We start from the raw sequence: 144,179 nt of genomic DNA on the forward strand, positions 1-144,179 counted from the left end.
GTGGCAATGTTCTACAACACCTACCAACATCTGTTATTTGTACGACGACGTTGCTCGGCAACGGTGCAACGTCCTGAAGCCAAAGACAACTTGACCTGTACTAAGCAATGTAAGTACATTGTTCATAACAATACTGTATCCAGTGGCGGTCCCAAAACTGGGGAGGCAAAGTGACAAAATTAGGGGGGCAAACTAGAGGACTTTCCCTTGGCAGATAAGGTTTAGCATAGTGAGGGAGCAAAAGTTGGAAACAGTGCGGGGGGAGGCAAGTGCCCCCTAATCGACGGCACTGTGTATATCCCATTTTTCACATACTGTACTTCTTAGTTAGTTTTTCTTTCTCGATATTCTCTACACTCTGTCCCCTAAAGAGGAGATTGCTCCAGCAATCTTGTCTTTAGGCCCATCTCAACTTTATCCATCCATCTTTGCCTTGGCCTTCGTACAGGTCTCTTACCATCAGGTTTCCCGACAAGAATCCTGTAAACTCTTCTTTTTTCTGCCATCAAAAACATAACCTCTGCGGAAGTAGGACTCGAGAGGGTACGACCAATAATCGCGTGATAGTGGAAGTGAGTGCATGAAGGGGAAAACGCGGCTGCTTCTACCAGCCGTTTGGAGCAGTGCGTACTGCTTTGCTCCGCCCGCTCGTTGTCTCCCCTTCTCTACCGTTATGCGCGACCTTGTTCCCCAGATTCCGGAATCAAGGTGTAGACCATTCCGTATAGTCTGGATTTCTAGCAAATAGAGGTAGTACTGGTCCCGTGCATCTCAAAGGTGAATCTACTGTACAGAAAGATATAACGGTTGGAATTTGCACCCGAGATATGTTTGTTTGTATTGTTCAGACAATGCGAGATGAGATTTGGAAGAGTCCTAGTGTCGTCTCGTGTGCAAAGATGTCCTTGTTCTGTTTTCAGTCTCGGTCTCAGCTTCGTCTGCTTTCCTTTCCTATTCGTTTACTTTACACCACTTTTCTACCTCTAGAGGGTTAACCGCGACGATGACGGTGAACCGATGCAGTGGATGCTGGGAAAAACACAACGATACATTCATGGTTGACCGGGGTTCGAACCTGAAAACTCTGACATTGTAGCGTGTTGCGCTAAACACTCATCACAGAGGTCGGCACGGTCTCCTCTCGAGTATCGAAATGCATACTACAAGCAAAACTGTTTCCAACTGACTACTAGCCCCTCAAAAGGCTGAATTTTCGCGAACACTCGAGCCCTGACCAAGCCTGCTATTATTGAAGCCGATCGTTTCCTTGTCTCGAGATGGCAACACTTCCTTTTGGCAAGTAGTTGTGTTTTCAGAAAGTCAGGAGGAGGTCGGTGACGAGGAGTTTAGGGAGGCTTTAAGTGCTCTGTAATCAATGACGTTGCTAATTTAGCCTAATTGGTAGATTTCTGGGAAAGCTCTTTGCATGTCTCCTTTACAGCTAGAACAAACTTCGAGTTGATATTTCATCTCAAGGTAGTGACTAAAAGTATTAGGGAACTCAAGCCTTCTCAATAGAATACTACGGTAGAAAGACTGGTATTCAACCAGCTAAAATTTTAGGAAATAACGTGTTATGAACTCTGTACTCACTCTACAATACGATCACCTTTTAGTCCTATCTCATATCATAGTGCTATTTGTACTCATATGATCAAGTGGATCTTATCTTAGCTTATCTTATCTTATCTTTGATAAGAGAACTGATAGGGGAACAGTTTGAAATATGAAACCAGAACACACAATAGTTCGATTTTTCTTATTTAGCGTCGCGTTTCTTCCACTTTTGCCTAATCGCGACGATGAGTGATGATATGATGAAACTAATGAAGGGAGAATCACAAAGAACACCCACGACCAGGCCAGGATGCACTGTTATATATGTATGTAAGTAAATATGTATGCATGTGTGTGTGTGTCTGTAGTACAGCATTTTAACATATAAGAAAGGAAGGACTGATTAATTTCATTAGGTTATTTTCCGTCGCTTTTCTGCCACTTTAAGCTAATCTCGACGATGGGGATGAATGGTAATATCAAGAGATTGATGAAGATACAGTCCCAAACATACGTGCCGGCCCCTGTGGGGGAGTTTTTCGGATGGGCGACTTTGGTGTTCCTTTTGACTTCGTTTGTTCCGCCTTTCTATCTTCACTGGTACTGGCTGTAGAGAGGTGTGAAGTTCATTTTCACACGTTTTCGGCGTTGTCTAGCTCCTCACGGAGGCATCTCTCGGCAAAGTGGAAGGGGAACTTTCGTCTCTATTTCATGGGAGGTATCTGTGGTTTTCGTTTGTACTATACCTTTAGAATCACCCTTTATAATGAGCGTTAATACTTTATACATGGCAGAGAAAATTTAGTCATGACTAGAGCTCGGAAGTTGAGGAAAAATCATTTTTTCTCCTAGTGTCCGAAGACGAGGCCCAACATAATATATGTTCATTTTGGGTCATTGTAGGCAAGAAAAGGGTGGGTTTTATTTGTCCTTTTTTGCCTTTTTCGGCGTTTTTTGGCTTATTGGTCCTTTTTTACCCTTTTTTTATGACTTAACGGCTCTTTTTTTTTGCAACTTCACATTCTTTCGACTACGTTTTTACTGCACATTCTCAATTCTAATCATCATCAGTTCATCACCTCGTAATCATCCCTTCTGTAGTAAATAAATAAAAAAAAGAAAGAAAGAAATATTTTTGAACCATCCCTGAAACGAGAGAAAAACATTTTTGGACTGAAAGAAGATGCATTTCATTCATATAGTTTTTCACACTGTGTGTTCCATACCACCAGAATATTTTTTATTCATTAAATATGTAATTAAAACTGAAGTTATTAATTAATTTGGATCACATTTATACGTCCTTTTTCCGTTTTTAGGTCATTTTTTTATATATTTTTAGGTCTTTTTATAGGTCTTTTTTTTGGCAATTTATAGATCTTCAACTTCCGAGCCCTAGTCATGAGTATAGTCAACTTTTAGAGAGTATCGTATTATCTTTAATAAAGCAGGGATATTTACATTGTGGCCATATAAATTCAACACCGCTTCTCCATCCCGTGCACCCTTTGTCGTATATACTAGCGCTAAAAGTGACCTCTCTCTTCCCTGAAATACCATGCTACACATTTCAATATCACCGCAAAACTAATTATCTGAATGGATTATTTGGAAAAGGTATGTAGGCTTATCAGTTACCACCCATAAGAAGAATCAAACGAATAGCGAGGAAAAATGTGTAATTGATCCGATACGATTGCTGCTGGTTCATTTGTTTCCATGCACCGCAGATCTCCACCAATTAGCAGATACAACCGCAGCTTCGACGGAATTTTCAGCTTCGAAAAGTGAAAGATATACGTAGCACTGCATTTCACAGCTAAGCGTGTTTGGCTACTTCTGAAAATACAACGTTCCAGCTCCGCTCGATATCAAAATATTAGAATTAGAAATTCTTTATTCCAGGGCCAAGTTCAGCCTGTGGTTGCTCTACCGCAAAACTTGTACAATCAAACAAACAAAGAAAATGATTATAATGGAACGACGTTATATGAAAATTTGGCTACAGCGAGCAAAGCGTTACTGGAAAAAGTTGTTTATTTATTTTATTTATTTACCCACAGTTTCAGATACAGTCTTATTTGGCCATTTTACACTGAAACAACATAAAGTAGAAATAAAAAATAACAAAAGATAAAAACAATAACAAGATGGGATAGATTTACATGTTCTTCGTCAGTAATATACAAAAATTACGTTCTGGAAGGAAAATATCTACATTCAGGGGAAGTTTGTTGTAGATTTCTGGGAGCCTGTAAAACAAGGAGCGTTGTAGAAGGGATAGCCTAGTGGTTGAGTTGTGGAAGAGTTGCAGGTTGCGCGTTAGTTTTTGGGGTACCCTAAGTGTGAATTCACTGATCAGGAGATCTGTTCTGATTTTGCTATTTATTATCTTGTATAAAAATTTCATGTCAGCTAGATCACGACGAAAGGATGGAGTGTGAATATTCAGAGCAGACATGGTGTCTGATTTGGATACATGTCGAAAGGAAGGTATTCTATGGCGAACAATTGCAAGAAAGAAACTGAGAACAGAATCTATTCTGGTGAGATTGGTTTTTGAGGCCATTGCCCAAATTGGGGAACAGTATTCAAGGATGGGCGAGATGAAAGATTTAAAGAATAAAGCAAGAGATGATGGGTTGTTCAACTTCATGCCTCTGTGCACTGTAACACATTGTCAGCGTGTGTGTATGTGTGTGGAATATACTGTATGTTCATTCTCTACTTCTGAAAACTTCTAGATGTGTGAACAAAATTTCTTCTATTGATGAACTCCCGAAGAAAGATTAAAACAAATGTTCTGACTATTTCGTTCATTATTCTAATATATTTATTCACTGGAAGTATTGATGGCAAAAGTCGAACAGGCGTAGCAAGATCTGGCGAGTAGGATGGGTGTTCTGTGCACTGAAACCCATATCCTTCAAAGCAGCCATTGCCTTCCCAGCATTGTGTGAAGGAGCATTGTCCTGCAGAAACAGAATACCTTTCACATTCCTCTCCGCCACGGCTTCTTTGATAATTTAAAACACATTTAAAAAAAATGGTGTTATAATCCTATAAATTAGCACATTACGCTACGAATTCCGCGAATTGCAAAATGTACATATAATTTTCGTAAACGAATACTTCTCATTCAGGGAAAACATAAAAAAACATCATGTAAGTGGTATCTTACCGAAAACAAGGCGAGGGAAGACTGCCCCTTAAAATACATTGGTAATATTTTATGATGCATCCTGACAATGTCTATTTTGGGCGCATTACTCTTCTTACAAAGAAAAATATCTGCTCTACATCTCCCCCCCCAAAAAAACGCATCTCTTTTCACGCTTCATTAGTTCCTTAGCAACTTCATTCATAGCAAACATCTATTCGGCTTTCCAAATACTCGACAGTCTTTTACAAACAGCAATAATCCAATTATTCCTATCTGAAACAGGATCAAAATTACACAAAGCATTGTTTATTCTGGTAGAAATTCCAATTAAAATTTAGAGACAGCGCAAATGAGCAGCCGCTGTGGTGGTTCAACAATAAATACTCATATAGTAGCGAATACACGTTTGCTTCTTGTTAAATGTTATACCCCTAAGCTTCAAGTACTCGTATATCTCTCCTCGTGACGTTTGATGGGAACGGAGGCAGTTACTAGGAATTGGGATAAGATGCCCTAATAAAGGTGATGATACTATCAAAAGACTAACAAGGGGGTATAATTCCTGATCAGTGGCGATTCAGAACGATACGATTCAGCAATCAGGGATCAACGGAAGCTCTTTGATTCTCCCCTCAAACCTTTCCCACCAACAGCGTCCGTTTTGGGAACTGGTAGCTCTTGTAAGTCCACGTGAAGTAAATGAGATGTTGCCAACTCAGTCTCCTTAGAGATTTCTTAACGAACTGTTGCCGTTGCGTTATCTTTGCTAGGTTGTGTTGTGCTACAGAAAAACCTCGTTAATCAGGACCGGTTTAACTGAAATAACGTAAAAGAACAGTAGAAAGTGAATTAAAACTCCGCTTATAGCAACAAAATACGTTTATTATGGTGTATTTAAAGGGCATAGGCCTAAATACACTATACAGTACAGTACAAAGTCTGCGGAAAACAAAATTTCATCAGTGGTTGACTGCCTTTTCTTTGGGAAGTTCTCTTGTTGACTTCTAGCCACATTTAAAACCTTGCATTCTGCTTTTTTTTCCTTTTGCCTGTCCGGATTAAGCGAAGTCCGGCTTATCGGGATCCGGATTAACGAGGTTTTACTGTATTTTTCTTATACAATGTGGAAACCTTTGGAGTATAACATCGCAGTGAATGAATGTCTAAACACTGCAGGTAAAAGTGGCAACAGCACTTTTCAGATAAACGGGTGCTGGCTCAGATAAGATTTTTGATTGATTTGATATATTTTACTTCTCTTCTTGTGCCACTTTTTGTTTAATTTGCGAAGATGGGGATGAGTGATGACATGATGAAATGACACTAACAAACATCCATGCCCAGGCCGGGATTCGAACCCGGGACCCCTGGAGTCGTAGCGCGATGTGCTAACCACTTCGGTACGGAGGTCGGCGGAACCAGATATGCTTGAACTGTGTCAAAGATACCGAATTGGAGTTCGAATCAGAACTTCAACTTTACTAGTCTTCCAATTGTACCAGCGTCACTAGACCATTCCAGCTAGCAACTACGTCACTTCCGTCCTCTGTGTGTGTAAGTGTTGGAGCCTTGCGCAGGTATTGACCGTGCCCGGCTTATCCGTCAATTCCAGCCTCCATTACCTACCACCCTGTCATTTAGAATTACCGCCCGGTTCCAGGGGATGAGTTATGTCGACAGAGGGGAAAAATGAGTGCGGTCGGATTACAGGAATCCGATTTCGTCCCACTCAAAGGGTACACTTTGCACAGTTTAGAACCCACAACCTTTCACTTGCGATTGATTTCCACGGGTGTGAACCCGCAAATTCGTGGATTCAGGATCTGTAAATTCCTATGGCTTTTTTCTGATAGCTAGAGCCCGGAAGTTCAGGCATTTATTTTCGTTAAAATAGGCAGGCAAAAAGGCATTTATAATGTGGAAAATAGGCACAAAAATGAAAAAAAGGCAAAATAAACCGAAAAAGGCACATTTGGAAAGTGCTTATTTTTATCTATAATTGCTGGCAAAATGTTAAAATCTACATTGGGAAGAGCATTTCAATTTTCTCCGTCTTGATTGCACATAACTACAAGGTGTTTTTTTTTTTAAGTTCTCAACATTCATTGATAGTCGTCTGTCAAAGAGAATGTTTTTCATAATAGAAAATGATTTTTCAACTTCGACAGAAGTTATTGGAGCATACATAAGTAGTACTATTGGGGCGTTTCAACGCAATACTTTGTAGGTATCCTCTTTTTTTATCAATTGAATATCACTTTTTGACATATTTTGACAATTTTTTGTCGATGTTTTAGCGTTTAGCAATGTTTTTAGTACAATTTTCACTATACTCATTTTTCCCCCACTCGTACTTGGTAGGTATATTATGATCTTACGTGATACAACTTAACCTATCCTTTTTTTTACGATTATTTAATTTTTTTACGATCCTAAGTGATATAACTTAACCTATCATTTTTTTTATTTATGCACTGTTTGAACGTCATCATTTGAGGATCATATTTTGTAGGTATTTTTTTTTTATCAATCGAATATAAGTTTTTGACATCTTTTGACAATTTTTTGTCGATGTTATAGCGTTTAGCGATGTTTTAGTACAAATTTTCACTGCACTCATTTTTTTCCCTACTCGTACTTGGTAGGTATATCACGATCTTACGTGATACAACTTAACCTATCCTTTTTTTTACGATTATTTAATTTTCTTACGATCCTAAGTGATATAACTTAACCTATCATTTTTTTTTATTTACGCACCGAACTAACCTACAAGGGACTCTGTTTGTTTTAATATTTCAGTATTATAAGGTTTTCACAAATTTTATATAACCTAAAATGTGTTGGATGTTGATTTTTAGTATGTGGCAATTTTTTATGAATTTTAAAACTGCTCTGTGACCCTCTCGTTCTTCACGTCGTAGGCGAAGGACTTCTCCGCAATCAGGATGACACTGCATAGGGTATCCTCGGGCAAGGCGTCGTGGAACTCGCAAACACCCACTCTACAAAAATTCTACTATATGATCTTTCACTGGCTAAGCTAACCTACAAATAGGAATTGGCAGCACTGACTTATAAACCCACTGGGTCTTCTTGGCATGTTTTTTCATGATGTGTTGCCAGGCTATTGCGCATCTTGGCGTATACAATGTATATATTTTGAGAGGGGGGTTATAGCTTTTTATGCTGTACGAATACTAAAAACTTGACAGTGACAACCAACAGAGTAAATAAACCTACATGCAGAAACTAACAACACTAGTTTCTGACAGTGAATTTGAAATAAAATATTAAACAAAATACATGAGTAAGCACTGTGATTACAAATAATACCAGTGTTATTACACATTCATTCTTATTTTTCGAAGTTGAATGGAAGCACGTGTTTTTTACGCTCTCGTAATACTGACCTTGCCCCAGTGATTTTAAATTGCTTCCATCCGGTTTTTTTTTTTCTGTGTTATTTCCGCGCGCACGCAACATTCGCTTTCAATAGTTTAATGAAACACAGAAGGAGTGTTAGTTTAGCAGGTTTTGAGTTTACAATTTATTAAATTAAACAATAATTTATGTAAGAATATACTTGTACTTACCGAACACAAAATAATAAAAGCACATGTGAATCTTTGCGTGTGTTCAATGTTATATGACGACTGAGTAAAAAAATAATGTTGACTCCCCGAAAGATAAAAGTTCCCGGTTCGATATCAGATGCATGCAAATTTTATGTTTTGCTCTCCAAAATCTTGATTTTTATGTTTGTGCTATTTGTCATACAGCAGAGGAGAAGAGGGGAGAGGGCAGGGGAGGGGGTACTATTAGCGCCATCTATTAGCAAACAATAGAAATAAAAAGTAGCGTCAAACTTTTTCAACACCCAAAAATTTTAAACGTCCTCGCGTAGTAATACGATCTAGCTGAAGATGTTTGAAGGAGTACTCTTAGTCGACGAAGCTAATTGCTAGGGCCCATATATTGCTAAAATGTTCTTTGATTTGCATATTTCTCATACCGCCATATGTTGTTCTAGTTGACTTCTTCCAAAAAAATGCTAATTAGCGAGAGTTAATTAAGCAAGGCAAGTAAAAGAAGCAAATAGGACAATATGTGGTGGCGTGGAAATATGTAAAAATTCGATAAAATTCGAATTAAAATTGGGGGACATTTTGCAGTTTTTTCCTATAATGTACAAAACATTTACCGTACATAATTTTTTCTATTTACAACAGTATAAAATAAGAGGAATGTGTGACAATATCCATATTAATTAGGAAGGTATGTTGTATGCTAGGTTAGCTAATTGCGTCTTCTACAGCTTCACTGTATAGAGGAAAGATGGAAAAAGAGAGCTCTACAAAAACTAACGCTCTTAACAATATTGTACGCCCCGTGAAAATTATATATAAATAAGGCATAATCGTATTATCTGCTTTCATGTCAGATTTTACCGACCTGTGAGCTGTAGTGTTTAGGCGACAAGCGGCTCGCTCAAATATAATACCGTTGACAATATTGTACGCCCCGTGAAAATTATATATAAATAAGGCATAATCGTATTATCTGCTTTCATGTCAGATTTTCCCGACCTGTGAGCTGTAGTGTTTAGGCGACAAGCGGCTCGCTCAAATATAATACCGTTGACAATATTGTACGCCCCGTGAAAATTATATATAAATAAGGCATAATCGTATTATCTGCTTTCATGTCAGATTTTCCCGACCTGTGAGCTGTAGTGTTTAGGCGACAAGCGACTCGCTCAAATATAATACCGTTGACAATATTGTACGCCCCGTGAAAATTATATATAAATAAGGCATAATCGTATTATCTGCTTTCATGTCAGATTTTGCCGACCTGTGAGCTGTAGTGTTTAGGCGACAAGCGGCTCGCTCAAATATAATACCGTTGACAATATTGTACGCCCCGTGAAAATTATATATAAATAAGGCATAAGCGTATTATCTGCTTTCATGCCAGATTTTCCCGACCTGTGAGCTGTAGTGTTTAGGCGACAAGCGACGCGCTCTAATATAATACCGTTGACAATATTGAACGCCCCGTGAAAATTATATATAAATAAGGCATAAGCGTATTATCTGCTTTCATGCCAGATTTTGCCGACCTGTGAGCTGTAGTGTTTAGGCGACAAGCGGCTCGCTCAAATATAATACCGTTGACAATATTGTACGCCCCGTGAAAATTATATATAAATAAGGCATAATCGTATTATCTGCTTTCATGTCAGATTTTACCGACCTGTGAGCTGTAGTGTTTAGGCGACAAGCGGCTCGCTCAAATATAATACCGTTGACAATATATTGTACGTATATTGTATTGTATAGGAGACTAGAAGCATATAATTTGGCGAAAGAAAAAAAAAACCCAAAGTAAGGTCATAGAAAATAGTTAAAAAAAAAGTGAGCAATTATATTTTGCATTGCACAGCATTTGGTATTAAATAACATACCCCCAAAAAATCTCTGCATTATGCGTTCCGAAAAAAATTGCCCTACGTGCCAAATTACTGTGTCAAGTAAACATTTTCAAAGGCACTGTCGTACTTGTGTGCCGGGAAAGCGAATATGTGCGACCAAACTGTGCTCTAAGTGTGGAAACAATTTTTCTATTGACTACTTCAAGCGACACCAGCTTACTTGCAAGAGCACTGGAACATCACTACCGCAACCTTCCAAGCGAAAGGTAGAAGCAACCTCCCTCGATGCATCGCCACCTACCAAATGCGTCAAGCTGACGAAGAAAGCAGACCGAATTGCGTTTGAGCATTTATTAGAAGACTTTAACATAACATCAGACAGCTTCTGCGATGTGCGTAGTTTTCTGGAGAGCGAGCGAGCTAAGATAATATCCATCCTCAACGATGCATTGGCTACATACTCCACTAAATTCTATGCCGTGCTATGCTGCAAGTATAAGAAACCGTCTGATGAAATACCGGTCTTTTTTCACAATGGCTCGGGATATGATTTCCATCACTTGGTTACACATCTAGGGTACGACAATGCGAGAATCAATGTCCTGGCGCAGAACGAGGAGCGTTATATTAGCATCAGCAAGTGGGTGCCGATCCCCAACTCAAGCAACAGCATCGAGCTTCGGTTCCTCGACTCTCTGAGGTTCCTCCAGGCAAGCATCGATGCTCTTGCTGGGAAGCTCAGAGACGACCAACTAGCCATTACTACATCAAGTTTCCCGAACTTAGATGTCGCACTCATCAGACGTAAAGGGGTCTACCCCTACGAATACGTCACAGACCCTTCCAAGTTCGAAGAAGAGTTGCTGCCTCCCCAGGATAAGTTCTACAGCCAGTTGAGAGGTTCAGGTATTACCGACGAGGAGTACAAGCATTTTTGTCTATGTGGGTCGAGTTGGGTTGCCGAACTTTCGGTGATTACCACGATGCATACCTGAAGCTTGATGTGACGCTTCTAGCATGTGCGACGTTTGTTGTGGTGGGATCATTGGGGGAAATGTGATTCTCCCAATATGTCATCTGACTTACTAGCATATGCGATACGAAGAACAGGTGTGTATGTGACTTACTAGGATTAGGCTCATGGTAATGAGGTCCTAGTAGCTGAAACGTTGTCGGGGTATTTTGCAATTTTTTTTCAAATATGAACACGTTAAACTGGACTGTCTCGGATTTTGAGTTTTGTATTCGCCCCCGAGAAAATTCTATATAAAATAACATACCTGAAAATTATATTCACAGTAGATTCATTTTTTGAGTTTTGTAATTACCCCAAGAAATTCTATATAAAATAACATACCTGAAAATTGTATTTACAGTAGATTGAATTCTTGAGTTTTTGTATTCGCACACAAGAAATTCTATATAAATAACATACCTGAAATTCTATTTACAGTAGATTGAATTTTTGAGTTTTGTAATCACTCCAAGAAATTCTATATAAAATAACATACCTGAAAATTGTGTCGCTATATACTAGACTTTTTGATTTCTGTGATTTTGCAGAAAGTAATGGCATCCACCACCAGTTTCAATCGTAAAAATGATAAAACTGAATGTGTTACTTGTGGGAAGCTAATCTTAAGGAACAATTTATCGGTACACAGGGCAAGATGTAGCAAAACAGGTTCGAGAATTAATCGTTCGTTACCTTCTAAGCCCTGTGCTCGATGCGGAAAAATAATCAGCATTGCAAATTTAAGTAAACATCTCAAAATTTGCAAACCATCGATCGAACAAGGAACATCGAAAAGGAAAATCAATAATTCAGAAACGGAAGCTTCCACTTCCAAGCAAATTAAATTATCTAATGAACGCAAACCAATTAGATCTGCATTTAACGACCAACTCCAGGATTTTTCAATTAAGTCAGAATCAGGTCGTGACATTCTTAGTTTCTTGGATGAAACGAAAACATCTGTACTAAATATTTTAAAAGATAAACTTGAAAACAACTCTATAAAAGTATACGTTGTTCTGTTTTCTGAATACGAGAAAGTTGATGGCACAACGAGTATTTTTTATCATCGTACAAAAAACCAGACTCTTTATTTGGCGGACGTCGAAAATTTGGACAACTTCTATTATAAAGTTTCCAACGAGCTGGTTAAGAAACATGACGATTTCGAGGCTAAAGGGTCGGGATGGTCTCTATGTGGAAGTCCTCACACGTTAACTGTTTACGTGAACCAATTCTCGCCTCTTTGCGCTTCCAGCTACGTTCCTCTTCCACCGAAGATTCAACACAAGAGGGCTGTGTTAAATATACAGAACAGCGATAAAAAGTGTTTCCTTTGGTGTATATTGGCTGCACTGCATCCTGTTCATTGGTCAAATCATCCAGAACAAGTTTCTAATTACAAACAATACGAGACCGACTTTCAAAGTGTAATGTCTGACATTGAATACCCGGTGACATTGTCGGATATAACAAAATTCGAAAATCGTGCTGGAAAACGCATCGCTATTAATGTGTATTCCTTCACGTCAGATAAATATCTTGTACATCCCGTCAGGATAAGCGATATCAACGATGATGATGCTCGTGTGATTAATCTCCTTCTCATTTCAAACGAGGATGTTCATCACTACACGCTAATTCGTTCACTATCACGTTTGGTCAGAAGTCAATCAACCAAGCATGAACATTGCATCGAAGTTTGTCCGAGATGCCTAACCACGTTCGACGATCGTGACCGACGTGATCATCAAAATCTTCATAGTCGTCAAATTGCTATCGAGAAACTTGCCGAACATAAAATTTACTGCGGTGACAACAGACCAACTTGCATGTTGATGCCGAAATCAAAAGAGGTCGAAGAATTTAGGATGCATAAGGCATTGTTCGAACATCCTGCAATCATCATTGCTGATTTTGAGTCTTTTCTCAAACCGTTGTCGTACTGCGAACCAGACCCCGAACTTTCATCCACAACACCGTATCAGTTGCACGAAGCCTCGAGTTTCGGATATGTTGTCGTGCGACAGGATAGGATAGATGAACCGTATGTTTACCGAGGACCAGACGTAATCAAACATTTTTTTGAAAAGATGGTTGAAGAGGTTGAGACCATTGGCAGCCTCTTACGCGAATCGAAACCAATGCTTCCATTATCCAGCGATGAACTTCAATCTCACAATAACATTGAAACGTGTCCGGTGTGCGATCAACGTTTCACCGACGAGAACCGGAAAGTATTTCACCACAATCACTTCACCGGAAACTACATCGGTGGAATCTGTAACACGTGTAATCTAAAAATCCAAAAACCTACGTTTGTCCCCATATACCTTCATAATGGCAGCGGTTACGACTTCCATATCTTAATTCGGAATCTTGGATATGATAGACAAAAGATAAATATTCTAGCAGAGAATGAAGAAAGGTACATCAGTGTCAGCAAGCGAGTATTGATTCCGGGAACAAACGAAACTGTGGAGATGAGATTTTTAGATTCTTACAGATTTTTATCTGCGAGCTTGGACGCTCTTGCAAGCAAACTTTCGGCTGAACAATTTAGAATAACGAGAGCTAATTTTCCCACCGTAGACATAGAAATGATTAGACGTAAAGGGATTTATCCTTACGAATATGTTAGCGATAATTCTAAATTTAACGACGACACTCTTCCACCTCAAAAAGAATTTTACAGTCGACTCAGAGAGAAAGGAATCACGGATGATGAATACGAACACGCGCAACGGATGTGGGACAAATTAGGATGTAGGACACTCGGCGATTATCACGATGCCTACTTGAAACTGGACGTGACAATACTCGCGGATGTTTTTCAAGCATTCAGGAAAACGTCGGCGAATATTTACAAATTAGATCCTGCATATTTTTACGGTCTCTCGGGCTTAGCGTGGTCTGCCATGTTATTACAGACAAAAATAAAACTCGAATTGATACCGGACGTGGACATGTTATATTTTATCGAGAGGGGGATACGAGGTGGAATGGTGCAATGCGTACAGAGACATGCAAAAGCAAATAACGTTCACATGACAGAAGAATACGATCCTAACGAACAATCGAAATACATATTTTATGTGGATGCAAATAATTTATACGGACATGCTATGATACAAAAACTTCCTTACGGCGGGTTCGAATGGGTGGATACCACTTCCATTAACATTAATAATTTCAACGACTGTGAATTTGGCTTGTTTATAGAGGCGGACCTCGGATTCCCCGACCATCTACACGATTACTTCAAAGATCTACCTCCTGCACCCGAACTAAAATGTTCGCCTGATTCAAATCAACGTAAGCTTCTGTTAACATTGGATAGGAAAGAGAGATACGTTCTCCATTACAAAAATCTTCAATTCTTAATTGAGAAGGGAGTTCAAGTAATAAATGTGAGAAGAATAATGAAATTCAAACATTCCGAGTGGTTAAAACCTTACATTGAAAAAAATACGTATCATAGAACACGCGCCACGTCAGATTTAGATAAAGATTTTTTTAAACTCATGAATAATGCTGTTTACGGAAAAACAATGGAGAATGTCAGGAAGCACGTGGACGTGAGATTAGTTCCCGATTCAAATAAATGTAGAAAATTGATAGCATCGCCGACATTCAAATCACGAAATATATATGATGAAAACCTGGCCCTGTTTGTGATGGATAAAAAAATAATCAAGTTCAACAAACCAATCTACGTGGGGGCGACGGTTTTGGATTTATCTAAACTGCATATGTTTGAATTTCATTATAATGTCATGAAACCCTTCTATAACGAAAATATAACACTTTTGTACACGGACACGGACAGTTTTATTTATTCCGTACAGACATCTGACCTCTACAACAATTTGAAACAACCGAAAATGATTGATCATTTCGACACATCTTCCTTCCCTCAACCAAACAGATTTGATCTCCCTTCTCGCAATAAAAAAGTGCTTGGTAAAATGAAGGATGAATGCAACGGAGAAATCATTCTGGAGTTCGCCGGCTTACGTTCCAAAATGTATGTGGTGAAAACAGAAACCAGCATCACCAAAAAAGCCAAAGGTGTTGGTAAAAATACCGTGAAAAACAAGCTTGTGTTCGAGGATTACATCAATTGCCTCTATTCACAGTCGAGGATTCTACGTTTGGAGACAAGGATACAAAGCGTAGACCACGTGCTTACCACAAACAAAGTTAAGAAAATTGCGCTGGATCCGCATGACGATAAAAGATGTATTTTGTCTTGCGGAATCCACACGTTGCCTTGGGGGCACTGTCGTTTAGAAATTAGTAAAAATTGTAGGCAATGCAATTGAAAAAAAAAATAAACTTTAACTGTCTCACATACACAATAAATAACTAGCAAAGGACAATGAATCTTTTTGGTTTCCGAAAGCAAACAATGGAGACTGTACACCGCACGACGACAGATCATGAATTTCTACCTTCCGTGTTATCTAAACTCAATGGTCTGTTGATCATTCACCTCAACAGCATTTGGACGAAATTGGATGACGATGTGGGCAAGATGTTTTACGTCTTCAATAACAATTTACATTTCTACGAAATTCCGATCGACGGGAAACTTCAAATCACCGTGAATCCGGAAAACGCAGGCGAAATCAAAATTTCTACCGGCAAGAACATTTTTCGAATCAAGCACGACAAGATGCTTTCTAACATTACGTACGATGTGTCCGCAGGAGATTATCTTTACATGGAACTCCTCGGAGATTACGACAAACTTATTCCTCTCTTCGTAGAATTACGAATCGTCTATCCTATTATAAATAACCGTTAACCAAAAATGCCTAACGACATTTTCGGCAACACCAAGCGTGTGGACCACGCAGAAGAGATTCTCATGTTGGATGTTCGAGTTAAGAAGTTGAGGAGCGATTTGATCGCTTTGCAGGAAACCTTAAACAAAAGTTTAGAGTCGGAAATCGCTACGCTCCAAACGCAATGTCTCGACCCCATTCTGAAAATCGATTCCGAACTGAAAACGCTCATAAAAAATTATGTCGACGTACCTTCTTACGACAACGTTCAAAATATACAGTTGAGCGTGGATTCGCTTCAAAATGATTTGGCCAAATTACAGCAATTTCAATCGAAAAATGAAGATTTGGAAAAATTGAAACTCGAAATCGAAGAACGAACTTCCGCAATAGAAAAGAATTTCTCTGAACTTCAAACCGTCGTGAACGACATCGACGCAGAACGCTTGCACGTCGTCGTTTCCAAATTACAAGAAGAATTCACCAGCACGTTGGAAGAAATTAAATCCAAGTTACAGACTTTGGAATATACCATGACGAACCTACCATCGTCGGACGAACTGCAGGTCATCGGTAAAAGCGTCGCGAACATAAAAATTCAATTGGAGGCCTATCGAGATTTCGAACACATTCAAACCACCATCGCTACGCTTCAGGCGTCCTTGGAATTGATCAAAGAAGAAATTAAAAATATTCACGCTGAAGCGAGAGCGTTGACGAGCATTCAAGACACGTTGAGCGCGGTTCAGCAGAAGATCGAATATTTAGAAAATTTGAACGTCGAAACGAATCTCGCTCATTTTCATCACGTACTCGACAACATACAGGGTGACTTGGAATCGTTACGGACGAGCGTGCCTTCGAGCGAAGATTTGGAAAAATTGAAAACGGCGGTGACGGCACTATCCGATTCGAGCGACATCAAAAGTTCATTGAGCGATCTCGAGAGTAAAGTGGCCAATCTCCCCACCTCCAAAGAATTGCACGCTTTGAAAAGAAACATATCTCGAATGCTGAAACGACTAGAAACGGAAACGGCGAACGTGGAACAGATTCGAGACGAAATTAGTTCGCTGGTGTCGACGCTGCCCACTTCGCAGAGCGTCGCCGACCTTCACACGCAGTTTACAGAGATGCGAAGGATCGTGAACGATCTTACCGAGAAGAGCTCGAAATTGAATCAAGTCGAGAACCTTCAGAACATTGTCGTCAACATCAGAGATCAAGTTGGAGTGCTGGAATCCACGCAGGAATCGACGCTGGCTTCTTTCGGTGCCAAGTTGCAAGAACTCAACGAAAACTACAAGCAGTTGAACGTGGAAGTGAAAATCAAACCGTCGTTTTCTGCCGTAACGGATACCATAGTCGAGCATTTGCTGCCCATCGAAAATAAACTCGGACAAGTTCACAGTAATCTGCTCGGCGTCGACACTAAATTCGCTAAACTGCATTCTCTGCAAGCCATCGAAATCAACAGCGTACCCAATCAACAAAGAATCTCCACGTTCGTCGAAGGTAACAAACTGTACATGTTGCATCCTTATCATCCGTACTACAAGTTTCACCTCGATGGCACGATTCAGATAAACGAATTTTCGTACTGGTCTCACGGTAGAAAAGCTAGCGTTCCCACCATGACTTTGATATCAAATCGTGGTGTCCAGAAAGCAGGAAACATTCCTCTGGCACGTTGGAACGAAACGCGCAACATATATGAAATACACGAAGACGAAGATCTCACCGTTTTCGACGTGAGTGCCGGCGATAAGCTGATCATTCAAAACACGAGCGAAGTGCCACCCTCTTTGAATCCCATCACGCTTGTGCTTCTCTTGAAACGTAATCTCTAAAAAAAAATGTCTAGGCAAGCCATCGTCGAAGAATTGCATAAACCTGCGCGCCGTAACTACGAACGTTTGGCTGTGGTAACCAAGGGCATCAACGACCTCTGGCAAAGCGACCTCGTGGAGATGAGTAGCGGCAATTTGAAAAACGTACATAAATTGAACAAGGGCAACAAGTACCTCCTCACCGTCATAGACACATTTTCGAAATTCGCATGGGCTCTACCTTTGAAGGCGAAAACGGGAACGTGCGTCACGGAAGCATTCAAATTAATTTTTCGCGAAAGCGGCGGCAGACGACCACGGTTTCTGCAAACGGACAACGGTAAAGAATTTTACAACGCCGTATTCCAAAAGTTTATTCAAAAACACAAGATTCGACATTATTCGAGCTTCAGTCACATCAAAGCCAGCATCGTGGAAAGATTCAATCGAACCTTGAAAACACACATGTGGAAACGATTCACGCTTCGGGGAAATTACAAATGGGTCGACATCCTGCCGGAACTCGTCGACACCTATAATGATACGGTACACAGAACGATAGGCATGAAGCCAGCCGACGTTACCAAGTCCAACGAGCAGCGTTTAATTTCTACAGTTTACTGTCCAAAGTACACACCCACGACAAAAAAAGCTAAATACAAAATTGGAGACCAGGTGAGGATCAGCAAATTCAAACGCACCTTCGAGAAGGGATTCACAAAAAATTGGAGCACGGAACTCTTTACGGTGGTTCGAGTTCTACCCGGAAACCGACACACGTATATAATAAAAGATAGTAGCGGCGAGATTTTGAAAGGAAGATTTTACGAAGAGGAACTCTCTAAAACGAAACACCCCGACACGTACCTCATCGAGAAAGTATTGCGTAGGAAAGGTGACAAACTTTTGGTCAAATGGCTGGGACTTCCAGAAAAGAGTTGGATCGACGCGAACGAAGTGATCTTGTGAGTACGTGGAACGTGGTGAAGCGTCTACCGGATCCGGAAAGTCAAACGAAGAAAAAAAACGGCGAATTGCTTCCCGACAGCATCCGCTGTCTGATCGTAGGTCCTTCGGGGTGTGGAAAAACGACACTGCTCGTGGACAATTTTCTCCTTGCACCGAATTGGTTAGATTGGAAGAACAGGCACCTGTACGTATTCTCGAAAAGTTTAGAGCAATCCAAATACCAGCAACTGATGAAACTGTACGATGGTCTGGACATTGCAACGTTCGCCTCGGAAATAAAACCACTCGACGATTGTCGTGAAAATTCAGTCGTTGTGTTCGACGACGCCATCCTGGAAAATCAAAATGAAATTCGCAACTTTTTCACGCAAGGTCGTCACAAAGGAATGGATTGCTTCTACCTAGCTCAAACGTTTTCCAAAATTCCAAAACAGTTAGTACGCGACAACGCTAATTTCATATGTTTGTTTCGTCAAGATCACACCAACCTCAAGCACGCGTACGATGACTACGTAGGCGGAGACATGAACTACAATCAATTTTCGGAAGGCTGCTCTACTTGCTGGAACGGTGACGATTTCGGATTCGCTACGATCGACATGACGAGGAAACCCAACGACGGAAAATACAGAAACAAAATCAACGACTTTCTAAACGTTGCAACGTTGTGAGAAACGACGTATATAAATAACGTCATGACGAAACGAAAAATCGAAGATGAAAATCTCAAGCTTCGCGATTACCTCGCGAAACGCTTCAAAGGTTGGAAATCCGAGAATCGCGGATTCTACGAAGAGAAGAAACGTCAGGATCAACCCGTGATCGATGCCATCAGCAGTCTAGGTAAAGAAATTAAAAGTGTCACGGAACAAAATAAAAATTTGATTAATGAACTCGTACCGCTCGCAGCTAAAAGTTACGCCGTACCCACACCCATTTCGAGCATTCCTTCGACACCGTTCGAACTGAAGGATGCACCGGCACGACGTCGAGCCATAGGTAGCACGTCTTCGGATAAAATCGAGTTGGAACCTTTGGCACGAGACTACCTGAGCACGGGGAAATTCGACAAGGATGAAGTGTTCGGATTGTATCCCAGCATGGAAACCAGCGAAGGCGGCGGTGTGGTGTGGAAGATTGGGAAATCGAAGGTGACCTTCGAAGGCAACGACATTAAAGTCAATTTAGGCGACAAGGATAGTTGGAACAGGTATCCGGGTACGGTGGGACTGTGGGAACTCGTCGCCAAAAAGCAGCCGAAAGATTACACCGACGAAGATTACCAAAGTTACAAGGAAATTCTGATCATGACGGATGCCTTGTACCAGAACAACGACGCCTCGCAGAATAGGGTGAAATCGAGCAGCGGCGAGAAGTACAGGAATCTCATCAAACCGATTTGGAACCAGGTCAAAACAGGCAGCGGCGTCAAACGCTACAACACGTTACCCAAAGAATTCGTTTGGGTGGACGACGTGAGGAAACTCGTGGACCGATTGTTGGTGATAGCCGGCGAAGAGAATGCAGGCAACCGTAATTTCTACAACGAGAAGGTTGGCATCGTGGACATGATCAGCACGAAACTTTCCAACTTCATCGTGAACGACGACAAGGGCATAGGTTACCTGATCAAAATCATCAACACGCTGCCTCCGAAATTTTGGAACGTGGCCGAAGGAAAAGGACTCGTGAACGACATCATCAACAAGTTACCTTTCGAGATGCATCTACCTGGCTACCAGTACTGCGGGCCGGGTACCAAACTCGAGAAAAGATTGGAGAGAGGAGACAAGGGTGTGAATCCGTTGGACGCCGCATGCAAAGATCACGACATCGCTTACAACACTACGCAGACGGATCTGGATGCACGTCACGAAGCAGACAGAAAGTTAGAGCACGCAGCTTTCGAAAGGTTCGTGAGCAGAGACGCATCGCTGGGTGAACGGGTCGCCGCACTGGGTACCACCATCGCCATGAACACGAAACAAAAATTGGGGTGGGGTATATAAATAACATACCGTAAAAAAAAAAAACTTGATATATAAATAACACACATTGTAAAAAAATAATCTTCGGTATATATAAATAACACACATCGTGAAAAAAAAACAATTAAATTTCTCTCTAACACTCTGACAACTGAAAAAATGAGCGATCTCCAAGCATTAAAACAAATGCTAAATTTGTCAGTCGAGTATGTAAAAATTCAGGAATTGGAAGTCGACAAACCTTACACGATAACTTCCGGTTCAATCGTTTCTACCCAGTATGGTCCCAAGGTACGCCTGTTGCTCAACGCACAATACAGTCTATTTTTACCAGATCGATACGCTAACATGTTATCCGACGAGAAGCTATCTATTTTAATCGAGAACAAAACTCGAATCGTATACAAGGGGACAAAGGAACTTCTTGGCAAGAAAACGAAGCACGTAATAGAATTTGTGTAACGACTGCGAGGCCTTGAAAATATATAAATAACATACCGTAAAAAAACTACACAAAAAAAATCTCAGAATATATATATAAATAACATACCGTGAAAATAACACATAGAGCATCAACATGAAGCCCAAGGGTGTCGTGTACCAGATACCATACTCCAATCTTAAAAATCTAGGTGCTCTTGATGGGTTACTCACCAAGAAACAACGCGAGAAGAAACGTTCTTGCTTGTCGAAAGGACATGGAATGAAATTGCTGCTCAGCACACCTCAATTGAAAAGATTGCAGCGTTCGCGGAAACAGCAAAAGATCGGAGGTTTCATATTCAGCATCCCGGCCATCCTGGCAGCATTGGGGGCCGTTGGAAGTTTGGCCGGCGGAAGTGCTGCCATCGCGAAAACCGTCATCGACTCGAAGAAGAACAAGGCGGAATTGGAAGAACAGAAACGTCACAACCTGGCCATGGAGAAGAAAAAGGGGAAGGGCATGATGAGAAAGTTTAAAAAAAAGAAACAGAAGCACTCACCAACCGAGACATTGAATCTCTGATCGAACCGTTACAAATCAAACACTTCAGAGGAGTTTTCATGTCCGACTCGTTACCTTCAACCGTCAAAAGAAGAGAATGCGGGGTAGTCAACTTGGACGGTCAAGAAAATCCAGGCACGCATTGGATATGTTACCACAAAAATGATGATAAAGCATTCGTTTTCGATTCTTTCGGAGGTGTTCCACCTACAAATTTAGTCTATTATCTGAAAACGAACAAAACCTCTATATACTACAACGACGAACGCATTCAAGATTTCGGAGACGTGAACTGCGGTCATCTCTGCCTCTCCGTGCTCGCGTTTCTCTCTAAAATAAATAACCCTACGATCGAGGATTTCCAGAAAGCATTGTGGAACCTCAAACAGCATCACTAGGATGGGGGTGTTCCATCTCACGAGCGAATCTTCAATCTTGAAACTCACGCTGCACGACGACATCGTCTATCCTAAATCCGTGGCTCTGCGTGCATTCTACAGCATGTACCTCATACCTAACGTCACCCAGCACAACAACAAAATTAGCGTCGGAAGCGAACACATCGTCGTCACGCCAGGCCAATACAATCTTTCCACTTTGCAAGCTCAATTACCCAAAGGCACATACCTTTCTCAAAATTCGGTCACTCACAGAGTGGAAATCCTATCCGCGACGGAGACCGTGGACCTGGGCACCATGGGAGAACTTTTAGGTTTCGAGAACAACACCAAACTCGAAGCTGGCATCAAGCACGTAGCAACCAACATTCCTAAATTCTTGGCCATAGAGACTCTGAACGTACACTGCAACGTAGCGGAAGGCATGATCACGAAATCCTCGGACGGATTGTTAGGAAGTCACAAGCAGACGGGAATCATCGCCACTTTCAAACCAAGTTCCGAGTTCATGGAACCGATCATCTACACGCCCTCTTCGCCGATCTATTTTCCAGTATGTCGCAACCGCATAGACGACATAGAGTTGGTGGTGACGAACGAGAAAGGAGACGTGGTGGATTTCGCAGGTGCCACTACGACGGCCATCGTGGAGATCAACGTATAATAAATAACCATACATGTAAAATGGAGCAAATCGAAAGTTACGAATTGCAATCTTTTCCTCCCAACCGTCGCACGTTCGCCAATCTCAACGAAGCGAACAGGGAGATCGAATACGACGTGGACGTAGGCGACGGGTTTGTTCATCCTCACAGAGCGGACCTCTACCTTCAATTCGACGTGGTGAAGAAAGAAAGCGGAGACGCGTTTCCCGCAGCAGCAAACTTGATACTCGTGGACAACTTCGTGCCTTACCTGTTCTCGCAGGTGGAGGTGAGGAAACACAACACCGTCATCGACAGAATAGATTATCCAGGCATCACGTCGACGGCAGTGGGAACGTTGAAATTATCCAAAACGGACGCAGCGTACTACCAGGCCGGGGGATTCGAAGCCGGGACCAAAATATCGACGAAAAGTCACACGGTGCTCTTTCCCATGCGTCTGCTGCCTGGTTTCTTCTCGGACTACAAGGAGATCATGTGGAAGGGAGGACTGAGGGTCACGTTTCGAAGAGCGGCCAACGACAACGACGCACTGATGCGATACGCTACTTTGGGTCCGGACGGCACCACGCCGATAGCCAACACTTTACCCGAAGCGGCGAAATGCGTCATCCGGAGCATGGAATTGAGAATGCCGGTGGTGGAATACGAAACAAACTACGCCCTCAAGTACAAAGCGGAGATCTTGAAAAGTCCGCAGGTGTCGATTCACTTTCACGGTTACCAGTGCGTGCAGAAGATGGCGTCGGGAAGTCACATGGAATTCGACGTGACGACGCAGTTCAACAACATACAGTTCGACATGCCAGATTTCGTCGTGGTGCTTTTTCAGACCGGGCGCGATAACAATCAGGAGAAAGATTCCAGCAAGTTCGACGACTGCAAGATCAAGAACGTTTATCTGAAGAATGGACGCAACGAAGTGTTCCCGCGCGAGAATTACAACCTCGACGTGACCAAAGACGATTACCTCAAACTTTACGAAGCTTACACGGCTTACAAACGCGTGACCGAGGGAAGCGTGGACATGTACTACACGCCCAGCGAATTCAAAGCCCGGAGACCCATGACCGTCATCAACACATCTAAGAGGAAGAAGGTTGTGGTCAACGATCGAACCAACATCAAGGTCGTCTGCGAGTTCCACGACGCCTTGCCCGAGGATACCCTATGCAGTGTCATCCTGATTGCGGAGAAGTCCTTCGCCTACGACGTGAAGAACGAGAGGGTCACAGAGCAGTTTTAAAATTCATAAAAAATTGCCACATACTAAAAATCAACATCCAACACATTTTAGGTTATATAAAATTTGTGAAAACCTTATAATACTGAAATATTAAAACAAACAGAGTCCCTTGTAGGTTAGTTCGGTGCGTAAATAAAAAAAAATGATAGGTTAAGTTATATCACTTAGGATCGTAAGAAAATTAAATAATCGTAAAAAAAAGGATAGGTTAAGTTGTATCACGTAAGATCGTGATATACCTACCAAGTACGAGTAGGGAAAAAAATGAGTGCAGTGAAAATTTGTACTAAAACATCGCTAAACGCTATAACATCGACAAAAAATTGTCAAAAGATGTCAAAAACTTATATTCGATTGATAAAAAAAAAATACCTACAAAATATGATCCTCAAATGATGACGTTCAAACAGTGCATAAATAAAAAAAATGATAGGTTAAGTTATATCACTTAGGATCGTAAAAAAATTAAATAATCGTAAAAAAAAGGATAGGTTAAGTTGTATCACGTAAGATCATAATATACCTACCAAGTACGAGTGGGGGAAAAATGAGTATAGTGAAAATTGTACTAAAAACATTGCTAAACGCTAAAACATCGACAAAAAATTGTCAAAATATGTCAAAAAGTGATATTCAATTGATAAAAAAGAGGATACCTACAAAGTATTGCGTTGAAACGCCCCAATAGTACTACTTACATAAAACAAGCTAAAGTAGCTGGACTCATTTTGGGTAACAGCTTTTCACCTTTTAGAATATCACAAATTGTTTTCAATTGTTTCAAGTCCTCATTTGCACTCACTACCCGTTTGCACTTTTCCGCAACAGCTGACCACTTCCATCATCTGCTGCATAGATTCCTCGTAGATTTTCATGGATGCTATAATTGTAATTGTCTCTGGAAATGCACCATAATGTGCAAAAATAAACTTGAATAGCACAGGAGTTTTTTCACTTCACGAATTGAAGCCGCTTCATTTTCTGGAAGAGCATCTATCACCTCACTGATTTTTTTCAAGGTTGTTAGCATAATATATAGCTGCAGATAAAACTAAGCTCAGATGCAACTTCCTTAAATTTTCGGGTTCGAGAGGGAGATTTCAGAAATATCTTCTTTATGTTGGAAATCAACCTGTCCACTTCAGCAGTCAATCATGCACAAGGATATGTTAACCGAAAGGCAATATCCTATCTGAGCATGAAATACATTTTTCTCACACTTTTCTAATTCAGCAATGTTGAAACATGCATGAGTTCAATATTACTTAAATAAGGCGGAAGAAAAATAAATGCCAACAACGTTTTTTGAGAGAAAAATAATTTATATACACATTTTTTTAAAATAATGGCCAAATTTCATTGAAAAAGGCAAAAATAGGCATTATAATTAAAAATAGGCAGTGGGGTCCTAAATAGGAAAAATGAAAAGGCTCCTAAAACATTCGAAACAACATAAGAAACGTATATCCGGAAAAATTTTATCAATATGCAGTAGATAAAAAGAGGCATTTTGCCAAACTTCCGGGCTCTACTGATAGCCTAATCTTTGTAAGAACTTTAAAGCTGGATGCCATTATGAATATCATAATATGTTAGAGAAACTAAATACTAAAAGTCTGTTAGAGAGGAGAAGCTGTCTTAACTACAAATCTACCGTGCGTTCATTTCGATCTTCGGCCGAGAGATCGGGAGAAGCATGGCGGGCGGCGCTGACGGAGATGCCGACATTTGCGGCCTGTAATGCCCGCTTATTTTTATGGACATATGCAGACATTTATATACATATTGCAAAACGAGCACTAACCTTTGTTATAAGAGTACGGTTTTAATTTTTGTACCTTAGTGGCTGTATGTGCTGATGATTTTGACACACCCATCTCCTGTGAAACACGGCGTAGAGGTTTGTTTGGAGAACGTTCTAACGCTGCACCAATTTCATCGAGTTTTGCTTCGGTTAGAATCACTCGTTTTTGCTTAGGTGTTTTAAAATTTAACGATCCAGTTTATCGTAATTTAAGGACAAGATGTCTAACCGTATCTCTGTGTGGAGGTGAAACGCTTGGGAATTTATGTACAAATTGCCTACACACTTCCCAACACGAGTCTGTTTTCACGTAAGTGTCATACATAAAAATTCTTTGTTCTAAAGTGAAACTTGAGCTGGCATTCCAATCGTCTCACTGACACAACACACACACACACTGCAATAACACAAGTAACGACAAGTAACCAAGAATAACACTCTTGCGCACAGTACGAAATTAACACGCTCTTGGTATACATCTGCTCGCCACTATATTCACAGCTCTGTCTTAATCTAGTCGTGAAGGAACAAAAACTCGAGCTCGGAGATTTCGGATTGCAAGGAAGCTCACGAAAACCATTGACTTTTGACGGTTTCGTCTGCAGCGTAATCTTGATACAGTGTTGCACATTCGAAACCTCCAAACGATCCCCATCGATACAAAACTTTTTCAAGGATATAAACTTATGCAGGACGTTACTGGTCAAAACTATGATTAAAATGTTTTATTATCTGTGGCTCTTAACATCGTTTCTAAAGCGTATTTATTTGTGTGATGAATTACAGAAGAACTTTTATAACACAGGTTAGTGCTCGTTTTGCAATATTTATATAAATGTCTGCATTAGTCCATAAAAATAAGCGGGCATTACAGGCCGCAAATGTCGGCATCTCCGTGAGCGCCGCCCGCCACGCTTCTCCCGATCTCTCGGCTGCAGATCGAAATGAACGCACGGTATTTTTCTTATGTTGCAATTGAATGATGCAAAATGTAAAGGCAGCTGATTTTTCATGCTTTGCCATTATTATCTATAATGCAGGGAGTAAGAAACCATTAAATTATCCACCCATTGAATATCTCGTGAAAACTCAATTTTCTTCTTTTTACAAATGTCAAATTTTTAGTTGTTTGGCATTACATTTTCTTCAGTTAGTCGTTCGTAGCAGGAACGTCTACGTTTTCTTAAACTGTTCAAACCCATTAAGATTAACGTTGCCAGTTTCGTACGAACTGTTTCTCTTTACTCAACTTTATGCACAAATAGCCCTGCTGAGCAGCCATCATCTTATGCTAAGCACATTACATACACATTAAAAATAATACTAAAGAAATGATTTACACTTTTAGTGTCTCTTCTGTACTGTTTTCAGTACATCAACAGGTGTTTTGAAACATCTACTGTGTTTAGATTTTCAAGCAGATATGAAAACAAATCGTTTATCATGAGGAATGACAATTTATATTTACAGCCAATATGTTAAAGAAATGGTAGGCGAGTGTGTCCATAACAGTTTTCATTTGGTCTGTTCTACACAATGTGAAATTTAAATGAAAATGTAAAAAAAGTGGACGACAATATGTGCTTCACTTCAACAGAATTCCATTCTTTAAAGCAACATATGAACATATGATGTGGAATGAAAAAATGGAAAGATCAATGAACTATTTGCCTATTAATTTTTGTCTTCGCTGTACATTAGATCTACTGTAGGTGTTTGGTAGAAAACCATTCAGTTTCAGTAGATTTCCAAGAAAACAGTAGAGTACAATTGATAACAGTTGTAAATAGAAATTCCCAGCTAATCGAGCCACTATGTACCTCTACTGAGTATCGAACCTAGTAAAGTAGAATCTGAACAATTGGAATCACTAGCGAAAATTAAGTTCAAGGTTCACTGATTACAAATGTCAGTAATTATTAGAACACACTTTTGAATGTTTTTGTGCTCAAAAATTGTTCATGCCTTGAACTTGGCCAAACTTTTAATTGATGAATAAAATATTGTCATGTTACATGCTACATTTGTACATATGAATTTGATTTCTGACTGAATGCACATACTACGGAAACATAAAAGATAGGCCTACATGTTATTTCTTTTTTCTTTAAGGACGATTTTCATGTCCCATGTTATACTGTATGGAATTCTCAGCAGACAGTCATTCATTGTTTGTTGCCAAGAAGATGGACTAGGACTGCCACCACCTGGCAAAAAAACAACAACATACATTTGCATTATCTATAAGCAGCTAGTGACAGCAACTTGGAGTATGGTAAAAGCACCAAACCCTGACGTACCTAACCTACTCACACCTGCATCTGAAATCACAAATATGCAAGTAGGTTTGGTGTTTTTAGCATGTAACACCAAGCTGCTGTTAGCTGCTCATGTATTATCTATGTATAAAACAACCACTCACATCACATTTGCTTACACCTCAAATTTACAGAAATTTCATTCAATGAGAATGTCAAGAAATTCTTAAAAGTTACACACATCACAATTTGATACACTCCAGAATATACCTTGCATTCCTGTAGATAACAAAATAGAAATGTTGACATTTGTAACAATTTGGATTAGAAATCATGGAACGAATTGAGATGACCGGACCCCTCTCCGATTTTTTCACATTTGGCATACTCACTAATTGAGTCCTCCTAATCATGAATCTGAAGTTAAAATTTGTTGGAAGCGTCTAGAAATTGCAAAATAAGCGAAAATAAGGAGTTAGTTTTCGGAATGGAAACTGTCGATTTTCGAGAATTTTTTTGTTTCACAAACAAATATGTATATTCCTGATACTACCACGACACCAAATTTTAACTGTTTGCCTAACCTAACCGAAATTAACCTAACCACGTGCCAATGGTTCGTGAGGCTAGCGTCAATGGTTCGCAATTTCTAGACGTGACCGACAAATTTTTACTTCAGATTCGTGATTAGGAGGCCTCAATTAGTGAGTATGTCAAATATGAAGAAAATCGGAGAGGGGTCCGGTCATCTCAAGTCATACCCAAAATCACACAATAATGAAAGAACCAACCATATGGGATTATAGATTTAAAATAAAAATGCTCTGTTCACCTATTTTTTTTAACCTATTTATTGATTTATTTATTGCATTGGTCTTCTGCTACTTTTGGCTAATCATGAAGATGGGGATGAGGAATGACATGTTTAAATTGATGAAAGGACACTCACAATAACATCCATGTCCTGGGAAGGATTTGAACCCTTAACTCCTGGCATCATAGCAAACTTTGCTAACCTCGATAACAGTTCGTTATATCGCAGACACATTTCTTCATTTTTACAGAAGAAACTACTTACAACGTTCGTCGAAGTATTTTCTTTCATCCTGGAATCTATTTCACCGGGAAATCATGTATCTTTCAAGAGAAACATCTCACCGACGCACAAGTGCCATTGCTTTCGCTACGTGAACTGGATGCTACATACGTTTGATGATGTAACCCCCTGTCAGTTTCCAACCCCCCTTTTTTTAACTATGCTTGCCTAACCTAACCTTATCAGAAATGGTTCGTGGGGCTATCCGTCAGCTACCCATGCATAATGTACAATTTGCACATGTGACGAACACGATAGTAGGTATTTTTCGGTAAAGAAGGTTGGAAACACTGCATACCTACAACAGTAGTCAACCTCTGCCCACCATATTGTGTGTTATGGAAGCGAAAAAAGGAATAACAAACACTACTCTCTATGTGAAAAATTGTGTTTGTTTTTGTGTAAAAAGCATAATGGCACCTTGAACCATGTTTCACAATACACAATTGGTAAGTACGAACCATGCGAAACACAAAATATCCAATTTTAATGTGTCTCCGATATAACGAACTGTTACCCTAACCTCTTTACTTATTTACACTAGAATGCTTTGGTGCAACAAATTAATTTTAAAAAAATCATGTTCTAATGCAATTTCCTCTCATGTATTAACTATTTTGAAAGTTATGTTGTTTTACAATAATTGCTACCACAATTTTTTAACCGTTAACAAATAAGTAGTGTTACATAATTAAACATGAATGTGCTGAGGGGTTGCCAATAGAGGAAATATAGTGCTTCTTGTTTATAATAGTGATATCCCTAATATTTTATATGCATCGAAAGATGTTTTATGCTGGCTGATACAGGATTTGAACTGAGAAGTTTTATGTACAATACACTTCCCAAGCACAAATCCCATACCGTGCCTTGCATTAATGCTCCTGAGTCTGGATCCCAGGGAAGCCAGAATAATCTTGGAACCTGAGAAAAATAAAAAAAAATATAGCTTGCACATGGAAATGAACACATAATTGTCACAACAAACTCTAAACGTTTACATGTGTTTGTGTCAGCACAGTGTACTGTTTTGTTCTAGCAGATAATATGTGCTCTATCTACACTATGTCCTAAGTATACAACGTGCTCTATCTACACTATGTCCTAAGTATACAATGTGTAAATAAAACTACTGTAAAGTACAATTTTTATCCACATCTAATTTTTAAATGACATATGTTTCAACAATTTGTATTAATGCATGATCATTATAAAAATTATTTCATAATAAATGCATAATTATTGTGCTGTGAATTTTATTTATAAATTAAGTAAATGCTTAATAAATTTATGTAAAACTATATTTCACAGAAATCTTGAGCACTGCACAAAGAAGAAAAATAGCTCTCATGGGACTTCATTGAAGCCCATGTTAACAATTGAGACGGTTAGGTTGATTTGATTTGATTTGTTTTATTTTACTTCGCTTTTGAGCCACTTTTGGCTAATTTGCGAAGGTGGGAATGAGGGATGATATGATGAAATTGATGAATGGACACTCAGAAACAGCCATGCCCAGGCCAGGATTCGAAACCGGGACCCCTGGCATCATAGCACGATGTGCTAACCACATCGCTGGCAATTGAGAAGGTGAATGGAATGGCATGGATAAATAACAATAATAAAAACATCATCACAACGATTGTACATAACTAGCAAAAATATAGGGTGCTATGATAAGTGGTGTGTGTACTGTGAACATTTTCGATGCATGCGTTTGTATGATTTAGCAACCTTAAGCCTATCAAGAGTTTTCATTTCTTTTCAGAAATGTTTTCACTATTTGTACTGTTCAGTTTACTTTTGTCCTGTTCCAGCCATCAATAACCTATGCACATTTATTTTCCACTTAAGTTTGTGCTGCTTCTTCTCATCCGTCTGCCTGCAAGCACGTTCATACAAAACCAAACTACGTACTGTTGGGGCTTAACTTACGTATAATTGACGATTTTGGCATGGCTTATGGGATGCATAAGATTCAAAATGAGTGGTTATTATTTATGGTCTGTAGAAGATGAAATTGCTGTTTTTAAATCGCAGGAAATCCTAGGTAACAGTGCCGAATGTTTCATGATTTTTCACAAATTTTATAGGAGTATTAGGAAGTGTTTACAAAACTGGAAATGATTGTGGGAGTAAGTTAGAAACTTGGAGAAACTAATTAGCACAGTTAAAAGTTGCACAAAGTATTAATTACAAGATAAATTATGTTTTGAAATGTATTGTGCACAAGCAGGAATGCCTGGAAAGAGGTGCTAACGAAGTATGCCTACCTAACTTAATCTGCTCGTGGAAGTGTATTTTCATATAAATTAGTGCAAGATATGGATAATTATTATTATTACTAACTTGGATTACAGGAGGTTGAAAGAAACAATCCTCTTGTTGGGAAAATGAGGTTCCACAATTTTGATCAATCCGGCACCTCTTGTTCAGTGACAAATTACTATGAAGATATTTTCGAAACAGAAAAAAGGATTTCCGATATCTCTAAGATGTGTTTTAAGTACACGCAAATGCCCACTGTCTTTTCCTTCTGCTTTTCGAAAACGTGAAAACACAGATTATGGGCCATTCTGGTAGCTCTATTTTCTTCTTTGAAGTTGGATGTCATACATAAACACAGAATATGACGAATGTAGTACGCTGTAGCCCGCTCTAGGAGGGTTAAAAAGGGTCCTACAAGAACTGTCTACAACTGTGGCCCGAGATGTAGTCGACTGTAGCCTGTAGACCGCTGTAAGCTGCTCGTCAAGTCAACCTTGCAGCAGGTTTTCGCATATGTAGTTCCAAACGTGCGCGCAAGAACATAGTTCCACTGAGACGGGTTCTATTCCGACACAACTGCATACTTGCAAGAAAACAGTTATTTAATTTGTAATATACAGACAAAATAGTACATCCATTAGCAGGTATGGACTTAATTGGTTGCAATCACTGTGCAGACGAACTTAGAACCGTAGATTCGCCAACTGCAATGTGTAGTGCGTTGAAGAGACACTGAAACTTTAGAGCGAGTCGAGCGAGACTGAATGCGTTGCAGAACGCGTGCAATCGGCGATACCAGTGTTGCACATCCCACTCTTTTAACCCTATGTTTATTGTAGAGCGGCGAGAATGGCTGAATCTACTGTTCAGCGCGCGGTTTTACCCGAATGTTATTTTGGACTTCGTCCGAAGGGAAATTTTCTTCAAAGACAAGCAAGTTGTTTTGAATGCATAATCCTCCTTGCGGCAACAAGATCAAAGTAAAACAGGGCGTGAGGTGATTTTCCGTCAATGTGCGCACGAATTGTATCACGGGTGTTGAATGATTTGCTGTTTGAGTTTAGCAAGAGGAAACGATTGTTTGTTTTTTGACGACAAAAGAATCTGCGCGGTATTAAAAGATATCGCAGTGAGAAGAAACATGTTTATTATTTGGACGAGACGTCCTTCAACTCGGTGGGTGGGGGAAGGGGGAATAAAACATGGAAGGATACCAGCATGCAAAACCACGCCAGGGCTGAAGAAACCAACGATGAGGGGAAGGGGGAGGCTTATTGTTTCACCCACTGGCGGCAATGAAAGCTTTGTTGAAGGTGCATATTTACTGTTCCGCGCAAAGAAAGGGAAGGGTGATTATCCGCAAGAAATGGACAGACCAAGATTTGAATCCTGGTTTAGTGAAGTGATTCATAAATTGAAACCAGAGTAATAGCGACAGACAATGCACCTGATTGTATATATCACCAATAACAAATCATGCTGTTTTGGTGGTATAACTTGAATTGCGTGTGTCTTACAGGAACGGATGTATTGCGGACGAAGCAACCACGTTTTTCATAAATGTATTTCTTTCTAAACCAAAAAAAAAAAAAAATTGTCATTAAATTCAAGAGGGCCTATCGTTGTTTACTTTTATCTTTGTTCATTTTTATTTTTGCGTGCTCGAAATATACACACACGCTCTCATGTTTCGAAGATATTTCGCATTTATATTAAGTAATGACACATTTATTAAATAATCTATGCGCAGAAAGTACTTTTAAACTTTTATGTTTCAGGAGACAAAGAGAAGCAAAAATACATTCCACTTGACATGCATGCGGGTTTTGATGTGTTGTGCGGTTGGCAATACTGTGGATTTTCTCAGTGTCTGCGATGTAAGCAGCTCGGCGGTTGAGGAAAGACTGGCACGAAAGATTCTGAGCTCAGTTCTCGCGCGGATTGATACATAAAACCTGCTGCAAGGTTGACTTGACGAGCAGCTTAGATAGTTTCAAGAATCGCAAATTCAGGAAATGACTACAAATTTGACCACAAGCCTGATGTGGCTACATATTAGACTACATATCAGACTACTAACAGTTCGTGAATCGCGCCGCTGAACATAAGGTTGCTCAAGTGTTGTGCGATAAGTGAGACACGTAAAGCCCGGATTAATCACTGATTCAATGAAAAGACAGGGTTGCCAAAAAATATCACAGACTATAAAATATCAAGTACCAAAATGTGTTTTAAACACTTCTAAAAAAAACATGTTTAATACACATTGTTTTAAACGTTTAAAACATTTGTAAAAAAAACAAAGCCGTGTGTTTTAAACGTTTAAAACATTTGTAAAAAAAACAAAGCCGTGTGTTTTAAACGTTTAAAACAAAGTGTTTTAAACACTTTTGTTTTAAACGTTTAAAACAAAGTGTTTTTTTTAACACTTTTGTTTTAAACATGCCAACCCTGGATAGACCTCACCAATGTTTATGTTTACATTTTTAGCACTGTCTATAGTCGATTCTTAGTAGACGGTTTCGTGAATCGCACTTTACTACTTCTTTTACTACTAAAAACTACTAATTCGTTGTGGACTCGATTTTGTAGACACTTTCGTCAATCGCCCTGCAGAAGATCTGCTACAAAATCCGATGATCTAATTGTAGCGGATGAACAACGTTCTCGTCGGCGCGGGGGAGGGAGCTAGGCGTGCGCACTGGGGGGCAAGGGGACGACCATTTTTTTTCCAGCGAGGGGCGATCAATGTATTTTTATCAGGCGGGTAAACAAGGCATATTACCCCGTAATAATGTTAACCTCTAAGAAAACACCACTTGAATTTGAAATTATCACGTTCCTACATCCAATATATATCTGCAAAGGCGTTGTGGGCCAAAAGAGGAAGAAAGACTTTTCTAATTTTGATCTGGCAACACTGCAGCCATATTGGCGCTTTGGTTAGTGTTTTGTTTCTTCATCTTTCTTGTTTACCTCGAACACATGGAGTTGTGTCAGGCTGTTTACTTCATTCCCGTGTAAGAAAGTTAGTACCATAGATGTTAGTACCTTCAGTGGTGTATACTTTAGGTGTAATGTCATTCCACTACGTATCAGTGCCAGGGGTTTATGCAGAACTTTTCATCTGTGTGTGATCTTTAGAGGGGTGAAATTAGCATTGAATTCAAGCTGGAAGAGAGCGGAGCCTAAAACCAAAGGGGATCAAGTTCCTTTTGTTTTATTGCGATTTCATCATGATACGAATGCAATTTTTTGATGGTTCGATTGTGATTTACGTCCTTTTCTTAAGGCATACGTGTCATATATCGTTGGAAAGCTTATTTTATAAAATTCAACAACGTAAATCCCAATGAAGCACATATTTAGGGTGAAATGAGTGCTAATGGAACCTAACCTAACAGGCCTAACCTAACGTCGTAGGCATACCTCGTCCCCGTGAATGGATAGTGGGGCTATTGTGAACAGAAAGTGTAAAAAGAAAAAAAGAGTAACACTTTACTATACCTGAGACGGATTCCTTCAAATTTACAGGAGAAAGTACTTACGGAATTCATTTTCTGGAGTGTTGTTGATGTTCTGGAATGTAGTTTTGGTCCATTTTAATGCGAATCCATGTGGTTTTATACGAAAATCTCTCTCCAACGTGCTATTTCTGCTCCCGCCATTTGCTTTGTGGACTAGAGTACAATGCGTGGTACGCGTAAACCCCGTAGTACGGCCCCGTAGTCAGTGTTTCAAGCCACGCGGTGTTATCTCCAGAAGATGACGTGTCGAGGATGCGCCGTGAAGTTGTTGCCAGGTGTGGAAGATGCGTTTGAATTTTTAAGAGAGCACTATACACGCTATTGCTGCGCGGCCATTTGCTTTGTGGACGAGAGTACAATGTGTGGTACGCATAAACCCGGATTTCTTCAAATTTACAGGAGAAAGTATTTACGCAAATAATTTTCTGTAGTGTTGTTGATGTTCGGGAATGTAGTTTTGATCCATTTTAATGCGAATGCATGTGGTTTTCTACGAAAATCTATTTCCAACGTGCTATTGCTGCTGCTACAAGCCAATGTTTGCCGTATATGCTAAATTGAACGAAAGGAGTGCTAATGGAACCTAACCTAACAGGCCTAACCTAAACTAGTAGGCATACCTCATCCCCGTAAGTAAGTTAAAAAGTCAATTGAAAATTCCTAAAGTGTTTTTAATTTTTAAAAAATTATTTCCGACGTGTTATTGCTGCTGCCGCCATTTGCTTTCTGCACCAGAGCACAATACGCGATATTGCTGCTGCTACAAGCCGATGTTTTCCGTATATGCTAAATTGAACGAAAGGAGTGCTAATGGAACCTAACCTAACAGGCCTAACCTAACCTAGTAGGCATACCTCGTCCCCATAAGTAAGTAAAAAAGTCAATTAAAAATTCCTAAAGTGTTTTTAATTTTTAAAAAAATATTTCCGACACGCTATTGCTGCTGCCGTCATTTGCTTTCTGCACTTGAGCACAATACCCGATATTGCTGCTGCTACAAACTGATGTTGCCCGTATATGCTAAATTGAACGAAAGGAGTGCTAATGGAACCTAACCTAACAGGCCTAACCTAACCTAGTAGGCATACCTCGTCCCCGTAAGTAAGTAAAAAAGTCAATTTAAAATTCCAAGTGTTTTTAATTTTTTAAAAAAAATTTAAACTATGCTTGCCTTACCTAACCTAACATAACGTCAATGGTTTGTTCCCCAGGTGTTTTTTTTTAAATTTTTTATTTTTTTTTATTTGAGCATACTTTGAAATCCGGCCCGAAAGTAGGTATTTTTCGGTAAAGGATCTTGCAACACTGCATTCACACTCCAAATCGACAAAACACTGGCACAACGAATGATCAACGGTAAGCTATCGCCATGTTGTGTATGGAAATAAACAAGAACAGTAAGTACTCGTAAATCTAAGAAATATACATTATTTTCGTTGCAAATTCCATTATTTCACCTAAATAAGTGTTCCGGAATGCAGAATAGTACGTTAGCAATATAAAAAAGTGTGAAAGAATTCATTCCCAGGTGTCTCAGGTATAGTAAAGTAGTACCGAAAAAGGTACTTACCCAAAGAGATGCCGGCAGCCACACCACGAACGTGAACCGCGAACGCAAAGAAGCAATCACTTGCAGATAAGGACGTAAAGCTGAGTCTAGCCGGCTGTTAACATCAGTGACGTACGGTGATCTCTGCACTTGGGGTGGCGAAGGTTGGTTGGTGTGGGTCATACCTTCCCCATCCCCCCCCACACACACAAATCTGAAATTTGGCAGTTTTTGTCCTCTTGAATTTCAGCTGCAGCAAGATCTTTATTAGCATCTGCCTGTCCAAGTACCTATTGTTTACTTCCAGTTCTTTCATGGCCATTGCATTTTTTACGTAGTAAGGTAAAGCACCATGCCATGAAGCCACACTTAGGGGATGTGGGGGTGGGGCCCCACGCATTTTCGATCTGCTCTTTTGGAGGTGATGTGCCCAGCACATGCTTCATCAGCCTTTGTCCCCCAAGGTTGCCCCCAGGTACCCATTGGTTTCAGGTTGGGCAAACCCCAGAACCACTTTTTGCAGGGACAAGGCCAGAAAAACCCGACCTTAGATCACTCACCCTGGAAACCGAACCAGGGTCTCCCACGTGGCAGTCAAATGGCTAACAGTTGTCAATTTCATTTGTTCATTTTTACACAAGAAAGTACTTACCAAAATGAGTTTCTGTAGCATTATCGAAGGTGGTGGAGATGTTTTCTTTCATCGCTGAATCTGTTTTACGGGGAATTCATGTATTTTTGAAGAGAAATATCTCTCAGACGCACAATTGGCATTGCTTCCATTTGCTTTCTCGTGAACCGGATGTTGCGCACGCTTGATGACGTAATATCCTGTCATTGTTTTCAACCACGCCATTGTTTTACAGGAAAATAATTTAGGGAATTTTTTGATGAATTTAGGGGTGAAATGAGTGCTAATGGAACCTAAGCTAACTGGCCTAACCTAACCTCGTGTGAATGGTTCATGGGGCTACCCGTGGATGGTTTTTGTGGCTAACGTCAATGGTTTGTGAGGATAGCGTGAATGGTTTGTGGGGCTACCTGTGGATGGTTTTTGGGGCTAAGGTCAATGGTTTTGGGGCTATCTGTTGGGCATTTTTTGGTTAGTAAAGTTGGAAACACTGCATGTCCACTGCGCAAATCAAGCTGCGTGGTCATATTGTGTTTTATCCACTACGCAAGTCAAGCTGTGTATTGCAGAAGGGAAACAAGGAAGAATATTGGGGCTATTATTGACATTATTTTCGTCAGGAAAGCAGAGTAACACCTAAAGGAATGTTTCGCAATGCATGATAGGTAAGTTCCAATGTAAGAAGTGATGAAATAAATGAGTGCGGCGTGTTCGGCCGATAGACAACTGGTAATGTCAAATGCCCTACCGACTAGTGTGAGTTCTTTGCTTTTTTGCTTTTGTGCCATTTTTGGCTAATTTCCGAAGAAGGGGATGAGTGATGATATAAAATTGATGAATGGACACTCACAGACATTCGTGCACAGCCTGGATTCATAGCATCGTAGCACGATGTACTAATCACTCCGTCACGGAGAATGGTCCTTACCGACTAGACCGCTGTGGTATTTTGCGTGGTTTGATTTCTAATTATGTCTGTTAACACATATCATACTTCAAAGGTTTCGTGACTACTTACTGCATGTTTTGTGGAGAACAATTTTTCCCTCCCATGCAATTCTATCTGATTGTTTGCAAGCAGTCATTCATTTACTATTGTCTTATTTACAGACTTCTGCTACCATCTTCTTTCACGTGTGTGGGATGTGAAGGAGTATTATTTCACTCCTAAATGTTTTTGTTGTTATGTTAGTCATGTTAGGTTTAGGGCTCTTGGAATTAATAAAATATTCTGAAATCCTTTCATTATTAGATTAGGTGGATCACCTTTAGGTCTCTTAGCAGTAGAATAATTGGTAACAGTTAGATATAGCGAAAATGCATTTCTTCAAATTTACAGAAGAGACTGAAAAGTACTTACGGAATTGAGTTCCTGTGGACTTTTGGAAGCTGGGAATAGTGTTTTTTCCATTCGTGCAACTTATTCGGCCTGTAAATAATGTAATTTTCGACATTCATGAATCTCCGTTGCACGATAGCTCGTGCCACCATTACCGTCGTCTACGTGAATCAAATGTTCAGTGTGTTTGATTATGTAACCCCCTGTCAGTGTAGCAACCATGCAGTAGTTTTACAAGATGACGTGTGAGCATTTTTTTCCCCAATTTAATTTTCTATGTTTGCCTAACCTAATTGAACCTAACCTAACCTTCCGTGAATGGTTTGTGGATCAATTTTTGCTTAAAAACCTTTTGTGAATAGGTTGTGAGGCATTTATCGGTTCATAAGTTTGGTAACACTGCATATCAGCTGACGACACTGCATATCAGCTGACGATAGACAACGTGAGTCAAGATTTGGCTGCCAATTAGCAACTACCAATAAATACTTATAATGTTAAAAATAACGCTTTTTTCATTGAAAAAAAAAGTAATCCCAAGTTGAAAATTGTTCCACTATGCATATGAGGTAAGCACAAATGAAATTAATTTGAAAATAAACGAGTTAAATGTGTTTTCGCTGTATCTAACGAGTACCGAATAATTAATGTCCCTAAATGCTTTACACACCTGATCAGTTCTTGATCTGGATTTGAGCACAAATCTTCCTTTGAGCCTCTCATAATAATTTGCAAATAATTGACGAAAGTTCAGCAGGGGGAAAGAGAAACTACATTCCATCTTACTATTTCACAAATTCTGTATTACATCCAAAACAGGGGAATAGCTAGGATGACTCCCAAAAATCCCATTCCTGTCTACATTTAGTGTAATTTTACATGTAATTATATAGTGTACACTTGTTACCTCTGATGCAGAAATGGAACCTGTATTAACCACGTAAACAAAACCAAACTAAAAGTTTCACTACTCACCTGGTTGCAAATTGACTGCACATATATGTACAAAAATTGGATAGCATATGAAACACTGTTGGTACACATGAGAATGAATTTGTCCAGCTTTTCAAAAATATTCTACCCAAGTGTGCATCGCGGTGGGGTGGGCCACCATAGATAGCTTACAGGGGTGCCTTGAAATGTTCCAATATTTTCACTGAAATGACACTTCCAGATATGTGCTTATTTAGTAATTTTGGTACCTGTTCGACCTCTGACGAACACCTCTCACTCGTTTATTTCGTCATTTTTAACATACCTACTTATCTATTCTGCATTGCAGAACATTCTTTAAGGTGGGATTATGCTTCTTTCATGAAAATGTCACTTTTTCACATTCTGAGTAATTATTGTTCTTCCTTTTCTCGCTTGCGTAACACACAATATGGCGTGCACAGCTGTGGTATTCTGGATCATCGCGTGTCGTGATTGTCGATTTGCAGCATTTCCAACCTTCTTAACCAAAAAATACCTACTATTACGCTTTATCGTTTTACATGTTTCGATGATTTCTTGCACGGACTCTTCTTCAAGACTCTTATCAATTAAATGAACTTTAAGTCACATATTGCAATTTTTCAAGACATCTTTTTCCACTATATTTTTTAGTTGCTATGGTATTTCTCGCTTGTTGATAAATCTATTAGTTTCTTAAATGTTGCCAGGTCCTGGCACATCAAGGTTAGTTTATTTTCTATCTGACACTAGTTCTCTGTGGCATCATAAATATTTCATAATTGAAAACACACAAATACTATATTTTAACTAAATAACAAAGAATCACAATGTAATGTTCAGAGCATTACACCCTGTTCTATCATACAGTCTTCATTCTGTTGGTCCAAGAGTTTTAAACATCACAACTATGTCACTGATGAATTTGATCACATAAGAAAAATCCTCCATCATTGCTTGAAACTTTTATGAGCTTGAAAATGCTTCATCTTTTTATTTTCAAGAGTATACTATTGTATATTAACCTGCAATCGGTCTTGGGTGCACGCCAGACTCACTTACAATTTAATAAAGTGTCATTTTAACAATATTTAAAATATTGGCCTGCAGCACACTACCAACTTTTAGAGTACCACTGAAAGTACAACAAATTAATTTCAAACAATTAAAATTTGGATTTGAAATTCTTATACAATTAACAATTATTTTTGTATATTAATGTATTCCTTAACATTTGTGACTTGTGTTTGTAGATGTATGTATTTCGAGCATGAACTAGTGATATGACAAATGTAAACCACTCCGCACCTGAAATTAATATTATGTAGAGATAGATGTGTGTGTGTGTGTACGTATGCCATTTAATTGAATTAGTATTTTGTGGATATGTTGTAATCACAGACCCTTTATAATGTTAATATATTTGTTTGGGGAGTTGAGAGGTGGTAATTTGTAAGGTTGAAATAGAGAAAACATCTGCTTATACCCTTGAATTTTTGGAAAGTTCACCTTGAACCAGGAATTATACTTGAATTTTATCATGGTCCAGTAGTGTCCATACTGAGTAAGAGATGTGAATGTATCTAGGAAAGTGAGGACATGCAATATATAATACGGTACTGACCAAAATATAATAGGAATAGAAATATACAAAGCTTTGTATAATTTAAAAATACAGTTTACAACAAATTTTTGATGTTTGGTAGGGAATCCAGATGTTCAACTGTAACAATTGCTAAGAGGAATGTTTATATTTTTGTCTCAGTACAAAATATAAACGGGAACATTTAATTTGTAATAAATATCTACTTTTGAGGTACATAACTAAAATAGAGAAAGGCACATGGGGTGATGGGGAGGTATAGAAGAACTCCACATATTCTTGATTGTGGCCAAAGTTGTGATGGCGATCAGTTTCCTGCCTGGATGCCTTTACCCTCCAGGATTGCCCCCAGTTACCCATTTATATGAGGCTGGGTGATCTTCGGAGCCATGCAGAAACAGGGAATTGACTGGAAAATATCCTTGTGCAGATCTCCTGCCGTGAAATGAGCCTAAGTCTTCCTAGTGATAGCCAGATGCTCTATGAACTGAGCTATCTCGGCTCTTGGTAGATGACTAAAGTTTTAATAAATATCCAGTATTTACCCAATACTACCCAGTGTCTAAATATCCATGTCCCAACCCTATCCTACTTATGACTTCAGTTTTCTTCATTCTAGGTGTCAGAGGATGACAGTTTGCCAAAGTTCGTGTGCTATCCGTGCATAGACATGCCAGAGAATCTTACAGGGCTTCCATAACATGTCTTCTGAATCAGAAAACCTTCTCAATGAATACCCGTCATCTGCAGAAGAGAAGCAGAGAGGGGAGACGGGCTTTGAGGTAAAGGTATTTTTATTTACTTGAATATGTTGTAATACTAACAAATAGTCGATCCGGCTAGACTTCACAATCGACCTATGGGTTTTACCGTTTGAAAGTAAAAGAAAGAAATGTTCGCTAATAGTGCGTATTCCACACTATGATTTGCCACTGTTCATTTCTCAATTTGAATTTACACTTCTTTGAAATAATAAAAAAAATACTACTACATTACTCACCATAGAGTGTTTCCTTTAACCTAATCCATGTTAGTTTTAAACACACATTATTGCCAGGTCGAACTTTGGTTTTCAACGTAGATATAGGCTATATACGAATTTTTACTAGGATTGAACTTTTTTAAAATCATGTTTTCATTCGTATTTCTTTGTTGTGCAGGTTCTAACATGCCTTTAAAGGATATATTTAGAGAAAGGCTGGGCCGCAGTAGTGGTAGGGGGCGTAGGTCAATTACCCCAGGGAGGAGCCCAGAATCGGGGGGAGGGGGCAATTTTTATGAAATTTTTACACTTCCAATTGTTTCCTCACCTTAAAGCATACATTTCTGGAATCCTTGATTCCTACTCGTTCCAACGATATATGATACAGATTTCTATTCGGAAGGGTCGATTCTACATTCTTACCGTCGAATCTTATTTGCTCTTGGTGTGGTAATAGATGTATTTCTAAGGTATAGAAAGTATTATTTTTACACCTGTTGTTACTAATAATGAAATTGTGTTTACTTCTTGAAGAACCAATGGGAAAGGAATATGTAAGGATCAGAGTACATGTGAATAAAATTGTATTTCATTCTACTCTATTCTGTTGTATTTCCATTTGTGTGTGTGGCGTGGACTTCATTGTAAAACTCTTTCAAAATACATGAGGAATGGAATATATGTAACTAGAACAAGATATTGCCATGCTTAAAAAAATTTTTAATTCATTATATTTACCCTACATTGTTGATAAATGTCTGTGTTAATGCACTCATCATAATAAAATGATGATAATTAAGGCCACCTAGAGAGGGTAATACAACTTTTTAGTTTTCTAATGTGAGCGTTCATCAGGAACTTTGTACAGTGAGGAGGTTGAAAGCTAATATAACATGCATTTTTAAAATATTTTAAAAATATTCAAAAAATGTTTTTGTGAGTATGTTATCACAACAACGTTTCGAGAATCTACTGTTCTCTTCTTCAGGTGCAAAACTACGAAAACTACGAAAAACTTTCCATAGCCATGTCAAGATATTTTAAATTGTTCAATGTTGAAATACGTGTTTTAGAAGGAAAGGGTCTTGTAACTTCAGGGACTTTTAATTTGTAACAGAATATGAAGGCAACATCAGTTTTAGGCATAGTTTTTAAATTCTGTCTTACCCATATCAAACCCACATCCTTATTCCTGGTTTTTAAAATATCTTGACGTGGCTATGGAAAGTTTTTTGTAGTCAAAGTTTTGGACCTGAAGAAGAGAACAGTAGATTTTCGAAATGTTGTGTAAACAACATACTCACAAAACATAAGTACCATTTTTTTGTGTTTTTTGAATATTTTTTAAATATTTTAAAAATACGTGTTATATTGCTATTGTAAGTCGCACATTCATAATGAGTTTGCGTATTGGAAGCCTAATTTGTAGGAGAAGTGTAGTTTTTTTTACAACATTCCTGATGGAAACCTTTGTTTAAAAAATCAGAACACTGCATTTTTAATTTTAATAACCAGTCCCAGTAGATCTTCCATAACTAATTTGTATATTTTACACAAGAAAATCAGATAACACACAGTGGAACCCCATTTTTATGCCCTTGATCTTATTTTACCGCCAACATTTTAAGCTCATTAGCTACTGCACCCTGAGGAAAATTTATTCTAAGTTGCACTGTAAAGGCAATTACTGTTTTGCATTTTCTGACTTGAAGCACCATGAAATAATCAGATGCAGCATGAACAAAATGAACGAAAAAACTATTAACCACAGTTATATTAGATTGCTCCACTGGAACATGCTGACTGTCTTCTGTATTATTTCAAGTATTCTGCCTGTCTATTCACGTCTCTGCCCATCCATGTTTTTGTAGAAACCATAGTGCATGTTTGGTGCTGTCGTGGTCTAGTAGATAAGACATCTGACTGCCACAAGGGAGATCCAGGTTTGATTCCTAGGTTGGGTGATCTGAGGTAAGAAATTTTCTGGTCTTGTCCATACACAAAGCACCCCTGGAATTCACCCAGCCTCAAATAAATAGGTCCTGGGAGTAAAGGTGGCTGGAGAATGGTTGCTGATCACATCATGTCTAAATTGGCCAAATCGAGAATGTCTGGAGCCCTACCCTCACATTACCTAAATGTGGCTCAATGGCACAGTGCAATATGCACAGGGAACTTTTATCATAGGCATGTCACAATTTACATACAAAAGGGGTGCTACATCTAGTCCATATTCTTGCCTCTGCAGTTAAAATAGGCAATTTTCTTTGGCTCGTGTATCCACTAGGGCAGAGGTTCTCAATCTTTTCCAATCGAGAACCCACCTTGAAGAATATTACACTTCGTGAGACCCAGGGCCACCGAAACTGTAAAGGGCCCAATGTATAACTCAACACAATTGCATTTTGTAACAAAGAGACAAATGAAAGGAATGAGAAAACAAATTGATCATCTTCGTTCAGTACATAGCAGTGAATTGTGGTGGTTGGATGTTGTTGAGCTCCGAGTTGAGAGGAGAATGGGAAAAATAAAAACTTGAACACTTTTTGAATATTTCAAGAAGAAATCCAAAAATGTGAGTAGTAACTTTGTTTGCAAACTCTTATATAAAACTTAATTCACTTATTAGATTTCATCAACCTATTAATTATTATTATTACATGTAAAAAATGGCTTGGATCCATCCTGAAATATAGTTCTCTATACAGTACGTGCCTGTGATGGGGATATATAACTAATGGTTTTGTACCTACAAACTGCATTAAAGAGGCCTAATCTTGTCTCTATCTCGGAGAACTAAAGTATTTTGTGGAAATACCAGTATGACAACAATTTGGTGGAATATTAATTATCCAAATTGAACAATTATCAAACTAGGAGGGTAAAATGTATATATGATATATATATGTTTTTAATTTATTATGATATTATCCTCATTTAGTTCTGAAAATGTCTGTAAACGACAGGCTATAGATATTCCGTGTTCTGATCAGTATCCATGATGCACAGTTATGGCAACTATTCAGGAGGGTATTTATATAGTTTAGGCCCCTAGGCTATTCTTTGTTTTGGGCCCTGCTGACATTATCATCATCATTACTACCATTAATTGCATGCTCTGTATTAAAAACACTTCTAAACTTTAAAATATACACACATCTGAGAAGAAAATGACGAGTTAAAATGCAGTACTGTAAGAAGAAGTTATTTAAATCCTAGAAATCCTTCCCTCTACATGTTGATTTATATGCACATCTGAGAAAAAAATTGACTTGAGTTAAAATGCAGTACTGTAAAAAGAAGTGATTTAAATGCTAGAAATCCTTCCCTCTACATGTTAATTTACTTTGTAATTATTACATATGTAATGAATTTGATTAATCAATCATCTTTGTCACTTCTGCCTCTTCAGCCTCACATTTTTATGCAGCCCCTTCCTGGACTAGCGACCCTTAGGTTACAACCAGTGACGTGTGGTGACGTTGATACTTGGGGTAGCAATCATGAGGTGCCCAAGGGCAGGTTGGTGTGGGTCATAGCCCCCCCCCCCCTTTATCGCTCAGTATTCCTAAAAAGAACAAGATAAGAGACGATTGTAAAATGAGCAATGACTACTAAAATGTAACTCCACCACCTTTCGAGAATCAAAAACGATTTGAGTTGACTACTAAGCCAGAGAGAGAACCCAGCTTGGCCATGGGTGTTCTTTGTGTATGTCCCTTCATCAATTTTATCTTACTATCTTCGCGATTAGCCAAAAGTGGCAGGAAAGAGAAGTAAAATGAACCAAATCAAATAATAATCAATGATTTGATTTTTGTTACTTAGTCGATTTTTTTGTCACATTTGGTTAATTGTGAAGATGATACTATAAAATTAGTGAAAGGACAAACACAAAGAACACCCAGGTCGAGGTTCGAAGCTGGCACTCCTGGTGTGGTAGCACACTGTGATAACCATTATGCCATGGTTGGTTGATTTGGTGTTGCACAGAAAGGCTAATTGGGACTGGACCTACAGTTTAAAGTGGAATCCGAACCACTATGTGCCTCCATCGGTTGCTGACCCAGGACCACTTGCACCCTTCCCCCCAGCATGTTGGTCGGCCAACAACAAAGATAAGATGAAAGCACTAACCATTTGGATATGTGAGCATTGGTAATTCAAACTGCATTTTCGCTCAGTGGTAATTTTCAATTGGATTTTTGAAACACCATCTTTGTGTACGATTAATGTTTTTTTCAAAAATATTGCATTGCTTGATTTCCCTAATTTCTCCACCTCACGATCTCGTTACTGAAGGATCCAGGCTCAAGCCCTGGCTTGTACATGAGTGTTTCTATGTAACCACTCTTACCCGTTTAATTTAAGCAACGTTCATTGTCCTGGCAGAAGTTAGGTAAAGTGATGGAAGAGCAATGCTAAAAATAAATTTAAAAATAATTTCCTCCCAGCGCATCTGCAGGGCACTGTGAAATCAGAAATTGAGAGATCTCTGTTTATGATTGCCCTCATGACTTCCATAAGTACATTAGCAACTTACTGCGATTAAATCTGTACAGTTAGAAGTAGTGGTGGGAGGTGGCAAAAAGTCAATATATAAAAGGGGATAAACAGCTTTTTGCAGTTTCTTCAATAATATTCATTTGGCTTTTTGAGTTCTTTAATAAATTTTTCATTCCAGATTATTTCATTATTCACTGCAGAGTACAATATATATGAACAATAATGCGTGCTCGTCATGGGTTCCCAGCCTGGATTGTTCTTTGTGAGGTCCCTACATCAATTCCATCATATATCACTCATCCTCATTTTTGCAATAACCAAATGTGTCGGAAAAGCGAAGTAAAATAAACCAAACCAACAACAACAATAAGAATGTTTATTTATTGACTGTTTACCTGCCCAATTGTTTTAATTGGAGGCCACGAGAGTAGTACATTTAAGTAAAACACTACTAAAAAGAGAGAGAGAGTGTGAGCAAATATTTGTTATTTAACTATTATATTTTCCATATATGGAAAAAAAGAAAGAAAGAAAGCATAACTCTTTTGTCTGCATATAATACATTCCCATTTCATAAATAATGAAACTACATTCCATATTATACATACACATTGTATGAAGGTACAACCACCAAAATGTATTCCTCGCCTCAGATATAGATAAAATTTTGCACAATAGATAGCACATTACGACTCTAATGCCAAGTCAGTTGCCACCTCATTCTTAATGCTACAATCATATATAAAAATGTTTCAAGTTTGATATTCTCAAAATATTTTAACAGATGAACTATGTAGCTACCCAAAAAATATTCACAAATAAAACAGTATTTATCTTTTAAAGAATATTATATTCGTCACAAATTATAAATATTATTGTTATTGCATGGCCACGCCTACATGTAATTCCACAATAATTTTACAAGTACGTCACAAAAGTACCAATATTATAAGAGTTGACAATATTGAAGTTTCGTAAATATTGATTGTACGCTTAAATGGCCATATTTTGTAATATCCAAAGGATCTGTATTCTTAAAGTTGTTCCTCTCGTTGTAGTGACTGTTTGAAGCTTTCAACAGGTCACCAGATGATTTCAGCCTCCCTTATCTGGAGCTGGCTGTAAAACACTTATCTGTCCGATGTATGAAGATCACTCATACACCACCACTTGTCTTGTAGATTCGAGAGTATGAAATTATATAAAATTTGCTTGAGAATCACTATCTCTGTTTTTGTTCCATTTATGAAACTAATTTGGACTTAAGTTGGCCAAATTTCTAAATTTATGGCCCCGACGCTACTCTGCATGTCTTTCAGCAGCCATTTTTTTATATTAAGCTTCGAACGGGGTATCCTTCACTTTCAAGTTGTGATATGGACACACAGACTATTGAATCATTACTTTTTCTACATCATAAATGTACCTTTTAATAGAAACTGCTGTAAACTTATTTTACAAGTTCAAATATGTAATAAAATTATGTTTCATACAATTTTAAGACATTTTTCTATTATTTACTAACCCAATTGAATATTTTTTGTATGTTTATTGTCCTTATGTTATTGCGATATTTCCGATCTTTGTACAAAGTGATTTGGCAACACTGCAAAATAACCATGAACTAAGATCAATCACAATTATGCATTTTTCTTTGACAAATTTCATCGAAATGTTAAATTAACTTAAAATTGTGCATTTTTAATTGCAAATGTATGGAAAACCTTGTGAAAGAACTGTGAGTACTAATTAGCAAAGAAATATTAACAAATACAAGAATTACTGCTACAAAATTTCCCGTTCTTTGCAATGCTTACAATGGAGCATTAAAAAAAAAAGAAATACGTAATTTATGTTTATGATTTATGTTATCAAGGCATAAATAAGGCCCTTCAAACAGGAAACAATACTTTTTTATGGGATTGTCATCAATCTCCCTTTGTCTGTTTTTGATAAATACCAGACTCCTGGTTAAAACAGGTACTTTATTTTCTTCTCTTACATTTCATTTATCTAACTTCTTTGATCTAGCATTACGACTTTTTATGTCAGCCCTAACCAATTTTTCATTCTACGTGTCTTTTCTATCAACAGTGAAAATCTTTGTACCTAAGTGAAGGCTTGGTTCTATATTCAATCTCAATTCTATTGGGGCAAAACCAGTATGAGTCGAGATGGTGGTGTTTAACCAAAACAAGACTGTGTTAATCTTTTCAGACCATCGAGTATGGTTTTCAATACATAAGATCTTCATCAATCTGTTTAGTTCCGAGTGATACCTCTCCACCATAATGGATGAAGGGTGATATGGAGGTGTGAACATAAGTGTAATGCCATAGTCTTTCATACATGTATTAAACAAGTGAGATTTAAATTGAGGACCATTATCAGAAATAATTTTATGTGGTATCCCCAGATGCACAAAGTAAATTTCGCATAGCTTTCTTACTACAGTACTAGCATTGCTATTTACAATTGGATACGCAACCAAATATCTGGAGGCTGCATCTAAAATTGTAACTAGAAATCTTTCACGCTTGGGACCCTTAGTAAATGGACCTTGTAAATCTATGAACAGCACCTTACCGGGTGAACTTGTATAATGCACTTTAGCTAAATGTTTGGCTGGGTGCTTATTTGGTTTGGATCGAACACAAACCTCACAATCAGAAACATACTGTTGTACGTCCTTTTTCATTCCTTTCCAGAAACAATGTGAATAAATTTGGGAAAGTGTGCGATGTGCACCAAAGTGTCCACCTTGATCATGGAATTTTATTAAAGTGGAACCCACTAGACAAATTGATGCATATCCTAATTATATTAGCATTGTGAAAATCTCTGATATACAACACATTTTCCTTTAGGAAATATTGTTTGTTCCAAGTTCTACTTCTAGAATTTTCTGAAACCAATGGGTTCAACAGAAATTGCCTAATGTGATTTAAATCACTATCCACTTCTTGAGCTTGCATAAGACTTTCCACTTTTCATTTTTTAGCATCACACTATTAATATGGTATACCAGGTCTGTTTGTTGAGGAAAGGTTATACTTAACACGTCCGCGATGATATTATGTGATCCTTTGCAATACTGCACATCGAATGAGTATTGTTGCAATTGGATAAACCATCGTGTCAGTCTTGCATTCCACGTGTGTGCCGTTTCCAGCCATGTTAGTTCTTTATGGTCAGTGATGACTACAAAATGCCTATCTTTTAATAATGAACTAAATTTATCTATTGTATATAAGATTGCTAACACTTCTAATTCTGTTGAAGTGTAAGACTTCTGATATTTTTTTATCAATCTGCTCACAAAACCGAGTGGCTTAACCCAGATAACCCTAAAAGAGAACTATAAATAAAAACAAGCTTTTATTCACATAAAATGTTTCACTGCCAACTGAAATATGTGAAAAAAAATAATTATACACTTTCGTTCATATTTGGGCAATTATTTGGCCCGTCCTATATATAGGATGCCAGGAATGTGAATGATACAAATGTCTTGCATAATTGCGTATGTTTTACACAGTATGGAAATCCACGAAACATTTTACGTGCAATCCAACGTCACACTTTACACACCTTGTTGCTTTTGCATGGCACTGTCGGCATCTTGTCTGTTTCTCTTGTGGTATTACCAAGTGATCAATTCTATCGTATCGCACGTCTTCATTGCCAGATGCATTTGGGCGTCCTTTGGAATTTGGTTTTGATATTCTGGCATTGCTTGCAAACAGGGATGTTGCAATTCGACGACGAAAAGATAGCAGATCCAGTTCACCTTTGCGAGATTTGTGTATTTGCCATGCATTATTTACTGCTAAGTCAATGCAGTGATCAACAACAGGAAAGTACCATTTTTTCCCCTTTATGTTGACTAGGTAGAGGCTTGTGTTTTGATCACATCGATCTACACCACCCATATTAGAATTGTACATGTGAACCAAATGTGGTTGCTGCACCTGTATGTTCTTTTTCTCCTTCAGTAAGTACCTTTTTGCTGAATGAATAGGAAATACTCCATGTCCATTTGAAGCTAAACACACTGCACTGTTATCGTGCCATTTAGCCACAACAATGGATTTGTCACCTGTCACTCTATAGTCAAAGAAACCCCTGTTTTTTTTCTTCATTTCACGTGTTTCCATGAGAGGACACTTACAAATTCGATTTTCTCACACAGTTCCAGTTCCTTTCATATTTTTTTCTGACAACTTCTGAAGTAAGTGAGTGGACGTAAAAAAGTTATCAAAATACAAATGGATAGGAGAATCAGGACTAATACTTAGCAATATATCTGTATATTGAAGTACAACTGATGCTCCCAAACCAAGTTCCTTGTACAGTGGATTGAGTATCGTCCTAGCACCTTGATAAGGCTCAACCCAAGTGACATATCCCAGCCGCGTAGCACCAGTCCAAAGTTTATAACCGAAGCGGATCGGTTTTCCATGAATGAATTGCTTACAGCCATGACGCCCATAATAAGGGACCATTGCTTCGTCTATACTATGGTTTTCTTCCAGTAGAGCCAACTCTTGGAACTTCCTGTTCAGAATATCAAACAAAGGATGAACCTTAGCAAATTTGTCTGCAAGGTCCAGTTCATTATTATCAACTATGTGAAGATTTGATATGATAAAATCAAATCTGTCTCTAGTTAGAGGCTTTGCACACTAAGTCATTATGAGCATCAGAACTCCTTTTTCAGTACATTTTTCGTCGAGGAACTTGTATGTATCCACTAAGGAGAAGAATTCCAAAAAAACATTTCATTTCATTTGAAGTGATATCTGCAGGACTGTTCTTTGCAGCTGCATACATGTTGCTTTAGGAAACAAACAAGTCTATCACTTGTTGATCAAATATTGAGCAAAACAACTCCAGAGGGCTCTCTTGATTTTCAACCAAACACTACACTGGCCAAACAGGTGTATTTGTAACTAAATCGCATTTTTTCCATGAAAAGATCTTTCGTGTTTTCACGGGAGGAGGGGAGGGCAATTCACTCGCATCACTTCCCACAGTTTCTGTGGCAACTTTCCCATCTGTTGCCAAATCTTTAAATTCCTCTAAATGTTGATCACCAGTCTCTTCAATTTGAATTTCGGTGGCTGCTCGCAGTTGGCTACCAGGAAGCTGATTTATTGAAATATTATCTTCTCCTGAATCTTCATCCATGATGTTACCACATGAGTTGACTGGTGGTTGAAGACAAATGGTAGCACCGTTGGCTGGTATGTCGTCATCATCCTCTTCAATCATACTCATAATGGTATGAAGAGTAAGCCCTCTGAAACAAAAAAGTGATAATTGAGCCAAAAGCATAAAATGAATTATATATAAAACAAACGAATTTGTAACAATTCTCTTCCAAGAAAGACTTATTGGCTTACAAAAACATAAACATAGGTTATTCCTAACCGTCCTGCTTCCCCCCCCCTCACACACATGCAGCCATGCAGTCACTTTTATAGTACATAAGTACACTGGCTCTTAGATCTGACAGCTATGAATTCAAAAAGACTGGCAAGCCTGTTTGACAGTTGTTCTCAAAACTACGAAAACTTTATAGAAATCTTGGATATATACTAAAACAAATAATCAGGCCACCAGTTCAAAAGCACTGTAAATAATGTGTGTTTCACTTACCTATCATATTTGAAGCGGTAATTATCCATTTTCTGTCTGTTTACTCAACTTCAATCATGCATAACACAACACGAATGGCAGTGAAACAACGAACACTAGCTCGATTTGTTACAATAAACCTTCTACAAAGTAGAGATGTAGCACCATCTGTTGGTAGTTCCTTGAACTACGTCCAGAATTTTTTGAGTAGGTGTTCTACATGTAGGACGATCGGGGTATCTGGGTTAAATTCATCATCTATAGTCTGATAACAGTAACCTGCCACACCAATTAATGATGCATCTGTTTGCACATAAAATGTGTGAGAAAAATCAGGAAACGCCAATAAGACACGTTCACACATTTTGTCTTTCATGGTCTTGAGAGCTATTGATGCTTGATCGGTCCACTGCCATTTAGATTTTTCCTTTAGCAAATGGTACAAAGGCTGAGCAATGAGGGCGTAATTTTGAATATATTTGCTTATCCAGTTGAAGCATCCAAGAATTCTTTGTAGTTGTTTCAAGGTTGATGGTTCTGGCAAGTCCAATAAAGACTGTACATATATTGGATCCTTCATGTAACCTCTGGAAGTGATTACATGCCCTAAAAATTTAATCTCGGATTTACAGAATTTACATTTTTCCAACTTCAACGTCATTCCTGCATTCTTAAGCCTTTCCAATACAGCTCTAACATGTACAACATGAGAGTTAAAGTCTTTCGATTTGATGATAACGTCATCCACATACACAACTACAAATTCTCTACAATTGGCTAATACACGACTGAGCACATCTACAAATACAGCTGTACCATTAACAGAACCAAACACAACTCTCTTGAAATGATATAGAATACCCTCAAACTTAAAGGTGGTATATTTACGGCTATCTACATGTAGTAAAATTTGCCAAAAGGCGTTCCCAAGATCTAGGCTTGTGAAATATTTGCATTGTTGAAATTCTACTAACAACTCTTGTATCTTTACGGGATGTATTTGCATTAATTTAACGTGTGAGTTGATTCGTTTCAAGTCAACACAAAGACATATGTCCCCGTTGGGTTTCGGAACTACTAAAAGGGGTGAAAGATATTCAGAATTTGAAAGTTCTATCATGTCCCATTCTAGCATAGTGTTTATTTGCTCACGGACTTTTTCCCTGTAAGCGTAAGGTATTGGATAATTTCTTCCGACAATTGGTTCGTCGGTATCCAAATGTATTTTATGAATATACCCTTCGCACAATCCAGGTTTATTTGAAAATATACTGTCATATTCATTCAAAAGATCAAAAAGTAAAATCTTTTGACTTGTCCAAAAGATCGTTAAAATTATTTACATGCTCAATTTCGGTAATGTTAGAATTTTCAGCATTGAGCACTAGTGCGCAATCATAATACTGCTTATCATCTTCACCTGCACCAATTGGAATAAATCGAGCTAGGATTTGCCCTTGGGGTGTCTTACACATAAGAGCTTTGTTCATAAAATCCAAAGAACTCTGCATAGCATAAAGAATGTCTAAACCCAATATTATACTTGTTTGTAAATTTTGGACTACAAGAAATTGAACATACAAATCTACTGGAACTATCTTTATATTTAGTTTAACTATGCCTAGTACCTTTGATTTAGTGTAACCTGCAAAATCTACCAATCTGATGTTTGAAGCCGGAAGCTAGGCTTCCTTACTAACACACTAATATCTTTCCATACTTTCTCCGAAAGCAGGCTCATTTCCGCGCCACTATCACACAAGGCTACATAAGGTCAGTTAAGAATTTTTACTTCAATTTTTGCAGTGCTAGGTTTCTTAAAAGAGGAATTTAATGGTATCCTGATTTTTTTGCTCATCACCATAACATTCATATTAAAATTCTTGGTCCCAATCGCCTACATTAACTGTGCATATTGTAGGATTTACGAGAGTACCTTTGTCACCTACCTTTGAATAAAGGCTACTATCTAGTTTTCCTGTAAATTAGAAATAATCTCACAATCTCTATTAAAATGTACATTTTTATCAGCGTTGGCCTTGTTAGTGCTAACGGAATGTACCGTGGCTTCAATTTTACTTCTGTTGGCATTGTGAACAATGTTGTCATGCCTAAATTTACATACTGACATGCTGGCTAAAAACTGAATAACTTTTATTCATCCCTGCATTGTTCCAATGAACCATATCCAACCTATTGTGTGCTGGGTCACCAAAGAATTTTACATAGAGACTTTCATCTACCTTACCATTACCCTGAAAAAATAGAGGTGCAATATTATAAACTTTGATAGTATCATCATTATGTAATGTCATTAAATAAGTATTAAATCTATCCCAAGTTTCCCATATTGGTTCATCTTCCGATGCCACAAACCTTGCTACTGGAGGCAAAGTGAGAATGATTATTTTCCTAGTCTTAGTTTTGAGTAAATTAAGAAGTCTTGTAAAAGATCCTATCATCTGTTCTAATGATCTCCTTCTTAGTATGTCATTTGTGCCAACCAACAAAATGAGCTTATCATTCAGTTTGGCTCCACCTTCAACACGTTGGCGAAGATTATCAATCATTTGTCCAGAAACACATAAACCTATGTATCTGGAACCTCCTGTCTCTTTAGAATATCTATAACCTAGTATATTTTGAGCTAACCTAAGGAGTAAACTGTCTCCTATTAATTGGGCATCATCTAACTTTGGAACTAGGTTTCTAAAGCCACCATTGTTAAAATGAGTATCACTCCTATATTTACTATTATACTCTGTATTCAATTGAAAAGGATTTGCAACACCACTGCTTCTGTCACCTCCATTGACACAAGCAGTTAAGCGTTTTCCTGCTGTGAATACACCTTAATACTAGGATTTACTTGCCTAAAGTTATGTGTAAATGTCCTAGCATTATTAACAGGCATACTAAAATTTATTTTATCTTTACCAGTTGCAACATTCTGTTTAGTTAGGCAGTTAGATTCTTCACTGTTATCACATTTGCTACTAACTGAAACAGTAGCAACTCGAGCCTTAAAATTTCGGTTTTTTGCATCTAAGTTGTTTTCACTAGTTCTTGGAGGATTAACCTTCAACGATTCAAAATTTTCTATTACAAGCAAAATTTGTTGCAAGGAACTGATGTTGTTAATTATTGTTTTTATTTTTGATAAAGCCTCATTAATTGTAGTCTCTAAAGAAGATTTATTGACTTCAGACAACTCTTGCTTTACGGGCAAGACATAGTGTCGTTTCTGGTATCAACCTTTTTAGAGTGCCTTGCACCTGTGTCTACACTACCTATACCTTGCATAACATTCAGATAAGGATGAACATCATTGAGATAAACACCATGAGTGTTGGTTTCATAACATGTTGGTGAGCATTGAACCCCTAGTGACCATACACTTACATCTAACATAACTAAATCATCACTATTCCTACCTTTCATTCTTGTCCATTCCGATTTCATCTGATCAATTGCTAAAGTACATTGTCTAGTAGCAGAAATGCGTTCGTCCAATTGAACATCAAAATGCTTTGTAGAGCTATCCATCCTTTCATCAACCTCATCACGTAACTTACAAACCCTACTTTCTAATTCATCATCCATTCTCTTTTCAAAGTCACTGAAATCATGCTGTAATTTCTCTGTGCGTAACATGCACTCATTTCTGAATTGAACTATGTCAACCTTCAAAGACTTTATGTCATTAGAATTAGCTGTGTTAGAAGCATCTATTTGCTCCTGCATTTTGGCTATGCTCACACATTGAGATGCCAAAGTTTCAGACTGTTCATTTAATTTGGAATCTATGTCACTGTGCATATTCTTGACCATACTTGCGAGGTCAGCCAATGTGATTTCCTTATCCATCATCATATGCTTTATGTTAAACTAGAAATCTCACAAAAAACAAAAATAATATGTTAAATAGATGTGCACAACTACCTTGACATTAGCAGCGCAACTGAGTCCTCATAATCTTGTACAAGGGTACAACCACCGAAATGTATTCCTCGCCTCAGATATAGATAAAATTGTGCACAATAGCTAGCACATTGCAACTCTAATGCCAAGTCAGTTGCCACCTCATTCTTAATGCTACAATCATATATAAGAATGTTTCAAGTTTGATATTCTCAAAATAATTTAACAGATGAACTATGTAGATACCCAAAACATATTCACAAATAAAACAGTATTTATCTTTTAAAAATATTATATTCGTCACAAATTATAAATATTATTGTTATTGCATGGCCACGCCTACATGTAATTCCACAATAATTTTACAAGTACGTCACAAAAGTACCAATATTATAAGAGTTGACAATATTAAAGTTTCGTAAATATTGATTGTACGCTTAAATGGCCATATTTTGTAGTATCCAAAGGATCTGTATTCTTAAGTTAAACTTGTTCCTCTCGTTGTAGTGACTGTTTGAAGTTTTCAACAGGCCACCAGATGATTTCAGCCTCCCTTACCTGGAGCTGGCTGTAAAACACTTATCTGTCCGATGTATGAAGATCACTCATACACCATCACTTGTCTTGTAGATTCCAGAGTATGAAATTATATAAAATTTGCTTGAGAATCACTATCTCTGTTTTTGTTCCATTATTGAAGCTAATTTGGACTTAAGTTGGCCAAATTTCTAAATTTATGGCCCCGACGCTACTCTGCACGTCTTTTAGCAGCCATTTTTTTATATGAAGCTTCAAACGGGGTATCCTTCACTTTCAAGTTGTGATATGGACACACAGACTATTGAATCATTACTTTTTCTACATCACGAATGTACCTTTTAATAGAACTGCTGTAAACTTATTTTACAAGTTCAAATATGTAATAAAATTATGTTTCACACAATTTTAATACATTTTTCTATTATTTACTAACCCAATTGAATAATTTTTATATGTTTATTGTCCTTATGTTATTGCGATATTTCCGATCTTTGTACAAAGTGATTTGACAACACTGCAAAATAGCCATAATCTAAGATCAATCACAATTATGCATTTTTCTTTGACAAATTTCATCGAAATGTTAAATTAACTTAAAATTGTGCCTTTTTTATTGCAAATGTATGGAAAACCTTGTGAAACAACTCTGAGTACTAATTAGCAAAGAAATATTAACAAATACAAGAATTACTGCTACAAAATTTCTCGTTCTTTGCAATGCTTACAATGGAGCATTAAAAAAAAAATACGTAAAATATTTTAATTTTGAATAACTTTTTAAATATAACTCCGATAATGATGACATTTCAGAATCTGTGTTTATTTATTACGGGGAATGCAATGAAGTAAAAGCCCCTACTGAAAAATGGAAGGTTTAAATTTCCAATCTTAGCATATTTAATGCCCATATAACAGTGCATCTGAATGGACTTGTTATAATTGTACAATGTTTAGAAGTTGTGGTGTAAATACAGAGAACATAAGTAGGCCTACTGAAGATTTTTTTCCTCGTGTACTTAGAGGATTTACAATACAATGGAATCAAATGGAAACCAATCCCCTATCTGTTCCTATAGGAGATAGACTGAAGCACTTGAAACCACGACCTTTAAGCCATTGCAGGGGGGGGGGCAAGGGAAATAGAGGCGGGAATGTTCCCTTTCCAACCTTCGGCTGTTCCTACCTGGAACTGGTGAGGCAGAGGAACAGTCAGCTAGGGCAGCCTTGTCCACAGATCGCGAGAAGCACGTGAACAGTGTTGCATATGGACTGTGGCTTTAACAAGACAATAAATATTGTGGATTGATAATAATTAGAGTTGTGAGATTGATTGATCTATCTCTGCTAGACTAGCTACTCCTCAGTGCATGTCACTGGCTATAGCCTAGTAGCAAATACCCACTGCTTCTATTTAAGAAAAGCATTAAGACTAATGTGCTTGCTTTTATGCTATATTTTTCTTGTTAGTTTGTTCATTGCATTGGCTCAAGAACTATTTACGAAGTAAAATGGCTCAAAAGCATGTTAACTTTGTGGCACTGTGTCAAGTACACATAAGGAGAAACTGGATAATATTAATACTGTATGGACCATGAAATATTTCATTGAATGTTGTTTCCTTTCGTAAAAGTTGAGTAGAAATTGAAAATATTTTGTTTTGCAAAATTCCACTGCTGTGTTTAATCAGGATTAGTAAAATTTTTCTCATACGTATGCCTGTAAAGGTGTGTGTGCTACTTCATACTGCATTACTGTGGGTAGTGCCACTTATACAATGCGTAACCAATGCATATATATGTGTGAGCAACTGAGCATGTGCGAAGATATTAAACTCCCATAAAGGATTGTGTAAAGAAGTACAGCATATAAACAGTTTATTATAATCAAATTCTCAATCAAAAGTTGCAGATAAAATATTATGTTACAAAATTATGTAGTTTGAATGAAGAGATTTTTTTGTGCCGCTCATAAAGTTAATCTACGAGGTGTTTCAATAATGGTAACTGAACAAGGTTTATTTTGGATACTTCATTTTTTTTAATTGGAACACTCTGTACCTTGTTGTCAGAGCTAGTAATTGTAATTACAAAGTTTCGAAGGTTAACTCAAGTGTGTATATTCTTAGGTGTGTACTTCGGATTCTTAATTTTAAAAAAAATACTCACTCCCCTGCAAACGAAAAGAATAGGTCTTTACACTTTGCTTAGCTTTGCCCCCCCAAATGTCTGAAGGAATCGGCACCTATGTTGGACCTATAAGCATGAGTGCTGGCAGAATTACTTGTAAAGTTGTGTACCCAGTTTATAGTGATATTTTTGCTAACATCGACTCTCTAAGAAGTAGAGTGTAGGTTAAGAGGGCATGATGCTGATCACATCACCCCCACTCACGACCGGATCAAGAAAGTGTGGGGCGTTACCTTCATGATGTGGTGCTACGCACAAGGGGAGCACTTTACCTTTACTTTATCGACTCTTTAAGATACCCTATTTTATGCTTGCTTAAATAAATTGCACATACTTCATTCAAGAAAAGTAAATATGTAATTTAAAAGACTAATTTACTCTAGTTTAAAATCTAACTAAATACACATGCTGAAATTGAAAACAGTTGTTTTATGCAGCTAGCTTTTGTAATTCATGCAGTCTCGATAGCAATGTGAAATGATGACACTTGACACCTCTCAACAACCACATACACACACACACAAAGGTGGTTGGAAATATCAAGTGACACCTGAAGCCAACATGCATGTGACTATGTGCAACACGGGTTGAATTCAAATTGTTAAAACAGAAAAGTTTTTAAGACACATTAAATAATTTTTCGAGTCCTACTTTGCAACCCACCAAATGCCCTCTCGGGACCCACCAGTGGGCAGCGCCCCGAAGGTTGAGAAACGATGCACTGGGTGTATCAAACCTCACATCCATTTTTTTTTGAGAAAGTCAAAGGCATAAAGTGTGTAGAAGTTTGTATGTGTGTGTTTTTTTTAAAATTATAAACTGTGACAAAGAAAATCTGATTAAATATTTTTTAAATAAAAATTGTGATTTTAATTCACCCTCCTTGTGTATTTCAGAAGTGGTGCTGGTCTCATGATAGTCAAGAAAATTTGGCTGCTCGAATGTCTGATACGGATTTCTCTTCTGTGGAAGTGCGCATTGAGTCTGAAACAGAAAGTGCTGATCCATTAGTTTGTGAACAAACATCTCTGGAGAATGTTTGGCTTCCGGATGAGTCGTGTGTCAAGACTGAAACAGAATCATTCGAGGAACCTCCTGATGTTGATATCTCTGTTGACATCAAACAATCTAATCAGTGCATACAGGAAGCTTCTGTTGACATCAAACAATCTAATCAGTGCATACAAGATGCTTCTGTTGACATCAAACCATCTAAGCAGTGCATACAGGAAGCTTCTGTTGACATCAAACTATCTAATCAGTGCATACAGGATGCTTCTGTTGACATCAAACCATCTAAGCAGTGCATAGAAGATGCTTCTCTTGACATCAAACTATGTAATGAGTACATGAAAGAAATGTCAGTTTGTAAAGTGGAGAGTGTGAATGGTGATAGTTGGATGCACTTTGAAGGCAAAACTCCGGAAGTTCCTAGTGGACAAAATGTTCCTAAAAGTGAAGGATTTTATCCCTGTGATCATGGACAATTTGTTGAAAAAATGCCAGCTGAAGACTGTGACAATGGTGGATTAATTTTAAGTGAAGATAAGGACATGAAGTATAGTGTAGAGAATCCTGACCAAGTAGAAAGTGAAGTGGCAGAGCCTGCAGAAAGGTAGGTGAAGGAATTTTTAGTACATGGATTGAAAATGAGCATGAGAGTACAAAGGTTCAAGATTGGACCTTATTACTTACGAGTTATGATTCATGTAATTTCTGTATTGTGCCACCAGTGCTGCTGGGTTACACATAAGATTGTCCATGAGTGTCCACCCCACCATGTCAGATTAGGGTGAAATTTGTTATGTGATATTGTTAGATATATATATAAGAACCCATATTTTTTTTTTATATTTGGAATATTCACTCTAGTTTGGAATTTATAGTCCTTTGAAATTTCCTGCCATTTGATGCCCTCCCCCTCCTTTCTTGGGATCAAGCAATGTATACAGTGGCGTGTCAAGGATTTTCGAAAGGGGTACTACATATACTTTTTTGGTTGTCAGTCTGCATTTTGTCATCTTTTCCTGCATCCTAGAGTTGGCATTTTGCTGTTTTTTTTTTCAGAAAAAAAAAAAACACCCGGTTTTTTTTTCAGGTTATGTTTATAAATATATATATTTTAGAAATAAAATACATTTGTCCCTGATAGTAATATATTAGAACATTCAATTTGTATTGTTTTAGTTCACTGAATCAAAAACTATTCAATATTTTCTGTTAACAGTAAAGAATTGACAATCAAGGTCTCACACCTTGAAATGATTAAACTAAAAACATACATAACCCATGCTGCAACAGACCATTGAGCGCCCAGGCCTACCTACAGACTGCCGGCTGCATTTTCTCTTGATCCTACTCTGAGGTGGGAGATCATGAAACCAGTTATGAGGTGATGTGTGGTCAGCACGACGAACCCCCAGTCATCGTCATAGATTTTCATGATCGGGTTACGCTACTCATTCGTAGCTCCCCAATTTAATCATGATGGCGAGTGTTCACCAGTTTCATACACAGGCCAAAATCTCAGGAGGAAAGCTGTTACGTTTCCCCAAGGAGACTCAAACCTGCACACGTCCGATAGCTGGAGCCCAAAGCATGACCGCACAACCACAGTGCGGGACAAATGATTAAATTATCTAAGATACTGTATTCTGAAAAATTCTACTCTTGCTGGATGGTGTAACAGTTAATATATCTATGATCAGTTCCCAGGGTTGCGCATTGCAATTCTATACTAATACTTGATAGATGTGGTGGTTAAGTCGACCTTAATGGCAGAGTGGTTGGCACAGCATGCTGCAATGCCAGGGGTCCCTGGTTCGGACATGGATGTTTGTGTTTGTTCCAATGAGAATACAGAAAAAATAGAGAAAATTGATGTGTGTGAAAATAGAGAGAAAAAGGGGGGATACTACTGCTTAGGAGGATTACTTTTATTACAAATGTAAAGAAAAAAGTAGACAGGGTGTCTGACTGCCCATGCAGAAGACCCAGGTTTGAATCTTGGGGTGAGTGATCTAAGGTCAGATTTTTTTCAGTTTTGTCCCTGCATAAAGCAGCTCTGGAACTCGCCCACCCTTAAATCAATGGTTCCTTGGGGGGGGGGGGGTGAAGGCAGCTGGAGTTCGGTTCTCATCACATTATCTTGAAAATGACTGAGATGAAGAATATATCAGGCCCTACCCCCATATCCCCTAAATGTGCCTTGATGGCGTGATGCTATATGCATGGAGAACTTTACTTTTACCTACTATACAACATACAGTAGCTGCACACACACTTTTAATTCTGCTTCAATACAGTTTGTTCACAGTTTGTGTTTTCCCATTATTTTTGTGGATGTTTCAAGTTTAAATATCTCCTCGGTGTATTAACCATGTCAATATTATAAGGCTGACATATTTAATTGTCTTGACTGATTTCATGCAAATGGAATACTGTATCAATCCTCCAAAATATCTGGTTGCTATGAAACTAACAGTTCCCATTAGTGGCCCTCATTTGGATCCCAACATACATATGCCCGACCCTGTGGCCAAGTGGTTAGCACATCGCGCTGCGATGCCAAGGGTCCCGGGTTCGAATCCTGGTCGGGCTTGGTTGTTTGTGAAAGTCCATTCATCAATTTCATCATTTCATCACTCATCCCCATCTTCGCAAATTAGCCAAGAGGCACAAAACGCGAAGTAAAATAAACTAAATCAATCAATCAATCAACCCAACATACATATGCACTATAATGTTAAAAAAAAAAAAAATATTTGTCAAGCCATAGCTTAAGAAATACCCTAAAATATTTAGGTATCTTTTCTTAATGTCCAAAAATGTAGTTTAGGCAGATATTTGAAAGTGGCATCAGAAGCTACCTCAGAATATGAAAAATCAATACCACTTTGATCAGGTGAATGCACCTATAACTTATTTGTTTCGTACATTTTTACATTGCTACTTACGTATTCTGCATCGCAGAACATTCTTTAAGGTGTTATTATGAATTTCTCAAGGAAATAATGTCCATTTTTCACATTACGACTACTTATTTTTGTTCGTTTTTTTGCTTTCCTAACATACAATATGGCACGAGAGTAATCGTTCATCGCGCGTCGTGCTTGTGTTTTGTCGATGGTATGCAGTGTTTCCAACCTTCTTAACCAAAAAATACATATTTCATGTTACTAATTTCATATTTTTTCCTGGGTTTGAAATTGTGGTTCGTGATCGCATTGCACCACAAACCATTCAATGATACCCCCACAAACCATTCTTGCATAGCCCCAAAAATAATTTACAATCGAATAACCATCGATGGTTAGCCCCATAAACCATCCACACACACCATCACGGTAATGTTAGGTTAGGTTACTTACATTAGGCAAACATAGTTAAAAAACGGTGTGGTTGGAAACACTTACAGGGGGTTACATCATCAAACGCACGGGACATTGGTTCACGTACACGAAGGAAATGAAAGCAACGTCAATTGCATGTTGGAGATATACTGTATTTTCCTAGAAAAAAAAACATGAATTCGAGCTAAAAAAGATAGAAAACACATTCACGAACTTCTACAGAAAGTGATTTCCGTAAGTAGTTTCTTATGTAAAAGTGAAGAAATCCGTTTTCACTAGATCGAAGTGTTACCGAAAAATCTATTTTTCATCCACCATCTTGAAATACTTTCAACAAATGCAAATGCTAAATAGAATCATTCATTCCCTGGGTGTATCTATTTGCAACATAAATTTAAGCTTAAAACTGTCCTAACGTAGCTGAGACTTGTTTTCTTAATCTACGAAAATCTATTTTCAAATATTTGCATAACTTCAAACTCTTGCAAGGCATGTTAAATCAGTCTGTCGTCCACCATCTTTAAACAGGGTGACAAATTTTTCTCAAACATGACACCAATCCTTTAAGTTATCTTGTAACTCTAAAAATTGCAACTCAAAAGCTTTACATTTATGGCAAAATGTACGTTTTCACTTTTACCACCATCCCTCTCCTAAACTATGAAATATAATTTTAAAAGTTTTACTGCAAAATTGCAGACCAGGAATTATCTACAATGACTGGGTTTAGTTTCTTATACTCCGAATATCATTGTAGACACTTTTGGGGAAAAAAAGAGCATGGTATAGATTGTGCATGCAACATGAGGAAAATCAGTTTTTCATTCACCATCTTGAAACACATTGTTCAATTTCACTGACATGTAATACCATTGGAGTCTGTCAAGTTTTCTAGGTGCAGAAACATGTTATCATGGTCACTAAATAGATGACGTGTCATTCTTTTCCGATCCACCACACCCATGCTCCTCCTAAATCGTGCATTATGTTTTGATACTTTTATTGTGAATTTTCAGTGCAAGTAATGTCACAATTCCCCTGAAAGTTTTATGCACAAACCTCGAAATTGTAGTCTGTAAAAAGGTTTGAAAATGTCAAAAATGGCCAAAGTAAGGAAGTATACGTATGCATTGTATTTACGTGAGTAACCCACACCCCCTATATTTAAGATAAAAGGAAATCGTAGATTATGAGAGTGCTCGACTTCTTGGGTATAGAGCTCCTAACCACAAATAAGATTTATCCTACATTGGCAAGGAACCCATTACGTTCAATCAATGCACTGAACTGGAGGCAGGGGTCACCGGCCCAGTGCGAGGCATTGGAAAGAAAACAGAATATTTGCACACATACTAAATTTTGAGAAATGAAATGAATAATTTGAAAAGTGTTTGATTCAATTATACCACAGTTTACTTTATTCTACTTTCATGACTTTTCAATAAAATGTACTCAATTCTCCTTTGTAGTGCCTCTCTCCAGAGACAACCCATCATTTATACAAGAAGAAAATCTAAATTCTTGCAAAATCCGTTATTTTTGTAGGTTTGTATCAAAATATTTCATGGCTCGAGGGGAGCATGCCCCCCTTGCCCCCCTGGGTACGGGCCTGACCCAGACACTTACATGCATATGTGTGTGTGTGAAACAAGGGAATTGCTGCATGAATGACAGAGCACACTGAAATACATTGATCAGTATGATCCACAATTTTCGAATTTTTGTTTCTGCACTTCATTTTTTTTTTAAGAAAAGAATTTTTTTTTTTTTATTTGTTAAAAATATTAATGTTCAATCTTCCAGTAAAGAAACATACACTCCAGATTCAAAATTGTATTGAGTAACTGACAGCAAAATATTTTACTTGGCACCCAGTTGGTGTGTGTGCTGGTAGGGGGGTTATTACTTTGACCATGTGGGGAATCAAAACTTAGGTATTTCAGCTTGTTGGCAACACTTGTGACAGTAACAAGCATCATGTGCCTAAATATTGACCATATATTTATATGGAGAATCATAAATCGTAAGTTTGCACTGGAATTTTGTACACTTGGCAACACTGTTGCTAGATGCCAGTTCACGTAGCTTGTTTTGAAATTCCAAGAGCTAGTCATAAATACAGCAACTAGAAGTCTCTATTTTATGGAGACTGTATATTCATTTTAATCTCTATTACTTTCTTTCCAAAAAGTACAGATTGGCCTTTAAATGTCCCAATTTAGTCATTAAACTAATCATGTGGGCTATCATTGAGTGAATATATTTATATGGTCCTACATACACCTCATGCATTGCTGGTTTCCAGAAATCGACCCACTATTCATAAAATTGTTGCTCTTTGAAGTACAGCAAGGTATTTTTTTTGGAACACCTGTTGCATGCCTGGGCATCCATGGTGATGTAGTGGTAACATTGTCATCTTGTAATCAAGGGTTCCTCGTTTCAATACCTGGTGGAGGCACTCAGCATTTTGGATTCCACTCTAAACTTTAGGTCCAGTCCCAGTTAGCCCTAATATGCATAAAAAAATTAAAGTATAAAGTGCTCCCCTGTGCTATGCTTCACTCCATGAAGATGTACAGGGAGTGTGAAGTTAGGGCCCCACATTTTCTTGATCATGGCTAAAGGTGTAGGTGATGTGATCAGCACCACGTCCCTCCTATTATGTATAAAGTGGGCGTAAAACAAAAACTCGAACAAACAAACTCTTGCATATGAGTATAAGGGCAAGTAGTAGAGAGAATAGTCTGTAAGAATGCACACATGCTGTTCCAATGAACCTTTTGAGAATCAGGCATTCCAGGCAGGCACTTCCTAAATATGACAGTGACATGTTCAAAAGTTTCAAAAGTTTTCTTTTGTCATGATTACCTCCAAATTTCAAGCTATTTACGCCCACAGGGCCAATGGCAGAGCCTGACTTAAATAACATTGCAGATCTTTCCTGGTGGGGGGGAGGCAGTCTTTCATAAGTGAGTGAAAATAAATTTATTATTTTGTTATTCAAGCAATAAAAATAGTTTTCATAAAGCACTGAAAATAAATTTATTATTTTATTACTCGAGCATTAAAAATCGTTTTCTTAAAGCACTGAAAATAAATTTATTATTTCATTATTCGAGCATTAAAAATCGTTTTCTTAAAGCACTGAAAATAAATTTATTATTTCATTATTCGATCATTAAAAATCGTTTTCATAAAGCACTGAAAATGTATTTATTATTTTGTTATTTGAACAGGTCATAAAATCAATTTTATATTAATGAAAGAGAAACAGAACTTGAAGTATCATTATTGGTTTCGAAAATATGGTGTGTTAAATGAAGTCACATTGTGCCATTCTAGTACTGTGGTCAGGCACATTAGTGATGGTAGTGGGTGAAGGGAAGTCAGTGTAGCCAGTGTTGTGTTCGATTCGCTCAGTAGTTAAATTTTGGTGCAAAATACAGAATTTATAATTTTTCATTTAGATGTATGGCCAATACTTCAGCACATGTTCTCTGTTTCCTGTTGACAAAATTTCAACCAGCTACAATGCGAGGTATGCAACTAAAACAGTCATTTGTAGATTATACCATTCACAGCCTGTTCACCTCAAGTACAAGACAAACAGTTCATGATTGTGAATAAATAAACTTCCTAGAAGATATCAAACTCTGGAATGATTTAATCAATATTGTCCGTTTCAAGCAAGTGGTCATGCTGGTGGTATATCAGAATTTCTAATGCTTCAAATCCCTTGCAGGAGCATGCACTAAATATTGGCACTAATTTTGGTCACGGAGGTGAGAAATTTATATCATAATATTTAATACTTTTTTTAATGCCTCATAGGAGTGTGCACAAATTCCAGCATAGCATGCACAAAATAGCAAGAATTGTGCCCTGAATGTTGGCACTGGTTTAGGCCCATTGATCAGGCTAGTGAGAAGTTGACACAACCATTTTGAATTACTAATTCTTCCCAAACCATGCATATATTATGCACTAATTCATGGCATTTTTTGTAGAGGTGTTGGATCATGTACATTTAATCTTTATTATAAATATTTTTAATATGATCCTTTTTAATTGGAACTATTGGTTCTGTTAAGGATCTTTCGCTAAATAAATGTGATACAACAAACTTCAGATGACTAAAATATTTATACAACACAGTATAGTGTGTGCAACAAGTGGATTTTTTTTTGTTTTATCTGCCATCTTGATACACCTTAACAGGTTTTTGCTTGATGCAATAACATTGCAGTTTACGAAGATTTTTAGTTGAGTAACAATTATCTAAATGATTCTAAAATTACGGTATTTATTAGGGCTGAGCTGATGCCACTTTGAACCAATACTGATACTCTCATTAATACACACTGACGCTGATACCAATATTTCTAAAATTTGATTTTAATAAAGGCTAGTTATCAAGTCATCACATCACATTCCTTTAATGACATTAAATAACTCACTAGCATTATAATACTTTGAGCCATGATGGTGTCTTGTTTCCATGCAGGGGACTTGGGTTCGATTCCTGGGGTGGGTGATATAAGGTCAGAATTTTTCTGTCCTCCCCCCCTAAAGCATCTCTGGGGCTCACCCAGCCTCAAATCAATGGATACCTGGGCGCAACCCCGTGGGGTAAAGGCAGCTGGAGTGTGGTTCTGATCACATCACAACCAAAAATGGCCGAGATCGAGAATGTATCTACATCCCCTAAATGTGCCTTCATGTCATAGTGCTATATGCATGGGAAACTCCCTTTTTTAAAAATGAAAAATCATTATGATACTTTAAAATGTGTTGTGACATTTGGTAATTTTTGTGAACTTCTCTGTAGACCTAGAGGATGCAAAGAAAGAGGTTTTTTGAAGTATTTCTAGCATTGCTGCAGTTACAAAGAAAAATTAAAAAATCGGTGGATTGTCTCTTCTTCAGTTTCATGTAAATACTATTCATTCCTGTTGTTTGGGTTAGCCTGGTGAAAGAGAAAAGACATGTAATAATATATACAAATAATATAAAATAATGCCTCTTTTTGCCATGCTGTCCATCATTCTCTGTCATTTGAGACAAAAAAAGAAGTCACTGGGCTATAGGCTGATCCCAACAGCCACATAAAAGACACAGAAGGAAAGAGTGCAAGAAGAAATTATGCAATCCACAACCCTCCTGCTCTGATTGAATGTAGATAATACAAATCAAATTCCACAGCGGTCTTCACACGTCTTTCCCAAGAATTCTGAAATCATCTGGCCTGGAGACAGCCCAGCATGGTAGTAATGCTAGTGTTTTTTGTATGTTGCCCTGGTGGACCAAATATGTACTGTGTTGGCCTGATGTACCAAAATGTGCTTGTCTGTTGGAGTGAGCTGAGTCTGTCTAATTTTGCACGATGCATGCGAAAGAAAATGATATTACTTACTGGGCATCGCGTTTAGCACAAACCCTTGCCTCTGGAGTGGAGGACCATATGTTGCGTTCATTAGGGTTAATTCAACTCAGAAGTTTGCAGAATGACACCCACTGATAACAAACGATGCTATATTGATTAATTGTACCGTATATACAACTTGCTGTAATGCAGCGTGGTAGACGGAACAAATCACCGCACACCCTCCGCCATATTGTCTAGTGAACTGTATGAGTGTCGCTCACCTGGATTTGAGTGAGACAGCTGGTTTTTAAAACGTCTACCATGAGCATGGGAGCAGGAATTTAAAATGAAATATATCTTCTCTTTCCACAAAACCTTTTCCTGGTAGTTATGTGCCTTCGAGAAGTTTAGTCACAGCTTTCCCTTTACCCATGCCTTTGATCTTGTCAATCATCTACTTTCCAGGAGGTGAGGGATTTGTTCACAAATTCTCCGTAAAACTAATCTGTCTCAAGGAAGACTGAGCGAACGTTTGGAAAGGACAAATGTTGCTCTTGGCCTTGGTTGTAGCAACTCAAAAACCATGGTATCAGAAGGTATCTCTTGGAAAAATTCAACCAATACTTACCAATACCACTTGTATCTGCCAATGCAGAGACATCGGTATCTGTATCGGCTGAGCCCTAGTAGTTATTGTAGTTAATTAATACATGACTTTTTCGTTTTTGCGCTCTCAGCCATCCACCCATGCCCACTATAATGTTAAGCTAAAGTTCCCACATGAGGAAGTGACTGGTAACTAAAGTGCTACCACACGTTATTTCAAAATTATAACTTTGTTCAACCTTATTCTGGAAATATATACCTTTTTTTGTTGTAATTGCCAACAACCAATTTTAGTATGATTTGAGGAGAATTGCCTAATGAATGAAACCTTGAACTTGTTGACTTTTACTGTATTAATTATTTGGAGTGCTGCCAGCTCTTCTAAGTCTTTACTTTTCTTTGAATTTTTCTAACTTTTGACAGGCGTTGATCCTCAAAGTACTTAAAAAGACCCAGCCAGCTCTGAGTGCCGTGGCGAAGAGCATTGCATTTACTACAAGAGGCTGGAAAAATAATTGTGGACATTTGCATTCCTCCCTTCATTACAAAGTTAATATGTCAAATGTCTAAACAGCTTTCTTTCAACAATTGCCTCAGGTTGATATTCTTTATTTGAGTGACCTGCATGGATTGTGCAACAAAAGTCAACCCCCCCCCCTTCCTCCCTCTCTTCCCTTCTTGCTGACTTTCTTCTTCAAACTCATGAGATTGTGTCAATGCTGGCTCATATAATCCTTTTCATCATAAACAAATGGGAAAAACAGCAGTTTGTGAGATTTCACACTGTAATAATCCATTTAGCTAGCAGAGTTTTCTGGAATATAAAACCAAAACCAATTTTGATTGTCATGCTCATTTTTAGTCTTATTTGAGGTGTTGTAATGTTTATTTTTGTCTCTTGTTTGATGTGTATGGCTGGAAAGGGACCAAAGGGGCTAATAGGATTTCAGTGGCCACAGTGCAGGTTTATCTAGGGTAGTGGGTGAGGTACGTCAACAATCAATTGATCAGTGTCACGGATCTACCTATCCAACAATGCGTTACAGCAGCCAATCATGGCCATTTGTAGCAGATCGTAAATCTTGTTTGTAGTAAATTATTATTGGATACTACAGGGTACACACAATAGGAAATGTGAGAACATTAATATCACACAATGTTTTGGATATGAAAATATGGTAGACTGAAATGGTATGGTTGCAAGATGATCCTTTTATTTCCACCTTTAATAACGATGTCTTTTTAACTTCTAAATTGCCAAATTTCCAAGTATATCTCAATATCAGCAGAAATCTGTATGAGTAATATTCGTATTGATTCAGGCTAATGTTACCTCAACCCTAGTATGTGTGCTGTTCTGTATATTCAAGGTACTTACGTAGGATGCAATTCAATGGGTTTGTCATATTTTCTATATGATTTTGTCAAATATATTGTTACGTACCCAACAGGACCAAGTAATGTAAATAGTTTTCTAAACAGGAATAAAGATGGCAGCACCAGGCGTGCAAGGTTAAGAATTAGCATAATATATTAAATGTCTTTATAAATAAGTTCAAAGCAAATTGGAAAGATGAAAAAATAATAAAATCTACTATAAGAAGATAAAGAATAAATGTAAAAGAAATAAATTAATATATATATTCGATTAATCAAATCAGTGATCATATGTAAGTTAATATGAAAATGAGAGAAGTCAAAGCACTGATACAAGTTTGTGTCTTTGAACAGATATTGCATCTGTCTGATTGATTTACCATTCCCATAGCGGAAATTTTGTTTACATCAGTGGCGGCGCATTCCAGTCGACGCCCCACAGTACTTTTTGTTGTGCGTTTCAAGCGTAGCACCTACTTGGATGCACGTGTCAGTCGTTTTTCACAGGAGGAGATTAGTATATTTCCCAAAGTTTAAGAGAAAAAGGATATATGAATTCATAAATCGTCAAAAGCTGAAATGGAAGGAAGTCCAGATCCAGATCTGTCCATTAGGAAGGAAGTCCAAATCCAGAACTGTCCATTAAGAAGGAAGCTCACGTAGGAAATCCAGGAGGAAGTTCTGACCTGTCCATTAAGAAGGAAGTCCAGATAGAAGAATATAGAAATTGAAGAAAAGAAATAATAAATAACATATTGAGATAAAACTTGACTGTAAATTAGAATTATAGAGAAAAGTAGCTCATCATGGAAATATTCTATTTCCAGGAATCCTTGTTTATATAATATATTCATTTAAATGTCTCCATTGGAAGGCATCCTGTCTGGTTTCATTGTCTACAAAGAACCCTACCCTGTAGATATTCTAGCTGAGGTTTAAGATTAAGATTCACCAAAATGGAGGTAGCATTAATAAATGGCAACCAACTTTTGGGGCTAGAGAATTAGGAACCAGACAGCGAAGAGAAAAAGAATAATTGAAAATGGAAGAAAAGGATAATGATGGAAATGAGAATGCAGAAGCTACAATGAAGGACGATGGAAAGAAAAGGTAAACTTTCATTTGTTGTTTAGAGAAAGGAAACAAGGAAGATTATTGTTTGTACCACATGTAAGGAAACGAGACATTGGATGTGCGAAGGAATAAGAAAGGAAAAATATATATCAATAAGTGAAAGGGAAGAAGGTTACATATGTAAGAAATGCAAAAAAGAAAAACTGAAAGAAAAACAAAAGAAGACAGAAGAAATAAATATATTAGAATTGTTTCAAAAAATGTCAATACAGCTGGAAGCCAACGCCCAAAAGGGTAGAAGAAAGTAACAGAGAAGTATAAGAAAAGTTAGAAGAAAGCAATAGGAGAGTGAAATAGAACAACAGAGAATTAAAAGAAAAACTAGAGGAAAATAATAGAAAGATCGATGAAAATAATAGGAGATTAGAAGAGAAATTTGGTAGCAGGTTCGAAGAGAGTAATAAAAAACTGACAGATATGATAGAAGAGGGAAGAAGCAAAAGTAGAGAAATGTATGCAAGAATAGCTAACGCATGCGTAGAAAATAGGAAGTTGGTGGAGAAGGTGATAGATGAGGCAAAATTGATGATAGATGATAGAAGTCTAGAGATTAATAGAAGGATAAAGGAAGAAGTGTCGAGGTTGAGAGAAGAAAAGGCACGGAGAACTTCAGGAAGTTCAGGAGAGAACTTTGATCGTGTAAAAGGAAATTATGGAAAATAGAACCAAACTGAATGAAGCTACGATGAAAACGGATAAGTAGGAAAAGAAAACAGACAGAAAATTAAATGGGGCAGTGTCAAGAATTGAGAAGACAGAAAACAAAGAAGAAGTAGAGAGGAAGTTAGGAAAGCTATTCATCAAAAAAGGAAACATAAAACCTTGGTTTTGAGAAAGTGAAGAAACGAATGTTAAGAAAGAGATGAGAGAAGAGAGTTCAAGCGATGAAATGACAATGGAGGAAGAAGAGAAGCATAAGAGATATAGAATAGCGGGATGTCACAAGAAAAGGAAATGGAAGAGTAGCGAAGAGGGAAGTAATAATGAAAGGCTGTTAGACATATTGGAAAATGAATTCCCGAGAGACGCGCACTATCGGACCAGGATACCTAGGCCACAAGAATTGCAGCATCTTCCAAAATTCAATGAGAATATATCTGATAAATGTCCCAGAAAGTTTTTAAGGGAACTAACAACAAATGTCAGACTTATGAGGATCCTCAAAGCAATGATTTTGAACGTCATAGAGACATGTTTTGAACAGTCGGCAGCAGGATGGTATCAACTGAATCAGCACAAATTCAGAAATTTTAAAGAATTCAACCGAAAATTCTTAAATTACTACTGCAGTGAAGATATAAAAGAAAGGCAGCTAGAAGCATCGAAGAGAAGATATGTAGATTGGTCCAAAGTCGACAGCCTAGAAGAACATATGTGGGAGACCCTTAGAAATTTCAAAAATCTGAAGGAAGGCTTATATATATTAGGATTATATTCACAATTTTAAAACCAATATGTCTTTTTATATACCACTTTTCATCCATTTTTTCACCGCTATAACACCGATATTTTATTTTATTTACCGCCTTTGAACACGAAATTGACTCCGTTTTTGTACCGAAATTTTGCTTTTTTATTTACCAAAAATATGTGCCTCTATGAATATATGGTGTCAAGAATGAATTTGCCTATTCTTGGAATCAATAAATGATTATAATATATTGTAGCAAGTATTATGCATAATTATTCACATTGTTTCTTCAGTACAGTAGTCCTACTGCAGAGTACATTAGCAGTACAGTAGATCTGAAATAGGATTTCAGTAGATTTCACAGTACACAGTAGGAGATATTTGCAAACAGTAGAATTTGTCTACTGAAAACAGTAGAATTTGTCTACTGAAAACAGTAGAAATTTCCAGCAGGGAGTTGTAAGAAAATAACCATTCATAACAAGATGTGGGCTTTTTAAATAGTAAGCCATTGTTTAAGTACTTTTTTTTAGCCAAAGTACAAAGCAAAGAAAGAAGCTTCATCACCAGTAGCAGTGACTCAGGGTGGCTACTCACCGGGAATTCCTTGAATTCCAGGAATTATGCTCCTTAAACGTGAAAAATTGCAACTTTTATTAATCCAGATCCCAAATTTGTCTATACATATTCATAAATGTTGTGAGGCATGTATTTCACAGTTTAGATTTAATGTTTGTCAAGGAAGTAAAAGGAAGCTGCATTGGAAAATATATTAAAACAGAATTCTTCTCTGGTAGGACAAATGTATGATGTTGGTAAACTAGAATAATTTCTAAATGCGAAAAAAGATTCCAGAGGAAAGTACAGTACAGTAATGGAATACGTATAGATTTTTATTTTAACTTCTTGTGCAGTCTTTCCTTATTTTTAGTTTGCCTTGCTAAGTGTCATTGGTTCGAAACTTATTTGTATGAATAATGTTTCATTTCTAATACTGTGAACAGTTTATGTATGAGTACAATATCAGAGATCGTTGATATTTCTTTAGGATAGAAACAGCAATGTGGGTTTATTTCACGCTGTTCACTACCGGCATGCAATAGGGACCATATTAAATCTTGGATGAACCTCATTTTTTTGGGTACATATATTCCGAAAGACTGACTCCAAAACATAAAAAAAACATGATTCTGAGTCGTGTTTATTGAAGGATGTAACATTTTAGAAACACAACTCCATTTATCTATATTGTGTGTTTTAGTGCTTTTCCCCTATTGTTTATTTCACGAGGAATATCGCAAGGGAAAGTTTCCCCTGTACACTCACCGGTAATAAAAATTGCACATAGAGACCTGAAATACTCGCTTGTGTGTGGTGCCTAACTCTACGGCGATAAGCGTATTTTAATATGGAAGTTTCAACGGCAACTTCTACCAGCCCCTGTAGAATTATGCAACACCCACAACACCTTGTAGGCAAACTTGGATTTCAGGATCTAGGTGTCCCATTTTTATTGCCTGTAACTGTACGTTGCACCATGCCATTCAGGAATACAGAAGGTGTGGAGGATAGAGTTTCATATATTATCGATCTTGGCCATACTGGAGGTGACGTGATCAGCACTACACTCCGCCTATCTTTACCCCCTTAGGTACCCATTGCTGAGAGGCTGGGTAAGCCACAGAACTTCTTCTGCTGGTACATTTTCTGAATATTTCCTGAAATGTCCAAACTCGTGATTGGAACTCGTGTCACTTAACAATGAACCACGAAGTTTATCTTTCAGTTGAATTGAATTAGAACTTTTTGACACACTAGAACCACAAAGACCCTTTGTATTAATGTTAATTTTTTTGTAGGGCGGGGTTTAAGTAAGGTTGAAACAGGAAAATCTTGCTTGAACCCTTAATTTTTTGCCTTGAATTTTTTGAAAGTTCGCATAGAAAACCAGGCATTTATACTTGAATTTTATCACGGTCTTAGAGTATCCACCCTGTAACTGGTGTCAAAGCTTTCCTATTTTGATGTATTTTTATTAATTCATGATAATTATTGTTATCATTTGTATTATTCAGGTTTTCTCATCAGATTGATCTCCCTCACCATGCAATATTTACTTGTGATACCAATGTCCATGGCAGAGTGGTTAGCACAGTGCACTATGATGCTAGGGGTCCCAGGTAGGGTTGTTAAACTCCAGGCATTTTAAGTAAATTCAATTCCTGTCCAGGAGAGAAAATCAGGAAGCATAAATGGGCTCTGGACCGTAAAGAACCTTTCTATCTGAAGTATTTCAATTCGGTCCAGGAACCTTTTTTCTGGATGAATTTCCATTAAATCCAGGAACCTTTTTTCTAAATCAATTTAAATATGGTCCAGGAACTTTTTTTCTGAATCTATTTATATTTGGTCCAGGAACCTTCTTTCCAGGATCAATTTTAATATTTTCCAGGAATCTTTTTTCCGAGACCAATTTAGATGTGGCCCTGGAATATTTTTTTTTTTTTTTTTTTTCAGAATTCATTTAAATAGGGTCCAAATTCTGTATTGAAATGAAACAATACACAACTTGGATGGAATTTTAAATTGTGCAAGAAAAGAGTTCCTTCAACAACCCTGTTTCTCATTACGGACCTGACTTAAAAAACAATTATCCACTTGTGAGCATGAAAGACTAATCCAGGTGCTGGCTGTTTTGAGAATCTAAGGAAGAAGTCCGTGCATAGCGGCAGAAATGGACAAAATGCAAATACTGCAGTCACGTTACCCCTCTTCATGTAGCCCCATTCTCTTGTGCGTGTTCCTTCTCTTGGTTGAGACCTCTCGAGTCACTACTTGCGCAGACTTGTGGTTCGCTTGTTGTTGCCTTCGATGAAAAGAATGTTTGAACAGCCATCTCATTGCACTGCAATGTAAATCTTAGGGCAACCAAGTGACAAAGAAAATTCTTTAGGGACATGACAGAGGTAGAGTTGGCTCCGGAAAAGTTTGGCAATAAACAGCCCCACTTACTCCAAATTTCCTTGCATAAAGGACAATTTCCCTTGATTTAGCAACATTGTCCATCCCTGTTATAATAGGTGGAGCCTCATGTTACCTCATCGATAGCTCCTATTGGCTGCGGTTCTAGGATTGCATGCCAGAGCAACACGTGATGGGTTGGTTTGCACTCAATGTGACATCACTAATATGGTTCATTGAATTCTGTAACACTTCAACAAGGGAGGTTTTTGAACGTGGCCAATGAGAGAGCAACAGCGTTATGATGTTTTTCCGTCGCTACGATTTCTACAACCGCAGTGTGGCATTCCAATGTATAACATACTCACAGACATTTTTAGAAGGTAACTTTTAATCCATCAACCCTGGTCCAGGAATTGTAAATAAATTGAATGCCGGTCTGGGAGAGAAAATCTGCAAATGTAAATGACTTCTAGACATTGTAAGACCTTTTCATATTTAAATCATTTCTATTCAGTCCAACAACCTTTTTTTCTGAATCAATTTAAATACTGTTCAGGAACTTTTTTTTGGGATGAATTAACTTCGGTCCAGAAACCTTTTTTCTGGAAGAATTTAAATTCGATCCAGGAAGTTTTTTTTTCCTGCATGAATTTGAATACTGTCCAGGAACCTTTTTTTCAGGATCAATTAAAATACATTCCAGGAACCCTATTTCAATGAAACAATACGCAACTTGGACTGAATTTAAACTCTGCGAGAAAAATGGTTCCGGTTCTTGCAGCAGAACCAAATAGAACCCATTAGATTTTTTGGGTTCCTGAACCTTTAACAACCCTGGTCCCAGGTTTGAATCCCAGCCTGTGAATGGATGTTCTTTGTGAGTATCCCTTCATCAATTTTATCATATTGAAATTCTTATGCAATTAACAATTTCTTATAGATTAGTATACACTGTAACATTTGCGACTCGTGTTTGTAGATGTATTTCATGTCTAAGTATGTGAAATGGTAAATGTAAACTTCACATATTAAATAAAATATTTTAAATATTGAATTGAACCTTTTAATTGAATTTTATTTGAATGTTTTGATATAATGGAATCTCATTTATGCTTTATATTGTTAATATATTTGTGTGTGTATGTGTGTTGGTGGTGAGAGGTGGTAATAGGTAATATTGAAATAGAGAAAACATATGCTTGTATCCTGGAATGTTCGGGGAGTTCATCTTGGATACCGAGAATTATACTTGAATTTTATCATGACCCTGCAGTGGCCACCTTATACTAGCAAAGTTATAATCACTTATGGACACAGATTTTCTGATACGTTAATGACAAATTTATTTTTAATGGTGATAAAGTTTAAAGCACTTATAATCTCTACCTCTTTTCAAATAATGTTTAAATATTGCATTGATTGAAACTAATTTCTTCTCTCTGAAAATTATTGTGATATTTTATGTTCAATTTTGTGCATGAAGTTTTCGTGTTTCTTAACATACTGAATAATTTTGATGAAGAATTTGTAAATGTGTAATATTTCAAACTTCCCAATTTTCAGAAAGCAATACTCAATGCCAGTGATTCATGATTAGTAAAGAAGATCTAGTTTCCAGATCATCCTTCAGAAAACGCAACTTTTAGTTAGAAATTTTCAGCAAAATATCATCGTTTTGCAACATCTAAACCTCATCGCACAGCTGGGAAATGTTATGTTTGCAATCAATTCCATTTTAAAATAATAAAGGCTAGTTACCAAGTCACATATCACATTCCTTTCATGACATTAATTAACTCACTAATTATTCTCCTGCAGCATTATAATACTTTGAGCCACGGAGGTGTATTCTGTAGGGTGTCTGTTTCCATGCAGGAGACCTGGGTTCGATTCTCAGGGTGGGTGATGTAAGGTCAGAATTTTTCTGGCCTTCTCCCTCCCAAGGCAACTCTGGGGCTCACCCAACCTCAAATCAATGGATGCCTGGGGATAACCCCGTGTGGGTAAAGGCAGCTGGTGTGGTTCTGATCACATAACCTCCAAAAGTGGTAGAGATCGAGAATGTGTCCAGCCGTACCCCCAGATCCCCTAACACAATGTCATGATAGCCTTCATGACATTGTGCTATATGCACGGGGAACTCCCTTTTTTTTAAAAAAAAAAAAAATAAAAGCATTATGATACTTTAAAATGTCTTGATGGTGGAATAACTTGATTAAAGAAATCGTTAAGTGGAAGAAACAAGCATGGAAGAGGTACAGCAGAAGCAGAGCATTTTTATTGGAAAACCTCTTTCACATGAGTGTAAGAATGACATCTTGATTTACGATTTTTCACGTAAATGTATAGCCAATACTTAGACACATGTTGCATGCGACTGTTGGCAATATTTCGACCTGCTAGTGTTGCCATATATGGAGATATATCCCAAAAGTGGCACTTTTCACTCAATCCATAAAATGTTGCACATGACCAATATTGGTCCAAATGACAGACTGACCCTTCCATAATTTCTTACATATTTTTTTTTACTCAGAAGTTCATTTCTGGAAAAAATTTCGTGCTGCTTTCCGTCAGTTATTAATTTATATAATTTTCTGTACAGAGTGAACTGATAATTTTAAGCATTGAAAAATATCTCAATGGATGAGGCTTTATAATGCAGAAATCCCTTACGGTTTTCATGATATAAATTTCCAAAGTTTGGTTGTGCGACTTTTGAAACGCTCTGTATAAGATGCTGAGCATCACGGTATTCAAAATATCGCTAAATTATTTGATATACCAGGAAATGGGGTGTTGGGGGACAAAGGGTAAGAAATTGTTACGGACTCTGGAATGTTCACAATGTTGATAAAAAAGAATCATTTGCTAACTTACGCTGTACTGCAATTTGAATTTAGAGAATCATCAAAATCTCGTACATATTACAGCAAAAAATCAGTCGCAAGGCTGAAATTTTTAGTCGCCATGAGGACCGGGATTTTTCGAACCCTGATCAATGGATTAGTCGAAAGTTCTGGCAGACAGTAGAGGCAACGAAAGGAAAATATGGGAAGAGAATAAGAAACATAGAAGATGAATCAGGAGAGATCCAAACAGAAACTGAAGATATATTGAAGACATGGAGTAAGTATTACGAAAACACATTTAGAGATGAAAATGGGAAGATGAATGAAGAACATGCAATAGAGAGTGCAAATGTAGAAGAGGATTGAAGAGATAAAATAAAAATGCAAGAAGTGGAGGATGCAATAAAGAGAGTGAAATTAGGAAAAGCTGCAGGAGCAGACGGAGTATACCCAGAACTAATAAAGATTTGAGGAAAGAAAGTTGTACAATGGTTGTGGAAGATTTGTAATGAAGCATGGAAAGGAATTAAAATACCCAAAGATTGGGAAAGAAACATGATCATACCAATCCACAAGAAGGGTAGCACTGTAAAATGTGAAAACTATAGAGCAATCTGTCTATCTTCAGTAGCTCTAAAAATATACACAAGAATCTTAGAAAGAAGACTAAGAGATGAAGTAGAGGAGGAGTTAGAAGAAGAACAAGCAGCTTAAGAAGAGGAAGACAAATACAAGATCACATTTTCACGCTACGACAAGCCATAGATAAATTTCTAAGCAGAGAAAAATAACTGTTTGTAGCCTTTCTGGATTTAAAGGCAGCCTTTGATACAGTACCACGACAGCAACTATGGTCAGTGTTACAGAAAATAGGAGCCTCAGAAAAATTAGTAAGAAGAATACAAAGTGTCTACAAGACAGTTAAAGGAATAGTGAGAATAGGAGGGGAGAAATCAAAAGAATTTAACATGAACAAAGGAGTTAAACAAGGAGATAGCCTAAGCCCCTTACTATTTATAATACTAATGGATCAAATACATAAACAAAGTAGAAGAAGAACACGAAAATGTAAGTTTGGAAATAGGAAACTGAAAGCAGTTTATGTACAATCACTTCTGTGTGCTGATGACATAGCATTAATAACATCAAGAAAACAGGAACTACAAAATACAGTAATATAATGGGCCAGCTCAATACAAGATAGAGAAATGATAGTGAACCCAAAGAAGAGTAAAGTAATGCATATATCAAAGCATGGAAATGAACAGAGATTGGAAATAAAATGGCAAGGAGAACAGCTAGAACAAGTGAATAGATATGAATATTTGGGAACAATAATAACAGCGGATGGAAAAGTAGAAGAAGAAATAAGTAGCAGGTTTTAAAAAACAAATAAAATATATGACCAAATAAGTAATACAATAGTAGGGGAAAAGGAGGTACAAGAAAATACTAAATTAAGGATTTACAAAACCATAATTATACCAACAATGCTCTATGGCATAGAAAGCTTAACACTCCAAAATAAGCATAAAAGTAGATTAAGAGCAACAGAGATGAAATACCTAAGAAGAGTCGTAGGAAAAACCAGATGAGATAGAATCAGGAACACTAAAATCAGCGAACAGCTACAAGTAGAATCAATTGAAGAGATAATAGAGAGAAGAACACTGGGCGGGTATGGCCATGTCATGAGAATGGGAGAAGAAAGAAAACCGAAACAAGTAATGGAAGCGAGACCAGAAGGAAAGAGAGGAAGAGGAAGACCTCGGATAGAATGGGAGCAATACCTGTCAGAGATGGTTACTAAGAGAGGGAAGGCACTAATGGAAGTTAAGAGAATGGCACAAGATAGGAAGAGTTTTAGCAGATGGCTGAATGACCCCGATGCCTAACAGCACGAAGGGGAAGAAGAAGTAAGTAAGTAAGTAAAATGTCTTGTTATTCCTGCCTTTTGGGTTAGCCTGGAGGTGGAGAAAAGAGACATAATAATATATGCAAATACAGTTATTAAAATAATGCCTCTTGATGCCATGCTGTCCATCATTCTCTGACATTTACAACAAAAACAAGTCACTGCGATATAGGCTGATACCAACAGGAACGGATCAAATCTGGGTGACGTAGCTCATTTATCATTCATCCTCGATGATGGCATATTCGCTGCTCATGAAGAACTTAATGATAACATGCGAGAGGTAACACATACACACTGAATGGCAAACACAACACTTGGCTTTTATACCCATTAAGACTAGATCAGCATGCTAAATGGAAATACCTGTCTCTCACTGTGCGGAGCTCCTCTCTTGAGGTGTCTAGATACGGACTGATTAATAAACAAGGTGGCTGTTTCTCATGCTAGTCTGAATGCTCAGGCTTCACTCTCCTTCTCCTGGACTTCTTGATCGTAATTCTGCACCCTCTGACTGATAGCTCAACACTGCCTAATGACTTCCATTGTCCTAGATATTTATTACGATGGATTTTACTAAGCAATGCCGAGTCAGTCACTTGAAACTTCTTCCTTGGTTACACCTGTTTACATCTTTGGTGACCCAGTAAAGCTTAGGTAATATCTGACACTGCATTCCTTATTGTCAAGTTCCTGTCTGCAAAGTGATAGCAAGTGTCTGGGATTTGGAAGTTCTTTTGAACAAATATATTTCCATTATTTGTGAATTATTAGGACATAAAAGAAACAGAAGGGAAGAGTGCAAGAAGAAATTATTCATCCACAACCCTCCTGCCCTGCTTGAATTTAGATAAAACAAATCAAATTCCACAGTGGCCTTGACAAGACTTTCGCAAGAACCTGACCCAGAAACAGCCCAGCATGGTAGTAATGCTGGTTTTAAAAATGTCCACCACGAGCATGCAAGCAGGAATTTGAAATGAAATATATCTTCTGTTTCCACACATCCTTTATCTACCAGGTAGTTCCATGCCTTCAAGAAGTTTGGGCACACCTTTCTCTTTACCCATGCCTTTGATCTTGTCAATCATCTGCTTCCCAGGAGGTGTAGGGTTTGTTCGGTAATTCTCTGTAAAGCTAATTGCCACAAGGAAAGGTCAGTGAATTTCTGGAAAGGCAATTGTTGCTCTTAGCCTTGGATCTAGCAATTCAAAAGCAATGTTATCGGAAGGTATCGTTTGAAAATTTCAACCAATACTTACCAATACGACTGGTATTTGCCAATATGGATACATCGGTATCTGTATTGGCTCAGCCGTAGTAGTTATTATAGTTAATTAATACATGACATTTTCCCTTTTGCCCTCTCAGCCATCCACCCATGCCCACTGTGATGTTCAGCCAAAGTTCCCACATGAAGAAGTGACTGTTAACTAAAGTCATCATCATCATCATCCTTTGCCATCCAGTCCTACCTCTGTCTGGGTCGGCATAGAAGTCAAGCCTCTCCATTTTTTCCTGTTCTTCCACCACTCCTCTCTTTCCACGGTATTCCAATATTGTCCTCTTCTCCTAACACTCTCCGTTATCTGCTCCTTCCACCAACATCTTGGTCTCCCTTTTGTCCTTATTCCCAGTCCTTGTGCATGGTAAGCTCTTAGTGATAGTCTTTCTGCATCCATCCTCCGAACCATCGTGTCCGAACCATCTCATCTGTGCCTGATCTATCCTGTCCTGAAGCTTCACCACACCCACTGTCTGTCGGATCTCCTCATTCCTTATTCTATCCCTTCTAGTCTTTCCCATTATACTCCTTAAAAATTTCATCACTGCCTGCATCTTTCTTTTGTCATTGTCCAAGTCTCTGCTCCATACATAATTATCAGCACATAGTATATATATTACCTTCTTGCATTTCATAGGTACATCCCTCTTCCATATTAACCTTCGATCACTTTGATTTAGTCCACCATCCATTTGCCCTCTTCTGTTTACCTCCTCATCTATTCTTCCACTTCTCTCAATTATGCTTCCTAGATATTTGAAGCTCTCCGTTACCTCAACTCTTCAGTGTCCATCTCTATTCTTGGTTCATTTCTGGCTCTGTTTCTTGTTGTTTTCTGCGCTGAATTTCGTTCCTGCTATTCTGATTTCCTCATTCCAAATATCTAGCTGTCTCTGTACTTCTTCTTCCCTGTTCCCCCATATTACTAAGTCATCAGCAAACAACAGGGCCTTCATCTCCTCCTCTCCTATCTTATTCCCCACCTATTCGGTAATTGCATCCATTGTAATTATGAAGAGCAGTGGAGAAAGAGCACTTCCCTGTTTTAATCCATTATTTATACCAAACCACTCCATTCTTCCCACTGGTGTCTTCACATAACTCTGGTTGGCCTTGTATGTGCTCTGCACTCTGCACACTATCTCTTCCTCGACTCCTTTCTCTCTTAGAGCCTTCCAAATATTTGTTCTGTCCATGCTACAGTATGCCTTTTCTATATCTAGGAATGCCATACTCAAATCATTTCAATGCTCGTAGCACTAAATTGCTACCACACATTATTTTAAAATTATAACTTTATTCAACTTTATATGCTGGAAATATGTACCTTTTTTTGTTGTAATTGCCAACAACCAATTTTAGTATGATCTGAGAAAAAGTGCCTAATGAATGAAACCTTGAACTTGTTGACTTCACGTTATTAATTATTTGGAGTGCTGGAAGCTCTTCTAAGTCTTTATTTATTTTCTTAGAATTTTTCCAACTTTTGACAATCGTTGATCCTCAAAGTACTTAGAAAGACCCAGCCAGCTCTTGAGTGCCATGAGGAAGAGCATACAATTTACTACAAGAGGGTGGAGAAATAATTGTAGTCATTTGCATCCCTTCCTTCATTACAAAATTAATATGTCAAATGTCTAAACAGCTTTCTTTCAACAATTGCCTCAGGTTGATAATCTTTGAGTGACCTGCATGGATTGTGCAACAACAGTAAACCCCCCCTTCCACCTTTCCCCCCCTTCTTGCTGACTTTCTTCCTCAAACTCAAGAGATTGTGCCAATGCTGGCTTATATAATTACAGGGAAACTATTGGTATCATCCTTTCATCATAAACAAATGAGAAAGACAGCACTTTGAGAGATTTCACACTGTAACAATTCATTTAGCTAGCAGAGCTTTCTGGAATATAAAACCAAACCAAATGTTGTTCTGTCATGCTCATTTTTAGTCTGTTATTTGAGCTGTTGTAATGTTTATTTTTGTCTTTTGTTTGATATGTCTGACCGGAAAGGGACCAAAGGTTCCAATAGGATTTCAGTGGCCGCAGTGCAGGTTTAGGTTAGTGGGTGAAGTACGTCATCAACCAATCAGTGACACTGATCTACCCATTCAACAATGTTTCGCAGCAGTCATGGCCATTTGTAGCAAATCGTAAATCTTGTTTGTAGTAAATTATTATAACATACTACAGGGTACACAAAATATCTTTATGGCTGAGAAAAGCAAATGGGAGAACATTAATATCACATGAACTTTTGGATATGGAAATATGGTAGACTGAAATGGTATGGTTGCAAGATGATCCTTTTATTTATATATTTAATAATAATGTTTCTTGAACTTCTTTAAATTGCCAAATTTCCAAGTATGTCTCAATATCAGCAGAAATTTGTATGAGTAATATTCGTATTGGTTCAGGCTAGTGTTATCTCAACCCTAGTATGTGTGCTGTGCTGCATACAAAGTACTTATGTAGGATGCAATTCAATGGGTTTGTCATATTTTCTATATGATTTTGTCAAATAGGTGTTATTCTGTACAAGAGTAGCCATTCTGCTAAATTCATTGACACTGAACTCAAACTCGTTTCATTAATGGTATTAAAATATCTGAATTAAGGTCTGTCGAAGGAGAGAAGTCTTCTATAAAAATTTTGAGAGGAATAAGTTCTTTATGATTGACAGATTCTAGGATGGCACTTAGTTTACTCCACCACTTATCATATAGTTTCCAAGCCAACACTACCCACTTGTACTGTGCCCTTAGACTAAGGTATTGTGAAAGGATGCATGCACCCTTGTGGGCTGTCTATCAGTCAATAAATAAGGATGTTTGATAAACTTGCTTCATTGCATTTAAGATAAGCCATGTGATGAAAGGGACAATTTGATTTCCATGTAAGTTTATAATTTCATGACAATATCACATTTATTTGTGTATGCACTTGACTATGAAGATGTATCTGTAATGCTGTGTTAACTGTAGCAATGAAATTGTATTAAGCCTTGGGATTTAACCTCATAGTGTTTGACATTTGAGCGCTACATGGGACATGGAAAACTACTTCCATAGTCCTTTTTACTTTTTATCAGGTAGGCTACATATTGTATTCCTATGTTCTTCTTGAAGATTCACATAATCACTTTTCATAGATGCAAAATAATCTAACACAGTTTTGTAATTATTTTATTTTATCTGCAACGTTTCGTTCTGGTTTCCCAGAACTTTCTCAAGCTACACTAAGAGATACATACAAAAACACAACCTCACATGTCTAGTTACTCTATACTTCTGTAAAGCCACAAGTGAAAGACAAGGAGAAGTCGTGGCAAGCGATCAACATCATTGATCAACAACAACCACCTCAGGGATGATGAGCTCATTTGAGAGGATAGACGCATCACCATCCAGGAAATTTCTGATGCATTGCACATGTCCTATGGGTCAGGACATGCAATGATTGAGAGTGTGGGATACCATACAGTCTGAGCTAAGTCTGTGTTTCGTGACATGAGGTTCGATGACGTACAGGAGGTTGAAACAGCTCTAAACGGTGGGGCAGGTAGTGTTTAGTGGAATTTTTTGAAACTGGTTTTGAGGGCTGGATAAAACGCTGGCTCAAATGCATCAAACGGGATGGAAACTGTGTGGAAGGGTGACTCTGAGTAGAGGACACTACAGGCAAACTATATGTACGTTCATTGTTTCAATCTTTCCATTATTAAACAAATTATATCTCAACAGGCATTACTTTTTGATACCCCCTCATATAATATGCAAAATGCATGTCAAGCAAGGTGTTGGCGATTGTGTAAGCAATCTGCCTTACACAAAGTTTTCCTCTTTACATGGTAGTTACAGAAGAACTAAAATGCACTTGAAACTTCACGGTATTTCATCAGTTCAATGCTAGCACCAATGTTAATGTTGCCAATGTGAATTAATTTCACATATGCATCAAGAAATTCACAGGGACTTATAAATGCGCTAAGCACTGTACCATATTTACTCACGTATAATGCGCACATTTTTCCAAAATTTTTGCTCCCAAAAACTGATGTGCATATTATTCACGGAATAATTCGGACAGCCAACATGAAACCGTACAGGGTTATTCCATGATTTTGGGACACTTGCATTGATTTTTCATGTTTACGGAACCCTATCATGTTATATATTGTTGTAAAGCTTAAATCCTGCAGTTTCTGAATATGACATCAATATTCCATTCAAGATGAAGACACTAGTGTGAAATGCGGTTGAAATAAGTTCATCACAAAATGAAGGAACGTTCTGATTTCTATGGTGCTTTGTATGAAAGAAAACATAAGGAAAAAGAAAACAATAATTAAAGTGTATTACTGGCCAAATAATAATATATATATATGGAGTGTGTAAATTCCTTAATGAAATAAATCTTGTGCTGCTAATATATGTTACATTAGTCACGGAAAAAGTATATATTTTGTAGTTGTTTTAGAAAAATGAGAGAAGGAATGAGCAAAACCACGTATAAAAGTTTGAAGGCCATTTCACACGATTTTTCACTTTGTAATGTAATGTTCTGTGACACCAAGGAAAGCCAGGCAACTCTGGTGGAACCTTCCGTCACATGGGATGCATATCAGCAGTATTTGTTGGGCGAGAAATAATAGGAAATAACTTCCTGTGCACTGCAAATCCATAACGTAATTTTGATCTCGGTTTCTACTATTACAGAATCAATAAGGTGGTTAAAGAGTGAAAGCTTTGGATGCTAAACTCAGTGGAGGGAGAGGGGGGAGGTGGCATGGGTTGGAGACTTATTGCTTACACAAGAGGATATTCTCCTCTTGGTCCACATAGCAACAGCAACTCATTGAATAGATATGATGTTATTCACTCTTGATCAACATAGCAACAGCTCTACAACCTACAACTAAAAAAGCTATTTCTTGAAAGTGGATTGTACTGCACATTATATACGAGATATAATTTTTTGTAACTTTTACCCATCAAAAACCAGGGTGTGCATTATACACGCACGTGCACTATACACGCATAAATACAATATTCTCCAAATTTATTGTGATAAACTTGAAATATGGGTTTTTGTGTTTAGCTTATTATACATCACTTTTCTGGTCTTGAAATTGTAAATCATCAATTGGTTTCATTTTGACTACTTCCCCCTCCCCCCACTTCCACGTTTATTAAAATGTGTCTCATTTCAATAAAATTATCTCAAGATACTAACTAACCAAAAAATATTTTACATCATGTTACTATCATTGCAGTCTCTAGAACTATAGGGTGTGTCAAGCTTCATTATTATCCCATTCATGTATATATTATAAATAGTTATTTGGGTAATCTTGTAAACTTGTTTGCCTGGAGTTTTCTGATGCTAATGGCATAGATGTAATTGGGATATCTTGAATGCTGATGATATATTTGTTGTAGTATCTGTTCTGCCGTCTGAAAGAGGGGGAAGTAATAATGAGACACAAATGTCAATTTTGCCCGATTTACATTCAAATTAATCCACTAAACTAAGAAAAGAATCTACGGTTGTAATGTAATAGTTGGGAGTAAGGTTTTGATCGGAGTGCAAGTGAGGCTGTGGATGTCAAATCCCAAACTAGCATTAACAAAAATAACTTTGTTGTGAAGCAATGGCTTGCGGTTAATGCACCGCTTCAAGACTCTTTAAGAGTTTCACCAGGAATTGGGATATTGTAACCCAAAACAGTAATATGTTCAAGAATACTCATAATCCAACATTCAATTAATTCAAAATTCAGAATCAGCAAAACGGTGATGCAATTCCAACACTTAATCATCCATTTACTACAATTCTACTATCTACGCTGTTTCCCCATCTACAGCTACTGTATGACACCTTAATTTATGTCTTTAATTCTTCATGTGAGAAAAGATCAAAACTTATTTTTACCAATGTACTAAATTGGCATATAGCAAATACAGGTGATTCAAAAAGGACTTTACAACTTTCAAAGCATATAGAAATTTATTCAGATACCTTACAGAGTCAGTTGAGGTGCCATTGCAAAGCAAATCACATCAAGTTTGTCATACAACATTCATGTTGGGTCTATGTGGCTACCATTTGTAATGCGGCATACATCCCACCTGAAGTCAATTAATTTCATTCAAGACTTTCACCAGTAAGTCAGGCATCACTTCTGCAGTGGCAGCGGTAATGCGAAGTCTCATTTCAGCAAGATCAGGAGGTAAAAGTTGTACAAAATCTGATCTTTAATGAAACCCCACAAGTAAACATCTAGCGGGATCAAATCTTGGGAGCGAGGGGGCCATGCAATTGGACCTGTAAGACCAATCCACCGACCTGGGAATCTGGTATCAAGAAAATCTCCTGACTGCTAAGTGGTAGTGATGTGGTGCCCCATCTTGCTGATAGTAAATTTGTACATCTTTGTTATCCTTGTTGAACTGAGGAATTAGAAAATTTTGAAACATATTCAGATACATAGAAAATTTTGTAGTATATCCAGATACCCGATACCATTTATGTTTGCCTCCTGGAAGAAGAACAGCCCATACAATTTTTGTTTGCTAAAGGCACAAAAAACATTGACCTTAGGCCTATCACAAATATGCTGCATATTTTCATGGGGGGTTTCACTACCCCATATTCTGCAATTATAGGTGTTCACCTGTCCACTGATGTGAAACATTGACTCATCACTAAAAATGACATTGTCTAGGAATGTCTTGTTATCTGCAATTCTATCCAACATTTGAACACAAAATTGCTGGTGAGCAACTTTATCTGCATCCATAATATGTTGAACCATTGTTAATTTGTATGGCTTCAAAAGCAAGCGTTTACATGATATATGCCAAACAGTTGGTTGTGGAATGCCAGTCTCACGTGATGGATGTCGTGATGATTTCGTAGGACTCTGGGCAAAGCGTTCTCTGAGTTGTTCCACAGCAGCTTCAGGAACTTGTGGACGTCCTGGTGATTTTGCATGTGGTAGAGAACAACCAGTCTCAACGAAGGTTTGGTGCCAAGAGTAAACTGTAGGCTTGCTAGGAGGTGCCTTTCGATACTCCATAGGAAACTTACGTTGAACTGCAGTTGCTGATTGCATCTCGTGAAAGCAAAACACACAGCGAGCACGTTCCACATCAGTAAATGTAGCCATTTTGAGGAACAATGCTGACAGTGCTACTGGTGGGTGAGTTCGGTACTAATGGAAATGAAAATAAATGATGAGGTTGCTTAAACAATAATAGATCAATCGACAACAATGTTCCAAGAAGTCCAGCTCGAACTCGAACATAAGCATCTGGTTTAACCAAAATAAGCACACATTATTAGGCAATGCAGAAATACTTCTTTCGCAAAGCAATTTATGAGTTAGTTCTGTATGTGTTGAGCACAAACATACTCCTGATGTAATTTGACAGTTTTGGGTAGTAGAATGCAGCACTGGTAAAATTCTCACTGTCACTTTCACTTTGCACATACCTTCGTGATAATGTGCCGCATTTTGTGGTCCAGAGAAGTGATTGGAGTATTGGATGAAGTGTGGGAATACAGCCAGGTCTTCGTATTGCACCCCCCTTCTTCTACAAAACTGGAACCCAGGTCTCAGACAGTTGAGGCGGATGGTGGAAACCTTCGGTACTTGTCTTCTCTGTCTGTCTCATATCTGGACTTCAATCTAATAATTCAGGACGTACGTACAAATGTTGCGGGCGTGACAAGAATCTCGTAGTGCCATCTTCCAAAACATCGTCATATATCTTGAAACTGTTACTCGTAGTAGAAATAAACTCGCAGCACTGTTCATTTCACATAGGTATACCACAATACTCAAAGAAGCGTTTGAATGCAGTTGCACCCATTCTCAGGTTTGTTGCCTTCGACGTCGTGCATTGGTGTGGCCATGTAGACGCGTGCCTGTAACTAAGTCATGTTCCTTCCTGTAGTTGTAACGACAGAGTAGTTTGCTCATTTCATAATTGCTGGGAAGGAAGGCATGATCAGCGGATCCCTTAGATGTTTGTGAGAACCACATGCAAACAAATGAAGTTTGATAATTGCAAACGCAGCCAGGGACGGAAGTCCTAAATTGTGATGTATTTTAGGGATGCAATATAACATACTTTAAGGCAAATATTTAAGGATCCTGAAATTTGTCAGAATGTGAGGAATGTAAATGGAAGAAATAGTATGTGTGTCAAACCTCTTAGAACAATAAATGCTACATTTCCTTCTAAGTTCATAAAACATCGAAACACATTTTGTAGTGTTGAATAATATTAATATAAATTAAGTGATATATGTCATTTCCTTGTTTAGTTTCCTTCCTACCCACTATTTATTACTTTTTCTGCTTTGTTGGAAAAGCATGTTGTGAGGTCAACCTAAGTCATTTTATGTAAAAGGTTTTGGGTTCAAATTGTGATATGTCATAGGTGTTACTTCATCGATTTTATCCAATCATCATTCATCCTCATCAATGCAATTGGCCAAAGGTGCCTGAAAGAATGTAACAAAAAATGCAAATATTTATTTAATACTCTGAACTTTTGTAGAATTGGCTGTTGTTGAAGGACCAGGATGCATTTGGTCACTGATACAAAACAGTATTTTATTAATCTGAAAGAAATTTGAACATGTCTCATGAAGAGCCTGAATGACACATTCACCCTTTCAATAAATGAAAGTAACCAGACTTCTGTTTTGGAAAAAGAAACAGTGCATTTTGACATTTATTTTTCCAGAGTACAGTCATGGACACTTGTGGGTAGTAACAATTTCATTGTGTAAATGATCAAACAATAATTTTTATTAATCAATAGCATAATGACAAACATAGAAAATCTTAAAGACTCAACTTTAATCTGATTACTGTAACTACTCTTGTATCATGTGGTTTGGCTAAAAAGATTTCAACATTCACTCATCAGATTAATTCATGGCCATACCAATAATTGAAAATTCACTTCACAAATAATTAATTTCTGCACTGCACCATTCGTTCATTTTTGGTAAATTCCCAATAACATGTTTACAATTAAGTATCTATGTTCTGGTATGCAAATACAATAGTCCAGGACAAGCTACAAAATTACCTTCAGGTTTTTGCTTTGAGATGCTAGTTGTTAATCAACAGTTCATGCATTGTGCATTTATGCTGTAAACCAGTACTATAGTGGAACCACGAGCAAAACAACCTGTGCAGACCCGCGACTCCTGTGCACCATACCCCTTGAGTAGGGGAGGGGGGAGAGTGGACCATGCTTCCTTATGGCTCGAGGTGGAGGGAAGAAGGGAAAGCTGGGCGGGGACTTTTCGTCCCAAGGTTTTTTTCCTTGTGGTCGATCTATACTTCTTAACCATGTGTTACCACAGTAAATGTCTCCTGAGTAGATCAATTTTAAATAATGAACATTGAACAATATAAATAAAAATTTAATCATCATAATTAATGAATGTTTATTGGTGCTTCATGTTTTGAGGTAGGTAAGATTCTAATTAGGGAACGGTTATTTTCTTAGTTGCAAGAATTTTTATGTGGTACATGGAACATGGAACATGTATCTAAATTGTGTCGTGCCAAGGTTATATATTTTTAAGGTACCCAAGAACTCCAACAATTCTCCATTATTATTGATAACCACTCCCTTGTTTAGTTATGTCCCCTTTTCACTTCAGAACAAAAGACTTCTCTGTGATTATGTGGAAGCTGAACCCATCCATTAATTTTGTCAGTTTCCACACTTTTGCATGAGTAAATGCGAGACCATCACTTTGATTCATTTTTTGCAGTACTATTGACACATTTATTAAAAAGCACTATAACATTCATTGCCTGTATATCTTGAAATTTACATATACTTGTGAATCGTGAATTAGGTTATCATAAGTTCCAACAATTGATGCATGCTGCTGTACCATTCCAAACAATGAATCCTCTTTTTTGAAAATGCCACAAGGATGAGAAAATCTCCATCATAAAATTGTGGAAATAAGTAATATGCTGTACAAGATGAAGACCTAGGTTATTTGACCCCCCCCCCCCTCTTCTGCTCCTTGATGCACCTATCCTTTCATACACATATTGTATGTGCTACAAACTATGTAAGTAGCGCCATTTATTAAGTGATATCAATCCATACATGCATATCCTGAAATTTCACCAAGCATCCCCCAACTAAGAATTTTCACTCCATTCACTTTCTAATGCAATAATAATGTACAATCTGTTGATATGCAGAAAGAAATAAGGCCAGCCTAAAGTGAATTTCTGCAAAAGTGAGAATAATATTTGATTGACCTTAATAGATTTGAGAAAAGCTGACAAACAATATTACTCAACCAATAGCATATTTACATTTTTCCAAATATGTTCTTAATGACAGTCTGTTCTATTCAGTGATATGTAAATCTCAGTGACAAATTCTTTTTTTTTTCCACTCCAGATATCTGAACAAGAACTACATGGAAGGACAGAGCCAAGATATTTCAAGGTCAGTTACACTAGTACCTTCAGGAAAATTAAGTGATCAACAACAAGCAAAAGACAATACAGAATGTGTCAATAGAAAAGGTAACTTTGAACCTGAACCTTCACCAAAATGCTCCAAAACCAAGGAAGATATTAAAGGTACCAAGCACTGTAACTGGAAAAAACAACATATCTCTTCAATGTTCAACCAAGTTTTCTCCAATGAAGGAAATTTATTTGCTCATTCAAATGTCGTTGCAAAGGAGAAGTTTTTGAATCGCTCAGTTTGCAAGAGAAAATTTATTCCTGAGGATAACCTTTACACACAAAGAAGGGTTCACACCAAAGATAAACCTTTTAATTGTTCAATTTGCAACAAAGATTTTACCCGGAAATCAAACCTTAATATTCATATGAGGATTCACACCAAAAATAAACCTTTTAATTGTTCAATTTGCAACAAAGATTTTACCCTGAAATCAACCCTTAATAATCATATGAGGGTTCACACCAAAGAGAAAGCTTTTAAGTGTTCAATTTGCAACAAAGATTTTACCCGGAAATCAAACCTTAATATTCATATGAGGATTCACACCAAAGATAAACCTTTTAATTGTTCAATTTGCAGCAAAGATTTTTCCCGGAAATCAAACCTTAATATTCATATGAATGTTCACACCAAAGATAAACCTTCTAATTGTTCAATTTGTGACAAAGCTTTTTCCCAGAAAGCAGATCTTCGAGTGCATGTGAGGATTCACACTAAGGAGAAACCTTTTAAGTGTTCAATTTGCAACAAAGATTTTACCCAGAAATCAACCCTTAATAATCATATGAGGGTTCACACCAAAGATAAACCTTTTAATTGCTCGATTTGCAACAAAGATTTTACCCAGAAATCAACCCTTAATATTCATATGAGGGTTCACAACAAAGAGAAACCATTTACTTGCGCAATTTGTAAAAAAGAATTTGCCTGGAAAAATTATCTTCATCTACATATGAGGTATCACACTGAAGAAATACCTTTTAAGTGTTCAATTTGTGGAAAAGGTTTTGCCTGTAGAGGAAGTTATAATCGCCATGTGTTTGTTCACAGCAAAGAGAGGCCTTTTAGGTGTTCAGTTTGTGACAAATATTTTGCCCGTAAAGAAGACTGTAATGTGCATGTGAGATCTCACACCAAAGAGAGGCCTTTTAGGTGTTCAATTTGCAACAAAGTTTTTACCCATAAATCTATCCTTGAAATTCATATGAGGGTTCACAACAAAGAGAAACCTTTTAAGTGTTCAATTTGTGACAAAGATTTTGCCCAAAAACATCATCTTAATACACACATGACAGTACACACAAAAGAGAAACCTTTTAATTGTTCTATTTGTAGCAAAGAGTTTTCCTACAAATGCTCGCTTCATAAACATATGAGGACACACACAAATCAAAAACCTTTTAAGTGTACAATTTGCAACAAAGATTGTGCCCAAAAACATCACCTTAATAGACACATGAAATTACACACAAGGAGAAACCCTTTAATTGTTTAAAATGTGACAAGTATTTTACCCATAAATATATATACTTACTAAACATGTGAAGAGGGTGCATAGCAAATAGAACTTAAAAACAATTTGCACACAGGAAATGGTGTTTCTGAGTAGAAATCTCTGGAAATTCATGTCATTCTGTGTATATATCATTTGGGATGGGATCCCGAGCTCTGTGTTATACAAATCATCACTTCATATCTACAATTATGGTGCTACCATTTTATTAATTGAGATCTCAACCATCTTTTCCAATGGTACTGTGCAAACCTTTTTTTGATACCCTACTGAAAATTCTGTCTACTGTTTTCAGTAGATAAATGGGTGTTTTGAAACATCTGCTGTTTTATGTAGGTGAACTGTAATGCTACTGTTTTCAGTAACCCAACTGTGTCTACTGTTTTCAATAGCTGAACTGTACTGATAATTTTTTGTACTGTTTTTAGTAGCCCAACTGTGTCTACTGTTTTCAGTAGGTGAACTGTAGTACTAATAGTAAGACTTGAAGCTTTCCTGGCGACGAATGATGAATAGATTCTCTCGTACTATCTCACTTCAACCCTGAAGATGAAAGTGACAAAGCTCTCAAAAGCTTGCAATATTTTCCACAACTCACCTGTCGATAGCCCGGTAGAATCTATTCATGAACTACTAATGTTTTGTACTGCTTTTGGTAGTTCAATGGTTTCTCCTATCTTAAGTGGCTGTGGCTGAACTGTACTCTTTATGTTTTCAGTAACTTAATTATACAACCAAGATCTTTTATTATTGTGTTCAGCATATTTATTTATAAAAACAGTACTACTATCATTAATGAAATATTTCTTATCAATACAACTGAAAATGCAATGAAAAAATCGTATAAACAACTAAAATGAATATATGGTAAAGCATGTTGGACTTGCTACTTAGGAATGTGCCCACACAAGAAAAATTAAGTGTAGGAACATGTTTTTAAGTGTGTAGCTTCACTGTGGTTAATGCACTTGTAGAAAATTGAAAAACATACTGTTTTATACATAAATTGACATATTGTTTTTCATATATTCACACGAAAACATCAAAAAATTATTTTAAACAAGACCTGATCCTCAATGCTTGATAAACCAAAATAAGCAAACATTGTTGACTATGTTGATCAAGAGATGGCTCTTTTCTGCAATTGCACTACACAGACATAATAATAACCATGGAAATTCAATTCTGAAAAGGAAATCAACTGTTATGATAATGTATTAAAACTACTAGCTGCTTTATGGCTGAGCTATTTCTTAAGAAAGAGTTGTAGTAACTTATTCATTAAGATATATCTGACTTCAGTAGTATTCATTACAAAAAAAGTAGAAATTCAGTTCGTGTATTGTTTTTTTTCAATGCACTTCAAAATCTCAAAATTACTGAATATATGGTGTCAAGAATGAATTTGCCTATTCTTGGAATCAATAAATGATTTTATAATATATTGTAGCATGTATTATGCATAATTATTCACATTGTTTCTTCAGTACAGTAGTCCTACTGCAGAGTACATTAGCTGTACAGTAATCTGCAATAGGGTTCCATTAGATTTCACCATACACAGTAAGAGATATTTGAAAACAGTAGAATTTGTCTACTGATAACAGTAGAAATTTCCAGCAGGGAGTTGTAAGAAAATAACCATTCATAACAGGATGTGGGCTTTTTAAATAGCTAGCCATTGTTTAAGTACTGTTTTTAGCCAAAGTACCAAGCAAAAAAAGAAGCTTCATCACCAGTATCAGTGACTTAGGGTGGCTACTCACCGGGAATTCCTTGAATTCCAGGAATTATGGATGAATTATTGGCTCTGGGAATTATACGTGAATTGTGCAGGAATTTTGCTCCTTAGACGTGAAAAATTGCAACTTTTATTAATCCAGATCTCAAATTTATCTATACATATTCATAAATGTTGTGAGGCATGTTTTTCACAGTTTAGATTTTATGTTTGTCAAGGAAGTAAAAGGAAGCTGCATTGGAAAATATATAAAAACAGAATTCTTCTCTGAACTCGTTGTAGGACAAATGTATAACGTTGGTAGGCTAGGATAATTGCTAAATGCGAAAAAGATCCCAGAGGAAAATACAGTATAGTAATGGAATACGTATAGATTCCTATTTTAACTTCTTGTGCAGTCTTTCCTTATTTTTACTTGCCTTGCTAAGTGTCATTGGTTTCAAACTTATTTTTTTGAACGATGTTTCATTTCTAAAACAGTGAACGTTTATGTACGAGTACAATATCAGAGACCATTGATATTTCTTTAGGATAGAAACAGCAATGTGGGTTTATTTCACGCTGTTCAGTACTTGAATGCAATAGGGTCCATATTAAATCTTGGATGAACCTCATTTTTTAGGTACATTCTAGGTATATTCCAAAAAACTGACTCCAAAACATATGATTCTGAATCGTGTTTATTGAACAACGTAACATTTTAGAAATACAACTCCATTTATCTATATTGTGTGTTTTAAGTGCTTTTGCCCATATTGTTTTAGGAATATTGTAAAGGAAAGTTTTCCCTGTACACTCACCGGCAATAAAAATTGGACACAGAGACCTGAAATACTCGCTTCTCTGCGAGGCATTGTGTGTGTTGCCTAACTCTACGGCGATAAGCGTATTTTAATAGGGAAGTTTCAACGACAACTTCTACAAGCCCCGTATATTTATGCAACACACACAACGCCTTGTAGGCAAGCGAGTATTTCATGATCTAGGTGTCCCAATTTTATTACCTGTAACTGTAAGTTGCACCATGCCATTCAGCAATACAGAAGGTGTGGAGGATAGAGTTTCATAAATTATCGATCTCGACCATACTGGAGGTGACGTGATCAGGACTACACTCTGTCCATCTGTACCTTCCCCCCCACCATGTACCCATTGATGAGAGGTTGGGTAAGCCACAGAACTTCTTCTGCAGTGACATTTTCTGAATATTCCCACCAGAAATGTCCAAACTTGTGATTGGAACTTGGGTCACTTAACAATGAACCACAAAATTTATCTTTCAGTAGAATTGAATTAGATCTTTTCGACACATTGGAACCACAAAGACCCTTTGTATTAATGATAATATTTTTTGGGGGGTGGGGTAATAAGTAAGGTTGAAACAGAGGAAACTCTTGCTTGTGTCCTTAATTTTTTTGCCTTAAATTCTTTGAAAGTTAGAATTGAAGACTGGCATTTATACTTGAATTTTATCACTGTCTTAGAGTGGCCACCCTGTAACTGGTGTTAAAGCTTCCCTATTTTGATGTATTTTTTTTAATTCATGATAATTATTGTTATCATTTGTATTATTCCGGTTTTATCAACAGACTGATCTCCCTCACCATGAATATTTCCTTGTGATACCAATGTCCATGGCAGAGTGGTTAGCACAGCACACTATGATGCTAGGGTCCGAGGATGGGTTGTTAAAACTCCAGACATTTTAAGTAAATTCAATTCCTGTCCAGGAGAGAAAATCAGGAAGCGTAAATGGGTTCTGGACCATAAAGAACCTTTTTATCTGTGAAGTATTTCAATTCGGTCTAGCAACTTTTTTCTGGATGAATTTGAATACAGTGTAGGAACCTTTTTTCTGAATCTATTTATATTCGGTCCAGGAACCTTTATTCGAGATCAATTTAAATATGTCTCCGGAATCTTCTTATCCTAATCAGTTTAAATAGGGTCCAAATTCTGTATTGAAATGAAACAATACGCAACTTGGATCTAATCTTAAATTGTACGAGAAAGTTTCTTCAACAACCCTTCATCAATTTAATCATATAATGACTCATCCTCATCTTTGCAATTAGCAAAAAGTGGCAGAAATGTGAAGTAAAATAAATCAACCAATCAATGCTTGAATAATTATATTGAAAACATTTTTACCAGATATCAAAATATCTTGAAGTTGATTAGGTAAATTTGAGTTTGAAATTCTTATGCAATTAACAATTTCTTATAGATTAGTATATCCTGTAACATTTGTGACTCGTGTTTGTAGATGTATTTCATGTCTAAGTATGTGAAATGGCAAATGTATACTTCACATATGAAATAAAATATTTTAAATATTAAATTGAACCTTTTAATTGAATTGTATTAGACTGTTTTGATACAATAGAATCTCATTTATGCTTTATATTGTTAATATATTTGTGTGTATGTGTGTGTGTGTGGTGAGAGGCAGTAATACGTAATATTGAAATAGAGAAAACATCTATTGTACCCTGGAATGTTCAGAAAGTTCGTCTTGGATACCGGGAATTATACTTGAATTTTATCATGATCCTGCAGTGGCCACCTTATACTAGCAAAGTTATAATCACTTATGGACACAGATTTTGTGATATGTTAATGACAAATTTATTTTTAATGCTGATAAAGTTTAATGCACTGATAAACTCTACCTCTTTTGAAATAATGTTTAAATATTATGTTGTTGTGGTTGAATGAGATTGCATTGATTGAATTTAATTTCTTCTGTTTGAAAATTATTGTGATATTTTATGTTCAATTTTGTGCATGAAGTTTTTGTGTTTCTTAACATATTGAATAATTTTGAAGAAGAATTTTGTAAATGTGTAATATTTCAAACTTCCCATTTTTCGGAAAGCAATACTCAATGCCAGTGATTCATGAATAGTAAGCAAGGGCCAGTTCTAGATCATTCTTCTGAAAAAGGAAGTTTTAATTAGGAATTTTCAGGAGAAAATCGTTTTGCAACACCTAAACCTCATCGCACAGCTGGGAAATGCTGTGTTTGGATTCTCAGGGTGGGTGATGTAAGGTCAGAATTTTTCTGGTCTTCTCCCCCCTGCCCCCCTAAACCATCTCTGGGGCTCACCCATCCTCAAATCAATGGATACCTGGGGGTAACCCCGTTTGAGTAAAGGCAGCTGGAGTGTGGTTCTGATCACATCACCTACAAAAATGGTAGAGATCGAGAATGTGACCAGCCGTATCCGCACATCCCCTAAATGTGCCTTCATGGCATTGTGCTATATGCACGGGGAACTTTTTTTTTAAGCAGTATGATACTTTAAAACATCTTCTGACATTTAGTAATGTTTTTTTAAACTCTCTGTAGACCCAGAGGATGCAAAGATAGGATTTTTGAAGTGTTGCAAGACATTTTAACATGCTGCAGTTAAAATAATAATAAATAAATAAATAAATTAAAAATTTCGGTTGATTGTCTCTTCTTCAGTTTCACGTAAATAATAAACATTCCTGCCTTTTGGTTTAGCCTAGAGATGGAGAAAAGAGACATAATAATATATACAAATACAGTTATTAAAATAATGCCTCTTTATGCCATGCTGTCCATCAATCTCTGTCCTTTACAACATTTACAAGTCTCTGTGGTATAGGATGATACCAAAAGTGACAGCGTAACGTTCCCTAAGGAACTGGGATCGAATCTGGGTGGCGTAACTCATGTATGCCATCATCCATAATGATGGCATATTCGCTGCTCATGGAGAGCTTAATGGTAACACATGCAAGAGGTAACACATACACACTGTATGGCAAACGCAACACTTGGCTTTTATAACCTTTAAAATTGGATCACCATGCTAAATGGAAATACCTGACTCTCACTGTGTGGAGGTGCTCCCTCGAGGTGTCGAACTACGGACTGGTTAATAAACGAGGTGTCCGTTTGTGATACTAGTCTGAATGCCCAGACTTCACTCTCCTTTACTTGGATTTCTTTATCGTAATTCTGCATAATGAACCCCATTGTCCTAGATATTTATTGCGATGGATTTTGCTAAGCAATGCCGAGTCAGTCACCTGCAGCTTCTTCCTGGTTTACACCTGTTTACGTTTTTACACCTTTGGTGACCCAGTAAAGCTTAGGTAACATCTGACACTGCATTCCTTACTGTTGAGTTCCTGGCTGGAAAGTGATAGCTAGTGTCTGGGATTTGGAAGTTCTTTTGTACCAATATATTTCCATTATTTGTGGATTATTAGGACATAAAAGAAACAGAAGGGAAAAGTGCTGGCAATAATTATACAATCCACAACCCTCCTGCCTTGCTTGAATATAGATAAAAAAAAAATTGAATTCTACAGTGGCCTTTACACGTCCTTCGCAAAAACTGACTTGGAAACAGCCCAGGATGGTAGTAACGCTAATTTTGAAAACATCCACCATGAGCGCGCAAGCAGGAATTTAAAATGAAATATATCTTCTATTTCCACACAGCCTTTACACCTAGCAGGTAGTTATATGCCTTTGAGAAGTTTAGGCACAGCTTTTGCTTTACCCATGCCTTTGATCTTGTCAATCATCTGCTTCCCAGGATGTGGAGGGTTTGTTCAGTAATCCTCTGAAAAACTAATCCGCCTCAAGGAAGGGTCAGCGAATTTTTGGAAAGGACAAATGTTGCTCTTGGCCTTCATTCTAGCAACTCAAAGACCATGGTATCGGAAGGTATCTGTTGGAAAATTTCAACCAATACTTACTGATACCATTGGTATCAGCCAATACGATTACATCGGTTTCTGTATTGGCTGAGCCCTAGTAGTTATTGTAGTTAATTAATACATGACTTTTTCCTTTTTGGCCTTTCAACAATCCACCCTTGCTTACTATGATGTTCAGCTAAAGTTCCCACATGAGGAAGTGACTGGTTGTTAGCATATGCAGATGATGTAGACTTACTGGGGGATGATGTGAATACAATTAAGAATAATGCTAAAATATTTTTCAAAACTGCTAAAGAGATAGGTTTGGAAGTTAACAAAGAGAAAACTAAATATATGCTTACAGGCCGAAACCAAGTGTTAGGTAATAATCAAAATCTAATTATTGATAACAACTCGTTTGAACCAGTTTCCAAATTCAAATACTTAGGAGTAATATTAACAAATGAAAATTATATTAAAGAGGAAATAAAAAGTAGGCTTAATTCAGGAAATGCATGTTAGTTCTCTCTTCATAAATTTTTGTCTTCTCGTTTAATATCCAAGAAACTAAAAGTTAAAATATACAAAACAGTAATTTTGCCTGTAGTATTATATGGATGTGAAACTTGGTCCCTTACATTGAAAGAGGAACATAAATTGAGAGTATTTGAAAATAAGATCCTTAGGAAAATATTTGGACCTAAAAGGAATGAGGAGACAGGTGAGAGGAGAAGGTTACATAATTTAGAACTACATAATTTGTAGTTAATTATTAGAATAATTAAATGAAGAAGACTTAGGTGGGCAGGTGATGTGGCACGAATGGGAGAGGAAAGAGTAGTTTACCGGATTCTTGTTGGGAAACCAGATGGTAAGAGACCTGTAGGAAGACCAAGACCAAGATGGAGGGACAACGTTGAGATGGACCTAAAGGAAATCGGTAGGGATGGAAAAGAGTATATAGATCTTGCTCAAGATAGGAACAGATGGAAGGCCTGTGTTGCTGCAGCCATGAACCTTCGGGTTTAAGAAGGCTAGAGTGTTAGTTAGTTAGTTAGTTTGGAAGTGACTGATAACTAAGGTGCTACCACACAAATTATTTCATAATTATACCTTTGTTCAACCTTATTCTGGAAATGTGTACCTTTTTTAGTTGTAATTGTCAACAACTAATTTTAGTATGATTTGAGGAAAATTGCCTATTGAATGAAACCTTGAACTTGTTGACTTTTACTGTATTAATTATTTGGAGTGCAGGAAGCTCTTCTAAATGTAGTTTTTTTCCTTTGAATTCTTCCAACTTTTGACAATCGTTGGTCCTCAAAGTACTTAAAAAGACCCAGCCAACTCTGAGTGCTATAAGGAAGAACATACAATTTACTACAAGAGGGTGGAGAAATAATTGTGGACATTTGCATCCTTCCCTTCATTACAAAATTAATATGTCAAATGTCTAAACTCCTTTCTTTCAACAATTGCCTCAACAATTGCCTCAGGTTGATATTTTTTATTTGAGTACCTGCATGGATTGTGCAACATCAGTGAATCCCCCTTCCTCCCCTCCCCCCTCTTGCTGATTTTCTTCGTCAAACTCAAGAGATTTTGCCAATGCGGGCTCATATAATTACAGGGAAACTTTTGGTATCATCCTTTCATCATAAACAAATTGGAAAAACATCAGTCTGTAACAATCCATTTAGCTAGCAGAGCTTTCTGGAATATAAAAGGAAACCAAATTCTGATTGTCATGCTCATTTTTAGTCTTATTTGAGGTGTTGTAATGTTTATTTTTGTCTCTTGTTTGATGTGTCTGACTGGAAAGTGACCAAAGGGGCCAATAGGATTTCAGTGGCCACAGTGCAGGTTTATCTAGAGTAGTGGGTGAAGTACGTCATCAACCAATCAATCAGTGACACTGATCTACCCATCCAACAATATTTCGCAGCAGCCAATCATGGCCATTTGTAGCAGATCGTCTATGTTGTTTGTAGTAAATTATTATAACATACTACAGGGTACACAAAATATCTTTATGGCTGAGAAAAGCAAATGGGAGAACATTAATATCACATGAACTTTTGGATATGGAAATATGGTAGACTGAAATGGTATGGTTGCAAGATGATCCTTTTATTTATATATTTAATAATAATGTATTTTGAAGTTCTTTAAATTGCCAAATTTCCAAGTATGTCTCAATATCAGCAGAAATTTGTATGAGTAATATTCGTATTGGTTCAAGCTAGTGTTATCTCAACCCTAGTACGTGTGCTGTGCTGCATACAAAGTACTTATGTAGGATGCAATTCAATGGGTTTGTCATATTTTCTATATGATTTTGTCAAATAGGTGTTATTCTGTACAAGAGTAGCCATTCTGCTAAATTCATTGACACTGAACTCAAACTCGTTTCATCAATGGGACTAAAATATCTGAATTAAGGACTGTCAAAGGAGAGAAGTTTTCTATTAAAATTTTGATAGGAGTAAGTTCATCATTGACAGATTCTAGGATGGCACTTAGGTTACTCCACCACTTATCATATAGTTTCTAAGCCAACACTACCCACCTGCACTGCGCCCTTAGATTAAGGAACTTTAAGAATTGTGAAAGGATGCAAGCAGCCTTGTGGGGTGTCTATCAGTCAATAAATAAGGATGTTTGATAAACTTGCTTCATTGCATTTAAGGTAGGTAAGTCATGTTATGAAAGAGACAATTTGATTTCCATGTTAGTTGATAATTTCATGACAATATCACATTTATTTGTAACTCCATTAAGCCTTGTTTCCATGATTATGAAAAACTAAATATGCTGACCAAGGCAGTAATTTATTTTATTATAAAACATAAACTAACGTAACGTTTCAACCTTCTAGCAAGGTCTTCTTCAGACTCTGTATCAAGTACAAAAGTAACCAGATACAACGAGAAGGGTAATATATATACACAAACATTACTCCCTCCAGACTATTTAGAAAGTTGTTAGGAACTTTCTAGCAGATGACTTTCACTTTCCAACTTTACTTTCACCTAAAAGGCTAAACACAATTACTTCCATATAGAATGTGGTTGGACTTTTTAATCTCACTCTCTTTTCCCTTCATTTTTCTTCCTTTTCCTCTCCTCTTTTTCTCTTGTCCTTTCCACTCTTTCCAACATCTTCTTCCATTCTTTGTTTAACTTCAGTCCCCCATTCCAGTTCATTGTGTCTTCTTCGCCTTTCTTCTCTATTTCCTTGGCTTCCTTCCATTTTCTCACTAGCATTCTCTTCTCCCTTCCTATCTGCTTAGCCTCATCCCACTCTATGTCATGTCCTGTTTCTCTCGTGTGTTTAAATATTGCATTTCTCTCTCTCTTAAGTCGTACATCATCCCTATGTTGTTTCAACCTGTCTTTCAGCCTTTTTTTCGTTTCTCCTATGTACACACTCTGACATTCTTTACATTTTACTTCGTAGATAATCCCTTCTTCTTCCTCTTCTCTGTTTTCCTTTTTCTTGTTAGCATTCCTCGCTATTCCTAAGATGCTTCTCCCTCCCTTCCTGTAAGTTTTAATTCCTGCTTTTCTAAGCACTTTGCATATCTTTTCTGTGGTCTTCCCCATACTCCTTATTCCAAACCTTCTCTCCTCTTTTTCTTTTTTTTGCTCCATATAAAAGAAGAACCAGAAAGAGACAAGATTAGAAGAAGAACAGCAGCCATACTAAAGAAAGAAATGGGAAAACAAGGAAAAGTAGATAATTTGAGTCAAAAAGAAAGGGAAGGGATGAAGAAAATCAAAACAAGAAATGATGTGGTGATAGAGCAGGCAGATAAAGGAGGAGCAATTGTGGTGATGGAAAGAGAATGGTACGAGAGGAAGTTTGAAGACCTAAAAGAAAATGGATATGAGGAGATTTGTGGAACAGGTGAAGAACAATCTATAAAAGAAAGAATCATTAAAGACTGTAGGAGGAGTGGATTCAAGAAATGCATAAAGGAGACAGGAAGACTACCAAGTTTGAAAGGCTTTCCAAAGATACACAAAGAGGAGATAAAGTTAAGACCAGTAATGAACTGCAGAAACAATATTTTGGAACCCTTAGAAAAGAAATTAAAGAAAGTTATTGAAGTGTTAGTAACACAGCAAGAAAGCAGAGCAGTTAAGAACAGTGAACAAGTAGTAGACCTCATAAAAGGACTTAAGTTAAATGAGATGAAGACGACAATGTTTAGCTTAGACGTGAAAAGTATGTTCCCGAGCATCAAGAGGGGACACGTTTTGGACATTATTAAAAAGAGAATGGGACAAGAAATTATAGGAGAATGGGATAGTGAAAGGGTAGTGAAGGCGCTGGAAACCATTTGGAATAACGGTTACAGTATAATGGGAGATAAAATAATGTTAATGAGTGAAGGACTAAATATAGGTTCCAGTCTAAGCCCAGCATTGGCTGAATTGGTTATGAATGAATGGGAAAAGAAAGTGATAGAAAAGGGAGGTGACAAAATGGTTCTGTTTTGCAGATATGTGGACGACTGTTTTGGCATTTGGAAGGGAACGAAGAGGCAGCTTGACATTTTTGCCAAATAAATTCAAGATGAAGAAAGAGGGATATTATTGGAACTTGAAATAGAAGAAGAAGACAAGTTAAGCTATCTAGATATATTGATGAAAAGGGAAAGAGGACAAGAAATTGAAACCGCTTGGCATCAGAAGAAGTGTGCAGCAGGGGTATTCTGCCACAAAAGAAGTGATGTAAGTGAGGTGACAAAAATAAATTTTATAAAGAATATGGAGGACAGAATCAAGAAAATATGCATGAAAGAATGTGAAAAAGAAGGCAAAATAAATAGCCTATGGAAACAGCTGGAAAAGAATGGCTATGAGAAGCAGGATAGACTGGACATAAACAGAAGAAGTAAGAAAACGGGCAGGGGAGAATTAGAAGAGAAAGAAAAAGAGGAGAGAAGGTTTGGAATAAGGAGTATGGGGAAGACCACAGAAAAGATATGCAAAGTGCTTAGAAAAGCAGGAATTAAAACTTACAGGAAGGGAGGGAGAAGCATCTTAGGAATAGCGAGGAATGCTAACAAGAAAAAGGAAAACAGAGAAGAGGAAGAAGAAGGGATTATCTACGAAGTAAAATGTAAAGAATGTCAGAGTGTGTACATAGGAGAAACGGAAAAAAAGGCTGAAAGACAGGTTGAAACAACATAGGGATGATGTACGACTTAAGAGAGAGAGAAATGCAATATTTAAACACACGAGAGAAACAGGACATGACATAGAGTGGGATGAGGCTAAGCAGATAGGAAGGGAGAAGAGAATGCTAGTGAGAAAATGGAAGGAAGCCAAGGAAATAGAGAAGAAAGGCGAAGAAGACACAATGAACTGGAATGGGGGACTGAAGTTAAACAAAGAATGGAAGAAGATGTTGGAAAGAGTGGAAAGGACAAGAGAAAAAGAGGAGAGGAAAAGGAAGAAAAATGAAGGGAAAAGAGAGTGAGATTAAAAAGTCCAACCACATTCTATATGGAAGTAATTGTGTTTAGCCTTTTAGGTGAAAGTAAAGTTGGAAAGTGAAAGTCATCTGCTAGAAAGTTCCTAACAACTTTCTAAATAGTCTGGAGGGAGTAATGTTTGTGTATATATATTACCCTTCTCGTTGTATCTGGTTACTTTTGTACTTGATACAGAGTCTGAAGAAGACCTTGCTAGAAGGTTGAAACGTTACGTTAGTTTATGTTTTATAATAAAATAAATTACTGCCTTGGTCAGCATATTTAGTTTTTCATTTATTTGTGTATGCACTTTACTATGAAGATGTATCTGTAATGCTGTGTTAACTGTAGCAATGAAATTGAGTAAGTAGGTATACAAGCATGGGATTTAACTTCATAATGTTTGACATTTGAGCGCTACATGGGACATGGAAATCTACTTCCATAGGTTTTTACTTTTTATCAGGTAGGCTACATATTGTATTCATATGTTCTTCTTAAAGATTCGCATAACCAATTTTTATAGATGCAGTGGTATGCATTAAAAGAAATGCCTATTCATGTTCAAACAATGTTATTACAATGATAATAGAAATTAAATACAAAATATATTTGTCATTTACTAATCATAACCAAGATCCCGATGGAAATCTTCACTGTTTAACATGAGGGAAATACAGACATCATGAAACATCATTTTTCTGGAAATTCCAATAAGAAGACTCAGCCCCTTCAGAGTGGGCAAAGTGCTGACTCAAATTGAGCAATGTCTCCTTTCTAGCTATGTCCCTTATGAGAAACACAATTCAAAATGTGTATTCTGAGTATTCTCTTTTGTAAGTATTCTGCAAATATTTGTGTTTTGTCAACCATACAAATAAAATTATATGCCTTTATCAGTGATATGTAAATAGCGTTGATTAATCTGTCTAATTCCTAGAATATAATGAAATTGCTAAAATAAATAACAATTATAAACAGTGTGATTTTAATGACAGAGAAACTTGTTACTCATGGTTTCTGCGAAGCTGTTTATTTTATTTTATTTTTCTTAATTAGTTTTGTTGGCTACTGCTATTGTACTTAATGTTAATAGAACATTTAAATAATAAATTAAAAAAGGTTATTTTAATGTTACGTTTTTGAGTATGTTCCAAAGAGAACATTTTAGTTAGTTAGCTAGTGAGGTAGAGCGTAATTGGGATATCTTGCATGCTGATGATACAGTCCTTCTAGTATCTGCAAAGGTGCCACTAGGGGGGCATGAGGGGGTGCTTGAGCACCCCTTGATTTTCTTCCACACTCCCTTCAGCACCCCCTATCCAAAACCTATATTCTACCGAAAACATTACCTCTTTCACTGTCATATTATGCCATCTTGTTGTGATATCGAGGGCCGAATGTTAGGTACTGAAGTGAGACTGTTGTTATTATTTACAACATTTTCCTGTGCTGTTCGCAGTCTATAAAGATCTGCACCCCTTGTCTTTATTTCTTCAGAATTGTTTCTTCGTGTGTTTCAAGTAGTCTGTTTGTGTTTTTCGATAAATGTTTGTAGCTCAGTGTCAGTTGTTATTGCACTGTTGATACACGGTTTTGTTGTCCGCCTGCTTCTTCTTCCTCTTTTCCCAAGTCACATTGGGGAAAAAAAAACCAGTTGCTTCCGAGTATCATGAGGTCGTTCTTGGGCAATTATTTAATGCGAGCGAGTTGTATCATGTCCGTCGTTTCCTTGTTAATTTGTTCTATTTGTTCTAGTAAATGTACCATTTGAGACTTTTTCAACAACTGGTACAAAGATGCCAAAAATTCGCGAAGAAATGTTGTGGTTAGTTGTTGGGAGGAGTGCGACCCAAGTGATTTTAACTAAGCAGCTGCTGTGCACTTAGCGTTTTGACCCTACATCACAGCATCTGCCTAGACGGAAGGGAGGCTATGTATAACAAACGCAACAGAACATTTTCAGAAAAGTGAAGCAGTCCAAAAAAACTGAATTGATATTTACATGAAAGTGACTACATAATTTCGTATTTGTTGTGTTATTTTCTTTTTCAAATGCAGAACTTTAGGCTGCCTTTCTTTTACCCAACGCACACAAACTGAACACTCAACAGTTGCTGTCACCTATACAACACATTTGACATTGATTAATAACTAAATATTGTACCTCAATTTGCAGTGCCTTGTAATCAACAGATCCCAGGTTCGATAATCGGTGGATGCACATAGTGGTTCGGATCCAACCTTAAACTGTAGTTCCAGTACCTCAATTGGCTGTGCCTTGTAATCAACGGATCCCGGGTTCGATAATCGGTGGATCCACATAGTGGTTTGGATCCCACCTTAAACTGTAGGTCCAGTACCTCAATTTGCTGTGCCTTGTAATCAACGGATTCTGGGTTCGATAATCGGTGGATGCACATAATGGTTCGGATCCCACCTTAAACTGTAGGTCCAGTACCTCAATTGGCTGTGCCTTATAATCAACGAATCCCGGGTTCGATAACCGGTGGATGCACATAGTGGTTCGGATCCCACTTTAAACTGTAGGTCAAGTACCTCAATTGGCTGTGCCTTGTAATCAACGAATCCCGGGTTCGATAACCGGTGGATGCACATAGTGGTTCGGAGCCCACCTTAAACTGTAGGTCCAGTACCTCAATTGGCTAAAATCAGGCAAAAATGAAGAAAGTCGCTGTTATTCTTCAATTTCATTAGCATATTATCATAGATGACTATACTAAAAGTTGATAGATATTTGATTGCATGCATATTTCATGTTTTCAACATCTCACCCCCTAAATTTCATTCCGCGCCCCGTCAGCACCCTCAGATTATTAATCCTGGTGCCGCCACTGAGTATCTGTTTGACGTCTGAAAAAGGGGGAGAAATAATAAGACACAACTGTCAATTTTGCCAGATTAACATTCAAATTAATGCACTAAACTAAGAAAAGAATATATGGTTATAATGTACTAGTTGGGAGCAAGGGTTTGATTGGAGCGCAACTGAGGTTGTGGATGTCAAATCCCAAACTAGCATTAACAGAAATAACTTTGTTGTGAAGCAATGGTTTGCGGTTAATGCACCGCTTCAAAACTGAAGAGTTTCACCAGGAATTGGGATATTGTAACCCAAAACACTAATATGTTGAAGAATACTCAAAATTAGGTCTGAGCTGATACCGATGCTGATATATCGGTATCAGCCAACACTGGGGTATAGGTATTGGCCAATACTGGGGGTATCTGTATCAGTAAGTATCGGTTGTTATTTTTGCACCGATACCATTGTTTATGAGTTGCTAGTGGCACAACAAAAACCAATTGTCATTTTCCATTTCAAAGTTTCAATCACCTTTTTCAACTTACCTTTGGTTTTGAAAAAAATGAAAAATAGTTGTGCATTTGTTAAATGAGCCTGTACTCAAGTTTCCGGGAACAGCAAGTACGTGACACAAAGATCTGTACGCAGATAAGACTTGCAGTCAAGTATCTTGCAAATGAAGCGTAACGTGAAATTGTCCCCATAGGAGTTTGCTGCTTCTGTTTAGTTCTCTTCGAAGTCTACCAGGCTTTGTTCATACAAATGTGGTCTCGTGTAACAATAACCCCAATGAGGTCCCGAAAGCCAACGATGCACCTGTTGGTAATCCTTGTACTTTCTTTGATGTTTGCGGACATTCCTCTCTTTAGTGACCTCCCGCAGTCAAAAAGGTCATCGCCCATGAAAGTGGTGTTGTCAGACATAGTACATAGCATTTTCCTGGAAATTGAAATACATGGGGTAACCCCCCTTCCTTGCCAACTTTAGACTTTTGTTTGTCCCGACCTGGATATAACTTGGTTTCAACACAGGGACCTCAGCAGGGGAATAATTTTCTTTGAACCACAGATGACGGCAGTTTCTTTCTGGAAAGTGTAGTGATGGGTTTGGATTTCCTCCCACGCCAAGCGATAGAGCTATGCATTTAATTTGTCTTAGAAATCATTTGCTGAAAGTATATCGAAAGCAAAGTCACATCGTTATATCACTGTTCTGAAGTCAATCGCCTGATATAGAAGCAAGAGACTGGTAAGTTTTCATTCTTCCCTTACATTTCGTTTACTAATAATTATTATTCTCTTTGTTAAAGGACAAAATGAGACGAGATTGGTTTCCCATTACAGCTTTACTGTTAGTTTTAGACGACGTGTCTGGGCTGGAAAATTGCCAATTATTTTTGTGTTCACGGATGATTTAATGTTAGTTTTGGAAGAGTGATCCTTTAGTTTTAGCGGATGTTGAAGAGGCATGATCTAATTTTTCAAAATTGGGGAAGAGGAGGAGGACGACCACACAATTGCTTTGCTCTTAGCTTCACTTAATATTTCTCTAATATTTGAAACATCTGTTCGATTGTCGCTTTAAAAAAATGTAAAGTTGAGATGCATCGTTGCAACAGAGCATAGTTTGATGGGTTAATTTACTCATCGCCCCTCGTCAGAAAGGCATACGTATAAAATGTAATGATAATAATTACACAGACACACACACATAATTTATGAAAAAATAAATATGCTGACCAAGGCAATAATTTATTTTATTAAAAACATAAACTAAACGTAACGTTTGAAACTTCTAGCAAGGTCTTCCTCAGACTGTGTATCAAGTACAAAAGTAACAGGATACAAAAACAGGGCATTATATATACACAAAACATTACTCCCTCCAGACTATTAGAAAGTTGTTCTGGAACTTTCTAGCAGGTGGCTTTCACTTGTGAACTGTACTTTCACCTAAAAGGCTAAACATATTTACTTCCATATGGAATGTGGTTGGGCTTTATATCTCAGGCTCTTTTTCCTTCATTTTCTTCCTTCTCCTCTCCTCTTTCTCTGTTGTCCTTTCCACTCTTTCTATCACCTTCTTCCCTTCTTTGTTTAACTTCAGTCCCCCATTCCAGTTCATTGTGTCTTCTTCACCTTTCTTCTCTATTTCCTTGGCTTCCTTCCATTTTCTCACTAGCATTCTCTTCTCCCTTCCTATCTGCTTAGCCTCATCCCACTCTATGTCATGTCCTGTTTCTCTCGTGTGTTTAATAAAAGAAATTACTGCCTTGATCAGCATATTTATTTATTCATAATCATGGAAACAAGGCTTAATGGTGTTGTAACATAATTTATATATATATTATATGTATGTATATATAGTATAATATAACCTTTGTTATTTTAAATTTGGAATTACACAAGTATCGGTATCGGTTCAAAGTGGTATCGACTCACCCCTTATAACGAATATTGTTATATATACCTTTTAATGGTAGACTGTGTTTATTCCATGTCAAAAATACCGCGGTCTTTGATTTAAACTGTTTACGTGTGTTTTGATGGTGTTCAGGATTTACTCACTAGGTGGCAGTAGTCTGCGGTGCTGTCACAAATAGTATGATTTTTGCTCAATAGATGGCCTTTACTTTTTCTGTGTGCGTGGATAATATGTATTGGAATTTAAAATTAAAGCTGGTTACTTCAACATTTTATTTATTGTTATCGTGATAATTGTTATGGCAATACTTGTGTAGTAAATATAAGGATTTACGTCTTTATTGTGAACTTAAATTGAAAAAAGGTGATGGATATTAGGGAGATTTAGTGTGCATAAGATCTCTTGGAAATAGAAGATGAAAGATTGACCGGAACCGGAACTTTGGAACGCGGAAGGAGTAGCGAAAGTATGGAGAATGAAGGATGTTGTAAGGGAATACGCACAGAAAGGAATCGATTGATATCGGATTTATAAAGCTAGTGCGAGTTGTTATGCATTAGGGATGGCCAAACGGATCCGGATCCAAAAAATCCGGATCCATTCGGATCCGGATCCAAAAGTTACGGATCTGGATCCGGATCCAATAATTCCGAATCTGGACCCGAGAGTTTCGGATCTCAATCCCATTATAATATTACCACACCTTAAAAGGTATTATGATCTTCGATTACAAAGAAATTTTTCATTAGTTAGTCCTACAATAATTTTTTTCAAGTGTTGTTCCTAAAATATTTTGCTGCGCATCGGCTAACACACTCGTGCACAAAAATAATCTTACTTGTTTAACATAAAATGTCAGAGGTGATTTTGTAAATGCCAATGAAACGAATATGTATTATAATTACAAAGTGTAAGACTAACAATGGAGGTTATCTAAGTGTCCTCCCTCCGATTTCCATTAAAATTGGCAGGTGTATAATGGGGCCCAATGGAAGAAATACGTGTTTTTTTGTTTAAGTTAAAAGCGGTTTTAGGGGGCAACTCCCCTCAAATGTCAATATGAGGACAAATTTAAGTGGGCATTTGACCTCTGTGTCCCCCTCCGATTTCCATGAAACTTGGCAGGTGTGTGTATAAATGGGCCCAAAGGAAGAAATACGTGTTTTTTTGTTTTTTGTTTCAGCTAAAAAAACGGTTTTACGCGGCAAAACCCACTCAAATGTCAAGATGAGGACAAATTGAAGTAAGGATCTGATCCCTGTGTCCCCCTCCGATTTTAATGAAACTTCGCAGGTGTATAGAGGGCCCCAAAGGAAGAAATACGTGTTTTTTTTGTTTCGGCTAAAAAAATGTTTTAGGGGGCAAAACCCGCCTCAAATGTCAATATAAGGCAAATTGACGTGGGGATCATCTGACCCCTGTGTTCCCCTCCGATTTCCATGAAATTTGGCAGGTGTATGGAGGGTCCTTATGCCCCCTGTTTCTTCCTATGCCATATTTACGTGGTTTCGGGGTTGGATCCCGACTTCAATTTCTTCTCATCTTGACATTTGAGGGGGGGGGTGTTCCCCCTAAAACAGTTTTTTTAGCTGAAACACAAAAACACGTACTTCTTCCTTTGGCCCCCTCCATACACCTGCCAAATTTCATGGGAATCGGAGTAGCACACAGGGGTCAGATCCCCGCGTCAATTTGTCTTCATTTTGACTTTGAGGGGGTTTTGCCCCCTAAAACAGTTTTTTTTTAGCTGAAACACAAAAACACGTATTTCTTCCTTTGGCCCCTCCATACACCTGCCAAGTTTCATGGAAATTGGAGGGGGAGACTAAGACCTCCCTTGTAAGTGTATTAATTAATTACAAATCGCGCACACTATATATATGTGTGTATGTATGTATATATATATATATATATATATATATATGTGTGTGTGTGTGTGTGTGTGTGTGTGTATTAGCATATAACAATGTGTTATAAACACATTCTTATTTTCCAAAGAAGCGCATGTGGGATGGCAAAACGGATCCGGATCCAAAAATTCCGGATCCGAAGTTCCGGATCTGGCCATCCCTATTATGCATGTCACCTTTTAAGAACAAGACTTTGGGAATCATGTACATGTACAAATATTGAGACGAACGACCGTCAGATCAGACGATAAATTGAATTTTCGGCCGACTGCCATAGTCACATGGTTTGTATTAGCAGCAGTGATGTAAGTACAAAATTCTTCTTATATCTAAACGTCAACCGGATGGTTGTATAAGGAACTTTGAAAACGCTACGTTCACATCTTTTACGCATGCTAGCATTCGTGTGATGCGTCTTATGGCCATAATTCGCGAACTTCCTGCGTCACACACAGAGAAAAATGTTTGTTTGGATTAACCAAAAAAATGGTAGTGGCAAACAAATAGTTTGTTTAAATAGGCGCCAACCAAACAATTGTTCACCAGTACCAAAAGATTTGGTCAAGTTCTATTTGTTTATCGTAAACAATTTTTTTGTTACCAATACCAAATATTATTTTGGTAAATCGAACCAAATCGAGCCAATTTGTTTAGGAAAACCAAATATTTTAGTCAAAATTACCAAAATTTCCCCTTTTTACCAAATGTTTTTACTTAAGGTTACCAAATGATTTGTTTTGGGTAACAAAATAATTTATTCAAAATTACCAAATCTGGTTAATTTTATCTTGCATTGTTGTTTATCATTACCAAAAATTTTGTTACAGGAACAAAATAATTTAGTAACATCTACTAAATTTACCTGATGTTACCAAGTAGTTTTATTTATGTTTACCAAATGATTTGTTTAGAATAACAAAATGATATTCAGAATTACTAAATCTGGCTAATGTTAGTGCATTTATATAATTTCCAAATTATGTCTAGAGAAAACAATGTTAAGCATGACTACATAGTTTAGTACCTGGAATGTTAACATCTTTAGAGCTAAGAAACAAAATCATGAGGAAACCATAAGCATAAAACTGGATATATTTTGAAAATTTGACTTTTTACACAATTCTTATTTATTGTATATATTTATTATATGAAGAACTTAGGTGTAAAATATGGGAAGTGACTTTTTGATCATTCCTTCATTTTCTAAGAGACAAGGTTATTAGAAACTATACTGTAGATAAATTGTTTTCATGCTATGTTTACCAATTTCAGAAGGTTTCACTGACCAATGCAAATTGTATGACCTGGAAATTTCACTCTAAAATTGAAGGATAGCATATTTTACTTTGCAACTCAAAAATGACCAAAATGTCGCCATGTTTTACATCCAAGCCTGCATGTAAGTAAAATAAAAGCACACGATCGACAATTAATTTCCTAGCAATGTCTATACAGTATAACAAGTCTGTTCACCGGTGGTATACCATGTAACATATGAGAATGAGCCTCTGTAAAAGAATGCAGATTTCCCCATTTCAGGCCAGAACTTTAGCAGAAAAACTAGTAGATATTGAAAGTTGGCCACTTGACACAATCACGGATCCAGCTGCGTAAAGGATATCAAATGAGACCATTCGATGGGTTTTTCAATTACAGACTTTTGCAGTTCAAAACTTTTAAAAAAATTCTCAGTATAAAGTGTACATCCAAGAAGAACAAGCATTTTACTCTGATAAGCTGATCAGAGTAATTTACCTATCTCCGCGTAACCGCAAAACAGATATCTTTATATACAACGTAGAACAAGCATTTTCAAATGTTTCAATGCAATTTCCTTACCATATTCTGAGAATATGAAAATTGGAAAAATACTTCATATCATAAAATTCATATACAATTAAAACAAATTTATCTCAATTCCTCATTGCATGAGGCATACAGTGAACACATGCAACATAAAAATATATGAGAAGAAATAGCATCAGGATAAAATAAAATGTACAGGTTATACAATTTTAAAAATATATTTATACTTAGTCTCCTTACTTGCAGTGAGTACAATGTTTAAATACAAATAAATATGCCATCAGAGAAAATAATAAAATTACCCAAATTCATACACAATGAACATAACATTACAAATGCCTCACATCCATAATACATACATAATGAAAGTGGAAATATGAACAAAGGTGATGATAAATACAATTAGAACAAACAAGTTTTAATATATATACTTGAGTCTCCTTACTTGCAGTGAGTACAATGTTTAAATACAAATAAATATGCCATCAGAGAAAATAATTAAATTACCCAAATTGATACAAAATGAACATAACATTACAAATGTGTCTCATCCATAATACATACATAATGAAAAGTGGAAATATAAACAAAGGTGAATAATGAAAAGATTCTCCCAGGCTATTGAACAGGTGAGTTGGGAAAAGATTACAAGCTTTTACCCTGAAGATGAGAGTGATGTTAGCTCTCGAAAGCTTTGAATTCTTTCCACAACTCACCTGGTTGACAGCCCGAGAGAATCTTTTCATCATCGTCACCAGGAAATCTTTTCCTTAAAGGTGAAGAATTTAACTACACGGCATTCCTTAGAGGAACATACCTGTCATCCTTTACATGTACAAAACATGTTGGATTGTGTTCAATGAGAGCACTGTGTGCAACACAAGTATATCTTCTTGTTGTACATACTTTATATGCATGAATATGGTTATTGAAACTGATTGTTTCCAATTCGCTGCACACAAAATAAACAGAAGAGTCCTGATCAGCTAAAATATCAATTATTTCACCAAATTGTGGGAAGTCATCTCTTATGACAGTAACTAATATCATTCCTTGTTTGTATAATGTTCCCTTTGCAGTTACATGATTAAGCCTATTCACTTTTGCAGACAGCTTTGCAAGCATGAAATCGGAGATTTCTGCAAAATAGGAAAGAGATGCCGTTTCTATTTCAGCACCTGGTCCAAAAGAAATCAAGGGAGTGTTAAAACCTCTTTGTGATACATATCGTTCTGCCTGCTGCAACTGATGCTTGAAACTTAGCGTAAAAGTAACATTTTTCCTTGTAGTTACTACAGAAGAGATTGTTTTAAAAACACTGTGTTTGGATTCAAATCTCATGCACCAAATGTTAATTAAAGGACCTGACTGGCGCATCACTTCAGGGTAGTGACACATGAAATGGTGTTTAGGTTTCAGTGGCTCCTGAAACAAATTTAAGTACATTTCATGGTGTTTCTCAATGAGACAACCCAGCAGTTTATCACACCCAAGTTGATAAGATGGTGCTGTTACTAGATCTATTATTTGTCTTAATGTACAATAGAAATACCACACTTCATCCTCATCTGGAACAAGATCTCCAATTATGAGTCCCAGATACCTAACAAGAAAAAGCATCTGTGCTGCAGACATATTCAAACTCTTCTTCTTTAAATTGTCCATTGTAATTATTGGTGGTCTGTTGCTTTGTTCATGAACACCAACATCTAGAGCTTGAATACGAGAATTCAACATGTCAAGCGTAAAGAGCCTCAAAGTTATAATGTAATGTCTCATAACATTTAGAAGATCATACACACAAACACCCTCAAACAAATCATGCATTATATCAACTGAATAGTTTTCTGTCACATGGAAAGATGGAATTTCATTAAACACACACTCTTCTTTAATACCAGTTGCAGATAAATTTTTAATAGCAATATCTTCACTATAATTACATCTACTTCTTAAAACCTCATTACCTACGTCAATGCTGCATTGCAGCCGGTCTTTGGATATTTTACAGAATCGACATGAATGCAAAGAAGAGAAACTTTCAACATAACCAAGAATACCATGGAGTCCTAAGTTGTCTCCACATATAAGTCCAATAGCGAAAAAAATTCTTTCTTCTCCTTGTTCTGTGTTTATTGATATGCCTTCATTTTCAAGAAATATCAACTCCTGAATCAAGACCCTGAATGTAGCATTATTTCCAAGTTGTACTCTGTCTGATGAATGGAAGAGCAAAACTAAAAAAATATTTTCCAGTAGTGAACGGAACTCAGGAGGCATACATGGAATGCTTGCATATACTGCCCCTAACTTATGAATCCCTGCATGTGATCCTAGTGGATTGCCAGTCTCAAATTCATCAAAATAGATTAACAATGGCAATACTTTTTTGTTTTCAAATAGCTCTACCTTTTTCTTCCATAATTTGGCTTGGATGAAATTTGACAATGTATCTGATTGCAACAACTGTGCAACATAATCAAAAACTCTTTCAAATACAAAAGGGATAGAGAAAAGCAGAGTCAGAATATTATGTAGGGGAATGAAATGTCCTTTGGATTGCACTGGAGTAAGGACACGTTTGCCAGAAATGACTGTTTTCTAACCTTGTTCCTATCACATATTCAATAGGCCTAACCAAATATTTATTGCTCTCTAAATACTTTATTCTTAAATATTCCGATGACAAGCCATCGAAAGCATTCTCTAGCAAACCAAGTTTTCTTACAACTGATTCTTGATTTATTGGGTTTGGTGACTGAAATGCTGCCTTAACTTCTGTTTGTAGGGATGACAATAGAGGTCCATAGAAGTTTGTTACCATTGATATAATGTGTTGGATCTGTGACCTAGTTAAATCTGCTCTTGCATACAACTGTGAAATGAATGTTACACATTCCAACTGAATGTTTTCCCCAAATAAGTTATCATCAATTAATTGAAGGTGTGTATCTATACCCTGATCATTAGTTGGTTCACTGCTTTCAAATTCAACAGGCACATCAGAACTTGCAGTATTTTCAATATCAGAACTTGCAGTAATTTCAATATCACAACCTGCATGATGTGTTCTCCTGTGGTGTTTCCTAAATGATTTTATGCCAATGAAGTCTCGTAAACAACCATCATCACGACATTTGAATACACCATTTGAAGATATCATGTGCTGAAATTTTAAGTGCAATATTAGTGCTGAAAAATTTGGATAATGGTTGTTACAAATATAACACAACACCATTTTGTACTATATGGTAAAACACACAAATCTGAATTTGTTACATATGACAACAGTCTACCCTTACATCTAGGTTTAGGCTTAATATATTTCACTATATTACTAACATTGCAAGTAAGTTCTCATTAAAAAAGAGCATTCATAACAAGAAATCACAATCCAATGAGGTCAATCAGTAAAGTGTTCACCGACATAATGTGCTTGTCAGATTTTGTAGAAATGTTGTACACACATTTTTGAAGCAGAAGCCACAAGTGTTCTCCCTCTCTTGGGTATTCGGCATTCAGAGTGAAGAAACTCTTGAAGCGGATGTCTACTGCCTTCAGCACGCTATCAAACAAGTACCAAGTACTATTGATTATTGCATATGAAGCAGTAATGCTTCTCAAAGAAGGTCCCACCAAAATCACAAGCGGTTGTCTTGTGAGACCATATGAGGCCAATTTCCTATTCTTGTCTTCAATGAATTGCTCAACATCTCCAATTCCCTACAAATTAAATTTTTTTTTGGCAAATTAATACAGCTGGGAGGATCAACACAAGTAAAAGAAAACAAAATTATTGCTTAAACATAATTCCCTTGGCTTTCAAGTTATGAAATGAATTATTGAAAATATTAATTATGCAAGTTAACAACAAATACACTCTGCATACCTAATGATCCACCTAAAATACTACCTGCATCTGTTTCCATAAGCATAGCATAAGCTTGGTAAGTATATTTTGAAATATCAGAGATAAAGTTATAAATACATACATAAACATATATAAACTTGTAAAGCAGGCTTAATATGAGACATTTGCATTAAACAGCTTGGTACGTTAACTATCCTAAAACTTTTTAACATGCCTCAATATCTCCAATTTACCATATATTATTAAAAAATCCAAATGCTGAAATTTGAAATATTTACAATAACAAAATCTACATGTATTTATTCTTGATGTCATATTTACTTAATATATCTGCAATTCAAACATGGCCTGAAATAATTAGTTTATAAGTTATTAAGCCTTAATAGTTACCTTTATGTGACAGACAAAGCTATCCTGAGACTCCTTCACAGTTGGTTTCCAAGTTTTCTTATGCCTTATCTGGGTAGTTGAACGGCACAACTGACTCAGCAAAATCAGTATTATAGCTGCTTTAGTATCTGAAAAAATATTGTTGGCATTACAATTTATCCTATTGACAGAGGTTATTTTTCTCATCCATTGCTGTACGTGGCAAATACTTCTTTTAAAAAAAGAAAATAATTTTCGAGTTTGAAAGAAAAAATCTGCAGTGCAAGTTGAGTGCAAATTATTTGATTCTTGGTGTTTTCAAGTGACAATCAACAATTAATATGTACATTGAAGGAAAGTTACAAGAGGCTACATTATCAAAATATGTCCACATATTACACACTGGTTGCTATAACTTTCATATGATATAATCTCCATGAATGAAGGGGAACTAAGTATTTGATGAAAGTTAATATTTAAGCCTAAAATAAATTTTAAAAATCTACATTGCATAATAGCAAGGAAAATAAATCATGAAGTTATTACCTCTTGTAGCAGATTCATCGTCTAAGACACTTAAAAGTTCTACTGATGCATCATCTTTGAGCCTGTCAACCATTAAGTTTGTCAGCTTCTTAGATATAGACTCCCATTCTGCAAATAATGGTCTGTGATTGGGAAAAATTCTCTTGAAGTCTAGATCAATCTGTGAAAATTAAAAAACATTAATACAATGTCTCATCTTCATACAAAGTCTTATCTACCTATCTAAAGTCACTATTTGTGCTCTCTTTATGCACAGGTAGGCTAATCAGAGCTGGACCTACAGTTTAATGCAGAATCTGAACTACCCAAACACACTGTAGCAGAGTTCATTAACATGTGACAATATAGTTTGTCCCCCCCCCCCCCTCTTTAATGGCTGCTGTAGTTTGATAGAGAGGATCTCCGAGTATAAACATTGTGTTGTGAAAAGGGCGTTGAAGTGGCAAAACATTTGTGTAAAAGAGTCACAGCAAAGTGTAATCTAAATGTACAGGGTTTGACATGGTGTAAATTTAAGTTAGGTATCCTCTGAAAGGAAGTGTTTTTATGTGACCAATTTTTTTTTTGGAGTTTTCACATTCTTACGTTAGTCGTTTACATACCATTGACTGCATATGCTTTCTCGAAATGCCCCATGAAATGAATGACATAAGTGCACTTCATAAATGTGATTGAGACAAATGTCACCCCTTCCCATCCCTTAAAAAGGCAAGGAATATGATCTCTACAGCGTAGCCATGGTGCTAGAAGTTCACTTTGAATCAGCAGCCACCAACAATTCAACTAATGAAAGAACAATGATGTCTGAGATATGCTTACCAGTGTGTAGCCTAGAGGTTGTTTCAATGCTGGCCACAATGATAACACTTCCTGTACAGTTTTACTCTCTTGCCTGGAACGAAATTTGAATGTCTTCTTCCAGTGTTCAATCACATCATTCCATGGCTCAACATTGTGTTGAAGCCATGCTTTGCTGTCAGTGTTTTCATCATAATCTGGAAGGTAATGGAAATATACACAATATTGAGGTTAACAACAAACTCTAGAAGTTACTAGAATAGTACACAAGATTGATTGATTTGGTGTTTTAAGTCCACTTTATGCACAGTAAGGATAACTGGGACTGAACCTACAGTTTAAAGTGGGATCCGAACCACCATGAGCCTCCACCGGGTACCGAACCCGGTACAATAGTGCACAAGAATAAGCCTACCATAAAAAAACTGTAATACTGACATTCACATAATTTAAGAACTTCTACAGTGGCATTTACAGTATATTCAATTATCCAGCTTACCTGTCAAACCATCTTCCACAGAACTGGTGTCCGGTATATGTTGGTTACGCTGTCTCACAGCACCTATTACACCACTTCTACGTAATGTTCTCCTGGTATTTCGGTATCGATCCACAAGTTTTCCTTTCGAAATTTTCTGATCTGGTCCTTGAGCCTTTGGTTCTATGTAATAAATTTCCTGCAAAACATTTAAGTTCTGTCAAACACACAAGTTAACTAGAATCAATAAATATGAACATTGAATGTCTAAAACAATTTTGTGAAAATATATTAAGATGTATAATGTCTTATACATCTATACATATCTAATAGACATTAGTTTGGCTTAAGTTCAAAGAAACCTCACTATGCTAGTTCAATTAGACATATGTACATAGTGACTAAGTACAACATGTTATTTTTTATTTAAAAAAATAAAAATACTTTTAACAGCACTAGAATGGTTCAGTCAGATTGGAATTATACTTGAATAAACAAACAAAACATATTTGTACCTTAGTCACTCAAAATCAGCCTTTACTTACAATTCAGTAGCATTTCATATACAAAATAGTAATCTCATTTAATCTAGCAACGTAAAGATTTAACTTCATCCTGTGTCTTACCTTTTGCTCTGTTGGAAAAACCTCTGTAATTTTGATACTCAAATCCAGGAATACCTCGTTCGATAAATGGGTATTTATTTGTAGGAAATGGTCGACAATCAGTGACACTAGTTGTCGCCTATTTTGTGCACTCAGGCGACCATTCTTCTGGTAATCGATAAGAATTTTTTTCCCATGCAGTTTCTCATTCAGAAATTCTTCCAATATCTGCAACATGGAAAAGCACCATATTAGTGAGTCATTTGTAGGTTTGTTTGTGGGAGGAGAGCATGCAAGCATTGTCATCTTCAAGATCTTGAACTATTCACAGTAACACACACACACACACACACACACACACACAGAGAGAGAGAGAGAGAGAGAGAGAGAGAGAGAGAGAGAGAGAGAGAGTGAGAGATAGACAGATTGAGATTTTCCTGAATGTGAAACTTTAGTCTGCACATGCATGTAACCTAAGAAGTTTCCCCAATATTCACATACGAAGATTACATAATTAAATTTTGGGCATAAAACTTACAAAGTCTGATAACTTCATTATTTTACAGAGCGGCTGTTGTGCATCATCATTAATGTTCAAAACAGTAGGTTGCCTTTTTCTGCATGGTTCAGATACTTCTTCCTTCTGTAAGGAATTATCATTATCTGAAGTAATTTCTAGTGGATCATGCTCGAGATTTATGTTTGAGTCTGTAAAGGACACTGAGCCATCATCCATCACACTGCATGTTACATAATTATCTATTCCTCTGAATTCTCTCCACTTTGTAAGAAACTTTGCTCTTGTTCCAATTTTGGGGATTAACTTGCCAATCAACTCTTCTGTGAGGACATTAAATGCCTCATCATCAATTTCTTCTTCTGAAATTAAAAAAAAATTCAAAAATAGGTCTACATTACACTGGTGTGTTAATAACTATTGAAGTATCATTTACCAACAGGTTTGAAGTGTAAGTTCAAATGTGCAAAAATATTTTAGCTATTTTAAGTAAATTGTCTCTTGCAGTTAGTTAATTTTATGTCGGAAACTATTTTTTCCAGGAATTTTACTTTCGACCCTCACATTTTACTGAGACAAAACTATCCATTATTAGTTTTGGTTCTTGCACTCAGTGAATAGTATGAAAATTTTAATAAAATTAACCCATGGCACAACAGACCATAAGGACCTATGCCTACATACATACTGTTGGCTTTACTCCCACCTGTCGAGGTAAAGTTTCTTTCACCAGGTTACATTATTCATTTGTAATTCCCCAGTTTCCTAATGACACACAGACAGAAACCTCAAGAGAAAAGTTATGCTTTAAACCAGGATTCGAACCTGCATGCATCTCATAGCTGGAGCCCAAAGCATGACACCTTAGACCTCACGAATATGGTGCAGGACATGAATATTGCAATATTTTGAACAAAGTCTTATTTGGAAAGTTAATTAATTCACAGAAATATATTACTGTACAAACATGCAAGTTCTCTGATTATGCGTAACAGCAAATTATAAATTTCAACGCAAATATTATGGAATATCTTAAATTACAGGAAAACTTATTTAGAGGGTAAATATAGTTGCTACAAGAAAAGGGTATCTTAAGTCCTATCTTTTCCTTTAAGGAATAATTCATTCCCTGTAAATTTATTTTGTTATTAGTTCCATGTGACACCACATGGAATCGCTCTACAGTGCAAATAATCACTTCTGTATATATTATGCAAATTAAGGAATGATTGCTGCGTGATGGCTATGCACACCTATATATAACATTCCTATTGTGATTTGGACAAGTATAGAGCTATGAACAAGTTAAATATGTGTAGAACATTGCAATTTACATATTATTGCTTTTCAAATTTCTTAATTAAAAATGTGCATGTACTCAGCTCTGTTCTCAACATATTTTCTGATGCAGGGAGGAATTTTGTCTACTTTTAGAAAATAAAATTTCATTTCAGAAAGGCAAGTACTTTACCAGATGGTTAGAATAGCAGAAAGAGTTTCCGCAGGAAAATTATTTTCATCACATAGTTACTTCATTCACTGCCATGGATCTACACAGAACCTTAAGTAATAATTATTTCAATTAGGTTGAGAGATTCTTGAACCTGCCTAACCTACATACCATATTTATTTTTGCCTGAAATTATTTTTTAAGAGATGCATAGAATTTGACTGCTTAATCTAACAACCAGTGCAAATTAAGATGAAATATAATCTGAGAGTTTAGCCAGTCTCACTTGCTCACTTGCCGATCCACCTCAGACTGAAAACTATCATAAAATATTTTTACGCCCTCAGTTCGCAAAGGCAGCAAGAGGGGGGAAGGGGAGGGGGTCCTCACATGATCCTTAAAACAATGCCAACTGAACAAACTATATACCACTGCACAAGTTTAGATGCTAATAACTGTTGAATAAAGTGAAAAGTAATGTTTTCTCCAAAACTAATAAGAGAATAATGTTGGCTCTGTTGAAAAATGCTGCACATGTAGTTCGTAGCAGTCAATGAGTGCATAATATTTCAAGTTGATGTACCACTGATAGCAGTTAACGGACACACTAGTATAAAGTTTCAGTACTCTTACATTACAACAGAGGCTGCATATTCTAATGAATTCCTTCTCCATACAGTTTTGAAATATATTCCCCAATATGGACTAGTCAAATTAATTACATGAACTTCACAACAATATTCAAAATGCAGAAACTCATTCTGTTACGAAAATGTATATCTCAGAAATGAACACAAGTAAGTACCTCATCAGATTGTTAGAATAGCAGAAACTGTTTTTGCAGGAAAATTATTTTCATCATGTAGTTACATGCTATTTCTCTCACTACCATGGATCTATAAGTTAAATTATTTACACAGAACCTTAAGTGTGTGGTTTAACAATTCAACGATCCTTAAGTAAGGAAGCTAGAAGGAAGGAAGTGAGGACAGACCTAAGTGCCTTGTGAGACTTGCATTAACCTTTGTACAAAAATAAATCCCCACTCACAGACAAATGGAGAAAACATAATTACTAATCCAGTGAGAGACTCCAGAATTTTACACTTAAAGTGATTTAGAAAATTAATGCGTAAGTCAACTTTGAATATGCAATCACAGTTGATTTGTGGTTGTATTTTTCACCAGAAATTCCACAATCATATGTGCAAAAGGTTTAAATCTAGATGCTTTTATTTTCAGAATTTCAAACCATGCTCTTTTGGAACTATATTATGATTCATGTTAAAGAATACTGGGTTCTGCACAATACTCTTTGCTTGAGATGCATTTTTGTTAAAAAAACAAACGACAATTTGTACTGCTACTGCAAGTGTCACATGACATACGATTGAAGGGGTACGTTAATAATTCTGGTTTAGGGCTGTTAGCATTAAAATTACTTCTGTAAATACTTCCAACATGTGACAATGCAATTCCTGGTTTCAGCACTATCTGCTCTTCTCATCACCTGATGAAGGTAGTTGTGGTCAATATTAACAAAAAATCTCATACAAGGCAATCTGTATCTCATTTAAAAATGAACGTTTTCATTCACCAGGTGGTGAGAAGAACAGAAATCAGTGCTTGCATCAATGTATGTACTCAGGTTCTTAAATAAAAATTTCACACATTCTCAAAAACTTTCATTAAATCACTCAAAAGAGACAGTAAAATATTATTAAAATAAAATGTCAATGTAATTATTTAGGCCTTGACTATTTTCACCAGATGGTGAGAATAGCATTATGACTATCTTCACTAGGTGGTGAAAATAGCATGTGGGTCTATTTTCACAAGGGAATGAGAACAGCGTATGTGGCTATATTAACCAGGAAAATAATTACCTGAATCATACCACAATATTGTCCTATCTCATTTTACTATATTCATTTGCAGTGTTGATAACTTACTGCTAAAAAGGTATTTTAAATTAAAAATGGGTGTTGCTACTACTGTGACCACGTAGTGAGAATAGCAGAAAGTGCTGAAGACCGGGAATTACATGATCACATGATTGGAAGTATTTACAGAAGTAATTTGAATGCTAATATCACTAAACCTGACCTGCCTAACCTAACAACGAAAGCATTTAGGAATGTAATATCCTTCATACTCATGTGACATATTGGCAGCACCAGTCCATCATGTGGTATTTTCCCAACTCCATGTCAAACAAAAGAAAATATTTGTCTCCTGCATGAAAATAATTGCACACAGACGTAAGCTTCGTACACAAGTATTTATCTAAGTAATTCTAATGCTAATAGCACTATTCCTTACCTGCCTAACCTAACAATGAAAGCATTTAAAACGTAATACCCCCTCACCCTCATGTGACACGTTGGCAGCACCAGTCCATTGTGCGGTATTTTCCCAACTCCATGGCATACAGAAAAAAAATACTTATCTACTGCACGAAAATAATTGCACACATACGTAAGCTTCGTACACAAGTATTGGAACGACTTGAGATGACCGGACCCCTCTCCGATTTTCTTCATATTTGGGATACTCACTAATTGAGGCTTCCTAATCACGAATCTGAAGTTAAAATTTGTCGGAAACATCTAGAAATTGCAAAATAAGCTAAAATAAGGAGTTAGTTTTCGGAATGGAAACTGTCGATTTTCGTGATTTTATTTGTTTCACAACCAAATTCCTGATACTATCACAACACCAAATTTTAACTATGTTTGCCTAACCTAACCGAAACTAACCTAACCACGCGCCAATGGTTCAGTAAGTATGAGCAGTACTATAAAAATCGGAGAGCGGTCCGGTTGTGAAAATTGATTTGCTTATTTTGCAATTTCTAGACGTTTCCGACAAATTTTAACTTTAGATTCATGATTAGGATGCCTCAATTAATGAGTATGTCAAATATGAAGAAAATCGGAGAGGGGTCCGGTCATCTCAAGTCATACCCAAGTATTTACCGAAGTAATTTTAATGCTAATAGCACTAAACCTGACCTGCCTAACCTAACAATGAAAGCAATTGGGAACATAATAGCCCCTCATACTCATGTGACATATTGGCAGCACCAGTCCATCATGTGGTATTTTCCCAACTCCATGTCAAACAAAAGAAAATATTTGTCTCCTGCATGAAAATAATTGCACACAGACGTAAGCTTCGTACACAAGTATTTATCTAAGTAATTCTAATGCTAATAGCACTATTCCTTACCTGCCTAACCTAACAATGAAAGCATTTAAAACGTAATACCCCCTCACCCTCATGTGACACATTGGCAGCACCAGTCCATTGTGCGGTATTTTCCCAACTCCATGGCATACAGAAAAAAAATACTTATCTACTGCACGAAAATAATTGCACACATACGTAAGCTTCGTACACAAGTATTGGAACGACTTGAGATGACCGGACCCCTCTCCGATTTTCTTCATATTTGGGATACTCACTAATTGAGGCTTCCTAATCACGAATCTGAAGTTAAAATTTGTCGGAAACATCTAGAAATTGCAAAATAAGCTAAAATAAGGAGTTAGTTTTCGGAATGGAAACTGTCGATTTTCGTGATTTTATTTGTTTCACAACCAAATTCCTGATACTATCACAACACCAAATTTTAACTATGTTTGCCTAACCTAACCGAAACTAACCTAACCACGCGCCAATGGTTCAGTAAGTATGAGCAGTACTATAAAAATCGGAGAGCGGTCCGGTTGCGAAAATTGATTTGCTTATTTTGCAATTTCTAGACGTTTCCGACAAATTTTAACTTTAGATTCATGATTAGGATGCCTCAATTAATGAGTATGTCAAATATGAAGAAAATCGGAGAGGGGTCCGGTCATCTCAAGTCATACCCAAGTATTTACCGAAGTAATTTTAATGCTAATAGCACTAAACCTGACCTGCCTAACCTAACAATGAAAGCAATTGGGAACATAATAGCCCCTCATACTCATGTGACATATTGGCAGCACCAGTCCATTGTGTGGCATGCAGAAAAAAAAGTACTTTGTTTCCTGCACGAAAATAATTGCACACAGACGTAAGCTTTGTACACATCAGCAACCAAAGAATACACACATCGATGTAGCAGGCCACGCCAGGTTGTAGATCATGCACATAGTTTAAAATCTTGTGAAAATAACTCAAAAGGTAGCTTCACCACCTGGTGAAAATAGTCACTCAGAATTATTAACACAGAGTAACAGGCTTCATCAGGTGGTAAAACTACATTTTGTTCTATTTTCAGAAAGTCACATTATTTTTCATGTCTACCTTGTATGAAATTTCTCTTTTGGTACCTCTACCAAAAAAATAATCCATTAGCACCTTTCTAAAAAAATAATGAGTGGGAAATTTCTGTAGTTGAGTATGTTAGTCAGGTTTCAATAGCTCTCTCATATTAATCTTGATTTTTACATTTTCCAGCTAGTTACTTAACTTTGAAATCAATTGATTGAGTGAAATATTAGCCATAATTTAGTAAAAGTTCCTTACTTTACATAATATTCTGCAGAAATGCTTTTTTCATTTACAGGCTGCAGCACCGTAACATGTCCAAGAATTTCAATTTTCACCAATACTAATTTTGAATGGTAAATTATCACACAACACATACAGTTTCAACTAAAAATTTATTAATTGAAACTTGCTGTGTAATCATCATTTTTGATTATATTAAAGACTACAAAAAAAAAAAAAGATTTAAGGCACGTGCTACATGCAGTATCCCCTCGTGGTGAAATAAAATCTCATGAAAGTAACACATTTTCTTCAAATAAACTGTTCTAATTTTCTGTAATTTGCATTTGGATGGAAGTTGCAGAAAACTTAAATTGCAAAGATAGAAGTCTAGACCTAGGGGCACTTTAAACCATGTGGCAACTATCTTGCAATAGTACAAACACGCATGCTGCACACAAACAAAATAATCTATCTCGAAATTTGCTCTCTATCATAATAATTTTATGCCAGATGCATATTGGTGTAAATGCTTGAGAATACTAAATAATAATAATAATAATAAAATCGCCTTTATTGGAGCGGGCGTGTTTCGGCCTCTAGGGCCGTTCTTACAACATAGCCTTGTTTGAAAAAGACGCCATCTTCATAAATATTAGATACATTGTGAACTCGTGGATGATGATAACATTAATTTTGATCACATAAAGCCAAATATGTAAATGCTTTCACACTAGATGGAGTACATTTCCTGGTATAGGTGTACAGCACATAATGGCTATGAACTTGCCTAAATAAGGTTATGTGAATACGAAAAAGTGCTACTTTCGTTAGGTGGATGAAAATTACAAATAACTGTGCATATATACATAAATATATATTCAACTCGCTCTACTATAATGAACGTAGTTAATACTCAGAAGTTCCTTTTTGGCCAACCACTACCACCACGTGGCAACGAAGAAAAGAAAAAAGAAAAGAAATATAATTAGCCTGAAACTTGAATTTTACCTTAAATTATTAATATAATTATTCACTTACCTCGGAAAATCTCGATAAGTGGAGCCAAGCCCCAACTTTCTAATCTCGACTTCACAACATCATCCATTATGAGGGGGAAAAATATTTCTTCTGTTCCGTGGTCCGTATTTTCAGTCCGACGAGCTCGACCACCAAAATCCTAAAGAAATGACCTAGCCTAGACAAAGACTGTCTTTGCCTTGTGGTCACTCGCACTCGTGTTTTGCGCATGCGCTGAGAACAGTCCTGACGCACAAAATTCACTGAAATTCTTGCTGAAATTCACCGTGCGATCGTTCAGATACAGCGGTTTGTGTTTTTGAACGTGCGTACGCCATAACAGACGTATACTTTTAGCGTGTGCGTAATGGTAAATGTTATCTAGTTATTGTAAATTTAACCAAACGTTTTGTTTCTCTTCACTTAAATGTGTATAATTTTGTTTACGAGTACCATATTTCGTCTAACCAAATTTTTTTGTATTCTTAAACAAAATGCTTTAGTAATTACAAGTAACATTTGGTTATCGGAAACAAAAAGCATAACCAAACAACTCAACCAAACTTTTTTGGTAATTCCAAACAAACCAGTTTTTTCTGTGCAAATCTGGGAGAATAACAAAGGGCGTTGCACCGTCATTTTGAACAATTCGATTTTGAGAAATTCCTGAACAATAAATTATCTGAAGGGGATAAGAACATGGACCTATGCTGTGATTAAATTAACATTGAGTAGTAGGAAAATGGCGGAGCTGACTCACCCGGGTGAGTCGTAGCCTTTTACGCTGTGTATTTTAAGGTACCTTCACGGGAAATCACCTATAGGGTAGTACCTTCACGGTTAACCCCCGAAATCACCTATAGGGTAGTACCTTCACGGTTAACCCAGTACCTTCACCGGAAAACACCTATAGGGCACTACCTTCACGGTAATTTTGGGCGAATCGTAGCCTTTTACGCTGTATATTTTAAGGGTACCTTCACCGGAAAGCACCTACAGGGCACTACCTTCACGGTTATTTTCCAAACAGCCCAAAATAACAACTACCTTTCACGGTCTTTCTAGTACCTTCACGGTTAACCCAGTACCTTCACCGGAAAGCACCTATAGAGCACTACCTTCACGGTTAACCCAGTACCTTCACGGGAAAGCACCTATATGACAGTGCCTTCACGGTTAACCCAGTACCTTCACCGGAAAGCACCTATTTTAAACGAGCCGTAGCCTTTTACGCTGTATATTTTAAGGGTACCTTCACCGGAAAGCATCTATAGGGTAGTAGCGAATCGTAGCCTTTTACGCTGTATATTTTAAGGGTACCTTCACGGGAAAGCACCTATAGAGCAGTACCTTCACGGTTAACCCAGTACCATCACGGGAAAGCACCTATAGAGGAGTACCTTCACGGTTAACACAATACCATCATGGGAAAGCACCTATAGAGCAGTACCTTCACGGTTAACCCAGTACCATCACGGGAAAGCACCTATAGAGCAGTACCTTCACGGTTATTTTCCAAACAGCCCAAAATGACAACCCCCTTTCACGGTTTTTTCCAAACCTAACGCAGGTAACTGTCAGCGTTGGCAACTCTGCGTTGCCGTTTACGCTGTATATTACAAGAGTTCACGGTGTACGTTAACCTTACTGTCAGCGTTGCCAACTCTGCGTAGCCGTTTACGCTGTATATTACAAGAGTTCACGGTGCCTCGCTGTCAGCGTTGCCAACTCTGCGTAGCCGTTTACGCTGTATATTACAAGAGTTCACGGTGCCTTGCTGAAAGCGTTGCCAACTCTGCGTAGCCGTTTACGCTGTATATTCACGGTGCCTCGATGTCAGCGTTGCCAACTCTGCGTAGCCGTTTACGCTGTATATTCACGGCGCCTCGCTGTCAGCGTTGCCAACTCTGCGTAGCCGTTTACGCTGTATATTACAAGAGTTCACGGTGCCTCGCTGAAAGCGTTGCCAACTCTGCGTAGCCGTTTACGCTGTATATTCACGGTGCCTCGCTGTCAGCGTTGCCAACTCTGCGTAGCCGTTTACGCTGTATATTTAAAGTTCGTTCACGGTGCCTCGCTGTCAGCGTTGCCAACTCTGCCATCAAAATTTCACCACAATATTTTACGAGTTAGTCTAACCTAGTGAGTTGGCAACATTTATTCTATCATGCACGAACTAACCTAACCTCTTCCAATGGCTCTGATTGGTCAGACAACGTTGCCACCCCCCTCGAACATTTCATGGCGTGCCTTTTGTGATCAATTTTGTGCACGTTAGCCTCGAAGTCTTTTGTGAGTCCGTACATTTCATATTTTTATGGTGTACAACACAAAAGTGAAAATAAAATTTCAATATTTGTTTCTAGCGATGATAAGTGGCACTTTTGGCTCTTTAACCGAGGAAAAAAACAAACGCTTTTTAGCTTGGTGTTACTGTTGTTTGAGTCGCAAGCTAAATTTAACTAACAAATCAAGACGAGCGCTCTTCAAGGGGGGAGTATGCTTTCGAAAACAAAGAAACAATATAAATTCCAGCCTTTCCTCTACCGATGAGCATTTTTTCACCGTTCGGGCGGCTCTGTTCTGGTTAATTACGCAAGGGGGGGAAAGAAAAATCTTTACCAGTAAAAATATCTGCGAGATCTTTTCTCGAAGCAAGAAGAGGAAAAATTAATAAAATAGTCTGAGCAGTGGAAAAGAAAGAAATGCTCTATAACATGCCAACCAACGTGTTCGGCTACAACAGGAGGAAACCTGGCGCCACGCTTCCCAAGTACGTCAAGATATCCAGCGAAGAGGTCGTCAAAGCTCGAAACATGCTTGACGATGCCTTGCTTGCTTTCCGAACCGACCTGTTAGCAGCTACAATCGTCCACTTGAACGGTATTGTGAAGCAGTTCGAAGAGAACACTGGCAAGATCTTCTTCATCTTCAACAACAATAGCATCTTCTACGAACTCTCGCTAGGTGGCGGAAGTCTCCGGATTGTGAACTTGCATCCCCCGAGCGGTGTCGCGATAAGTCTGCATCACGGGGAGAGTTTGTTCAGGATCAAGCACGACAACATGAAAGTCGGAGTCTCGTACGACAACGTTTCCGTCGGAGATCGTCTGTACGCCGAATCTATCGAGACGAATATGGAGCATCCGATACCGCTTTTTTTGGAGTTGGTGCTCTCCTATCCCGTCGCCAGTGTCAGTCGTCTATCGTAAGCAAGCAAGTAAGCAAAATGCAAGAAAGCAAGGAAGATAATAGATCGTGCTATAAGCCTTAAACAACCTCCATTGCCATGAGAGCAGCTATCGTGAACGAACTGCACAAACCTGCCCGCAGGAATTATCCTCAATTGCCCGTGGTCACTAAAGGGATAGACGACCTCTGGCAGGCCGACCTCGTGGAGATGAGCACGGGGAATCTCAAGGGGCTTCACAAGATCAACAAAGGGTTCAGATACCTCCTCACCGTGATCGATACTTTCAGCAAGTACGCTTGGGCGATACCCGTTAAAAACAAGACCGGGGTCGAGGTCAGCAAAGCTTTCGCTTCTGTTCTCAAACAGAGATCCCCTTGTTTCCTGCAGACCGATCGAGGCAGGGAATTCTACAACTCTGCCTTCGGGAGGATGCTCAAGGAGAACGGTATTCTTCACTATTCAACCTACAGCGAGCTGAAAGCAAGCATCGTGGAGCGATTCAACAGAACCCTCAAGGGGCTCATGTGGAAACGGTTCACCCTCCGCGGGAACTACAAGTGGGTGGATCTGGTGCCCGAACTGGTGGAGGAATACAACAACCGAATTCACAGGACGATCGGGATGAAACCCTTGGAAGTGTCCAAGCGAAACGAAAGATGCCTGCTCTCCGAAGTGTACTGCAAACGAAACAGTGGCGAAAAAATCAAGAAACCAAAGTATAAAATAGGAGACAAGGTGAGAGTGAGCAAGTTCAAGCGCCCCGGAGTGTTCGACAAAGGTTTCACTCGAAACTGGTCTACAGAAATTTTCACCGTGACCGATGTTCTCGTGCCTTCATCACCTCCCTACATCCCCACCTACAAGCTGAAGAGCACCGCGGACGGTGAGGACATCGAGGGTCGATTCTACGAGCAGGAACTGTCCGCCACTAGGTTCCCGGACACTTACCTTGTGGAGAAAGTGCTCCGACGCAGCAAGGGCAAACTTTACGTCAAGTGGCTCGGTCATCCCTCTTCGCAGAATTCTTGGGTTGATGCTGTCGATATCATATGAGCTGGGAGGTGACCAAGAGGTTCCCGGACGTTGGCGAAGATAAAGGAAGAAAGAAAAATGGCGAATTGCTCCCCGAAAGTATCAGATGTCTCATCGTGGGGTCCTCGGGTTGTGGCAAAACCACATTGATGGTAGACAATTTCATCCTGGCTCCGCACTGGCTCGATTGGGAGAGCAGACACCTGTACGTCTTTTCCAAGAGCCTCGAGCAATCGAAATACCGGCAGCTGATTGCAATCTACGACGATATGGAAATAGCCACCTTTGCCTCGCAGATGGTACCTTTGGACGAGAGTCGTGAGAATTCGGTGGTTGTCTTCGACGACGTCATCCTCGAGAATCAGGAAGAGGTTCGCAACTACTTCACTCGGGGTCGCCACAAGGGCATGGACTGCTTTTACTTGGCTCAGACCTTCTCGAAGATCCCCAAGCAGCTGATCAGGGACAACACCAACTTCATTTGCTTGTTTCGGCAGGATGCCACCAACCTCAAGCACGTGTACGACGAGTTCGTCGGAGGGGATATGACGTACGAGTCGTTTCGCAACCTCTGCGCGCATTGCTGGAATGCTGACGACTACGGCTTCGCCACGATAGACACGACTCGCAAACCGAACCAGGGGAAGTATCGTAACAAGATCAACGAGTTTATCGTGGCAGAAAATGTAATATAATAGTACGAGGTGAACAAAAAGAAAAAATGAATACATCACGATCTGCTAATGTAATCAACCTTCCTGTGGAGCTGCTCTATCAGATCTTCAAGATTGTGTCGGGTAGAGAAGAAGATAACATCCACAGAATAATTGATATCGCGGATAGTTCACCAGCGTTCGCCGTGCCGTGCCAGATGATCATGAAGAACCACATATTTAAAATCACGGGGAGAAAGATCGTGAATATCGAAGATCTTCACGCAATAACAGATGAAATGGAAGACATGCTTGATGGATATCATAAGCAGAGTGTTAGAAAATTTTCAGATGCATGGTACGAGATGAACAACGAAAAAGATAAGATTATCAACAATATCATTTCATTGACAGCTCTGTCTTGTTTCTTCCGTCGAAATAAAATAACAAAATTGTAAGAAAACAGATAGGTCCAAAACTTCATTTTGTAATGTCTAAAAGGAAAGCCGAAGAAAACATCAAGTTGACCGAGTACCTTGCTAAACGATTCAAAGGGTGGAAGGAAGAGAATCGTGGATATTATGAGCAGAAGAAGCGACTGGAGCAACCGCTCATCGATGCGATCGGTGACCTGGGCAAAGAAATCAAAGATGTTGCCGAACATAACAAGGATTTGATCACAGAGTTGGTGCCGGTGGCAGTTCGCAACATTACGGACTATCCTCCCACTCCTCCTTCACCCGCCACAACTCTCCAACACTTCCAACTGCCGTCGCTTCCCACTAGGTTTCTGTCGCCCAGCAGCATCAGCAGTTCGTCTTCCGTCGCGGGAATACGATTAGGACCGACCGCAGCCAAATATCTGAGCACCAAAGGCGATGACAGAGACGAAGTTTTCGGTTTGTATCCATCACCCGACCCTTCCGGGAGCGTCGTGTGGAAGATAGGCAGTTGGCACGTCACGTTCGACAAGGACGATATCATCATCTACAACGAGAGCCGAGCGGGACGCAGAGGTTTCTTCAAGAAGTACGCAGGCACACCGGGACTATGGGAACTGATCACTAGAAAACGCCCCGACGCCAACGTGTATTCCGAAGAGGATTACGACAATTACAAGGAAATTCTCAAGATGACCGATGCTTTGTATCTGAACAACGACCCATCTCAGAACAGGGTCAAGTCGAGTAGCAGCGAGAAGTACAGGAACATCATCAAACCGATTTGGAACGAAATCAAGCAGCAACCTGGCGCCACCCGCCTGCCTACCGGCAGCGGTATCAAGCGCTACTCCAATTTGCCCGTGGAATTCGTGTGGCTGGACGATGTTCGTAAACTCGTGGACCGGCTGCTGGTCATCGCTGGAGAAGAAATGGCCGGAAACCGAAACTTTCACAACGAAAAGGTTGGCATCGTGGACATGATCGTTTCCAAACTAAGTCGCTTCATCGTTAACGAACCGAAAGGCATCGGGTATCTAATCAACATCATCAACATCTTGCCCCCGCGATTCTGAAAGCTGGCGGAAGGGAAGGGGCTCATCAACGACATCATCAACAAATTGCCTTTCGAGATGCATATTCCGGGCTACCAATACTGCGGTCCCGGCACCAAATTGGACACGCGACTGGATCGCGGTGATCCGGGGGTTAATCCCTTGGACGCTGCCTGCAAAGACCATGATATTGTGTATCGGGACAACAGGGATCTCGCAGCAAGGCACGATGCCGACATGCAGTTGGAACACCAGGCTTTCCGGAGGGTAGTCAGCAGAGATGCCAGCATGGGTGAAAGACTGGCCGCTCTAGGAACGACAATGGCAATGCACACGAAAAGAAAACTCGGTTGGGGTTTGTAACAAATTTGTATTTATTTCATTTCAATAAAAAAATATCAAAACTGTTCAATGATTCTCTCGTTCTTTACATCGTAAACAAACTTTTTCCCTGCAATCAGGACCACGCTGCATACTGTATTGTCTGGGATCGCCTCTTGGAAATCCACGACAACCTTGATGCTCGTGCGGTCGCTGATCACCACCTGCTTGCGTTTCGATGTGTTGATCACGTACATCGGACGTTTCTGGATAAACTCCGCTGGCGTGTAGTACATGTCGGTAGATCCTTCCATGGTGACCCTCTTGAACGCTGTGTAAGCTTCGTACAGCTTCAGGTAATCATCTTCCGCGAGGTTGTAGTTCTCTCTGGGGAAAATCTCGTTACGCCCGTTCTTAAGGTAAATGTTCCTAACTTTGCAGTAGTCGAACATACTCGAATCTGCATTCTGACTGCCGTCGCGACCGGTTTGAAACACGACCACCACGAAGTCGGGCATGTCGTACTGGATGCTGTTGAACTGTGTCGTCACGTCGAACTCGAAGTATCGCCCGGACACCGTCCTCTGCAAGAATTGGTACATCTGAAACTCGAGCGGGATGTTCGGGTTCTTCAGGATTTCTGCTTTGATCTTCGTGGCGTGGTTAGCTTCGTATTCGATGATCGGCATGCGAAGTTCCATGGATTTTATCACACACTTACCCTCGGACGGGAGGCTCGCATCGTCCACGGCGCCCCCAGCCGTCGCGGATTTCCATCGCAGAAACAAGTTGTTGTCGTTGGACGCTCTCTTGAAAGTGATCCTCATACCACCCTTCCACATGATTTCCTTGTAGTCGGAGAAGAATCCATAGAGGAGTCGCAGAGGGAATAGCACGGTGCTGAGTTTGCCGGGTAATTTGTTATCGGTTTCGAAACCCGCCGCTTTGTAGTACGAACTCTCTGGCTTCGAGAGCGTCATGGTCGCCACGATGGTCGAAGTTAGTCCGGGGTTATCTATCCTGTCGATGACTGTGCCATGCTTTCTCACTTCCACCTGGGAGAAGAGGTGAGGGACGAAATTGTCTATCAGCCTGATGTTGGCTCCTGCGGGGTAAGCTGCATTTTCGTCCCTGGTGACAATTTCGTATCTGATGTAGAGGTCAGCGCGATGAGGATGCACAAACCCGTCACCAACGTCCACATCAAATTCGATGTCCTTGTTCGGTTCGTTGAGGTTGCCAAACGTCCTTCTTTTGGGAGGGAAGGACTGCAGTTCGTAACTTTCTACGTGATCCATCATGCGCTTACGATTAACCGTCTATTTTATTTACAAGATGGCCAGTACGGCCGTGCTCGTGTCTCCGGCGAAATCCACCAATTCGCCTTTCTCGTTCGTTATAGTCAGTTCTACTTCACTGAACTTGTCGTGCTGGATGGGAAAAAAGATGGGTTTGGCTGGTTCGTAAAGAATCGGCGCCAGGAATTCCGAATTGGGCTTGAACGTCGCAATTATACCGGTTTCCTTGTGTGTTTGGTCCCGATTTGCGTCCGTCGATACAACCATGCCCTGAGCCAGGTTGCAATGTACGTTCAAAGTTTCTATGGACAGGAATTTGGGAATAGAGGACCCGACGTGCTTGATCCCCGGCGCCAACCTGCTGTCGTTAGGGAAACCCAAGAGCTCCCCGATGGATCCGAGGTTTATTTCTTCTGTGGCGGACGTAATCTCCACGCGATGAGTGACCGAACTCTCGGACAGGATGACGTTCGAAGGCAATTGGGCTTGCAGCGTAGTTAAGTTATATTGTTCAGGCGAAACGGTGATCTTCTTGCTTCCTACGTGGAGGGTGTTGTTGTATTCTGTGACGTTGCGAATCAAGTACATGCTGTAGAAAGCCACGAGCCCCAACGACTCTTGTTGCAGAGTGCTCCTGATTACATCGTAATGCAGTTTCAGTTTGAGGATTGAAGTCTCGCTGGACAAATGCAGGACTAGCATTTTTTCTTTTATCGCTATTGTTTTATCAAATCCGTTGCTCTCTGAAACATTTCCAACGACGTCAAGTCGCCGCTGCCGGTTAGTTGCGAAAGAATGACCAGCATTACGACGCAGAGATGACCGCAGACCACTTCGTCGAAGCCCTGCATCCTTTCGACGTTGTAAAATATTTCGGACGTCGATTTCAGGTAGTTCGCAAGCGCGAGAAGTGGAACGCCACCGAAAGAATAAAAAACGAAAGCGCTTCCTTTTTTTTAAGGTTGAATTTCTTCAACGCTGCTGCAGTGGTTTGTTTCTTTGTTCTTCTCTTCAATCCGGAACCAGTAGCGTTCATCTTGCTTTCCACTTTCCTGAAAATGAAACCTCCCTGCTTTCTTGACCTAGACTTTTGCAACTTGCTTAGCTGTGGCCTGCTGAGAAGGAGCTTCATCTCGTGCCCCTTCTTTAAACATTTGTTTTTCTTCTCGCGTTGCTTCTTCGTGAGTATAGAATCGATGCCCGAAACCTTTTTGAGTTCCGAGTAAGGGATTTGATAAGCCACTCCTTTCGGACGCATTGCGAAGAACTCCTATTTTATTATGCCTGTTTATTTACTTACTGCTATCCGTGAACTGCATTCTGCTTCAGCTGCTGCCTTCTTTTCTCTCTGTGCCACCCCAACATTGGGATAGTGTAGGAAAGAACAATAAATGGAGAGAAAAGGTTTTGGTGATATGCCGTTTATTTCAGCAAAAAAATAGATGGATGCCGTGAATGAAAAAGTATTTTGTGTGTATGCGTACAATTTAATACAGAAGCGTGCAAAGTGGATTCGTTATATACAGGATTAGAATTAGCCTAATTACAGATATTGCATGATTTGGACTTCTCTCCGATTGGTGAATAGCCCCATGGAACAGTATGAATACCGCAGTTCAAAACTTTTCTGTTGTCGTCCTCTGCATCCAACGCCACTTTGTTCAGTTTCACGGTCTTCACATCCTGGTCTATGCTCTGGAACCTCCTCTCTTCCCGCAGGATGGGGAGTTTCTTCTTCAGGCATTCGATGTAATCCTCGACGTTTAACTTCCCCTGAACAGTGCTTTTTCCAACTCCCTTGGACTTCTTGATGGTGGCAACGGTCGTACTGATACAATACGATTTAGCCCTGAGTCCCACGAACTCTCTGATGATCTCACCGTTCATTTCGTCCTTCATCAATCCGGGAACTTTCTTGTTTCTTGGCAAAATGTAGTAGGGGTTCGGTTGTGGATAGTCCGAAGTGTCGAAATGTTCCTTCAATTCGGTTACCATGCCCCTATAAGGATCTTCCTTCATCACATAAACGAAACTGTCCGTATCCATGTAAGCGATATGGATTTGATTTTTGTATCGTGGCTTCATGATGTTGTAGTGGAACTCGTACATTTGCAGTTTCGACAGTTCGAGAATTGCAGCCCCCACGTACGTCGGTTTGTTGAACGTAATGCAGGATTTGTCAAGATGAAGCAACGTCAGGTTCTCGTTGAAAATTTTCCTGCTTTTGAAGCGTGGGTTGTCAACCCACTTCCTGCATTTTTTTTCGTCCGAAACTATCTTGACATCCTTGTATTTCCTTACATTCTCCATTGTTTTTCCGTAGATGACGTTGTTCATCAGTTTATACATATCCTTATCCAGGTCAGATGTCGCCACCTGCCGCTTCTGGGTGTTCATGTTGATGTAGGGTTCCAGCCATTTGCCCTGCGTGAATTTCAAAACTCTGTGCACTTTAGTTAAAACAAGACCCTGCTGGAGTTAGAATTTCAGCAGTTTGCAGTGCACTACGTAATGATCCTTCCTCTCCAACGTCAGAAGCAGTTTTGGTTGAGTGGAGCGAGGAGGACATTTTAGCTCAGGCGCCAGAGGAAAATCCGAATGGAGCTGGTGCAATTCTGAAGGATACTCCAAGTCTACGTCCGCGAAGTATCCTGTCGATCCTTCAAAATTATCCTCTTGAAGCAGATGTTTCAGTCCTTCTTCGGTGATGTCCGACCACTCGAAATTAGACTGTGGCAGCTTCTGCGTCATCGCATAACCATACAGGTTGTTGGCGTCCAAGTATATTATGTAGCTGGACTCCTGATTGCGATCGTACTCGTCTCCCATGTACTTGTTGTTTGCTTTCGCATGTCTTAAACAACATTGCACGATGCCGCCCCTGATACATTTCTCGATGAAAAGCTGCATGTCGCATTGATCTTCCGCGAAAAGTTGCAATCGGATGCTACTGTAATACAACATGGCATTCCAGGTGAATCCCGGAAGACTCACGAAGTGCGCAGGGTCGACTTTGTAATCACGAATAGCGGTTTGACGAAACACTTGGAGCACGTCGAATAGGAGAAGCACGTCCAGCTTCAAGTATCGATCGTGGAAATCACCCAGCGAGCAGCATCGAAACTCGTTCCACATACGTTTGGCGTGCGCATAGTCTTCGTCGGAACACACGGAGTCCTTCAAGGTTGAATTGAAAGCGTGTTTCGACGGAAGACCCGTCTCGTCGAACTTTTCGGGCCCGTCGACGTACTCATATGGGTACACTCCTTTCCTTCGAATAGCGTCTAAGGACACACCTGGGAAATGTTCTCTGGTAACTTCCTGCATGTCCAACAAACATGGCGACGCATTTTTCGAGGCTAGCCTGGAGAAAGCGGTAAGAATCGATGAATCTAAGTTCAATTCTTCTGTGTTTTGGCTTCTTGCCAGCAGCGCACAACGTGCACTCATCGTCGCAGGGGATCATCTTACCATGATAGCCTGGTGGAATATTCACCCACTTGCTGATAGTAATGTATTTCTCGTCGGTCTCGGCAATCACACGGATGGATTTTTTGTCATAGCCCAGCTCTTTGACGAAATGGTGAAGATCATAATTGCTGAGGCCGTGGAAAAATACCGGCACAAACTTGGCAGTTTGAAGCTTCAAATTGCATCTATAGCATAACGGACTGATGTACTGACCCGTTACGTGATTGTGGTGTGTCACTTTTATCACACAATCATCAAATTTGGACCTGCAATTTGGACAATGTGTTGCACAAACAAACCTCAATTCTTCGTCTTCGGTAAGATCATTCATGGGTTTAGTCCTGAACAAAACATCACCCCATTCCTCCACTTCCTTGACTAGGAATTCCAGGAAGCGTTTTCCAGCCTCGGGTCCTCGGTAAAGAATCGGTTCCTTGCTATTTTCGTCCGCTCCTGCCATCCAGTGCACGTAGTATGCGAAACTGCAAGGTATGTGCTCGTGGTAGGCAGTAGTTGATGATTTCGCCGGATCGGGGTCGCAGATCGCCATGGGCTTCAAGAATGCCTCGAAGTCCGCAACGATGACAACGGGGACCTCCAGCTGGGACTTGTACTTTCTGAAGAAATGGGAACCACCAGGGAACACGCACCTGGATGAATGATGCTGCAGGCATTCTCTGAGGTGCTCCTGCAGCCTCTCCTTGGCGGTTCTTGAACCTAGGTTGCCGAAAAATGCCATACATCGATAACAGATTTCGATTTGATGTTCATGTTTCGTTATCTCGCTTCTGACCAGCTTCGAAAGATCACGGATGAGGCAATAATGGTGCTGTTTCACATTTTTTATCAACAGCATGTGCACTACATTCACCTCATCACCTACAATTTTGCTGATCCGAAGCGGAAAAATATCTACTTTTTTGTTGCTGATTGTATATCCGTACACATTTACACCGATTGGAATCTCGTTCTTTTGTTGATAGGCTTTTTCGAATTTTTCGATTTTTGTCAGCTGCACAGGAAATGTAACGTCTTCGAAATATTCATCCAATTCATTCTCGTTCTGGCTGTAACTTCCAACGCGCGCAGAGTTTTTTGTTTTATGATGCAAATGGGCCAGGAGGCACCATTTGAAACACTGATTGTCGTTGTTTTCAATGTTAAGAACGGCTTTCTTGTTTTCGATCACCTGCGGGAGCTTCACGTAAGTCGATCCCGAAAGAGGCTTGTATTTGCTTATGTTGATGTTGATGATGTGTGTAGTGTTGCAAACACTCCAACCCGATTCTTTGCCTTGAAACTCTTCCTGCTTCCGGATGATCTCATTCAGTAGCTTGTCGTAAAGTTCGCTTATCACCTCCCTCTCACTTTCCAGCAGAAGTTGTTGCTTTGTTCTACTGGAGAACACGTGAGTTTGTTCCGACGAATGCTTCTGGAACAACGAATCCAAAACCATGTTGAATTTGAAGGGGCCCTTGTCGAGAGTGGAAACCAAAATCTTAACCACTTCTGCTTTCTTCTCCTTCAGGAAAATTTCGGCGCTGCAGGGCAAACCCATATTCTCGCTGCTGAGGCTGTAATTTGCCAACATATTCCTGAAGGCCGTTCTCTTCGGCTTAATGCATTCTGGGTCGCGTGCTTCAGCCGATTCTGTGATCTTCGTTCTCTTTCCATGGCTCAACTGGTTTGAAGACTGCTTTCGCTTTACCCTACTCTTCCGATTTTTTGTTGTTATCACTTTCCTGGATGTTGGGGAAGGTTTGGTGATGCTGGCGGGATCTTTCGACGAATCAGGCCGTTGAATACATCTTTGTTTATGCCGACTTAGATGGGGCTTGGTTTGTGGGATATTACAGAAGGGGCAGTGAACTTGGGGTTGTTTCGGAACTGACGACGCAGTGGATCTGTCTTGTGACTGCGACATTTTTCTGCAACAGAGTAAGCCAACTTTTCAGGGATATGCAATAGGTAGGGGCATGCATATTTCGTTTTTGACGAAAAAACGAAATTTGAAAAAACACATTGTAGTGTTAATTTTTAATGTTTTTGAAAGGTGTGAGATGCATTTTGTGACCATGTTTTGTCACGAAATAATGCGAAATGAACTGCAAAAAGCGAAATTAACTCTTAAACACGAAATTTAGGGTTTATTCACCGACGCGACACCTTCTAAGGTCTGAATTATCCTGAGAGTTATGCAATTCCCGGAAAATTGATTAATTCTGCTGTTAATATTGGAGAAACAAAAATTGACTCCTTTACACAGAAATAAACTTAATACTCGGATAACTACATAAATGGGCTATGAGAAGTGAAATGTTAATTCTGTGGAATAAGTGTAGTTTTTAAATCAAATTTAGGATTATATTCACAATTTTAAAACCAAAATGTCATTTTATGTAGCATTTTTTATGTGATTATTCACCGCTATAACACCGATATTTTATTTTATTTACCGCTTTTGAACCCGAAATTGACTCAGTTTTTATACTGAAACTTTGCTTTTTTATTTACCAAAAATATGTGCCTCTAGCAATAGGCTATTATATACACATTGGGGCCATTGTTTTGATTCGAATCTGTAAGTAAACAGTAAGACGCCTCAAGATGCCGAACAATATCTTCGGCCACTCCAGAGGCGGCACGGATACCGAGCCACCCGACAACACTGAAATTTTGAAACTCGACCAACGAGTGAAGAAACTTCGCAGCGACCTGCTGACTCTCCAGAACACTCTGTCCTCGAGCCTACAAGATGAGATCACAAGTCTGCAGAAAACATTAGTGGATCCGATCCTGAAGATCGAAGCGGGATTCAAATCACTGTTCGCCAAGTATGCTGATTTAGCATCCTTGGAAAGTTTGAGCAGCATTCAGGAAACAGTGAACAACCTGCGAGAGGAATTATCTAACCTACAAAAATCCAGAGACATTATTCAACTAAAAACTAAGTTTGAGGAACAGGAAACAAACATCCAAGCTAGCTTGAGCGAACTTCAAAATGTTATTTCTAACATTAAGATCCAACTTGAAACCAACCCGCCACCCGAAGACATACTTCTGATCAATCGAGCAGTGACGATCTACGAAACGAACTCTGTAGTTTTCGGGATGAGATCCCGTCTCTGATATCCTTCGCAGAACTTGAAAACTTGGTGAAAAACATCAGGGAGAAACTTCAAACCGTCGAAGAAGCCATTGCCAACTTTCCTTCGTCCGAGGAACTGAAAATTATAGGAAAGTCTGTGGCCAACATCAAACTGCAACTCGAGACGTACAAGGATTTCGGTAAAATCCAAGGCACCGTAAGCCACATCGAGGACACTTTGTCGACCATGAGAACTGATCTATCAACCGTGCAGGAAGCTTTGGAATCGAAATTGCCGGGCATAACGGAAACCCTGACCACCGTTCAACAGCAAATTGCCAAGCTGGAAAGCCTTAACACCGAAACCGAACTTTCACACTTCCATCACCTGACCGACGACATACAGAGCAAGTTGGAAACATTGCAGCAATCAACCCCTACACAGGACGACATGACG

At 38.0% G+C, this 144,179-nt stretch overlaps 2 protein-coding genes across 2 annotated transcripts; one reads left to right on the plus strand and one right to left on the minus strand.

The window, feature by feature from the left end:
* Positions 1-41,711: 41,711 nt before the first annotated feature.
* Positions 41,712-96,676, plus strand: LOC145999333 (uncharacterized). The gene is made up of 4 exons (XM_083136274.1): positions 41,712-41,853; positions 59,743-60,461; positions 92,573-92,700; positions 96,666-96,676. Exons 1-4 carry the CDS (start codon positions 41,773-41,775, stop codon positions 96,674-96,676), a joined length of 939 nt encoding a protein of 312 aa, XP_082992400.1. The 5' UTR covers positions 41,712-41,772.
* Positions 96,677-118,423: 21,747 nt separating this feature from the next.
* Positions 118,424-129,709, minus strand: LOC145999334 (uncharacterized). The gene is made up of 8 exons (XM_083136275.1): positions 129,193-129,709; positions 122,242-122,582; positions 121,725-121,931; positions 121,120-121,297; positions 120,642-120,817; positions 119,823-119,982; positions 119,298-119,425; positions 118,424-118,759 (listed from the first exon to the last, which is right to left on the minus strand). Exons 1-8 carry the CDS (start codon positions 129,257-129,259, stop codon positions 118,424-118,426), a joined length of 1,593 nt encoding a protein of 530 aa, XP_082992401.1. The 5' UTR covers positions 129,260-129,709.
* Positions 129,710-144,179: the final 14,470 nt, after the last annotated feature.

This window comes from Lepisma saccharinum, chromosome 15 (genome assembly GCF_977018435.1).
Source record: "Lepisma saccharinum chromosome 15, izLepSacc3.1, whole genome shotgun sequence".
NCBI lineage: Eukaryota > Metazoa > Arthropoda > Insecta > Zygentoma > Lepismatidae > Lepisma > Lepisma saccharinum.

Coding starts and splice junctions, on each gene's coding strand:
- LOC145999333 (XM_083136274.1), top strand. CDS start 41,773: ATGTCTTCTGAATCAGAAAACCTTCTCAATGAATACCCGTCATCTGCA. Junction 41,854..59,742: donor GAGGGGAGACGGGCTTTGAG/GTAAAGGTATTT, acceptor TGTGTATTTCAG/AAGTGGTGCTGGTCTCATGA. Junction 60,462..92,572: donor GTGGCAGAGCCTGCAGAAAG/GTAGGTGAAGGA, acceptor TTTCCACTCCAG/ATATCTGAACAAGAACTACA.
- LOC145999334 (XM_083136275.1), bottom strand. CDS start 129,259: ATGGATGATGTTGTGAAGTCGAGATTAGAAAGTTGGGGCTTGGCTCCA. Junction 122,583..129,192: donor ACTTATCGAGATTTTCCGAG/GTAAGTGAATAA, acceptor TTTTAATTTCAG/AAGAAGAAATTGATGATGAG. Junction 119,983..120,641: donor AACCTCTAGGCTACACACTG/GTAAGCATATCT, acceptor TAATTTTCACAG/ATTGATCTAGACTTCAAGAG.